Raw genomic sequence first — 117,755 nt, 5'->3', positions numbered from 1 at the left:
GTCATCTGTAAAATGGGGATAAAAACAGGCCCTACCTCATTGAGTTGTTATTAGAGTTAAATCAGTTACTATTTGAAAAGTGCTTAGAAGAATACCTGGCATTCAACAAGCACTCACCTAAATGTTAAGTAAATACACACTTTACTAAGCCTACACATCTTAAAATGTCAGAGACAACTATAGCCATGAAATGCTGAATTTACTAAAATGCTAAAAAAAAGTGTTTTGAGAGTTCGGCCATGATAAACAGAAACATGTTCTTACTCCTATGACAATAGTCACTTTCCCATTTATTTTAACAAACAAAAGATTTTTAAAAGATATTCTGGATTGAGGCCAACTACTCACAAAGCAAAACTGAAGAATAAAAAAAGATACTAGTTTATGTGCTCAGTTCTGGAAGCCTGTGGAGTGCAAATTGTCATGAAGCCAATTTAATATAACTGCTTCCTTTATGCTGAAAGGATTCACCAGGGACCTTTCTGTTTCCATACAGGAAATAAAGCCTGTTGTGTCTGAACAAAAACTAAGAAATATTTTTCTTTCTATAATGCAGAATACTGTAAAAAAAAAAAAAAAACCTATAGAACAGGAAATGTGGCTGATCATACAAATTCTATATTTAGCCCTAGAAAAAATATTAAGTAAAACAAGTCAGGAGATAATTTGCAGGCAGCGATAAATACTTTTACATAGAAAGGAAATTTGGAGCACAGAGACATACATACTTAATAGTTTTATTAATGTTTGTTTTATAAGAGGAACCTCAGTTTCCTCACTGGGTTACTGACACATTTCTTTACTCTTGACCACCAATAATTCTCAGGATTTTCAAAAGCTTTTTTATAAAAAACATGTAGTTTTTTTTGTTCCCCATTTACAGTAAACACTGTGGCTAGCAAAATTCTAAAGAAGTAAGTTGTCGTTGGTCAAACAATTCGCCCGAGGTACACAGATTTGGGATACTTCTCCTTAAGAGTTGGCCACTGAACAATGAAGTAATCGGAGAGGTGAAACAGAATCTTTCCGGACAGGGATAAATGTTCCACTCGGCAGATGCTCTCAACGTAGACAATGATCACTTTCTTTATTCCCAGTATTCCAAGGAGAAGGGCAGATATACAGATAGGAACACATGTTCCTGGTCCGTTACACAACACCTTGGAAAAAAAAAAAGTTGAAGGTCAAATAAAAACACAGGATATTACTCTAAGTGAGGCATTTAAAATAAAAACATTCTAATCTTAGAGATTTTTTTTTTTTAATTCGAAGTCTTGAGTGATTCCCTGTTAAGATCCAGTCTGCAGCAAACTCATGTGCTTGGGAGCCAAGTGGGGCGGTGCTGTTGGCTCCCCTGCTTATCAACTGCGTGCCCTGGGGAAAATGACTGTACTTCTCTGCACCTGGGTGGCCTGCTTTGTGCTAAGGGACACATGTACACAGTGCCCGGTGTTCGGCCAGCACCCACGGGATGGGTGTGTGTTGCTCTTCTGACTGCTTTGTGGATCTTGAACGTTAAATATATGGAAACCAGCTGTGATTCACTGTTTTCTAATGTGCTGACTTATTTGTGTTGATTTTTTTTAAAGCAATCTTTATGATAGTTGGAGGACTGACATGAAAGATATAGGAGAAAACATCTTTAAATGACCAAATTATGTAGAACATTTTTGTTGGAGGTGGAATCACTGTAGTTCAATCCAAAAAACAAACAAACAAACAAACAAACCCCAAAAAGAGGGATATTTGAGAGAAGGCTACCAAATGAATGAGGTTTTCCCTCAAGAGAATTCAATCCACACTTGTAATCCAGAGCCTTTTAATGCTTTGAATTCTGCTAATCTTTTTTTTTTTCTTTTTAATAGAAAGCCACTGGTTAAAAACAATTTAGTTGCTGAATTTAACTCATAGAGTAACTGCAAAGAATTTTTATAAGTTTTTTAAGAAAATGAGAGGAAACCTATTACACAGAACTGTTGGTAAGATCATTGTTTGTTGCTTAGATGCTAAGTTGTGTTTGACTCTTTGTGACCCCATGGACTGTAGCCCACCAGGCTCCTCTATTCATAGGATTTTCCAGGCAAGAATACTGCAGTGGTCTGCCATTTCCTTCGCCAGGTGATCTTCCCAACCCGGGGAATCAAACCTCCTGTGTTTCCTGCATCAGCAGGCAGATTCTTTACCACTGAGCCACCAAGATCATTTATTATTATTTTTAAAACATTTTGCACATCTTAATCATATGTTCATGTTGACTGAATTAGTAAAACCTAATTAAACATTTTTTACTCCAAAAATCATAAAACAGAAGATCTGTGTGTCGACACACACTACGCATAGCCTACAATGTCACACGAGCACTTCAGCACAAGGTCCGCAAAACTTATTATTAGACATTTGCGACCCCATGGACTGGAGCCTGCTAGACTCCTCTGTTCTTGGGATTTTTCAGGCAAGAATACTGGAGTGGGTTGCCATTTCTTCCTTCAGGGGATCTTCCTGAGCCAGGGATTGGCAGGTGGATTCTTTACCACTGAGCCACCTGGGAAGCCTCAGAGAATTTTAGAGCTGAAATAACCATCTGAGCATTGCGGGGACCCTCTCTGACAGACATGTGTCACAGCTGTGAGACACACGGAAGAATGTAAGGGTTTGGTAAAGGGCATGTGACCTAAGTCCCACCGTTCCCCGAGGTAGGACCACCTAGAACACCATTCACAGAGCTCTGGGGTCAGACAGAGTAACCTGTTTTCAGGTGGGAACCAATCCTTTTTAGTCTTCCTTAGCTCTTACCTACAAGTTAAACCCCCTGCCTGTCTCCTATGAAGAATTTTTGTTCAGACTTTCTCCTGAAGTCCCAGCTACTAAGCTGCCCTCCAGGCTAGTGCTCTTTAATCCTCAATGAGTTGTCCCTATAACCTTTCTTCATGGACCCTCAAGGGAGCATGAACAAAAGAAAATGGGACAGGGAGTTCCATACATATGCATTAATATATGATATTTGTTATTCTCTAACATACTTCACTGTATAATAGGCTCTAGGTTCATTCACATCATTAGAACTCACTCACATTCATTCCTTTTCATGACGGAGTGATATTTCATTGTATATACATCCCACAACTGCTTTATCCATTCATCTGTCAATGGACATCTAGGTTGCTTCCATGTCCGAGCTATTGTAAATAGTGCTGCAATAAACACTGGGGTACATGTGTCTTTTTCAGTTATGGTTTTCTCAGGGAATATGCCCAATAGTGGGATTGTTGGGTCATACAATATTTTTATGCCTAGTTTTTTAAGGAATCTCCAGACTGTTCGTCATAGTGGTTGCATCAATTTACATTCCTACCAACAGGGCAAGAGGGTTCCCTTTTCCCCACAACCTCTCCACCATTTATTGTTCATAGATTTTTTGATGATAGCCATTCTGACCAGTGTGAGGTCATACCTCATTATAGTTTTGATGTGCATTTCTCTAATAATGAGCAATGTTGAACATTTTTTCATGTGTTTGTTAGCCATCTGTATGTCTTCTTTGGAGAAATGTCTGTTTAGGTCTTCTGCCCACTTTTTGATTGTGTTGTTTGTTTTTCTGGTAACAACAGTAATCTTAATTACCACCTCGGCTCTCACTACCACTATTTATTACCAACCCACTGTGGTCAGGTACTGTGCTAAACATCTCACATGTATTCTTTTCTTTATATCTCAGATGTATTTTTTAAAATTTTTAACTGGAGGACAATATTGTGTTGGTCTTTGCCATACAACAACGTGAAGTAGCCTTAAGTGTGCATATGTCCCCTCCCTCCTGTGTTAAGTTAATCCTCACAGCAATCATTTGAGTTTTTCGTTCCCTTTTCACAGAATATGAAAACTGAGATGGACCAGTTGCCAGACCATGCATTGCAAAGGTGGAGTTTCCACCTTTGTTTCCAGTCTCCTTTCCTCTGTGTGGCTCCTGACTGTATGTGGGAAGTAGAAAGACTGGACTAGATGACCTTTCCCATTAGTTCCAGGATTCTAGAATTCTCTGAGTCTCATTTGTTTCTGGTTTTGTCTGAAGCCTAAGTTACAAGACTGTTCTGAATCCTTTCAGGGTTTAGAATTCTAAAAATCCTATTAATGCAAGGTTTCTCAATAGTGGCACTATTGACATTTTGGACTGGATTATTTTTGCTTGCGGGGGCCAGTCCTGTGCATTGTAGGATGTGGAGCAGCATCCCTGGCCTCTACCCACAAGATTCCAGTAGCCAAGACGGTCAAGAATGTCTCTGGGCATTGCCAACTCTCCAGTTGAGAACCGCTGTTAATGTATTCCCTAATCCTTGGATTATTTGTGTTGCTTTTTCTCATTTTTTTCTCCCACAGCACAGAACAAAGTAAAACGTGCAGCTAAAAAAATAATAAAAAGGGTTGCATGTTGGATCTTGAACGTCACAAAAGTATTTTCAGGTTTGTTGCCTTAAAAAAAAAAAAAAAAAAAGAGTACAGGGCTTCCCTTGTGACTCAGTGGTGAAGAATTCGCCTGCCAATGCAGGAGACATGGAATTGATCCCTGATCTGAGAAGATTCCACATGCCACAGAGCAACTAAGCCTGTGAGCCACAATTACTGAGTCTGTGCTCTGGAGCCTGAGAGCCGCAACTATCGAGCCCACCTGCTGCAACTACTGAAGCCTGCGTCCTGGAGCCCAGGCTCCCCGACAAGAGAAGCCACCGCAGTGCGAGGCCTGGGCACAACCGGAGAGCAGCCCCACTCACTGCGACTGGAGACAAGCCTGCAAGCAAAGCAGACCCAGCACAGCCAAAAATGAACAGATTTGTAAAAGGTACATATCCACACGTGTTCCATTCAGTATCTGGTTGGCTGCGAATATATATATATACACACACACACATACATATGTATATATATATTATATATATATACAAGCTGTGAATATATTGATAGAAATGTCTGGAGATAGGGGCATTGGTGGGAGATGCTTTAATAACCTGCCATAGACCAGAAGCAGAGACTGTTAAGGTAAAAGTGGAAATTAAAGGTATTTTGTTTGTTTGCCTCTGTTGTATCTTGATTTTGAGGTACCTTACTGCAAAAATCCTAGGAACAATAAAATCACAAAACCCTAAACCAAATACTAAAAAAAAAAAACAAAACCCTTAAAACTTCAGTGAAGGAAAGCTTTTAATTACATACAGGTTTTAAGTCTGAGTTTTACAGAAGCCTTATTACTGTTGTTGTTTAGTTGCGAAGTCGTGTCTGACTCTTTTGGGACCCCATGGACTGTAGCCTTCCAGGCTCCTCTGGGAGTTCATGGGATTTTCTAGGCAAGAATACGGGAGTGGGTTGCCATTTTCTTCTCTAGGGGATCTTCTGGACCCAGGGATCGAACCTGTGTCTCCTGCATTGCAGGTGGATTCTTCACTACTGAGCTACCAGGGAAGCCCTTACAGAAGCCTAGGTAAATATTGAAAAATTGTGGATTATGGAGTTTCTGTTATTCAACAAAGCATATCAGAAAGACTTATTTTAAGCACTAAACAAAACAGAATTTACTGAGACAGCCGGGGGAAAGAAGATTTTAAACAATATAATGGTTGAAGTTGTCTTTTTAATTAAAAAAAAACACAGAAATACTCTTTCTTATTTTTCTCTTTCCTAAAATACAAATTCTCAGTAACATGGGTGCAGGGTCATTGCTATCTTTCTACCTCACTATCTTGTACGCTGCTTATGAGCAGGGTCAACCTCTAGTATAATCTATGTTTTTCACATGTGACAAAACAGGCACTCATTAAATTCTGCTGAAGGAAGGAAGAAAAAGACGTATTGAGGGACAAGGAAGCTGTGAATCATTTGCCTGTCATATATGAAGTCAAAGGCTCCTGTTGCCAGACTCGACCTTGTTTGTAGCTCTATCACACACATTCATCATGAGCGTAAAGGCTGTGACTGACAGCTTAAAAATTCTTTTTTTTTTTTTACCATCTCACATCCATTGCCTTTCCTCAGGGGAACCACTGTACCCCTTGCTCTCAACTTAAGTGCTTGAACAGAATTGAATTCACACTCAACTACAAGGAGAGGCCATATGACTTTAGTCTGACCAGTGAGAGCCCTAAATTTCCCTGGCAAAAATCATTTGTTCAGGGAAGAGCATCCAATCCAGTGAGAACCACAAGACATAGCAGGACATGTGTTGGGGCTACTAAGAGAGCAGTACCTTCTCTGCTGTACTGGCGCCTAGGAGAATGTGGGCCTGGCACTGTTAACATCACTCTTGCCACCACCTGGAGAGCTGAGAATGAAGCCATCACACAGCACAATGGAGCAGAGCTGAGGGATGAAGACAGGCCAGGTCCCAAAGGCAGCATTTAAGATCCATGAAGCCAGCTGTGCCTGAAGGAAATCATATCTAGTCCTAGGTTTGTCAGGCATGTGAAGGAATACATTCCATTTTTGCTTAAGCCAGTTTGGATCAGGACGTCTGTCACTAGCAATAAAAAGCATCTCAACTGACACAGTCCTTTATTTTGTCTAACTTATTGCCTAGACTCGATTGCTTACAGCGCCAACCAGTAGGCGCTCATATGGGCCTGCTGGATGAATTAACAAATCAATAAATAAATGTCTCTGAAAGCAGGAAACCCAAGACATAGATATACTAAGGATAATGTAAGTTATGGGTCCAGAAAACAGAAAGAGGTGAGGGCTAATATAAACATGAAGTCGTGAGGGTAGATGAGCCAGATCAAGGATTAAGAGCAGTTACAAAAGGACTGTTGTTCCATAGATTTGGGTCACCACAGGTCAGGGCCTGTTGGTTGAGATATGACACCAGCACAGGCATGACAACATATATTTAACTAGGGTAGTCTGAACTTTACTCCTAGCCTAGTACGAACCCCATGCACAGAATATGGGCCAAGACCTTTGGGGTCCTAGGTTGGTTTGAAGGTCAATGAGGGTGATCCAAGGATATGAAGGTGAGCTTGAAAGCCAGATGAATTGAAAGTTAAAGTGTTAATCACTCAGTCACGTCTGATTCTTTGTGACCCCATGGACTGTAGCCCACCAGGCTCCTTTGCCCATGGGGTTTTCCAGGCAAGAATACTGGAGTGGGCAGCCATTCCCTTCTCCAGGGGATCTTATCGATCCAGGGATGGAATCCGGGTCTCCTTCATTGGCAGGTGGATTCTTTATCATCTGAGTCACCTGAAAGCTAGATATGTGTAAAAGTTACTCAGTCGTGTCTGACTCTTTGTGACCCAGTGGACTGTAGCTGGTTAGGCTTCTCTGTCCATAGGATTTTCCAGGCAAGAACACTGGATTGGGTTGCCATATCCTTCTCCAGAGGATCTTCCTGACCAAGGGATCAAATCTGGGTCTCTCGCATTGCAAGCAGACTCTTTACCATCTGAGCCATTGGAGATGCCCCACAGAGAGCCCAATTATGGCTGTAATCTGAAGAGACTGGACAGAAAAGCAGATTCCAACTCTGAGGCCATGGCCTGAAAACTACCCTCTTGCACAATGTCTTGCTGGTGGTGGTGGAAGCTGGAGAGAGCTAATGAACTGCAGGAACACAGCTGCAGGCAAGGTTTTACTGAGCTTCCAAGGCCACGGATAAAGCTGGGGGGAATTCAAACCTATTGTCAAAGCTGAGCTGGCTCAGCAGGTAGTCTTTGGAGGTCACAGGTCCTGTCAAAACCAACACTTCCAATATAGGATATTGGAAAAAACCAATATAGGATATTGGTTCCACTGTGCTGGAACCAATACAGTGGTAAAGGAGATAAATGAGCAGATGAGGGAGGGAGTAAACACTGAGGCCTGGGGTGAGTCAGGAGACACAGGAAGAGCTCAGACGTGAGGCTTCCTATGAAGCCTTATAGGTAGGGTGCTTAAGAATGAATCCCAATAAGAAAACCACAAGGCGACCTGGCTAAACCGACAGAGACAAGGTCTTCAGATTTGGCTAAAAGAAGAGTAATGGAAACCCTAGAGATGGTTATGTCAGTGAATCACTGAGCTAAAATGCAGGGAGGGGAAAGTGAGCAGGAGAGAGGGGCTCACATGTGAAGTGGGGCTGGGAAATGGCTTATAGAATGGAATGAAGGAGCTGTACATGAACATGAAGATGGGGAGAAAAGAGTAAGAATTCAGACTATTTAGTTTAAGATTGGTTCGGGAAAAATTGTACTGAGAACATGGCAAAGGTTAAAAATGGTGGCGCAGGAAGTCTACCATCACCAGATTTTCTTTTCAATATTTATAACTTCCCAGCTCAATGTGAAAAGTGCAGAAAAGCATAAAGAAAAAAATAATCCTTCTAATCTCATCAATCTGTCAACATTTTGGTGTATTATATATACATTTATATTTCACTATAAAATATGTTCATGTATGCACATATATAATTCTGAGAGGTTACATATACATATTATAAAGTTCTTTTCAGTTATATTTTTGTGTGTTGTAAAAAGTTTTTAAAATTCATGATTTTTAATTACTGCATATATTTAATCCTATGGATATATCATAATTCATCCAACTATTCCTTTATTGTTGAAAATTCAGGCTCCTTTTTTTTCTTTTTGCTATTCTAAATCATGCTTTTATGAACATTTCATATATAAATCTGTGACCCCTAAGGCTTTCATTTTGCATTAAACTATGTTCCAGAGTTCTTGCTGAGTGAGAGGTTAGAAGAAACAGCTTCAAGGACTTCATAAGGAAGTTGTAGAAAGTTTACTAAAACAACTGTCCTGAATTGGGGATGGGCCATGTGGCCTTTTGTTTCGCTTTTTTGTTCTTGTCTGGAAACGAGCGATTTCCCACTGTAAGAGTTGGGGCAGCAGGCCGAGCCCAGCTCTCATGGCACCAGTGAGATAGCCCTGTCTGCGTCCCCTCTGCAGCCAGTGGATGGGCTGTGACTTGGCCCGATGTTTCTGCCTAGGTCCGACCAGGATCTAGTGGTGCAGAGAGGCAAGGCCAAGGAGAATCTGTTCTGGTGGCAGAGGAACCACTGGCAGAATCTGGCATCCAGGACCGGAGGGCCAGCTACACCATTCACTGTCCAGCGGTGGCGGTGGCACTGCCCCTCCAAACCAGCCCTGAGGTTCTAGCTGCTCGGCTCCCTCGCTTGTCCCTCCATGCTTACTAATCCTCCTTCATTAGCTTTCCCAGTAACTCTCAGCGCTCTCAACAGTCTTTCACTGAATTCTTTTTCTGTTTCAGCCAGCCACAGAGGATTTTATGGTTCGTTAACAAGGAACCTGATCGGTCTGGAAAAAGACAAAGGCTTTGAGAGCAGCGAACTCAGAGCGAGAGAAGGAACAGTTCACGTCAGAACAGTCGCAGGATTTCCTCGGGCAGGGCTCCGAGCGCTGGCCCGTGTGCACAGGAAGAGGCAGAGTGAGACACGGGTGAGGATGCAGAGGTGGAAAAGGTCAGGGTGAGTGCTCTGGCATAGGGAAAGGACACTCGCAAGTCCTCATCTCAGGAGCAGAGGAGGGCAGGAGCAGTGGGATAAAAGCCTCAGAAAACTGGAAAGAGAAGCATCTGAGAGTAATCAAGAGGGTAAAGGACAAAATGCAGTCAGAGGGCAGGTGGTCTGTAACACGCAGAGGATATCGTCAGAGGACCAGAAGGCCGGGGGCGGGAGTACAGCCTGAGCAAAGGCAGTGCTGAGTGTTGGTGCTCACTGGAGGTGGACAGCCAGGAGGAACTGGACGCAGAGCAGATGGGATGACGTGTCTGCTTGGCTCACACTGTGGTACACTGCATTTCTTCTTTTTTATGTATATTTAATCATCTGAGTAGTAACAGTTCAATAGGAACATCTAAACATCAAGACCCACATGAAATAACCAAAGAAAGCCACATGAAAAAATCCAAAAGAATCACTATTCATGAACTTCAAGGCCTCTTGCAATTCTATTGCTAACACACAGCATTTTCAGAGTTGTCATCATTGTGTACATGGCATTTTGAGGTCTATTTTTCCGAATATATCACTACTTCCATTCGATGTTTGTACACGGGCATCAGCTGCTTCCCTGCTTGAACATGTCACAGTCCACTCAGGCCCTGCCCTACTCCTCTTTACCCAGGCATCGCTTTCATCTTCTTTTAAATCATTTCCAAAAAGGTTAAGTTATAAATCATTTTTATCTAGGCTTATGGTATAAAGACAATGAATTTGTTAGTTCCTCAAATATCAGTTACTTCCATTTTGTTTGATAACAACTCAAAAAAACTGTTCCCAATGTAAATAAGGTTCCTGGACCCAATTCCAATGTGTGTGTGTGTGTGTGTGTGTGTGTGTGTATAGGCTTCCCCACAACAAACAATGCTATGGACACCAACGGGTTGTCCTACTGTTTAACTTAATTCTAACACTATCTACTCTGATAGAGAATCACATTCCACATGTTAATGGCTCAGTCCCCAAGACCACCCTCCCCTTCAGATGCCTGTCACAAACTCAGATTGTTACTCACATTACTGACCAACTGGCTATAAATCAGAGGTTCCCAGGACCCACTCCTTGAAGTCGAGTCACATGCTAGAATGGCTCACAGAACTCAGAAAAACCAGCTTACTCACTAGTTTATTGATTTATTATGAAGGATAATAAAGGTCACAAACCAATAGCCAGAAAGAGAGACACACAGGGTAAGGTATGGGGCAAAGGTGTGGAATTTCCATGCCATTCTCCCTAAATCTGTACGTGTTAACTTACCTGGAAACTCTCCCAACTCTGATCTCTTGAGTTTTTATGCTGGCTTCATTACATAGTCACAATTGATTAAACTACTGGCCATTGGTGACTGATCTATCCTCCATCCTTTCTCCCCTGCCAGAGGTAGAGGCTGGGGGTAGGGTGGGAGTGGGATTGAAGTTCTGACCCTTTAATCACACAGCTGGCTCCACTGGCAAGCAGCCCCCATTCTTGAGTGCTTTCCAAAAGTCATCTCATTAACTTAACAAGGCACCTTTATCACTCTCATCACTTAGGAAATTCCAAGGGTTTTAGGAGCTGTGAGTCAGGAACAGTGGACGAAGCCCAAATATATACCAAAAATATTTTGGTGATCTGAATGACCAAATACATATATATATTTAAATCACATAATCATATAATATAAATGTTGGTCCTGCAGTATCTTGCTCAACTGATAAGTTCCTAATACTGACACCCCAATGTTGATTACTCCCAGTCAACCAGAGTACTCTTGCTCATGCTGCATTCACACAATCCATCAAGAAGCATCAAGGTGCTTATGCAAGGCTTTGCAATCACACAGGTGTGAGTTGTCTGCTTAGCAGCAATGTGAATAGGGACAGACTGCTTATTCATTCTATATCTCAGTTCCCTCACTCACAGATTCATTTGTTCATGAAATAGTTATTGAGTAAGGATAATATGCCAGGTACTGTTCTGGGTATTATGGATATTGTTGTTTACTAGTAAACAAAAGCCCCTTATCTCATAAAGTTTACATTCCAGTGGGAAGACAGAAAACACGAGGTACACATTTATATAATATAAAGCAGAAGAAGGCGACAGAGACACATGGAGGTCAAAGGAGACCTGGGAGGAGGTGACTTGGGGGCTAGTAACTAATGAAGTGGCACAGTATTTTAGGTAAACCAACTAAAGCAAGATGGAGGAGAGAGGATGTAGACTTCGTGGACGGACCATAAATTGGAGCCAATAAAAACAGTTTGGGAGGTTGGGGAGGGTTGTGGGCTTGAGACTGATTATAATTTAACAGAGCTGACAGGTCCAGGTGACTCTCTCAGGGGCTTCCACCTCTTGTGGTGAATAAAGTAAATGGAGACATATATACAGGGCACGATGAGACTGTCCTAAGGGTCCTTGCTAATGTATTCTCCTTCTTGGGAGTTAGAGATGGTACGGTAGAGAATGTGGGGGTGCATTAGCAGCATATTGCCCCAATCACTGGACCGCCAGGGAAGTCCCCAGGTTAAGCTGTTTTGTCCTTGTGTGGGAAACCAGACTTCCCAACATTCCACAACCATCCTGATTTGTTGGGTTTGGGTTGAGATACAGAGGTGGAAGTTAAGCACGTGAGAGATGCACAGACAATAGACACCAGTGTCCCCTCACAACTCCAGGATGTTCACCAGCAGTTTCAATGCATGTCGGTAAGACCTTACCGACCCAAGGCTCCACATAATTTGGCCACTCCATAAATGTTTATGGCTCCTCTGACTGTAAGTACAGAGTAGGCAAAAGAGCTCAAGGGGGACTTCCCTGGTGGTCTAGAGGTTAAGACTCTAAGCTTACACTGCAGAGGGCACAAGTTCCATCCCTGATCAGGGGAACTAAGATCCCACATGCCGCGCAGCATGGCCAAAAAAGAGTCCGGAGGTTGTCAGTGCCCACACTGGAGAGGCATTTCATTGCCTTGCCCTGATGTATTTATAAAAATAAATACAAAGGGGCTTCCCTGGTGGTCCAGTGGTTAAGAATCCGTCTGCTAGTGCAGGGGACACGGGTTCAATCCCTGGTCTGTGAAGGTCCCCCATGCCTTCATTGTGGCCTGTGGTAACTAAGTCACAACTAAGCCACAACTACTGAGCCCACCAGCTTCAATGACTAAAGCCCAGCACTTAAGAGTGCAGGCTCCACAACGAGAGAGTAGCCCCTGCTCGCCACAACTAGGGCAAGCCTGTATGCTGCAACAAAGACCCAGCACAGACAAAAACAAATAATTCTTTTAAATAAATACATACATAGATAAAATCAGTACTTTTTTTTTTTTTTTTTAATCTGAATGGTTAAGCTGTGCCTTCTTTGCATCATCGTTAAAGATCACTGTCAGGCTAGCCAAACATTGTTTTCCGAAGCTTCCTGGCTGATTCTACTTTCAGTTGAGGAAACTGAATCTTTTAGTTTTCCTGTTCTCTGGGCCAATGGTCAAGGTGACGATTTCCTGACTTCTTGGTCTTTTTTTGTTTTCATTGTATTTTCAACGCTCTGAAATGTTTACATGGAGGCCTTTAAGTCCTAGTAATCCAGTAGTTTTTCCTCTTGTTTTCCTTACACCATATACTCAGAAGCACCGATTGCTAGTGCTGGGTGCAGTCTTGGGAGTCACTTAGGTTCAGTCCTTGCCCTTTAGCTTGAGAAGGGAAGGGAAAGATCTCGATACTCACAGGGATGCTACTACTTGCCAGGTGCAGAGCCTAAGTGTGGCATTCTGCATAATTATCCCACTTTAACCTGGCTGAAATGCAGAGCAATTAAGTGACCTATGAAAGATCAGACAGCTGAGACTCAAACCAGCTTTAGAAGACAAGCCCGGGACTCTCTTGTCCCTCATCCTGGTCCTGCACCTGCCCATCAGGTCCAGCATTAGTTGGAAGTGGGCTGAAAGCAAGGCAGACACCAGGGCACAAACAACACAGGGAGCTGGATTGAGGCAAAATTCTGCCAATAGATGTTCATATTTTATAGCTTTAATTGAGAAATTAGTGACAGACTATAACATACCATTGAGCTACGATGGATTGCGAAAGCTTTTCAGCAGATAAAATTGGGGGGTAGTGGTGGAAATGGTTAACATTTTCAAAAGAAAAGGGAGTATCCTTTTTAAACAGGAAGGACTAGCTTGAATTCAAAGCAATTATGTAACTCCTGACTTCTGTCAAGGCCCTCTCTCAGGCAGATAAGTGATATTTTATTCATGATCCTTCCCTAATTTCTTTTACATGAACCTATGTATAAAATTTCTGTCTTGCTGAACTGAAAACTACTCAGCAGTTTTCTTGGATAATTTCCTTTATGTACAGATTGTATGTACAGTAATAAAAAAAGGTTTACAAGTTTTTTTTTTTATAGAGGATTATCTAATTCCTTAATTCCAAGCTGAAAGGATAGATAGAAACACTTGTTTGCGAGTTTCTGGTTGTGTGTATAAAAGAGAGAGACATAATACTCAAAGACAATGAAACAGAGGCGAGAAGACAGAATTCAACAAAATGAGACACATTAGGAAGCTGTACCTTAGTGCAGCTTAAAGAACATGGTATTCTAGAGCTGAGCTTGGATTCCACACCTAGAATCAGAGGTTCAGAGTTCTCCAGAGAATATGTGCTTCATTCCGTGCAGTCAGAGATTCAAAAGGCATTTCTCTTTGTCCACCATGCATCTATCTAGATCCTACCATTGGTAACTTGCAGGAGCAGAATGACACTGCTTATCAAAATCAGTATCTTTTGGAGGCTTTTCTTGCCTCAAGCTTAGCTGAGTTTTGCTAAACTTGTTTAGGAATGTTCAGCTGTACTAACAACTCTCTCTTATCATAGACTGAGAAGACAGGAGTATTGGTAGAAACTGAGAGAAGCACTGGGTTTGCCCCAGTTCTGTTCAGAGAGGGACCCTTTAAACCAGCAAGGAGAGAAGCGACTCCATGTTAGTATTTCACAGCCCTCCACATCACATTCGCCCAGGGGTACTTGTCAAAAATGCAGATTCTTAGGGGAGGGAGAGGGATGGACTGGGAATGTGGGGTTAGTAGATGCAAACTATTACATTTAGAATGGATAAACAACAAGGTCCTACTGTAGGGTGCAGGGCACTATTGGGTTGACCAAAAAGTTCATTTAGGTTTGCTATTTATTTAGGTTTGGTATCTTACAGAAAACCCAAATGAACTTCTCAGCCAGATCTCCTGGAATAAACCATAATGGAGAAGACTATTTAAAAAAAGAATGTATACGTGTGTAAAACGGAGTCACTTTCTACTTCAGAGATAGGCACAATACTGTAAATCAACTATATTATCAACTATATAATCAATTAAAGTGAAAGTGAAAGTTAGTTGTACAGTTGTGTCTGACTCTGGGATCCCACGGACAGTGTAGCCTGCCTGGCTCCTCTGTCCATGGGATTCTCCAGGCAAAATACTGGAGTGGGCTGCCATTTCCTTCTCCAGGGAATCTTCCTGACCCAGGGATTGAATCTGGATCTCTTGCATTGCAGGCAAATTCTTTACCAACTGAGCCACTAGGGAAGCCCGATATATTTGAATTAAAATGAATAAAAAATTCATATTCTTTCCAAATCAGAATCTCTGGGTCTGGGGCCCAGGAATACGCATTTTAAACATGCTCCCAGGTGTTTCTGGTACAGATTAGTGCTTGGAAACCTCTGCTCTGCACTACAGGAAGGGGGCTGGCAATCTACATAAGCGTTGCCTCATCTGCCTTCCTGCGAAGGGGTCTGAGCGTGCTAAAGGAGAAGACAGCGTGGAGGGGTGGCGGGGGGAGGAAACGCGGGACTGGTGAGCCATCAAAGGGCACTCTCTCTCTCTCATCCTGCTCAGAAACCACTCTGGGGACAAGCAGCTCAGTTGAACTCATCTGGAAGAGCTGTTTTCAGTGAGCCCGAGGCTCCTAATAGCAGTGAGAACTGCCAGAAATTGAGGAGCTCTGCCAGGATGCCCCTCTTTCCCTCCACTGGCTAGGCTTAGAGATCAGCTCCTTACACAGGGAGCACCCCTGGTTGGATCCTATCTTAGAGACCAGAAGTTAACAAGTTAACTCTTTAATTATCTAACTCTTTAAAAATGATAAGTGGACAACACTGTGAGGATAAGGACAGGCTAAAGAGAAGGAAGGTACCTGAGGGCGGGCGGAAAGGGACTCTGATGAGGAAGAAGGCAAGGTGACATAAGCTCTGCCACTCTGTCTCCTTTGCTGCCAAGAGGCCCCATCCCAACAAGCAGCGTCTCTGCAGACGTGGGGAAGGTTGCTCATGCTTCTTGGCATCACAGCCCGGTCTTTTGGGGGTGGGGGGTGGGCTGGACAAGCAGAGCCTCAGTGGTGGGGCTCAGTCTGTCAGTAGCACTTGGGGCGGGGGGCGGTCCTTTGCCACAGTCATCTTAAGGGCAGGGCAACAGGTTTTGATTCAGTAGCTAATCTCTGAAACATCTTGGCTGACCAAAAGTCAAATTTTGTTAAGAAGAAATTCTTAGCTACTATGGAGAGAAGACCAAACCTTCAGGTTTTCTCATTCATATGTGCTCTCTCCTCAGTTTTTGAAACAAGTTTCTGTCTTATGGTCAACAAGATGGGGTATCTGAGGCATTGACAGTCCAGGGAAAGGGCAGTGATGAGAGCGTGGACCCTGAAGCCAGACCACCTGAGAGTGAATCCTGGCTCTACCGCTTTCTACCTTGTGATGCTGGGCTAGTTATCTCAGCTCTCTGAACCTCAGTTTCCTCATTTGTAAAAATGGGGACTGAAGTCGCGCTTTCCACATAGTGTTACAGCGATGACTAAGTGAGGCAGAGTCTGCCAAGCACTGAGAACTCAGCAAGTTCCTTGTGTATATTTGCCGCCATTATATATTTTTTTAATCTCTCTGCCTAAGGCTGCTTCACAACAGTGACCAAAAGAGGGGTCTTAGAGCTGGAGTGGGGCCAGAATCCTTGTGTCATCTGTAGCTGATGCTCTTTCAAGATCAACAGTGGCTCTTTTGACCGAATTGCAGTCTTCCCCCTCCTGCAAACCCTGCCCAGGGCACCGTTGGGCCATGGTCCAGGCATCTTCTGTTGGGGCAGCAGGTTCTTGCAGCCTCTTTTAAGAGCCTTTTAATGGAAAAGGTGGTGGGCCCTATTTTGTTCAGTTTAGCTAATAGGACAAATAACGTACACTGGATGACTTACTGGTAGGGTTTCCCAGGGCAAGACTGCAAATAAAATTCGGTTACAGGGACAGTCTATTCTAGGGTATAAAATGGAATTATCTTCACCAGGATTAAATCATACTTCCTGACTGTGGCAGAGCGTTTCCAGGGAGAGAACGCGCCATGCAGCTCTTAATGCTGCTGGTTCATTGTTGCTCAGACTCCCACCCCCACAGGCTGTCTAACCGCATTCAGCCTCCCCCGGCCCGGCCCACCATGGTTTCAGTCTTTGAAATAGAGCTGGGTGTGGAAACAAAAGCAGGCTCCCTTTGGTCCGGGAAATGTTGGCAATGAGAATGCTGGAGGGGAACTGAAGTCAGGCACTCACACATGTGATAGACGCTAACTTCAAATTTGATGTTAATTATAATCAAGCATGTTTAAAGTCCATGCTGTAATTCTAATTAACTATCACCAGCCCGTCACAATGGATGGTCTCATCCGTATGACTCCATTAGGATATTTACTCATGAATTCAATAGTTTTGTCCTGAGCAGAAGGGTAGCAGAGTACAGTGACTAGAGCATAGATACTGCAGCCTCAAGCTATCCGGGTTTGGATCCTGTTTCTGCCACTTAGTGTCCCTCATACTTTGGGCAAATCAATTCCCCCCCCCTTATGCCTCAGTTTTCTTATCTGCACAATGGGGATAAAAATAGGATACGGTTATTGTAATGATTGAATGAGTTAACACATGTAAAGTGTATAAAAGTTAATAAACAGAAACCTCAGTTAAAATTGAGTTGGGAGGCCAGAAGGTTCTCACGCCCTATGAAGACAGAGCCCAACAGGGAGAAGACAGACTCCTCTTCTTGCCTGGCAAGAGCTGACAACCAGCCAATGAAAAGCCACTATTCTTCGAACTCCCAATTCCTCCAACAGACTCTTTGTTCACTATCACCCTCCCAGCTTCCTCTGCCCCTCTTTAAGAGAGGTTCCCTCTTCTTGTGGCCTGGCAGCAGGGATTTGCACATGGCTCACCCATGGTCACTTCAGTTCAGTTCAGTCACGTCGGACTCTTTGTGACCCCATGGACTGCAGCATGCCAGGCTTCCCTGTCCACTACCAACTCCCAGAGCCTGCTCAAACTCATGTCCATCAAGTCGGTGATATCGTCCAACCATCTTATCCTCTATCGTCCCCTTCTCCTCCTGCCTTCAATCTTGCCCAGCATTAGGGTCTTTTTCAATGAGTCAGTTCTTCACATCAGGTGGCCAAAGTATTGGAGCTTCAGTTTTAGCATCAGTCCTTCCAATGAATATTCAGGATTGATTTCCTTTAGGATGGACTGGTTTGATCTCCTTGCAGTCCAAGGGACTCTCAAGAGTCTTCTCCAACACCACAGTTCAGAAGCATCAATTCTTCGGCGCTCAGCTCTCTTTGTGATTCAACTCTCACATCCATATGTGACTACTAGAAAAACCATAGTTTTGACTAGACAGACCTTTGTTGGCAAAGTAATGTCTCTGCTTTTTAATATGCTATCAAGGTTGGTCATAGCTTTTCTTCCAAGGAACAAGCATCTTTTAAAACTATGGTCGCAAAAAAACCATAAAAAACCACGGTCGCAGATCCTCAAATGGCAATTCTTTGCTGATCCCAAGGAAACACACTTTTGGAGAAGTACCTGGCAGTCTATTTGTTTACAGTCAACAAGTATTGTTTTTATTTTGTTTTTTAATTTATTTTTTAATTGGAGGATAATTGCTTTCAATGTTGTGTTGGTTTCTGCTGTACAACGACGTGAATCAGTTATAACTATACATATATATATCCCCTCCCTCTTGAGCCTCCCTCCCACCCCTCCCCCATCCCACCCCTCTAGGTCATCACAGAGTACCAGGCTGGGCTCCCCATGCTAACAGCAGCTTTCCACTAGCTATCTATTCTATACATGTTAGTGTATATATATCAATGATACTTTCTCAATTTATTCTTCCCTGTCAACAAATACAATGATGCTTGGTGTTTTTCTTGGCACTTGGGTTTGGGAAGACAAGTAAGCCATCGGGGAGCCTACAATCTAGACACATGGCACTGTATTCAGCCCTTATCAACAAGCACTTTGCACAAAACAGGTGCCCAAAAAAAGTCTTAGAGGAGCTGGCAGAAATACTGATTCACTGCTGGGTCTCTAGTTTTACTCAGTTTAATATATCAAAATACTTCAGAAAAAACAATGGCTTTATACACCGACTCTACAAATACGAACAAAACCCTTTAATAGTATGTCATTAGTTCAAAACTCCTTGCTCCAATATTGGGTCTTTAAAAACTATGAAATGGAAGGAAAACCTTTCGTCTTGAAACAGAGAAAATAGTTTTCCACTATTTTGTGTAACCAGTTAGAAAACTAAAATGTATGTTCACCACAGATATGCCTAATACTGCTCTGCTGTGATGGGAACAGAGTGCTCTGTTCAATTAGTACCCCACTCCAGTACTCTTGCCTGGAAAATCCCATGGACGGAGGAGCCTGTTGGGCTGCAGTCCATGGGGTCGCTAAGGGTCGGACATGACTGAGCGACTTCACTTTCACTTTTCACTTTCATGCATTGGAGGAGGAAATGGCAACCCACTCCAGTGTTCTTGCCTGGAGAATCCCAGAAGGGGGAGCCTGGTGGGCTGCCGTCTAGGGGGTCGCACAGAGTCGGACACGACTGAAGTGATTTAGCAGTAGCATGGACATAAAGAGGCTTCTCAGGAGGCGCTAGTGGTAAAGAACCTGACTGCCAACGCAGAGACACAGGAGTCTCGGGTTCAATCCTTGGGTCAGGAAGATACCCTGGAGGAGGGCATGGCAACCCACTCCAGTATATATTCTTTCCTGAAGAATCCCATAGACAGAGGAGCCTGGCAGGCTACAGTCCACAGGGTTGCACAGAGTTGGACACAAATGAAGCGACTTAGCACGCACATACACATGGATATAAAAAGGGACTGTTCCAAAGCCATTGAGTCATTCCTCTTTCCTTCCCCTTCCACCTTGCAAAAGCATTACTGATCTTTTCTTGTTTACTGTTTTTAGATCCACTTCAAAACTGAAAAGTTCTGTAACATCCTATAAAAACTGACTACAAGGAGAGAGCCTGTCCCAAGGACTGAATTCCCTCTATCCCAGTCAATAAAAGAATGCAATTAAAAAAGCCCAAAGAAGAAAACTGTTCACAAAACAAAAAAACATCTAGCTTAGTATCCACCTGAGAACTTCTGTTAAATCTGTTTTTTTGAGGGAAAAACTGAAATAAGGCTTTATGTGCCTATTATGAGAATGGCTGACATAATTATGCGAGAGGCAGGACAATCTACAACTCCACAGCATTCTTGATAGTGCCCCCCCACCACCAAAGCCCCCAATTGACTTAAATTCTCTGGCTTTCTTTTTCTTCCTCTCTCTTTCCCATCAGTGGAAGGCATATCTCGGTGTCATGCTATACCCTGCTGCTTTATCTTGCCAGAGGGCTCCCTCTCGGGGAGCCCCTCTTATTGGCCAAGTTCATCTCTCCTTTGGCTTGGTCTCTCTCAGGCTGAGTTTCCCATGTTAACTCTCTAATCCTGCTTGGGAAGGGCCTCTGGCAGCACTGCCATTTGAATTCTTATTATTTGAACTTTATTTTATAGTTTCTTTAATATTTATTTATTTGGCAGTGCCAGGTCTTAGTTGCCACCTTCGTTGTACTGAGGTCTGAGTTGTGGCACGTGGGATCTAGCTTCCGGACCAGGAATCAAACCCGCCCTTCCTCCACTGGAGCCTTGGAGTCTTAGCCACTGGACCACCAGGGGAATTCCTGTTTTAACTTCAGAAAAGAGCCCTCTTACCAGATACATTTTACTCCTCCGCCCTCCGCCCCGGAATCCTGACCCTGCCAATTCTACTCCTGAAGGCCCTTAAATCTGGGTGCTGCTACTTGGCGTGAATCAATTTCCTCTCACCTGGTTCACCTCCTCCCTGCTCTCCCAGCCCTGCCTTCTCCCCTGTTTCATTCCCATAGCGCTGCTACGTGGCATTCACCTACCGTACAAACCTGACTGTCTCAGCTTTTGTCATCAGTGGCTTCCTGCTGCCCTCAAAAAAAGTCCAAGCACCCTGAATTAAAAGTTATTCCCTAAAACTATCTTTACTATTTTCCTTCATCACTGTGGTTTCCAGGCTCAGCTGAATTCTTTTCTACAGTAATAAAGAACCTCATGAATATTATTTAAGTTAATATAACAATAAGTGTGAGGAATCAAAACAAACATTTCCCATGTAATATAAGATATCTGCTTGTAGCCGTATTTTGTACTTTGGTGACCCTTCAAGAACAACCAGTTTTTGTAGTTTTAAAGTAGATTTAATTGTCTCTAATGCTTCCTTTTTCCAGATTAATGAGTTGTGTAACACGTACACCAGGATTAGAAATGATTTGTGCTTACTGTGCTTTAGGACCAGTATTCCTGCTTTTTATTTCCACTTTTTTTGTTTTTTAAACAGTAGTGAGGAGGGGAAAAATGACCAAACAGGCTCAAAAAGAGAAGATAAAGAGGACAACAAAGATATATCAAGCCACTGAGTGACTAATTCTACTTTCGGCTGGTCCTGATCAAAGGGTGAGAGCTAACAGGTACTCATATTCTTCATAAACAGCATCTCATTTCACCTTAGTCCCCACAGCCACAGTAAGAGATGGGTATGATGATTCATATTTTATAGGTGACGAAACAGACTGGCAATATTTATTTTGCCTGTTATGGTAATCACTGGTTAGATACAGTGCTTAGAGTTAAAGGCGCGCTCTCAACCCTCCTGTTTCCCTGGAGGGAAGGGAGTTTCCAGATCCCAGGAGGGAGGGGTGAAATCTCCTCTCAGGCTCCCCACTAGGTCCTTCCCTGTGGGAGGAGTGGCCTGCCTATGGGTGAGGTCAGGAGGTGAGGATGCACCATGCCCCTGGATTTCTTCACTCTCTTCTCAGCCTGTCTGTCTTCAGCCTCTATCCTCTATACCTGGCTTGTGTGCTAAGTAGAGAAGAGAGGTGGGCCTAATGCCTAATTCAGCAAAGAAGTAAACCCATGGTGGCTGCATATGTTAGCCACATCCTCTAATCTGGCTTCCATCAGTTGATAAAGCTGATATTTTGATTTCTACTGTCTTATTTCCCAATTGGCTGGGAACATAAGAGAAGAAGACAGAAGGTAATTAACTGGTTGCCTAGAAGGCACATCGGAGAAGGCGATGGTACCCCACTCCAGTACTCTTGCCTGGAAAATCCCATGGACGGAGGAGCCTGGTAGGCTGCAGTCCATGGGGTTGCAAAGAGTCAGACACGACTGAGCGACTTCACTTTCACTTTTCACTTTCATACATTGGAGAAGGAAATGGCAGCCCACTCCAGTGTTCTTGCCTGGAGAATCCCAGGGATGGGGGAGCCTGGTGGGCTGCCATCTATGGGGTCGCACAGAGTCGGACACGAATGAAGTGACTTAGCAGCAGAAGGCACATAATAGGCACTTGATAAACATTTGTCAAATGAATGAATTTGTCCAAGGCCACAAAGCTAATAAACCGCAGAGTAGAGACTTGAATCCATGTCTGTTAGAAAAGCCCATAGTTTTCTAAAATTTCCCCTTCAGTGCTTCTTGTAGAGTGTTCTGTTTCTAGGCTTCAGCTCACTTGAGCTTTAGCATGGCTGCCAGGAAACTGCAAACAAAGGCTAGTGTAGGCATTAACGGCCTTAAAAACAAATCTGCCTAAGAATTTGGCTGACAATCTGTCTATAATGTGACCATGGACAAATTCAGTCCGTCTGCCTGCTGCACCTGGGCTATTACTGACTGAGCCCATGGGTACATGAAGAGGGGCCCCAGGGACGAGAACAGCAGTGGAGGGGCACCAGCAGTGCCTGTAACAGACTGGGCAGGAGAGAGGAGGGCAGCCAGGCAGGAAGCAGGACGTGCACAAAAGGGGTGGGACAAGGGCCTGGGGGCCAAGACAAGGAAGGCCCCAGGGACTGAGCAGGGGATGGCGGGTGGGGGATGGGGAGAGAGCAGGGGAAGGAAAAGTGAACAGAAAAATCCCAGAAAAAGAACAAAAGGCAGCAGAGACGGGAAATAAAAACATGTTCAAACAAAGAGTATAAAGCGGAGACAGATAAAAGAACAGGAGTAAATCACTTGCTATGAAAAGAGCCACAAACTGATTTTCCATTCCATGTCAAGATGATGAAAAGTGAGGGCTGTCCTGTGTGCCAGCAGCCTTCAGGAACTAAGAAATAAAACAGCCAGGTTGAAAATAGTTTGGGGAGCCAGAGGATGACAAGATTCCTCCTGCAGGCAGAAGTGAAATGAAAGGAATGCCAGCATCTTCTCTCCCTTCTCCCCACCGATCCCCACTCTGGTCACAAAGGAGGGGGAGCTGCTTGGCTGGCAACCACAGATGAGCTCAGCGGGGACCCTGTTCTGACTGAGCTAATAGAGTTAGTTTTTAAGAGAATCTGGTGGAACTCAGGATCGTGTGTTCACAAACACCATATAAAAAAAACAGGGTCATCGCTGCCTTTCAAGCAGTTTTTTTCAGTCTGTTTAAAGGCCGGGTTTCGCCTTTTTTCCCCCTCACTAGAACAGCACACAAAGACTCCTCTGACACACTGCATCCACGGCAGATGAAAGTGCTTAAGTGTGAGTGAAAGCAACAATGTTCAGAGTGACATTTACTAGCTGCAAACAGTGAAATCAGAGCGCTCCAGTTCATGGAGATTAAATGTCAGGCTTTAAACATTTAGCAGAGTATTAGCTATGGAAGTTTTTAAAATGCAGGATTTGGTCTTACACTGCAAGCAGCACTTAAAGGGTTTTTAAAGCAAAGAGTTGAGTCATAAGCTGAATAAGAATATACACTTTGTACTGAAGGTGGGACAGGCGCAGGACAGTCACGGGGTTGGGCTCAGTGCTGCCAGAGGTGGGCGCCGGTCTTCGCTGTTCAGATGAGTAAGAAAAAAGTGACATTCCCCACATTTCACGTTATGGAAACTACAGGTCAAAATCCAAAACACAGGAGTTTCTAGGCACATAATTTTCCACAGTGGGCACAGACTTTACAAGCCCAAGGGTTTTTACATTACTGTTTCAGGATGAATGCTTTTTAATACACCTAAAAAAAGTCAGAGCTGAAAACAGATTGCTTTTTTCTTTCAAGAATATTTTCCATGGATAAATTTATGCATGATAAAATTGTCTATAAGTGCCAAATATAACATCCGTTTGAACATGACTAAATAATAAAATCTCCAAATCTGACACTATCAGCAGTCCGTGCTTCCTTCATTCAAAACAGCTGGTAAGTACCTTCTCTATTTTGCTTCTTATGAGGTGCTGGACAGATACAAAGCCAATGAAAATGGTTAACATTTCAAGCTTTGCTCTAAACACTTTGTAAGCAGTATATTATCCCCATTTTACAGATAAGACAAACTGGGGCTTCCAGAGGTGAAGGGCTTTGTTCAAGACCACAGGACTGCTAAGTCATGCAGGATTCACTCTAGCCCTTGACTCTAAAGCCTGAGCAATTAACTTCTACTCAAGGAACTCTTAGTCCGACAGGCACATGAACAAAGTTTAACACAAGAAATGATACAACAAAGATATCAACAGAGACAGGGAGTGGGTAATTCTGTCTGAGATCTGGGACCAGAGGAGGAGACATTTCAGCTGAGTCTCCATGTATGAGTAGGAATTTTTCAAGTTGAAAAAGGTAACAGTTACTCTAGGCATAAGGAGCTACATTAAGATCATGGCATCTGGTCCCATCACTTCATGACAAATAGATGGGGAAACAATGGAAACAGTGACAGACTATTTTCTTGGGCTCCAAAATCACTGTGGATGGTGACTGCAGCCATGAAATTAAAAGACACTTGCTCTTTGGAAGAAAAGCTATGACAAACCTAGGTAGCAGTATTAAAAATCAGAAATATTACTTTGCTGACAAAAGCCTATATAGTCAAAGCTATGCTTTTTCCAGTAGTCATGTATGGATGTGAGAGCTGGACAATAAAAGAGGCTGAGCGCCGAAGAATTGATGCTTTCAAACTGTGGTGCTGGAGAAGACTCTTGATAGTTTCTTGGACTGTTAGGAGATCAAACCAGTCAATCCTAAAGAAAATCAGTCCTGAATATTCATTGGAAGGACTGATGCTGAAGCTGAAGCTCCAACACTCTAGTCATCTGATGAGAAGAGCTGACTCACTGGAAAAGATCCTGATGCTGGGAAACATTGAAGGCAGGAGGAGAAGGGGATGACAGAGGATGAGATGGTTGGATGGCATCATTGATGCCTCAATGGACGCGAGTTTGAGCAAGCTCTGGGAGATGGTAAAAGACAGGGAAGCCTGGCATGCTACAGTCCATGGGGTCGCAAAGAGTGGGACACGACTGAGAGACTGAACAACAATGGGGCTACCCTACTCCGAAATGGAAGGCTTGGCATGCCAATGAAATGCTTAGAGTTCCTGAGCATTTGAAGGATGGTGATTGTGGAGGCCAGAAAAAAGGGTATTATAATAGAAGAAGATATAAGGGAGGTTGGAGCAGGGGAAACAGAGGGTCCCGGAGTTAGGACAGGCAGAAGTGATGGTCTATGACCCACCAGATGTGCACAGTGAGGGAGGCGAATCCGCAGTGGCTAGCTTTTTGGATAACTGTAAAGACTGAGAATGAAGAAGGTTAGGAAAGATTGAGGAGCGAGGCTAGAGAAGAGGAAGATGATTCCTTGTTCAGTTTCAGAAAAGCTGAGCCACAGCTACCTGAGGGACATGTGGGCATCCTCTCTACTACATTCTCTACTTTAAAAAACACTGAGAGCCTCTTGTACCAGGTACTGTGCATGCTAAGTCGCTTCAGTTGTGTCCAACTCCTTGAGACCCATGGACTGTAGCCCGCCAGGCTCCTCTGTCCATTGGATTCTCCAGGCAAGAATACAGGGAGTGGGTTGCGATGCCCTCCTCCAGGGGATCTTCACGACCCAGGGATCAAACCCATGTCTCATTATGTTTCCTGCATTGGCAGGCAGGTAGGTTCTTTACCACTAGCGCCACCTGGGAAGCCCCACCAGGTACTAAGGAAGTTAAAAAAAGAACAAAACTGAGTCTTGCCTTAGAGTTCATGTACTGTACAGTCTGGCTGTCAATAGTGGTAATGATAAGGGAACGAATAGGGTTGTTTCTGCTTGTTACAGTGACCAAGGGGTGGTACTTGCATTTAGTGGACAGCTGCCAATGATACAGATATTCTGCAATATTTGGGTCTGTTTCAGTCAACAAGCCCCTGTCCCCCATCCCATTGGTCATCTGGATGGGTGACAATCCATTTACAATCACCTGAAGGAGAAGGCAATGGCGAGCCACTCCAGTACTCTTGCCTGGAAAATCCCAGGGATGGAGGAGCCTGGAAGGCTGCAATCCATGGGGTCATGAAGAGTAGGACACGACTGAGTGACTTCACTTTCATTTTTCACTTTCATGCACTGGAGAAGGAAATGGCAACCCACTTCAGTGTTCTTGCCTGGAGGAGCCCAGGGATGGGGCAGCCTGGTGGGCTGCCATCTATGGGGTCGCACAGAGTCGGACATGACTGAAGCGACTTAGCAGCAGCAGCAGCAGAACTTAAAACCTAACTCTGTTTTACATACAAAAACAAAACTTTTTACATATTTTATATATACACTGAAATCTTATAAGTAGAATTACCAAGGAAACTGAAGGAAGACTGTCATAGATTGTGTTGTCTGGACCTTTGCCAGGAGGACTCATTACTTAAGAAAACTACATCATGAGTTGAGGGAGATGAAAAAGTTTGGAAGATGGAAGGTGGTGGTTACATGACAAAGTGAATGTACTTAATGCCACAGAACTGTACACTTAAAAATGCTTAAAATGATGCATTTTATGTTACACATTTTAAAATAAACAAGTTATAAATTGAAAAGAATTAAAAAAGGAAAGAAAAAGAATACTGTATCATGGGAAGCAAACACATTCCTAGTTTGTTTTTTTTTTGAGTTACTGATGCAATGTGCCTACACCAGCCTGCAGCACAGCTGCCCTAATAGTGCTGCTCCCACATTCCAAATCCATCTACTTTACTGTGTTTCCTGGTATGGTCATTCCTGGAGATTGTGTGAAATATGTAACTTGAATACAATTTGTTTTTCCTTTTAATTGCCCTTAATATGAGGGCTGGAGAATGGCATGGCAACCCACTCCAGTATTCTTGCCTGGAGCATCCCATGGATAGAGGAGCCTGGTGGGCTATACAGTCTATGGGGTCGCAAAAAGTCGGACAGGACTGAGTGACTAAGTGCAATATGAGGGCATTATAGTATATTTTTGGAATTATGTGCTGCACAGGTGGGTTATATTAATTATGAATTTCACATAGTTAAATGTGAAACTGCTGCTAAGTCGCTTCAGTCGTGTCCGACTCTGTGCGACCCCATAGACGGCAGCCCACCAGGCTCCCCCGTCCCTGGGATTCTCCGGGCAAGAACACTGGAGTGGGTTGCCATTTCCTTCTCCGATGCATGAAAGTGAAAAGTGAAAGTGAAGTCGCTCAGTCGTGTCCACTCTTAGCGACCCCACAGACTGCAGCCCACCAGGATCCTCTGTCCATGGGATTTTCCAGGCAAGAGTACTGGAGTGGGGTGCCATTGCCTATATGTATTATAGTTTATGTATGTGTATATATATATATATATATATAAAATATTAAAGTGCTTCCCTTGTAGCTGAGTCGGTAAAGAATCTGCCTGTAATGCAGGAGACCCAGGTTCAATTCCTGGGTTGGGAAGATCCCCTGGAGAAGGAAATGGCAACACACTCCAGTATTCTTGCCTGGAGAATCCCAGAGACAGAGGAGCCCGGCAGGCTACAGTCCATGGGGTTGCAAGAGTCAGACACAACTCAGCGACTAAATCACCACTATATATATTATAACATATATTTGTTATAATATATAACATGTATTTGTTACAATTTATATATATTATACTTGTTATAGAGAGAATACAATTAGGTTGAAAGAATACAATTAGGTCCGACTCTTTGCAACCCCATGGACTGTACAGTCCATGGAATTCTCCAGGCCAGAATACCGGAGTGGGTAGCCTTTCCCTTCTCCAGGGGATCTTCCCAACTCAGGGATTGAACCCAGGTCTCCCACACTGCAGGTGGATTCTTTACCAGCTGAGCCACAAGGGAAACCATAAAAAGAATACAATCAGGTTGAAAGTTGAGAATCACTAGTGAGAGATGGACAAGTATAAACAGAATTAAAGCACAAGCGAAAGCATGGCAGTACTTCAGAGAGGTAAGAGTACAAAGGGAGAACAAGGGGAAGAGATGCTACTGGCCATGGGGGGCCTGGGAAGGCCCACGGTGTAGGTCTGATGTGAGCAGGCACTGACTGACAGCCTCTGTGAGAATAATTTCAGAGATGTGGGGCTTGGTATCTGTCTCCAGTGATATCCATTCCTTTTGATATGCCTTCGATTTTTATCAAGTTCTTTTTGATGATGTTCTTCCTGTATCTCCCCTCAATGACACTTGTTCTTGGAGGCTCCAGTAGGCAAAGCACGATGAATCCTTAGCCCATCCTTAGCGTCTCTTCCAGAAACTGAAAACTGTGGTCTCTGTAATGCTTTCTGGTTAATCTTCTCTTCTTTCGGCTAAATCTCCGTACTTCCTCCAAGTGTTTCTCATATAACTTGGTTTCATATTCCCTTACCATCTGGGCCATTTTCCTTGGAACATGCTCCAATTTGTCAGTGGCCCTTTAGAAGTGTGGTGCCTAGAACTGAATGTGGTTTCCAGCGCTGAAATATATAACTATATTTCCTAATATCCCCCCCAAAAGGGGAAAGTGTTGTTGCTCCACACAGTGAGATCAGGATAGGGGAGGGAACAGGGGAGATCTATCTTAATCCTCAATATATCACCAGTATTGAAAAAATTTTCCTTTCTTTAGTTTAAACAAGTTAAATCTCAGTTTTTAATAGTCACAAAGAGTGCAGATCTCAGAGCTATTTTTTTCTTCCTAGTTTGTTTTTGTCTTGAGGATTAAATGAAAATGTGGGTTTGGCTAATAAATACTAACATTAATTTTTATTTGCCAATAGCATTTGTTTACCACCCTCCTGTAGTCATTTCTTGTCTGCCCATGTCCCAAGTCTATCGAAGATTGGCAAGTATGCCACCCATTCTAGGGGCTTGGCCTGTAAGTTGGAATCAGTATTTCTGCATTAAGCATGGATATGGTGTGTGCAGAAAGCCCCTGCATTCCTGTATGTCTAGTGAATGTCAGCTTGAGACCCACCATGCATAATTCTATCCAGGCTTCTGATTTTTCATCCCATTTTGGTCTGAGAATGAAGCCCTGCAATAACTTGGCTGGCTCTTACCATGCTGTTCCTTGGGACTGAAACAGCACCAGTTCATCTCCTCATTGTAGGTATAAGGACTCTTGAACCCCAGTACACCATCCACTGGTCTGAGTCTTTGGAAGCTATGCAGAACTCTGTAGAAGAACATCACTCTGATAGAAACACTAGCTTCCTATCCACCCTGAATGCAAAGACTTCAATGGATTGATCAACAAATAGGGGACTGGTTAGCCTCAGAAATTTAAGCCCTTGATGTCACATCAACTGGCTGCCCATGTCTCAATATGCTTTTGCAGTGGAACAGACCAGCTCAAAGGTAAGCTAGGTGAGGGCTGGGTTATTTGCCTATTTTGTTAGTTGATGTACCCCAAACCCTCAGAACGCTGTTCATACTGCTCAACAGATATTTGCCAAATGAATTAATGAAATGACCTGATGTAGCAGACATCTATCTTTGTTTTGCCCAGTATTCCCCTCTTTTGTGAACTGCTTCTTGATGGTGCTGCCAATAATGAGACTGAACAAGCTAGTAAATGGGGTTATGAGTATGGAGCTTATTAATCTGCATGTTCCTAGCCCCTAGATTCCCTACAGTTTAAGCAGGTATTTGTACTTCCTACGTCTGGAGAATCAAGGCATAGTGTCAGGAGGTTTGATAAATTGAGTGGTACATTTTGCAGGTAGATCATTCAGAGGCTAAACTTGATGTGAATCTCCATCACAAAACCCAAGGCAACAAGATAAAATCTATCTCTAGTGAGAATAAGCTTATGTTTCTAATATTGTTCATCTTTGTAACTAATCAAATACTAGTCTCAGGATATATCTTACATTGAAATTAATTTGGGGTGAAACTTTTTCAAACTTATAACGATGGAAGAAATACAGCTTTTATAAGGTCAGCTATACCATGATAATGCTATTTAAGGTTTCTCAGAAAAAAATAATCTGTGAAACATGGCAAAAATGCATACTGGATTAAAATGACCCAATAAGTGGGGAGTGGGAAGAGAGTGTTATTAACCTGTGAAATATGGAAAAAAATTACATACTGGATTAAAACGACACAGTAAGTGGGGGGCGGGGGGTGGGGGTAGGAAGGAAAGGGATAGTTGAATAAGACGTTTTAAAAACTGTGGTAAAATATACATAACAGAACTTCCCTGTGGTCCAGTACTTAAGAATCTGCCTGCCAATGCAGGGGAGGTGGGTTCAATCACTGGCCTGGGAAGACTCTACATGCTGCGGGGAAACTAAGCCCAAGCGCCACAACTCCTGAAGCCCTCGCACCCTTGAGCCTGTGCTCCACAACAAGAGCAGCCACTGCAACGAGAAGCCCGTGCACCGCAACAGAAGGAGCCTCCACTCGCTGCAACTAGAGAAAGCCTGTGTGCATCAACAAGACCCAGTGTAGCCAAAATTAAATTAATTAAAAAAATTAAAAACTACACATAACATAAAATTTACCCTTAAACCACTTTAAGTATTGTTGTGCAACCTCACCGCGTCTCTAGAACTTTTATATCATACCAAACAGAAACTCTGTACCCAATAAATAATAACTCCCCATATCACCTCCTCCCAACCCCTGGTAATCTCTATTCTACTCTCTATCAATTTACCTATTCTAGGTACCTCATATAACTAGAATGAAAAAATATGTCTTTTTTGGGGTCTGGTTTATTTCATTTAGCATAATGTTTTTCAAATAGATGTTATAGCATATATCAGAATTTCATTTCTTTTTATGGCTGAATAATGATATTCCATATACCACATGGTGTTATGCATTCATCTCTTGAAGGACACTTCTGTTGTTTTCCTCTTTTGACTGTGGCTAGTGTGCTATGGGCATCAGTGTACAAATAAATCAGTGACTCAATTATCTGAGTCATTTGGGGTTAACCCAGGAGTGAAACTGGTGAATCGTATGGTAATTCTATGCTTAATTTTTTGAGGAACCAATATAAGGCTCTTAAATATAACTTATAAAATAAAATTTATTAATTTAGTAACTATATTCTGCATTAATAAAGCTATTCCTCACATGATACTTCACATATCATTACTGGAGACAGAGAGACTGCTTCAGTGAAAAGAACTGAGGATACATCAATTCCTTGTACTGAAGGAGGAATTTTCAAATAACTATAGATCCCCGAGAAGGTAAGATATGACAAATAACTGCAACCTGGTAAAGGTCTGTCTAGTCAAGGCTATGGTTTTTTCAGTAGTCGTGAATGAATGTGAGAGTTGGACTGTAAAGAAGGCTGAGTGCCGAAGAACTGATGCTTTTGAACTGTGGTGTTGGAGAAGACTCTTGAGAGTCCCTTGGACTGCAAGGAGATCAAACCTGTCAACCTAAAGGATATCAATCCTGAATATTCACTGAAAGGACTGATGCTGAAGCTGACACTCCAATACTTTGGCCACCTGATGTGAAGAGCCGACTCATTGGAAAAGACTGATGCTGGGAAAGACTGAAGGCAGGAGGAGAAAGGGGACAACAGAGGATGAGATGGTTGGACGGCATCACCAATCCAATGGACATGAGTTTCAGCAAGCTCTGGGAGATGGTGGAAGGACAGGGAAGCCTGGCGTGCTGCAGTCCATGGGGTCACACAGAGTTAGACACGACTGAGCAACTGAACAACAACAAAATGTAAACGGGGCTTCTCTGGTGGCTCATTGGCAAAGAATCTGCTTGCCAATGCAGTAGGCAAATGTTCAATCCCTGGGTCAGGAAGATCCCCTGGAGCAGGAAATGGCAACCCACTCTCCAGTATTTTCTAGAAAATTCCATGAACAGAGGAGTTGGGTAGGCTACAGTCCATGGGGTTACAAAAGAGTTGGACATGACTTAGCAACTAAACTAACAACAGAATGTAAACACCAGGATTTTCACAAACATGAAATAAAACCTTTAGAAAACTCAGACTTTCATTTAGAAATAAAGACACAGTGAATCCCACTATGTATCATACAACTGTAATCTCTGTATGCAAAATAATTGACCAGTTTGCTTCTAAAGTGTAAAGGTTATGAAAGACAAGGAAAGACTGAAGAAATGTCACAGATTAGAAGAAACTACTGAGACCTGGTAAATAACTAGGATAGGAACCTTGGATTGGGTCTCAAGCAGAAAAAGTACAGTGATGGAAAAACTGACAACATCCAAATGAAGGCTGCAATTTAATTGTTAATGGTTATTATACCAATGTTAATATCTTGGTTTAGGTAACTGTAGCACAGTTTTAAAAGATTATTAAAACCAGTGAAAGCTGGATAAATGATACACATGAATTCTCTACTATTTTTGCAACTTTTGTGTAAGCCTAAAATGACTGCAAAATAAAAAGCAGTCCATATTTTAAAGAAATTATACCAATTCTCTACACTATCTTTTTCAGAGCATAGAAGTGGAGGGAATACTTCCTAACTCATTCCATGAGTCCAGAATTACCCTAATTCCAAAAACTGACAAAGACATGAGAAGAAAACTATAGATGAATTATAGCTCAGTTGGTAAAGAATCCTCCTGCAATGCAGGAGACCCTGGTTCGATTCCTGGGTCAGGAAGATCCACTGGAGAAGGGATAGGCTACCCACTCCAGTATCCTTGGGCTTCTCTTGTGGCTCAGCTGGTAAAGAATCTGCCTGTGATGTGGGAGACCTAGGTTCGATCCCTGGGCTGGGAAGATCCCCTGGAGAAGGGAAAGGGTACCACTTCAGTATTCCGGCCTGGAGAATTCCATGGACTGTATAGTCCATGGTGTCACAAAGAGTTGGACAAGACTGAGCAACTTTCACTTTCATACACCAATATCTTTCACAAACATAGATGCAAAAATTCTCAACAAAATACTGGCAAATCAAATCCAAGAATGTTTGAAAATAACTATATACTACAATCAAGTGTGATTTATTCCATGTATGCAAGCCAGGTTCAACATTTGAAAATCAATTCATGTAATCTATCACAGCAACAGGATAGAGAAGAAAAATCACATTATCATATTAATAGATGGAGAAAAAAGTATTTGATAAAATCCAAATCAATTCATGATTTAAAAAAAACTCTTATAAACTAGGGATAGAGGGAAATTTCCTCAATTTGATAAAAAAAAAATTTATGAAAAGCCTATAGCTAACATCATAGTTACTGGTGAGAAACCAGGAGTTTTTCCACTAATATTAGGAACAAGGAAGGGACGTCCACTTTCATCATTCCTAGCTAATGTGAGATAAGAAAAGGAAATAAAAGGTGTATTAATTGGGAAGGAAGGAAGAAATAAAACTGTCTTTGTTTGTAGATGGCATGATCTGAAAGAAATGAACAAAACATTCCCGGAAGTAGTAAGAGATTAGAGCAAGATTATAGGATATAAGGTTAACATACAAAAGTCAATCACTTTTCTATTGAACAATTGAAATTTTCAATTAAAAACACATAACCATTTATATTAGCACCCCAAACCATGAAACACTTAGATATAACTCTAACAAAATATGTATAAGCTCTATATGAGGAAAACTACAAAACTCTGAAAAACAAAATCAAGGAAGAATAAAATATATATTCCATGTTCATGGATAGGAAGACTCCATACTAACAAGATTTAAGTTCTTCCCAACTTGACCTATAGATTCAATACAATCCCACTCAAAATCTCAGCAAATCATTTTGTGGATATTAACAAATTGATTTTAATATTTGTGTGTCCTAAGTCACTTCAGTCATGTCTGACTCTTGATGACCCTAAGGCCCGCAGCCCGCCAGGCTCTTCGGTCCATGGGATTCTTAAGGCAAGAGTACTGGAGTGGGTTGTCATGTCCTTCTCCAGGGGATCTTCTCCACCCAGGGACCGAACCCATGTCTCTGATGTCTCCTGCTCTGGCACCTTTAATATTTATATGGCGAGGCAAAAGACAGAACAGACAACATAATATTGAAGAACAAAGTTGGACGACTGACACTACCTGACTTCAGTAAGTAAGTACTGACTTTGTAATTACTGTAGAGCTACAATATCAAGACAGTGAGATACTGGTGAAAGAACAGACAAGTATAACAAAAGAGCATAACAGAAAGCCAGAAGTAGAACCACATAGTCAACTGACAGTTGACTATATAGAGTGAAGGCAACACAATGGAACAGAGATAGTCTTTTCAACAAATGGTGTTAGAACAACTGGACGTCCATATGCCCCAAAGAAAAAAGATACAGATTCCTTCTTACACAGATCTTATACCCTTCACAAAAAGTAACTCAAAGTAGATCACAGACCTAAACATAACATGCAAACCTATGGAATTCCTAGATGATAACACAGAAAATCTATTAATAGATGACTGTGGGTTTGGTGATGACTTTTTAGATTTAATACCAAAGGCACAATCCACAGAAGAAATAATTGATAATTTGGACTTAGTTAAAATAAAAAATCAATTCTTTAAAAGACTTTATCAATAAAATGAAGACAAATCACAGACTGGGAGAAAATATTTGCAAAAGACATATCAGACAAAGAACTATTATCCAAAATATACAAAGAACTTTTAAAACTCAAAACTGAGAAAACGAACAAATCGACTAAGAAATGGGCCAGATCTTTACCAACACTTCACCAATAGCAAAAAAGCATGTGAAAAGATGCCCCACATCATACATTATTAGAAAAATGCAAATTAAAACAAGATACTAGTACATACCCACTGTTGTTGTTATTCATTTGCTAAGTCATTTCCAACTTTTTGTGACCTCATCAACTGTAGCCCACTGGGCTCTCTGGCCATCGGATTCTCTGGGCAAGAATACTGGAGTGGGTTGCCATTTCCTTCTCCAGGGGATCTTCCTGCCCCAGGGAAGATCCGGAACCTGTGTTTCCATCATTGGCAGGCAGATTCTTTACCATTGATACATGTCATTATATATTTCTCAAAATCTATTGAATGTGTTAACACCAAGAGTGAATAATAATGTAAATATGTGGGCTTTGAATGATACTAATGTATCAATGCAGGTTCATCAAATATAATCAGTGTACCATTCTGATGAGGGATATTGATAATGGGGGATATGATGCCTGTGTAGGGCAGAGGGTACATGGGAACTCTCCATACCTTCTGCTAAATTTTGCTGTAAATCTAAAATGGCTCTAAAGAATAAAATCTACTTTAAAAAAAGAGAGAAACAAACAACAAGTTACTGTATACTGTTATTTCTATCAGCCATGTGACTACTCATTTGTTTAGTATGGATTTAGAAAATACCACAAGAAATGAGTTAGTTCTTCTCACCATTCCTAAGATCTGCAAAGAAAAGAAAGTTCTTACTGACTGGAAGTGAAAATGATATCAGCATATCATCCCATACTTAGTGAAAAGTTCTATGAAATTGGAAGAGAAAATTCCAACAGGACCTAGCAGAAATATAAACAAGCACATTCTTCTTTATGTAAACAAAGAAACTAACAAAAAATAACATCAGGGGAATTGTTCTTATCGTATACTTAGAATACTGTGTGCTTCTCCGTCTACACTATGATCATAAAGCCATCTCAGAAAAGAATGAGCAGGGCCGGAATCGAAATTAGCCTAGAAACCCAAAGATTCCAATTACTGGGTTGGCCAAAAAGTATGTTTGGGTTTTTCTATAAGATGTTGCAGAAAAACTTGAACAAACTTTTTGGCCAATCCATTCCTTTCCTGTAAAGCAGGATTCAGTTCAGTTCAGTCGCTCAGTCGTGTCTGACTCTTTGCCACCCCATGAATCGCAGCACACCAGGCCTCCCTGTCCATCACGAACTCCCAGAGTTCACCCAAACTCATCTGCATTGAGTCGGTGATGCCATCCAGCCATCTCATCCTCTGTCATCCCCTTCTCCTTCTGCCCCCAATCCCTCCCAGCATCAGGGTCTTTTGCAATGAGTCAATTGCACTCATCTCACATGCTAGTAAAGTAATGCTTAAAATTTTCCAAGCCAGGCTTCAGCAATACGTGAACAGTGAACTTCCAGATGTTCAAGCTGGTTTTAGAAAAGGCAGAGGAACCAGAGATCAAATTGCCAACATTCGATGGATCATCGAAAAAGCAAGAGAGTTCCAGAAAAACATCTACTTTTGCTTTATTGACTATGCCAAAGCCTTTGACTATGTGGATCACAATAAACTGTGGAAAATTCTTCAAAACATGGGAATACCAGACCACCTGACCTGCCTCTTGAGAAAGCAGGATTAGCATTCTATTATTCCTTGTTATTGAAATTCAAAAAGTAAATCTGATAATTATTTTAGTCTTTACTTTGAATGAGTAAAAGTGATAAAAAGTGAATTTCAATTATTTCATCATATGTACTTCCATGTAAACATGGTTTGGATCTTTTGGTGAATGTCACGGTAATCCACAATCTCTAGTTTAGGGAAATACTATCCAACTCAATGAGAAGTGGAGTTGGAACTAAACTTACAGAACTATTTTCCAGTTGTTTTGTCTTATTAGAGAAAGCTATGAAGTTATTATAGTACAGCTCAGTAAGATTTTGCTGCTCATTAAGTAATAATGAATTCTCCATATCTGTTACTAAGAAATACAAATGCTACATTTGCTGGTCACCAAGGCTATGCTGGCAGCATTAAGTGAAGTTCTGAGGTACCTCTAATCAGGCAGTCCTCTGCAGGTCAGTCACACTTACATCATCATACACTGGGTTTCCCCTGGAGAACATCTATACGCCAGGGCCAACAGGGCCTGTTCCAGCCAGTCCTGCTTTGGTGGAATTCCCTAGAATATCCCATTAGAATCAGTGAATTAAAGACTCTTAAAGCTGGAAGGAACCTCAAAGATCAAAAGTGATATCACAGGGAAAAGTATAACTTGGTAAGATGTTGTTCAACTCTTTTATGGGTTTGTGCCATTGATTATACAACAAAAAAACAATCCAGAAGAATCTTTCCCTCTCATCAAAAATATTAGAGTTGCCATACATATATGTAATCATAGAAATCGAAGAATTGCCTCATTTTTCCAGTGCAGGATAAGTAACAGGCTGTATTTGAACTTGACCAAAAGCTATTGTTTATTTACAATTTATCCTAACACTCTACTGCTTCTGATGGAAGTTTCCTGTGCTTTATAATAAAAACACAGCAACCAGAACCTGGATGTTTACAGTGTTTTGCCAACAATTGAACAATCTACCTAATCTGCACTGACTTTATAGACAAAAGAAATCAAACAATTATTTCAAAGTTCCCAAACTAACTTATTGGTCTAATGAAGACGAGATTCCAACTTGGATATTTTACTGTTTTAAGGTCCCCAATGAGATAAAATGCTTCAGCATATATTTTTAGCCTTGAGTTATTTTTTTTTAAAATAGCATTGCCTTTAAATAACTTTTCCTTAAACAAAACAAAACAAAACAAAACAAAACAACCCAAAAAACCCTCCAGCATTTCTAACTTTATGATTCTCTAATTGAATTATGAAATTAAATGGTGAAGCAATAGTTTGGTTTATTCAACTTTTATCATTTTATATTTAGAATCATTCTCAGAAATCCAAATTGGCTGATTACTGAGCAAGTTCTAATTACTCCCCAGAGACTGTGGGAGCCGGGGCTTTTAGCATTGTTCACTGGCTGGGAAACAGGCTTCCTCTTGTAGCGCCCAATCTGTTATTGATTTAAAAACTGACCCAAAGAGCTATTTGTTCTGGGTTCTTTGAAGTACCTTTGCTGCTCCTGCCTTCTGGAACTGTTCTGTCAGACATCCTGAAGCCTTATGCCTATTCTTCACTATGTAGTTTGTGAATGATGGGATAATGGCTCATTAATCAGCTCTCACCTCCAAAAGAGGGTCTGGGATTTAAAACATCTCCAAATAATCACCCTGGTGTTTCTGTTTTAAACCCTGAGGCAGGTCAGTTCAGTTCCCAGTCCACATGATCTTACTAACCCAGGACTTGGGGCAGGGCCTGCCTCCAAGATTATAGACTCTTCTGAGCATGAATGCCACCCACATCTCATGCTCACCTCCACCTTTTATGGTGGCCAGCTCAGGTCTCAGCTCACAGCAGTTATTTAATGTAAAACAATAACATCATTGTAAATAATTTACTTATTTATAATTAATTTACAAATAAATTATAATTTTTCATAAACTTATTTACAGATAATTTTTATTTGTAAATAATAAGTTTATAAAATAACAAATTCAGGAATAAATGACTTCAAAGGATAGACATTCAGATTATAACCAGTAAAAGCTTGCTTTGATACCCAGGTTTTACAATCCTAAAAAAATGGCATCAGAAGGCAATTTTTACATTGATAGTTTCAGGTCCTCTTAAAAAAATAAAGAATAATTAAATGAGTAACATCTTCCTTAAGAATCAATTGGGTATTTCAGGGGAATGGCAGCAGAGAAGAATTGAGTTTCTCAGGTTTGGTTATGTTTCCTAATCTTTTTCAATTTGAAGGGAGCTCTGCATAGTTTTAGACTTGCCATGGTTTGCTCTTAGAGAAAGAGGAGGTCCAAGTTCCCATGACCTCTGATAACTAGGAGTACAGGGCACACCCGGCTAGCAGGGAGGGAGAGTCTCAAGGATAAAGGTGACCCATAGGACAGCTGAAGGGTCTTCTGAATGTCACTCCCTACCATTGAGTGGCACCTAAGAAGGAAAAGAAGGAGGTAGCCGGGGAGGAGAAATCATTAATAACTGGCAGAGAAGGAAGACAGTGTGGTGCACTGGGAAGAGATGGGATCAGGAGCTGATTTTTGTCATGCTGTCTTCCAGTTCCTTATGATCCAGTTATTAATCAGAGACCTCTATAAGCACCCAATACAGTCAGAAGATTTTGTTTCTGGCCCTTAAAGTACTCATAATGTAATCTGGGGAAGGGGAAAACGAATGGAAGTGAGATGACCAGAGAATGGTGAAACGCTAGCCTATAAAGCCCTAAGAGTTCATGGGTGGTAAAGGTTGGGATGGAGTGATACTGCAAGACACAGCTAAGAAGAAGCTTCCAGAAATTGGGTAAATGAACAGTGCAACTGAGAGTCAGGCCCATGCAGATGAACTCCTCCTTGAGAGGGGGAGATTCAGAAGGATGTTGCTGGTGGCCCGGCAGGAGAGAGAACCCTGACAGACTGCTTTTGGAAGGGCTGGAGTCAGTGATGAAAACACAAGAGGGCCAAAAAAGAAAGAAAGAGAAGCAAATAATCCTCAGTTGTTTTCACGCCTGAAGGGGCTCACTGTGGCATGAAAATCAACATGAAAACAGACACATCACATCATCCAAGCTGGGCACCGTGCAGGCATTCCTTGGCCTAAGTTTAAAAATATTTATTAACTCCTTGTTAGCCTCTCAATTTTTGGAAGAGAATATTTAACCTGATGATAAAGGGGTGAGAAGCACTGAATTATGTATATCAGTCTGATCAAATCTTTTGTCCCAGATCATGAGTTAGTGATTGATCACTATGCTTTTAGATGTAGTTTTAAAGATAAGATTATATAACTATTTTTTGAAATATGATTTTTAAATAAATTTAACAAAGTGATTTTTGTGAAGTGATTGTGTATAATAGTGTCATACAATGAATTATTTATCTTTTCCCTCTAATATGAGATAACTAAAGAGGACTATTTTAATAAATAGCATTATGTTTCTCGTTAAGTCATATGATAATTCTATATTGAATTCCTGCCAAATTGATTAAGCTCCAAACACAATATATTTAACAAACACATCTGGTATTTTGGTTCCCTTTTGAAGGAATAATCTCAGTAATAGGATACTGACCTGAATTGATAAGAATAAATATTTCATGGTCTTTAAAAGTTACATCACAGTTCACTTACCTCATGTGGAAAACTCATAAATAATTAAAACTCAATTATACTTGTAAAATAAATTAACAAAGTATGCTGCTTTATAAATATATTTTATTATGTTTATTTACCTAATAGCTTTTTACCAAAATCAGTAATTTGCAAAATTTCTTCTCAACATTAATGCATACAAAAGACATTATTCTTAAATTATGTGCATAAGGTTTTTATTGTTCTCCTGTTATTGCTTTCTCCCTAAAAATTGGTTTTGTGAGTCATCAGAAATTTTCAATCATTTATAAAAAACCAAACTTAAAATTTTAAAAAAAGAGGTGAAGAGGACCTAGGAATATACCATGGAGGCCCCTTATGTATACACTAGTTATATGCACATAAGACTAAGAAGTACGTATCACGGTCTCTGTTCTACAGAGGCAAAGGAAGTTTATGCATATCAAACAGCTCACTTAAGCTTGCCCATATATTAGAATGGCAGACCTAGATCCTGAACCTTAGTATACCTGCTACCCAAAGCCCATTTTCTCTCTTTCATGTAGAGAATATACACTTAGATGCTCTAAGTAAGTATTAGTTGCTCAGTCATGTCTGACTGTTTGTGACCCTGTGGACTATAGCCCACTAGGCTCCTCTGTCCATGGATTCTCCAGGCAAGAATACTGGAGTGGATAGCCATTCCCTTTTCCAGGGGATCTTTCCAACTCAGGGGTTGAACCTAGATCTCCTGCACTGCAGCCAGATTCCTTACCATCTGAGGCACCAGGGATGCCCTTAGAGAGGAGGGAAATCCATGTTTCATGTCTAGTGCGGTCTAGAGTTGAGCCTGGAGGGTGGGAGTGAGAAGAATGGGGTTTGTCAACCATGCTTTGCTATTAGTTCTAAGACAATACAAGGCAAGCCCCCTCTTGGCTTTATAACCTAAACTTTAAAAGGAAGATGTAGGATTAAACAATTGCTAAGGTATCATCTGTGAACATTTATGAGTCTAAGTTACAAGTAGATTCCCCACCAGGGAATGACTTAATATGACTGTTCTAATTAAAAGAGGAGGGGGGAATATGAGGACACATATTGATCTCTGTATACAGAAATCCACCAGGCTATAAACAGTTCTGTCACAAAAGCAGTGGCAGCTCCGGGATTTTAAGGAGAGAGGGTTCAGGGATAGCAGGTCTGTCTTGCTACTGAGTACACTGAGACCACTGCTCTCACTTGCATGGCCTGCATTTAGTCCCCTGAGTGTATGAGGCCTACAAACCACTGCGTTGAGCTACCACCACCCACTCTGGTCACCAAGAGAGGGATGAAGGCTGAACACAAACACAACCTGCTCAGGAAGCCTACATAAATGAGACAACCAGAGGTAAGAGACTATGTGCCCCAGACAGGACGGTCACTACTCAGCTCTGGCTGATAGCTCCCTGCAGTCACCTGCTCTTCCAATTCCTCAAATAGAAATATGGGTTTTTGTGCAACGTGAAAGACCTGAAACCACCATGTGGTACAAAATGCCAACTAGCTAGGTGAATCAGACAAAACATGTTTGTATCCGCATGTGATCCAATGCTTATCAGTTTGCTTCAGAATTAGCTGATAAAAAAGAAATGCAGGAGACCTAGTCTTAAATATTAAAAAAAAGTCGGGGGAGGGCCCTCATTGAAGTAGACAAAGAAAAGGCATTGAGAAAGACCTTTCCCATTTTATTTGGATAAAGTCTATCACTAAAGGATAAGCTCTTACATGTCTAACTCTAATAATGCTTACAATTTTTGTCAGTACCTATCTGCTTCCTATAGTCAAGGGGAAGAGAGCCCTTAAAACAAAGGTGAGTGTGCTAGGGACACTCACCTAGCACAAAAAACTGGGAGAACTGTGGAAAATTAAAATTAAATTCTATCTCCCAAGAGAGCTAAGGGAAGAAGAATTCCTGCAGTAGAAGCTGATCAAGACAGCGGTAGAAAAATAAAGGTTAATGGGCAAAACTACAAGGCTTTCAACATGAATCCCAACGGGAGGTCAGAGGTCAGAGTGAGAAAGCAGAAGACAGAGAAAGAACGGCCACTGTATAAAAAGAGACAGAAGAGAGAAGGCCGCTCTATAGGGCAGGGCAGTAGAAGGGTAGCCAAGCATTTGATGTGTGTGTATAGGTGATAGGTGTTCTGCAAATAAACTATGAGGAACCACAGAAATGTTCTCAGAAGTAAGTCATCACAATTTAAAAAAACATGTTTTGGGCATCCACTATATCTAAGATACTGCAAGGTGCAGGAGCTTCAAGGAGCCATCAGTCATTCAGACAGGAGGTGAACAGAGCAGGAGTTAGTGGTTTTAAGTGGCAGGGAATCCATCACCTTCCTGGCAGAGGCAGCGGCCTGTTCAAAAGCAAGTGGATCTGACATCTGTGCTCTGTCTACTTCTTATTATTTCCATTTGATCGGGAAGAGAGGCTAAGCTCAGACAGGCTAACTGATTAGCTTCGAGTCACATGCCTAATTATTCACAAGGCTGAGAGTAAACCCAGAGCCTCCTGATCCCCAGTGTGGCATATTTCCTCCTGTACCAAAACCAAGGTATAAAGGGTGCAAGCCAGAGAAAACAATAATGTGGAAACAACAATGTGGAGGAAAAAACGTAAAGCAAATATTCAGAACAAATTCTTGATGAAAGCTATAGAACAAAAATGAACTCTTCTGTGACCTGAAGACTGGAAGTCTGCCATGCACAAGTCTCACCCAGTTCTCCTAGGGAGGAGGGAAATACACACCTCCACCCACGCCCACCCCAATTCTGTTCTCTGTGCCTACTGAGCGGTGAGGGTTTTTTTTTTTTTTTTTTTTCTTGTGTGACTTCACAGAGATGAATCATGGCTCCTTGAAATGCTGAAACAGGAAAGCTGGCTTGGGAATAATAAAACAGCAACAAAGTCCCCTGAGCCCTGGGCACTGACTTCACTAACAAGACTTATCTACAAAATACTGTATTGTATAAGCAAATCTTTCGAAATATAGCATCTGGAGCTTTTAAGATGTGGACACAACTGATTTGAGCACGAGACACCTGTCTTTAGAGAAAAGTAATTATTTAGCCCATAAGCACAAATGTGTTTTCACGAACTGTCAACTATAAACATTTTTTAAAAGTTGCTTTGTCAAAGATTTGCATAAATGGCTTAAGTGTGACTTCAGGAAAACCAAGAATGCAAAATGGTATTCTGCTCACAAATGGAATTTGCTGCCCTTTGCAATTTTATAGATGATCCCTCTGCAGATTTCATTCTTTACGGCAGAATATGGAAATTTTGACATCATAACCATATGAAACTTATAAATCTGCTATTCACATTTCTTAAAAGGAATGATCAGTCACGATATGTTCTTTCCATAATTTAGAGGTCTTATCAGCAGGGAATGTCTTGCTATTTTTAAGAGAGCTCTCAAGCTCTCTAACCTAAATGGGCCCTTTTCGCTACTCTAAGCAATAATGCTAAAATATCTTATTCTGTAAGCCACAGCAGTGTTTGAAATTTTTAGGGTTTTATTCATTTTTCTCAGTAAATCTAGGGTAGTCCTAAGTTTCCTCATCCCTGATTATAAGGTCCTTTGGAAGAATATTTTTATAATTATTTGTCCATGTGTCTTAGAGAAAATCAGAGTTTGCCCTTTTCATCCTGTAGCAAGGACCCTTGGCTTACATCTCCTGGTATAAGTGGAATCTCAAATGTCATACTCCATATAGAGAAGTGATAAGTTTTCCACAGTTGATTTTTATAACACTAGAAAAAGAAATCCACAACCAGGAGGCTTTGCTGTATTCATGCTACAAAATATAAGAACTACACCAGGAGGCCAGGAGAAAAAGAAACCACTGAAAAGCAAACTACCAAAGAGGAAAAGCCAGCCTAAAAGTGCAAGTTTTACCCAATGATTCGGGGGGAGGGAAATGAGAAATTTAAAAGGCAGACTATGACAAAGATAGCATTTAGTCTCCAGAGGCTGCTGGAAAACACTACGTTTCAATCTTTTTTAAAAAAAAAAAAAAAAGTAAAACACTCCAAGTGGTTTCATGATACTCAGGCATTAAAATAAAGCAACTCTTTATGAAAATGTTTTGGAACCAAATACAGGTGCTACTTAATACTGTCTATGTACTAAACGCTACTGAATTGTACATTTTAAAATAGTTCATTTTATGTTATGTAAATTTTATCTCAATAAAAAGAAAAGTATAGTAAAGCAACTGCATTCTGCTTAAGGTGAATGAGAAATGTTTGCCATTTCCTTTTGACTGTTCCGACAAAGACAATATTTAATGCTTCAGAAACGTGCCACCAAGAAAATCCTTAGATGTATTCCAGGGATTAGTTCAGTGGGTGCAAAGGTTAGCCAAGGAGCAGTTATGCAATGTTTTTTCCCCTATTCTATTTTTTCCACCCCCTTAAAAGCTCTAAGCAGTCATCACTAAGTTTTAATAGCTTCTCTGACTCTTTCCTTCCTATATTCCTCCTACCCAACTTCTTTCCTTCAATATTTATTGAACTCCTACATGCCCCAGAGCACTTTAAGAGGTGCTAGGATTGCCAAGATGAGTAATACATCTTACCTTTCCTCAAGGAGTTCACAGTCTGCATTCAAATTTAAAATACTTCCCAAGCTACTTCCATACCAACTTGAGTTCCAGACATCTCCAAATCATTAATGACTGCCCTTGACTTGGACTGTAGCAGCCCTTCCTAAGCTCACCTATTTCACACTCAGATATTTGTGTTCTGATTGTGCTCCTTTTTTTTCTTTTTAGTTCAGACCAAAGGGAAATTTTAAAAATCCTAGACAAAAATGGCACCTTAGTGATTTTCAGATACTATAAATATAGAGCTATACTGATTCATGTGAAACTTTAAAATAGGCACTGTAAGGTTCTGAAACTGGCTGGTTCTTAGGAATCATTATTAAAACTGAAGATCATTTCAAAGATTTTCTTTCTCCTGATCTCACTCTCTGTTTTCACTTAGCTACTGGTGCCTTCCACCACCTTTCTGCACAAGGCCAGGTCTCTCTGAGGTCACTGCCTCTGATTACATATCAGTCCTTTCTTGGAAAAAGCTTTGTTCCCACCACGCTTCCCTAACCCTTTCACAACTGAATTTTTCTTCCTTCAACTTTTGTTTCGGTTTTCACTGTAGCACGTTGTTATCCTTATGAAAAGAGGCTAGCTTTCATCTCAAGAGGAAGAGGGCCCACCAGACCCAGATCTCATCTGTGCCTGTGATGATCTGAAACAGCGACAACTCAAAAGAGTGATGTAGGCAAAGTGAAACGAGAGAAAAATGGTAGGCAAAGTCATACTGGCTTCTGCAGAGAGGAAAAACATCATGTTTACCAAGTAGAAAAAGGATCAATTCAGAAAAGAAAAGTCGTTTTCAAGCTTTGGAGAATCCCCCAAAGTGGAGAAAAAAAATTCAAAGCAATCTCTAACTGATAATACACAGCATAATTTTGACACAGATTTTAAGGGCACTCAAAATGTGAATCAGAAACCATAACATTTAAATCAAATTCCGCATTTGTGGATGGAAGCGGCTACAGGCTGTCGCCTAGCCAGTGTGTCAGTGGTACAGCCGGTAGTTTCACACGCAGCTGGGAAAGCAGTTCCTCAGGCCTAAGAAACCAAATGTGTGGGAGAATGTTCACATACAGTCACTCCTCACCGTGGGCTCTGAGCTTTATCAGACCTGCTAAATGCGCATACAATACCAGCTGTATCTCTATGAAAGTTGCTAAATTTACAGTACGTGTATGGAGGGGAAATAGAAATTGGAAAAAAGTAACACTGGTATTATTTTAATGTGCTACAGAGGATTGGTCGACAGAGGAACAGGAACTGAACAAACTTAAACAAATGGCTCCAAGTATGATTTCACTAATCTTGGAAAACAAAAAGCAACAGATGACTGCGAGCTAATTGCTTCTTATTTGACTTGGCTTGAAAAATCATATTCTCACTTAACTCCAATTACAGATAGGCATCTTGGGCCAGCTGACCTTTTCTTTGTCTAGCTTAGTTTCCTTTGAACATGCTATAAAGGTCCTGATCACTGAAAAACATAATACCAGATGAAGGTCATTATACAAAGAATCAAACCAACACAAATTAAGGGGAAAAACAAAGTTCCTGTAAAGGTTCTGGCATATCAACAAGAAATTAACTGACTCTTCCTAATGTCTGAAACACATGTCAATCAATAGGCCAATAAAATTTTTATATACTATGCAAACAAGTGGTAATCCCAATACCACCCAGTTTGTGGTTTACCACTGAAAATACTTCATTAAAAAAAATCATAGTATTCCATTTGTGGACAATAGCCCATTATGCATGTCATCAACTTGCTACTGCTATGAACTTAGACATTTCACAGCTCAAACTGGATATAGAACATGGAAAAAAAAAGACTAAGTAAAATAATGGATTTCTTTCATACAAAGCATGAGTGTACATGTAATAAATACATCTACATTTGTCATGGTGAATTAAATCAGCTTCAGCTTCAGGCAAAGAGGCAGTGTATTAATGGTCCATTTCTTTCCAATTTGTTATACATGTAGAATCTGATATTTATTACTTGATTAAAAATTAAATTAGGTTTCATTTTAACATGCAGAGCTCTTTCTCTGAGTATTTCATTTAACAACAGCCAGGTTGGAAGGGAGCCAGTAATCAAACACTTGCAGACCTGGGAAACCCTTCTGGTTTTTCAGACTCTTTAATAAAGCCTGAGAAGAACACCAGTTTAGGGACCAGGCATCTTTGTTTTTGTGATGACTCACATCATCCAGTATTCATTCATTTATTTTTAAGTCATTCCACAAATATGTGGAAGACACTTTTCTAAGCAGGGACCATGGGAAACAGAAAAATACATGGCCTTTATCCTCAAGAACTTTACAGATCTCTCTCCCTGAACGTAAGCAGTCCTCTTTAGTTTAATGATCAGTAACTCACAAATTCAATGTTCTCTTTTTCACCTTGAAACAAACACATTTTTCTGTAGAAGTATGTTTTCAAGAGTATGAGATCAGCTAACTTACTGAAAAAATGATTCAAAGACCCTCCACTTTTAGGAGAAACTAGAAAAACACAATAGTGAAGAAATACATGGGTTTTGAGAGACAAAACAGTGAACTATAAGGTCCACTTAAAATTCATATTACTGCAGGATCAATGTGTACATTACAATAGGGGGAACAGGGCACTGAATGGATTATGAAGAGCTAAGACCAATGAGACCATTTAGACATAGCTTTAGAATGACTCATGAAATGGTCCATGTCTTTCACAGTTATATGTAGACAGACCTATTAGATGGAAAATCAGCAAAAATATAGAAGAGTTCAATAGCATCATCCATCAAAAGGATCTAATGGACAGTTATAGAACATCCTATACAACACAGCAGAACACACATTCTTTTCAAGCACCCATGGAATATTCACCAAGATAGACTATATCCTAGATCATAAAACATTAAGTCAACATATTTAAAACCAAAGTGTGTTCCCTGACCAAAATCAATCAAACTAGAAATCAGTAATAGGGAAAAAAAAAATCTCCAAATAGAAATTAAAGCATGCTAAATAATCCATGGGTCAAAGAAGAAGCATCAAAGGACATAAAAAATACTTAGCACAAAATGAAAATATATCTACAGGATGATGCTAAAGCAGTGCTTAAAGATAAATTTAAAATACTAAATGCTTACATTAGAAAAGAAGAAAGGTCTAATCAATGATCTAAGTCCCTACCTTAAGAAACTAGAAAAAGAAGCAAAATGAACCCAAGACAGCCACAAAAAGGAAAAAATAAACAGAAGAGAAAACAGATGAAACAAAAACCTAACTATTAGAAAAGATCAATAAAATTGATAAGTCTCTAGTAAGACTGACAAATATAAAAAGAGAGAAAACAGAACCTCCCAATATCAAGAAGGAGACCAAAGCTATAACCACAGACCCTAAACCTGTAAAAAAGAAAAATTAGGGAATATTACAGCTCTAGGTACATAAATTTGAAAATTTAGATTAAATGGAACAATTCCTTAAAAATCACAAACTACAAAATCTCACTCAATATAAGACAGAGAACCTGAATAATCCTATGTCTATTAAAGAAATGTAATCTGTAGCTAAAGCTTTTGAAAAAGGAATCATCAGGACCAGATGTTTTTACTGCAGAATTTTACCAAACATTTAAAGAAGCACTAACGTAGATTCTAAATAATTATTTTCAGAAAATAAAGAGGATGAAACACCTACCAATCATTTTATAAGGTCAGCTTAATTTCAATACCAAGCTGAAGGTCTAAAGCAGAAAGCTAATGACAAATACCCCTCATGAATATCATCATTAAAATTCTCACAAATTACTAGCAAATCAAATCCATCTATACCCAAAAATGATTATACACCATGATCGGGTAGAATTCATTCCAGAAATGCAAGTCTGTTTCAATATTTGAAAATCTCTCACTGTATTGTATGAACAGCTAAACAAAAAATCATGGTTGTATCAATCAACAAAAAAAGTTTGGACAAAATTCATTTTGTCATTAATACATTAATTTTTCACTAATGTAAAATAAAAGCATGATCAGAATATTAGGAATAGAGGTTGTGATGGTTAATTTTACATGTCAATTTGACTGGGCCATGAGGTGCCCAGAATTTGGTCAAAGGAGATCAAACCAGTCAATCTTAAAGGAAATCAACCTTCAGTAGTCATTGGAAAGACTGATGCTGAAGCTGAAGCTCCAATATTTTGGCTACCTGATGTGAAGAGCTGACTCATAGGAAAAGAACCTGATGCTGGGAAAGTATTAAACATACTAGAAGTCTTAGCCAGTGCAATAAATTAAGAATTAAGAAAATAAATTAAAATTAAGAAAACAAAACAATAAATTAAGAAAATAAAATCCCAGAAAATCTATTTAGATGACAGGATGAGATAGTTGGATGGCATCATAGACACAATGGACACAAGTCTGAGCAAACTCGGGAGATAGAAGAGGAGAGGGAAGTCTGGCATGCTGCAGTCCATGGGGTCGCAAAGAGTTGGACACAACTTAGCGACTGAACAACAACAACAACGTCAGTGAGGGGTTTTGGGGTTACAATTAACATTTCAATCAGTAGACTGAGTAAAGTGCATTGTTCTCCCTAATGTGTTAAGCTGAACACCTAAATAGTACAAAAAGGCTGAGTAAAATTCTATCCTATTGTTTCTGGTTCAGTTTTTCTGGAGAACCCTGTCTAATACAAAAGGGAAACTTCTTCAACTTGACAAGGAGCATCTATAAAAAACCTAAAGTTGACATCATAATCAGTGGTGAAAGAATGAATGCTTTTTCCCTAAAATTGGAAAAGAGACAAAGCTGCTCTCATCACTCTTATTAAACATAATACTAGAAGCCCTATTCAGTGCAATAAAGTAAGAAAAGGAAATAAATTATATACTGACTGGAAGAGAAGAAATAAAACTTTCTTATTTGTAAAAAATATGATTTTTTTCTAGAAAATCCAAGAAAATCTATTTAGAAAAGCAAGATCACAGAATCTGAGTGAGATAAACAAAGATCAACAGTATTTTGGTATGTTAGCAACAAACATGTAGAAACCAAAATTAAAAACACAATTCCATTTATAACTTACAATTTTCCAAAAAAATGAAATACCAAGATACTAATTTAAAACACATGCACATAATTTAGATGCTGAAAAATGACAAAATATTGATGAATAAAATATAAGAAGATCTAAATAAATGAAGAGACATGCCCTCTTCACATTTTGGAAGACTCAGTATAGTAAAGACGTCAATTTCCCCCCAATTGATCTATACACATAATGCAATTCCTATCAAAATCCCAGCAAAACTCTGTTTTATATATAGAAAAACTTATTCTAAAGTTTATATTGAAAGGGGAAGGGATCAGAACAGCTAAGACAATTTTGAAAAAGAAGAATGAAGTAGGAGAAATCGCTCTACCTGAAGTTAAGGTTTATACGCTATAGCAACCACAAGGGAGTGGTACTGAGAAAGGAGAGACACAGATCAACGAAACACCCAACTATCTTGCTTTTTAAACTTCTAACTGATTTTTTTGTTGATTTTATTTTTTTAGTTAGTAATTATTCTCTTCGGAGAAGGCAATGGCACCCTACTCTAGTACTCTTGCCTGGAAAATCCCATGGACAGAGGAGCCTGGTAGGCTGCAGTCCATGGGGTCGCTAAGAGCTGGACACGACTGAGCAACTTCACTTTCACTTTTCACTTTCATGCATTGGAGAAGGAAGTGGCAACCCACTCCAGTGTTCTTGCCTGGAGAATCCCAGGGACGGGGGAGCCTGGTGGGCTGCCGTCCATGGGGTCGCACAGAGTCGGACACGACTAAGAGACTTAGCAGCAGCAATCATTCTCTTAAAAAAACTCATTTGGCGGCACCATGCTGCATGTGGGGTCTTAGTTCCCTGACCAGGGAGGATTCAATCTGAGTCCCCTGCAGTGAAAGCAAGCAGTCTTAACCACTGGACCACCAGAGAAGTCCCTCCAACTAATTTTTAACAAAGGGGAGAAGCAATTCAATGGAGGAAGGAAAGTTTTCTTTTTCTTTTCTTTTTAAAAAAAAAAAACAAACTGCGCTGGGCATCCAGGCAAAGTAAGCCTTCATCTAAACCTCACACCTGATACAAAAATTGATTTATACATTTACATGTAAAACATAAAACTATAAGACTTTTAGAAGAAAATATGAGGAAATCTTTGTGATTGAGGGCTAGATGACGAGTTATAGATATGACAATAAGAGAATAATCTATGAAAGAAAAATTTGATAAATTAGACCTCATCAAAAGTAAAAAGTTTTGCTTTGTGAAAGACCTTGTTAGGAAGATGAAAAGACTATGAAGTGAGGGAAATTATTTGTAAACCACATGTTGGACAACAGTCCAATATCTAGAATATACAAAACTCAAAAGTAAAATGAAAAATTCAATTAGAAAATGGGCAAAAGACATGAACAAGCATTTCAGTGAAGAAGAGCTATTAATGACAAATAAGCACATGAAAAGATGTTCAACATCATTTGCCATTACGGAAATACAAATTAAAAACAATGGTATATCACTACACACCTAAGAAATACTGATAATACCAAATGCTAGAGAGAAGACAGAGAAACTGGATCTCTCATACATTGCTAGTGAGATGTAAAATGGTATTGCCACTATGGAACATAGTTTGGCTTTTTTTTTTTTTTGGCTGTGAGGGTTGTGGGATATTAGTTCCCTGACTATAGATCAAACCCTTGCCCTCGGCAGTGAAAGTGCAGAATCCTAACCACTGAATCGTCAGGGAATTCTTGGCAGTTTCTTATAAAGCTAAATTTGTACTTTCTATCAGACCCAGCAATCTTATTCTTGGGCCTTTATTCAGAAAAGTGAAAACCTGTGTCCACACAAAAACCTATATATGAATAATCACAGCAGCTTTATTCATAGCAGGAAAAAACTGAAAAATAATACAAATAGCCCTCAGTATAAATGGTTATACTGGGCTGGGCTGGAAGAAGCACAAGCTGGAATCAAGATTGCCGGGAGAAATATCAATAACCTCAGATATGCAGATGACACCACCCTTATGGCAGAAAGTGAAGAGGAACTCAAAAGCCTCTTGATGAAAGTGAAAGTAGAGAGTGAAAAAGTTGGCTTAAAGCTCAACATTCAGAAAACGAAGATCATGGTATCTGGTCCCATCACTTCATGGAAATGGATGGGGAAACAGTGGAAACAGTGTCAGACTTTATTTTTTTGGGCTCCAAAATCACTGCAGATGGTGACTGCAGCCATGAAATTAAAAGATGCTTACTCCTTGGAAGAAAAGTTAGGACCAACGTAGATAACATAGACAACCTAGAAAAGCAGAGACATTACTTTGCCAACAAAGGTCCGTCTAGTCAAGGCTATGGCTTTTCCAGTGGTCATGTATGGATGTCAGAGCTGGACTGTGAAGAAAGCTGAGCACCAAAGAATTGATGCTTTTGAACTGTGGTATTGGAGAAGACTCTTGAGAGTCCCTTGGACTGCAAGGAGATTCAACCAGTCCATTCTGAAGGAGGTCAGCCCTGGGATTTCTTTGGAAGGAATGATGCTAAAGCTGAAACTCCAGTACTCTGGCCACCTCATGTGAAGAGGTGACTCATTGGAAAAGACTCTGATGCTGGGAAGGATTGGGGGCAGGAGGAGAAGGGGACGACAGAGGATGAGATGGGTGGATGGCATCACTGACTCGATGGACGTGAGTCTGAGTGAACTCCGGGAGTTGGTGATGGACAGGGAGGCCTGGCGTGCAGTGATTCATGGGGTCACACAGAGTTGGACACGACTGAGCAACTGAACTGAACTGATAAATGGTTAAACAAACTGTAGTACATCCATAGGATGAATTCCTATTTAACAATAAAAAGGAATTATTGATACATATAAAAAAACTGAATGGATATCAAGAGCATTAAGCTCAGTGTATAAAGTAAATTTCAAAAAGTTTCATACTGGGTGATTCCACTTATAGAATATTCTTGAAATGACAAACTACAGTGATGGAAAACGAATTAATGGCTACCATGGAACATGGACTGGGGCTAGTACAGGGCTAGCACAGTTCTCTGGCAGTGATGTGAAACAGTTATGTACCTCGACTTTGACACATGGATTAAAACAGCACAGAACTACACACACACACACACATAACCACACATGAACACATATGAAAAACAGTGAAAACTGAATAAGGTTTTTAGTCTGGTTAATAGTATTGTGGGGACACACACACACACACACAAAGTGTGGTTTTAGAAAATTACTGTAGTGTGTGTACTAGTGTGTGTTGTGTTCTGTTGAGTCTGACTCTTTTGTGATCCCCATGAGTTGCAGCCTGTCAGGCTCCTCTGTCCATGGAATTTCCCAGGCAAGAATACTAGAGTGGGTTGCCATTTCCTTTTCCAGGGGATCTTCCCAACCAAGGAATCAAACACGCGGCTCCTGCCCCGTCTCGTGCATTGCAGGAGGGTTCTTTACCACTGAACCACTAGGGAAGACCCTAACAGTATTATACTAATACCAATTTTGCACTACAGTTAAATAAGAACCACCACTAGGGGAAGCTCGGTGAAGAGTACCTGGAACGCTATGTACTATTTCTGCAACTTCTTGGAATCTGTAATCATTTCAAAACAAAAAAAAAATGCTAAAAAATCTACTCAAATGCTTTTTAAAAGAATCTCAGCTACCAAACAAGGCGCAGGCTGAAGAGATGGAAGAACTATTTCTGATTTAAATGGCTTCCCCCCGCAACAGAATTACTATTTCATGTCTACTTGTTATTTCTTTATTCCATTTTCCTTGAAGCTAACTAAATATAAGCTTCTTGAGGACACTGGTTATATTTTATTTAGCCAGTGCTGCTTTCCGTGCTGCTGCAATACAGACATTAAAAAATACTAGTTAAGTTTCTATTGAATAAGTTATCTAACTCTGGCAGAACCTGATACACTTCTAAGAGAACTGGAACTATGCTACTCTGACTAGGTTTGTGACCTTGGTTGCTCAGACCTCTCTGGATTTTGAGCTTTTTATCCATAGAACAGAGATAAAGAGTACTATGTCACAGGACTGCTAAGGGAATTAAATGAGTTAACATAGGTAAAGCACAGAGAATAGTAACTGACACAGGGAGAGTTTAAAAAATTTTATTTTTCTTAAAATTTTTAAAAATACGACTTTAGGGTGTTCCATTCACATGAATCAAAATGATAAATCAATAAAATGTTTAAGTGGTCATTTCCTTTAAATACTATTGCACTTTAATGAAAAAAAATCTGTTTATGGGGTTTATAGAGAAAAAAGTCCCATATGTCATCTTAACAAGTACCCATAATAATTAACATTATAAAAATGACTACCTTGCTACTGCATTCAGGTCTTAAGTTTTGGATCTCGTTAATTTCTAATAACAATAAAATATTATATGTGAAATGCTAATTAATAAAGGTACAGTCTAAAGACTTCAATCTTATATACATTATGTGATTCACTCAACTGACTTATTAATCTTTTACTCTTCTTAAAATGACCTTTTTTCTATTCTCTGACTGATTAACTCTTATCCATCTTTGCTTAAATGTCATCTCCACTCTCAAGCCATATCCAGCTCCCCAGAGGACCTGCTGCTAAGTCACTTTAGTCGTGTCCTACTGTGCGCGACCCCATAGACGGCAGCTCACCAGGCTCCCCCATCCCTGGGATTCTCCAGGCAAGAATACTGGAGTGGGGTGCCATTTCCTTCTCCAATGCATGCAAGTGAAAAGTGAAAGTGAAGTCGCTCAGTCGTGTCCGACCCTCAGCGACCCCATGGACTGCAGCCTTCCAGGTTCCTCCATCCATGGGATTCTCCAGGCAAGAATACTGGAGTGGGGTGCCATTGCCTTCTCCGCCCCAGAGGACTATTGCACTATAATAACCCAGCTGTGGGCAAGACTGCTGTCTACTGTGCTTACTTTCATACTTCTCACACTCAGGATAAATCCTGTCACAGAGCAGGGTCTCTGACCACCATTTGTGAGTGAGGGAACCACGGAGTTCTTCTGTGATACTCCCATAGCAGTGTTCACTCGCCACCATAAGGCACCAGAACTTAGCACAGTGACTGGACCATTCATCAAAAATACGTACTGAGAGGTTACCAAGCGCCAGGCACTGCTGCAGCGCTACAGTAACACGGCAGCTGCAGTTTCTTATGGAACGACGAACACATACATAAAATAGCTTTTTCTTTTCTTTTTTTAAAAGTGGGATTAGGACTCTGAAGAAACTAAAGCAGGGCAGTCTCTCAGAGAGGTGAGGACATGGGCTGGAGGAAGGGCTTGTATCAGGGGAGGCCTTTGTGAGGAGGGAACATTTGAGCTCAGAGAACAGAAAGGCACCAGTCACATTTAGAGCAGGTGTGAAGAACCCCACCCACAGGAAACGGCATGTACAAAGGCTCTGAGATATGAATCAGAGGGGTTTGTTGGCGGAGAAAAAAAGGCAGGTCTGTCTGGCATACAGAAAACTAGGGAAAGAGAGGAGGAGGAGAAGAGGTTAGAGAAGCTGGTCAGGCTGGAGCATGCAGGCTACAGTGAGAAATTTGGATGTTATTCTAAGAACATAGAAGGCTGCTGGATGTAACAGCATTCTGCGAGGAGTAAGAGACTCACTCTGATTTACATTATAAATTACATTGGCTGCTGAGTGGTAAAATTGCAGGGGGTTATGAATGTCCACAGGCAGGCAAGAGACCATGCAATGGGGATGGATGGGGTGGTGCTTGATGGCAGGGGGACAGTGAACATGGATGGAAACAGACAGAAATCATGATAAATTGTGAAGACATGGCTGGCAGGGCTTGCTGTTGAACAGGAGTAGGGTGTGGCAGTGATAAATCAAAGATGTCTCCTAGAAAACTTGACTTAAGTAAGTTTACCAAGATGGGGAAGAGTGTATGTTTGATCCCTGGGTCAGGAAGTTCCTCTGGAGAAGGGCATGGTAACCCACTCCAGTACTCTGAGAAGCCCCAGGGACAGAGGAGCCTGGCAGGCTACAGTCCATAGTGTCGCAAAGAGTCGGACATGACTGAAGTGACTTAGCATGCATGTACGTGTGTGTGTGTGTGTGTGCGCGCGCACACGTGCATGCAAGAGCTCAGGGAAGAATACTGGAGTGCACTGTCCTTTCCTTCTCCAGGGAACCTTCCCAACCCAGGGATCAAACCCACATCTCTTGTGTCTCCTGAGTTGGCAGGTGGAATCTTTACCACTGTGCCACCTGGGAAAAATAGGAAATACCTACAATTTTGAACCAAGAAAGTTTCAGATGCCTACTGGATGTACAAGTGGATAAGCAGTACAAGGGGAAAAGCAGAAGGCATTTAACATATACTTTCAATAACTAACTCTTTGATGATGACAGACTCACCTAGAATCAAACATATAATACAGCATCGCAAACTTGACCAGCTCTACTTGCTGTTTCCAAGGTTACAGAGACAAATATAAAATAATAAGTGATTGGAATGACTAGAAATCTCAGCTCATTTAATGAACTATGTCATTTTTGGCTGCTAGTGATGTTCCCTGACCCAGATTCGTAATTCGGCAAAGGAGTTGAATTTTGTGTTAGAAATTTTAGATAAATGCTGTAACTCGACTCTGGTATTTGTGCCACTTAAGAGAGGGTCTTAAAAACACTAGCGTGGTGAGGTGTAGGGAGGAGTAAGCAACGATTCACCAAATCACTTTTACTCAAAGATAATTACATGCTATATATGAAGCTACTGGGAGGCAAAGATTTGAGGCTTTCAGCCACGATTCAGATTTTAAAACTGATATTTATTTAGGATATAATTTATAGAGTGAAATTTATCCTTTTTAGCACACAGGTCTTAGTTATGACAAACACATGCATTAACAACCACCATCACCACCACAATCAAAATACAGAACAGCTTTTCACCCAAAAATGTTCCTTCAAGTTTTTTTTGTAGTCAGTCCCTCCCCCACCTCAGATGCTGGCAACCAATAATCTATTTTCTGTCCAACTGTCTTTTTAGACTCAAGGATACCCTTAGGAACTTACGACTCTTATTCACAGGATGCCTGGCAAAGCCATATTTCTTGGAAAAATATGATACGTGAAATATCAGAACCACCTAAAAAGTTATTTCATGACCTTGTAAAAGAAGAAACCATCCATTCCAATTAGTAAAGATTAGATTCAGGCCTCCAAATTAGAGTTTATAACCTTTCCTCTAAGATGCTTTTCATCTAATAACTGGCTTAGAAGAAGCAAGCATGACTTTTTTTCCACTGCATGGCACGTGGGAGCTGTTTGCTGACCAGGGATCACACCCAAGCTCCCTACATTGGAGGCTTGGAGTCTTAACCACTGGACTTCTAGGGAAGTCCCCCAAACAAGCATGCCTTTTAATACATGCTCAATAAGCACAATTCTACACTTTTCCCTCAAAACAACCTGAGTTTTTAGATTACTATCTCATTCAAAAAGTTAAATTAAGATATAATATTACATATTCTTACAATGGTTTTACATATGATTTTCTATAATAGAAAACTGATAAATATGAATTCAATCAATTTTCCACATCAGTCTCATTTGTAAAATTCTGTAATACTTCTTTATTAATACTTATTTGAATTATCCATTTTGAATTCTAAAAATATTCTATTTTGACAAATATACACGATACTTAATTTTGAAATATATACTATTATTACTATTATTCAATTAGATCAGTCTTTATTAAATCTATTTTGAAAGCAAGTACTTGAGCTGTTGGGGTATATTTAAATTTACATACTCAATTAGAGGACTGATATTTAACATAATTTATTTTAAAAGTAATCTATTAATTGACTTCTAATTGGCCTATATGAATGAATACACTTTCCATGATGAGCCAGAATGGGGCATACAGTCCAGTAGTTAAGGCTTTGGGCTGTGGAATCAGAAAGACCTGGATTCTAGACCTAGCTCTGTTATTTCCTGGTTTTGCATACTCTGGGCAAGTAACTTCCTGTCTCACAGAGCCTGAGTTTCCTCCTCCATTAAATGTGCATAACAGTACTACCCACCTCATACAGCATGAAGGCAAGTACTAAGGACCAAGCCTGGCACATATAAGTGTGGTCAATAAATGTTAGCTATTATATACCAGATGGAATTTCCATTTAAAAAACATTGAAATGTTCTATTATTCACCATTCGCTCTGAAACAAGGAAAGTGGCTTTATGTCTGTTTTACAGATGACAAAGTAAGGAGCAGAGACAGCTGAATGGAGAGTCAGCTTACTGGCTCAGGTGCATACAACTGAGGTGAAGCAGAAAATCGCCTTGCTGTTCAGACAACTCAGGTAATTTAAGGTCTGATATTACTACTGTTTCTAAAAGTGGGGTTTTCTTTTTAACAGAAGTAAAGAAACTTTGGTCAAAGTCATAAGAATGCACAAAAAGAGACATATGGATCAATGGAACAGAACAGAGTGCCCAGAAATAAACCCAGGCACTCGTGGTCAATTAATTTTTGACAAAGGAGGCAAAAATATACAATGGAGAAAAGGCAGTTTCTTTAGCAAGTGGTACTGGGAAAGCTGGACAGTCATGTGTAAATCAATTCTTAGAATACATCCTTATATTATACACAAAAAGAAACTAAAAATGGCTTAAAGACCTAAATGTAAGACATGATACCATAAAACTATAAAATAACATAGGCAAAACATTCTCTGACATAAATTGTCAGACTATATTCCCAAGACAATAGAAATAAAAGCAAAAATAAACAAATAGGACCTAATCAAACTTAGAAGCTTTCACACAGCAAAGGAAACCCTCGACAGAACAAAAAGACAATCTACAGACACGGAGAAAATATTTGAAAATTAAGCAAATGACAAGGGCTTAATTTCAAAAATATACAAACAGCTCATACAACTTAATAACAAAAAACCAAACAACCCAATCAAAAAATGGGCAGAAGATCTGGAGACAATTCTCCAAGGAAGACATACAGATGGTCAACAGTACGTGAAAAGATGCTCATCATCATTAACTGTTAGGGAAATGAAAATCAAAACTCACACGAGTCAGAATGGCCATCACCCAAAAGTCTACAAATAGTTAAGTGCTGAGGGCATGGAGAAAAGGGAACCCTCTTGCAGGGTTGGTGGGAATGTAAATTGATGCAGTCACTGAGGAAAACAGTATGGACATTCCTTAAAAAAATTAAAAACAGAGTTGCCATATGACCTAGCAATCCCACTCCTGAGCACAGATCCAGAAAAGATAAAAATGTTAATTTGAAAAGATACATGTTCATAGCAGCACTATGTATAATACCCAAGACACGGAAGCAATGTAAGCATGCCCAACAGATGAAGGGATAAGAATGTAGCATACATATACAATGAAATATTGCTCAGCATAAAAGAGAATGAAACAATGCCATTTGCAGCATCATGAATGGAACTAGAGATTATCATACTAAGTGAAATAAGTCAGAGAAAGACAATACCATATGTTATCACTTATTCGTGGAATCCAAAAACAAACAAAACCGATACAAATAAACTTATTTACAAAACAGAAACAGACTCACAGACATAGAAAACAATCTTTTGGTTACCAAAGGGGACGAAGGTGGAGGGACAAATTAGTTTGAGGTTAACAGATACAAACTACTATACATAAAAGAGATAAAGAACAAGGTCTACTGTACAGCACAGGGAACTATAATCAATATCTTGCAATAACCTATAATGGAAAAGAATCTGAAAAAGAACATATATACATACACACACACACACACACAACTGAATCACTCTTCTGTATACCTGAAACTAACACAACACTATAAATTTACTATATTTCAGTTTAAAAGGGCAAAAATATTCAAAAGAATTAGTGCCATTTATAATTTTTTTAAAAAAGAAAAAGTCAAGGACGAATACAGGAGAGAGCTGCATGTTGTAGTTCTGCTTTTGAAGTAGGAAAAAAGGCCTTTTACCCGTTAACTTGCTGTGTGTGTAAAAGCAACTTTCACTAAGTGGGAGTTCATATTGTGACGCGAACCATATCAGAACAGCAGACTGGACAATGTTCAGGTTTGAAATAATTTTGAAAACTCAGTTTAAAGTGGAAATAAGTACCTCACATTCCCTCCTTTCCCCCCTCTTATTCCTTTAGAAACATAATAGTTTTTTTTTTTTTCCTTCCACTCTTTATGGGCAAATTTATGGCACTCAAAATTTTAGACTAAGTTTGAAGGAAACTGAGAGGACATCTAGTTCAGTCCTTTTGTTTTAAGGTAGAGAATGAGGCCCAGAAGGGATCTAAAATCAAATAAAAGCCAAAATGAGCCTGGGACCCAGTGTCTTCATGCCCCATCGGCTACTCTTCCCACAAGGGTATCAAATGCTTCGGCCAGGCAGACAGCAGAGCCCTCCACGTCCACAGCAGACACCAGCCATCACGTCATTGCCTCCTTCTCACTTTCACACCTTCGCATCCTCCAGCCCTCACACCCGACCCCGGCTGCTGCCTGTGACAGTGGCCATACCCCCGGTGACTTAGTAATGTAAACTCAAAACTTCCAGCTGAAAATGTGAAGACCATTTTTCTTCCTTCCATTTTATCTCTTAAGTTTCAGGAATAATTAAATCTTTAAGAGCAGTACACACGTGTGTGCTCAGTTGCTCAGTCATGTCCAACTCTTTTGTGGCCCCATGTACTACAGCCCACCAGGGTCCTCTGTTCGTGGAATTCTCCAGGCAAAAATACCACAGTGGGTTCCCATTTCCTCCTCCAGGGGATTTTCCCGACTCAAGGATCAAACTTGCGTCTCCTGTGTTGGCAGGTGGGTTCTTTATCATCGAGTCACCAGGGAAGTCCCTTAAGAGCACTAATGATCTTTCAGAAAACATCTGAATTTTACACACTAAAAATGTGGTTGGAGACTTTGAGATAAATTTACTTTGTCAAAAATTTTAAAATAAATATAAGCAAAATTAATCTATGGTGATAGGAATCACCAGAAATTGGTTGCTTGGGGAGGGGCCAGTGGGGTGATAGAAATGTTCTGTATCTTGATAAGAGATATAGTCTAATTATATACTTAAGATCTTTGCATTTCACTGCTTATAAATTATAGCTTTTAAAAACAATCTAAATTATTCATATAGAAAATTCCGGTTTTAAAATTCTAATCTAAAGGAGGCATTTGAATGGCAGTTCAGTTGGTGAAGGGCAAGGACCAAACTGATAGAGATCTTTCAAAATCATCAGAGCTAAGTGCATTTTTGTCCAACTATTCATGAAAATAATATCCACTGTGCCAGAAATCATGTATAAGGTAAGTTAATCAAGTTTCTTTAAGGCTACACAGATTAATGGATTCTGCCTTAAACAGGAATGAGAATATTATTTAAGAGCTGTCTACACTATTGTGATAACATATCTGCTGATCTGCCTTACACTGAAGTGCATTTCGAATTTAGTAACAGAACTTCATCCACAGAGAATTTAAGACCATTATAGATAAGGAAGGTAAGGTTTAATACGGTGTACTAATAAAGTTTTCGCATTTCTATCTTCTGTATTACTTTCCTATAAAAACTTGGGAGTGTATGACATTCTGCCCATTGTATATCATTTCTGGTAACAGAGTTTTATTTGCCTACTAGATTGCCAATTTTTAAAATTTTTACTGGGGTATAATTGATTTACAATGTTGTGCTTGCTGCAAGTGTTCAGCAAAGTAAATAAGATACATATATCCACACTTTTTTCGATTCTTTTCTAAATAGGCCATTACAGAGTATCGGTAACAGAGTTTTGACAAAACAAGAAAAGTATTGAAAAGGAATTAAAAAACTGGCTCTTTTCCAGCTGACAAGTAAGCACATGATGTTGGCTCAGGAACCACAGGTGGACAGGAGCACAAATTGGTTAAAGAAGTGCTCTGTTAGTTCTTACTGCCATCAGACAGAGAGGGAGGAAGAAGGCAAATTCAGAGTTCAAGTTATAGCCAGACAGGGAAGACAAATTCTTCACCAAAGTGCACTGAAATGATAAATCTTAGCACACGTTAATAAAAGGCCTGGTACAGTATCTAGCGCAATAATAAATGGTAGCTGTTTAAGAAAACAGCTTGTCCTATTACCAACAAAGCATCCATAGGACAGTGACCCTCGCTCCCCTCCAAACACCAAATTTGGTATTTGGTACCAGATACGTACCAAATCTGGCTTCACTCGGTAAGTCAGGGGGAAAGAGAGCCACATGGAGTACAAGGTGGTGAGCACTGAAGACAGCCAGGATTGCTGGACCTCCCGGCTTCTGGGAATGCGGTGAACATAGTATTCAGGAAACTGGAAGGAAATAGAGAAAACCCCAATCAACTGGGCCACTGATACGGGAGTTAAACATAGTAACAGTTAACATTTGTACAAACAGGAAATGCTCTCTTGATTACTTTTAACTTTCTTTGGAATTACTTTTAAGCTAAGCCTTTTTCGTATTTTATACAACACACATCATTGGGTTATCACAAAAAGTTCCTAAATATGACAGGCTTGTTAAAGTGAATATTGACAATAACTGTTAGTTGCTAAGTCATGTCCAGCTCTTTGCTACCCCATGGACTGCAGCCTGTCAGGCTCCTCTGTCCATGGAATTCTTCAGGCAAGAATACTGGAGTGGGTAGTCAGTCCCTTCTCCAGGGGATCCTTCCAACCCAGGGATCGAACCTGGGTTTCATTCATTGCAGGTGGATTCTTTATGGTTGAGCCACCAAGGAAGCCTACTGACAATAGTTAAGGGAAATTTTCTATAAAATATGTTTTATGTAAAGACCTTAACATATGGATACACAGAGTCATTACAAATCAATATATAAGGCAAGTAACCTAGTATCAAGATGGGCAAAGGAGATGGAACAGATAATTCTAAACAGGAAACATAGTGAAACATTTGAAAAGATGGTTAACAGTTAAACATAAAAGGAAGCAATGAGTTATTTTTCACCTACCAAGTTGGCAGAGATTGTGGATATTTAATATTACTGAGGATATAGGGAAACAGACATTTACATTCCCTTGGCAAACACATTGATGTAACTTTTGGGGAAGGCCGTTTGGGAATATCTATAAGAATTTTAAGTTTGTCTATTTTTGATTCAGCCTTTCTGTTTCCAGAAATACATCCTACAGATTTATCCATATGCTATCCACTTTATCATTGTATTTGTGGAAATTGGAAACCGCCCAAATATCCTCCAATAGGGATAGGAAAAGTCCATGCAATGAAATATATAAGAACAAATGATACAGATTTATATGAACAGAGATGGAAGATGTGCCCAGATAAGTTGTCAAGGTGAATATGCACGTTGCAGGACAGTATGTTTAATATGATCCAGTATGTATTAACAAATCACACAGTTACGTGTGTTGGTACATACACTGGTACACACATTAGTATTTGCATGAAGACATACAAATATTAGTATTTGCATGAAGAAATTGGTCCCTGAGCCAAGGACCACCTGGTCTGAGACTCATAAAGCATGAAATCATGTGTGAAGGTTTATGCTATCCTCCAGGAGGGCATCTATGTAGTTCCTAGAATTCAGCATAAAGTGAAAATGGGGGACACATGTGACCACTCTCTTTTACATATGATGACAAAGGATATTCCCTCTTCCTTCCATGCTACACCAGTGAAGAATGAAAGCTCTGGGCTCAATATGTTATTCACTATTATTATTTACTTATTAATCATTTACTATTTCAGTGTGTTTGCTTTCTTCCAAAGGATTAAGGTACTAAATGTTCAATGAGAAAATAATACAAATAGTTCCCAAACAATAGACCATACAAGGAGCAGAATCCAAAAGGGGGCAAACTTGTGAGGAATCTTGTTGGAGGTTGTGTTTGCCTAATTTGTGGAGATTATTCATTGAAAACATGTAATGGGTAAAATAGTCCTGTTAGCTGAAACTGAATTCCCCTAAAACTGAGTTCCCTTACTTTTATGACTAATCTCTCTATCCAAATCTTTATTCCCTTTATTGTCCCCTCTGACCTCAATCCTATGCTAACTGAGCACTAATCCTACCGGTGTCCGATGACTGAAATATATATTGCCAATACTCATCGCTAATGTACTAAGATCACTAGTATGTGTTTTCATGGTTAACATACAAACCCAGGTTGTTTCTCCAGGACAAGATGAGCTAACAGACCCCCGAGCCATGGACCCCCTGGTCTGAGACTCACAAAACAGAACATTCTGAGTCCCGAAACTATGATTAAGAAATGTCACAAGCCAATTAATATCAGTCTTTGTTCTTGCCCTTAAAAAAAAAAAGAAATACCTAACTTAAAGAAAAAGTGGGAATGGATCTGAGGCTTGTCTCCCACTACCTTACTTGGTGCCTGGCAGTAAACCCTTACTTTGCTGCAAACTCTGGCTGTCAGAATTTGGCTCTTTGCACTGTGGGCATGTGGGTCTAGATTTCAGCACTACAGAGACAAAATCCCCCATCAGAAACCTTTTGGGTCAGAAGTGTTGTGAACAGGTATTATAGTACATATACCATATATTACACATACCCACCTTTAAAGTTTGGAGAAGTAACCGAAACTTCTCCAAGCTTCTTCAAATATTAATATTTCTGCAGCAAAATAGGAATATTCACACTAAGTGAGATGAGACAATAAGCTTCACGCCAATTCAACCCAGGTTTTACTATCAGATAAACTTGTGACAAACTTGGAACTTTTTTTCTTCCTTGGTTTTCCAAGCTTTCTAAGATTTCAGAATAGGGACTGTGGACCTGTACTAGACAATACATCTGAACCCAGTAAGATGTCATTATTATTACAGTAAAAATAACTCAGTTGAGTCTTATTATAAAGGTTTTTTTTGGTGTTACTTCCAAAATTTGAGGCCTGACTTTAATATCTACAATATTTTATTCAAAAAGCATGGGTATTTACTATGCCCCTTGAATCTTTTAAAGCTGTGAACAATATAACTTAAATCTTTTTATTTTATTGAAGTTTAGATGATTTACAATGTTGTATTAATTTCTGCTGTATAGCAAAGAGACTGTGTTATACATATATATATATATTTTTTTTTTTTCATATTCTTTTCCATTATGGTTTATCACAGGATATTGAGTGTGTAGTTCCCTGTGCTATATGGTAGGATCTTACTATTTATCCATTCTATATGCAACAGTTTGCATTTGCTAGTCCCAAACTCTCACTTCATCCCTCTGCCATCCCCACCTCGGCAGCCACAAGTTTGTTTTCTATATCTATGAATGTTTCGTAGATAAGCTCTATTGTGTCATATTTTAGATTCCAAATATGTGATATTCATGGTATTTGTGTTTCTCTTTCTTACTTCACTTAGTATGACAGTCTCTAGGTCCATCCATGTTGCTGCAAATAGCATTATTTCACTCTATTATTAATATATATATACACACATGCACACACTGCATCTTCTTTGCTTATAGCTATCTAAAGAGCAATGAACAATATTTTGGGGGGTATTTTTAGCATCCTGAGGGGTTGGAAGGGAGATTGGTTTGACTCTGGCTTGAAAGTCCACTCCTCTGACTCCTTCTGAACCCCAGAAAAGCAAAAACACAGGCCTTCTAGGGCCTATGCAAGGGTCTGGACACAGCTCTCTGAGACCTGGACAAGGGAGAAGAGCCTACATCTCATCCCAGGTGGCAGCCTGAAGAAGCTGAGAAAACAGGTTCTGGAAATCTCCAGTCCATTCCCAGCAGAAGGGAAACTAGTCGAAGTGTGTTCTGGAGCCTCCTTGACGGAAACTAGAAAGACAGGCCTGAGGGTGAAAAAACAAGGTAGTGCCTGAAGAGGGGTGACCTATATTTGACTTCTGGAGCCATATAAGGAGCCCAACCTCATTCTTCAGATGAGATGCCAGGCTGGGGAGGGGGTCCTGGTTCCACTCATGAGCTGGAGATAACTGGGCCCATCACCACATACACACAGTGACCAATCATCCAGTTTTCACAGGATGGTCCCAGTTTATACGTGTAGTCCCAGCATAATTATTAATAATACTTCCTTCTGCTCTCAGAAGTGTCTCAGTTTCAATGATAGAGTATATTGTTACCCACAGGGTGGGAAATGAGTAGGTAGGTTCATCCTAGAGATAGGAAAGAAAATTTATTCAGAATAGTCCAAGGCAATGTGATGCAAGCATCTACATTACCATCAAGGACGAGAGCTCAAGTGGTAGCTGTGAAGAAAGCCAGCCTGGATGTTCTACCAGTGCGATAAACAGGGCAACGGAGAGGTGGTGACCAGTGTGGAGAAAGGTGGGTAGTAAGGATCGAGCTAGGCAAGGGGTCAGAACCATGATGATTACTAGCAGGGGATGGGGTCAGGGTGAGTGGTGGTGGTTACATATGGTGCCACTTTCTGGCTTATGGCTTCACACCAGAGAGGCCGGTACCTCCAAATACCATCTAAATTGTCAGGTAACTGGTAATCCTACCAAAATAGAGATTTCTCTCCAAATACAAGTCTCGTCCCACCCAACTCCACCAGATCAGTTCTCAGAGGCACCTTTTCCGACTAATCTTTCTATATAACCCTGCTCCTCTTGCCTGTACACCAGGCTTGCCTTTTGTTTTAAAGTTATCCTACTTACTCTCCTGGCATATTATATGTTTCCTCCACATGTCTGTCTGTCTGCTCCACTAGAATATAATTTACCTGAAGAGGCCAGGAACCTGAATCACTGCAATCTCAGTGCTTTTGAGTATTTGAGCAATGCATATTTACTGAATAAATGATTCGTACATTATTGGATATTAATAGAAAATAATTCAAGCTTCCTGTCACTTAGCTGAGATGTATTTAGACTAGGAATGAAGAAATGACACAAAGGAAGTAATTTCAGAGCGCTTCCATGGGCCTTATTTGTACAATCTACTCAATAAATGGGAATTCTGGGGATAGAGGGAAATTGCCCAAGCATAGCTCAGGATTGAGTGTTCACAAACAGCCAGAGTCAAAAGGCAAGAAACCCTAAGGGAGATGAGAAGGAACCAACGAAAAGTTAATGAGACCTGGGTACACAGCCTAGACTTCTCTCTGTGAAACCGACCATTCACAAGGGCCTCAAGGAACTTCCTAGCCCTTGCGGATCCTCTCCTCAGAAAATAGGTCCATGAGAGACGAGTGATCTGATGCTTGAGGTATAAGCACAAAGGGAAAGGGAGTGAGGTTAAAGGAGAGCCTCCCACTGTGTATCAAAAAGTGTTTGAAAAATTCTATGCCCACTGGGTCTGTATTAACCTATGTGCAGGCAGACAGTCAAGTGATTGGAAGCCTGAGGCCATCCTGATATGGATGGACCCCTCAAGTTACCCATGCCTGATACACAGAAGTTGGTGCTGGGGTGTCTGATGTCCCATGTCACCTAGAAGAAATACTGAGAACCAGGCCAGGACAAAATCTTAAGAGAGTTTTTATTACTTTGTAGAGTTTCAGAAGATAATCAAATATATAAAGACGTAAATGAGGAAAACTGATTGACAGAATGCTTATATTTTGGTCTTCACAAAAGTTCCTTTGAAGACAAAGGAATGGAACAATTTCAGAGAGCTACAATTTAGGCTTGGCTATGACCAGGCATTCTGAGGAGTTGTGGCATCTGGAGCAATTCAAGTGAAGGCATCTTTATAGATATACTATTTTTGTTAGTCTGTACCTTTGCCTTGAAGAAACTGTCCCGACCCTTTTTTTATGTCTTATTAATGGGATGCAGGACACAAAGCATGCTTCACCCATCATTTTACCCACTGAGCCACATCCCCAAATCTAACATTTAATTTGGGAGTGGCCACATGACCCAAGCAGGGTCAGCTTTTTCCTGGATTCTTACAGAGACCCAGGGACAGTTCTTCCTTTGAGAAACACTGTGGACTGCTAAACTGGCCCTCAATCCATTCTACTAGGGCAAGAAATATATACTTGATTTGGTGTTCCTCTATTTACTAGGCTTTTCTATAACAACTTGAAACTCGACTATTATATTTGCTACCAAAACAGGATACTCCTGCACTTCCAAACTAGAAATTGACAAATGGAGAGAAGACTCCATCATAAACAGATTTCCTGAATAGACATGAAGATCTATGTTGGCACTAGCAGAGACAAGGGCTGGGGGGGGGGGGGACTGTCTCCCTGCTTCCTTCTTCCCAAACCTCTATACACATTCCTATCTACCCACTTCTTCCCTACATCCTTGCCACTTTCATGGTCCAAGCCATCACCACCTCTCACTAGTACAATTCCCTCTTAATTCATCTCTGCTTCTCCTCTTGCTCACCTTCACTTTATCCTTCACAGAATCTCCAGAGTGATCTTTTCATAATGTACAGCAGATCTTTCCTTTCATTCTCCTGCTTAAAACCCTCCAAAGGCTTACTGCTGCACTTGGGATGAGATCCAACTTTCTTACCATTGCCTCCAAGGTCCCATGTAGTCTGGGGCTGGCTTACCTCCCCAATCGCCCCCTGCTCATCCTAACCACACTGGTCTCCTTTCTGCTGTGTGAATGTGCTGGACTCATTCCTTCCTGAGGGCCTTTTCTGCTTCTTCTGAGCGGTCTGCCTTGCCCCTGGACTGTCTTCTAGGAAGCTCCTTCCTGCAAATCAGGTCTCTCTTGAATGTTCTCTCCTCAGAGAGGATTCAGTTCTCCTCCATCAGCCCCTCCCTGACCACACTGTCTTCTTTTACTATCTTCACAGCAGTTCTTGGTGACGCAAATTAACTTGTTTGTGATGGTTTGACTGCTCCCTGCCTCTCTCCCCAGAGCGAGAGCTCCAGTGAAGTACAGGATTTCGTGAGGCCGGCACACAGCATGGTGTTTCATGAGTCACACGTGCTCTTCACCACTGAGTAGATAAATGAGTGTCATTACCATTTCTAGAAGTCCCAACCTGTGGTCTCTGCTGGGGAGGATAATGATTCTTTATCTCATACCATCTCAGGAACATAAAGCACCAATTAATCCCATCTCCTCATTTCACAGATGAGGAGTCAAATTTCCCAGGGGGACAGAGCCAGCAAGTGGTAGAGCCAGGACTGGAACCCTGGCCTTGAGTCCCTAAGCCTTCCTGCTGAGAAGCCTGACTCCCCAACACACAGCTAGTTGAATCAGCTGCCCCTGGAGCTGTGCTTCCCGGCCTCCTGTCGTTTCTAAGACAGCCAGCTACTCATCCTGACCCATTTTCTCTTCTTTCTCTGTTCGGCAACCCGCCTGCCCCATGTGTCGCCAGGCTGCCACCCCAGAGTGTGCTGCATCTCTATGGGAATGCTCTCCTGGCCTCCTCTCTCCTCTCTGTGCTTTGTGCTCCGCTCTGCACTGTAGGTTTGGCTCCCCTCCCCCACCTACCGCTGTTACCAATGACTCCCTCCTCTGCCTCCAAGCCTTTCCGGGGAAAATTCAGAACAAAAACGCAGGGCCTTAGAAATCTTCAGACTTTTCTGTTGAATATTAGACCCCAAGGCCTTGTTAGCAGGTTCTGCTGTTTTGCTGTTGCTCCTACCTGGCAGCCAACTAGGTCACACACTCCTAGAAACTATGTTGTGCTGCTGCTGCTGCTGCTAAGTCACTTCAGTCATGTCCGACTCTGTGCGACCCCATAGATGGCAGCCCACCAGGCTCCCCTGTCCCTGGGATTCTCCAGGCAAGAACACTGGAGTGGGTTGCCATTTCCTTCTCCAATGCATAAAAGTGAAAAGTGAAAGTGAAGTCGCTCAGTCGTGTCCGACTCTTAGCGACCCCATGGACTGCAGCCTACCAGGCTCCTCCGTCCATGGGATTTTCCAGGCAAGAGTACTGGAGTCGGGTGCCACTGCCTTCTCCGAGAAACTATGTTGTAATTGAGTCCTTTCTTTCTGTGCAGGTCAACATGGCCGCCCTGCAGTATGTGTCTATCTTGCAACGTGATCCAGTTTCTTTCACACAATTGGCAGTGAAATCAAAGACAAAAAGGGACTCTCTCGTATTCTCTCTTCACCATATAGTTAGAGACATCCTTTCCATCTATCTATGTAAGCTTTCTCATTAAGAAGTAGCAGGGACCAGGCTTACATTACTGTGTAGCCCACAGAGCCTCCCAGTGTTCCCCACACATACTCGATTGATGTATAACCAAATCCACAGCAAAGGCGGAATGTTTAAGAGTTAAAAACAAAAAAAAGAGTAATAGATTTTTTTTTTCAAGCTTCTAGTTTGTCTGGAATTATATGGAACACTAAGTGAAATGCTAAGGGTATATGACAACTTGTAACTTTCAAAGTGTCTTTCAGAATTACATCACTACTAAAAACCACAAACATATCTGGCTTTAGATTTGTGACAAGCTAAATAGGAGTTTATAGTGATTTAGATGGAAATAATTCCACCAAGGAATCCAGATGGCATCATAAACCACAACAGAGCAGGTCAAGTGGTCTATGAAGTCATTCTTCGCTGCTACCACACACTGAAATGTACAATACATTTATTATTTAGTGAATGCCACGCTAGTGCAGAATCTTGGAAACAAGACAAAATGAAAATGGTAAAATTCTATTCAACCAAAAGTGGTTTCAGCTTTCTTTCATAACTGCTCTTTTTAATAATGAAAAGTATAATATACAGTAAAAGTATGTTGGATGATTCACCCAACTATTCTGAAATCAAGATAACCATAATTTACCAAAAAAAAAAAAAAAAAGGTTTTATAGGCATGTCCTTCCAGAACTCGGTAGCTGCTCACTTCACGGTAGATGATGATGATGCACCGTGAAGTGACTTAGGATGAATGAGCTGTGGGTTCCAAGCCGGGTTCCGCTCAGATAATCAGCTCTGAAACCCGGGTGACTTAGCCTCTCTGGACCTCAGATCTCTCACTGGAAAGCAAGGAGGCCTGGCTGAGATCAGGAATCCTTAACCAGCCATCAGGATCCCACAACTGCTTCTCAAGCTTGACTCGTCAAAGAAGACAAGATTGCTGTTATAGCCCTGCCTCACGAATTGCAGGCATTCCTCACTTTACCTTGAGAAGTTCTTTTCTTACGTGGAGGTCTCAGGCTTCAGGGAAATAAAAAAGAAGTTTGTTCTTGAAACAATTATGGGAGTCTGGCCCAAAAGATTTTTAAAGTCCTTCATAATGAACATTAGTTGTCCTTTTCCAGCCTTTTATTGACTCTCTTTTTCCAGCAATAATCTGATTTTTCCTTTGGGTAACTCACTCTTGCTCACATTCGCAGTCAGATGCTTTTGGTGGGATTTTAGCCCATCTCCTTAACTCCCAACCTGTAGCTCCAAGAGTAGACCTGGAATAGCTTCAGCACCAGGGAACAACGCTCACCTCTGGCTGTGATGATTAGCTGAAAGATGGGAACATGACCCAGTTGGAGATCATTAGGCAGCAGATATTAGCTTGGATTTTTTGGGAAAAGACGCTTTATCTCTCCCTCTCCTACATGCTATAAGAGACCTTCTTCTTCCTTAGACAGTTAGGGCAAAGACATGAAGCCAGGAGGTGCTAATGCTCTTTGCTCCCCAGGAGGGGAGAGTTGGGGGCTGCTGGAGGCAGCACTGGGGGGCCCAATGGCGATGACTCTGCGGAAGATGGAGCAGAGACATGCTGCTATCCTTGGTGATCTCCCTGGGCAGCTGGACCAAGTCTTGCCAGAAACAAGACTGAATTTTTCCCATGTCGTAAGTCAACACATTCTCTTCATTGTTCGAGCCAGTTTTGAGTTTGGTTTTAGGGCACTTGCAGTTGAAACACCCTTCCTTTTAGCTTTAAAATGGTATGAATTTAAAGACTGTTTTCCTCTGCTTAAAAAGGAAAATATATTCAAATCATAGATGAAGCAGTCATTTACAACACTGGCTATCAGAGCTGGACTCTTCATTGTAAGCTCAGATAAAACTCCCAAGAGCACCTACTAGGTAACAGAACCGGGCTGGGAGCACAAGGGTAAGTAAAATATTTATAAGGAACTCACTGCCATTTGGTAGAGTGACAGAGGACAACTAATAATTGCAATCAGAGAGACTGATACAATAAGAGACATAATTATTAAAAATAATGTGAGCACCAAGTAAGAAATGATGAATTAATACTTTGATAAACTAAGTCAAGCTTTATGGAAGAGCTGTTTTATCTAACTTGGAAGAATATGAGATTTACCAGGTCTAGCAGAGGGGGAAAGAGGTTCTTCTGGCATGTTCACAGCAGGGAGGCATGGAGTGGCATGGAATAGCTGGGGAACTAGATTTTGGCATGTAAAGAGCAGAGAGCAGCAGCAAATGGAGCTTGAGAAGTAGGGCCCCCAAAGCCATGCTAAAGAGTATGTGCTCAAATCTAAAGGCAAAGAGGAGATACTGAAGATGCTAAAAAGGAGAGTATGAAGAGAGTGGATAGAGGGGCCCTGCTGAGGGGTCTCAACCAGAGAAGGGAAAGCATTTGGGAGAAACAAATATACCAGGAGAATGATGCTGAAGGCCTAACGTATGCTCATAAGACTAAGGCAAAGGACTGGAGAGGGCAAGAGGCGGGGATCAGGGATTTAAGAAGGATGGGGAGCTTGGGGTGACTCTCAGGTTTCTAGGGGAGTGATGGTAAAAGAGGAAACACACTGAGAGCATATCACTGTGGTTAGATTTTGAGCATAATTTTGAGTCAGAAAAACACTCTAAGTACAAAATATATCAGTGTTAGAGAATGTGTGTGCTAAGACGCTTCAGTTGTGTCCGACTCTTTGCGACCCTACAGACTGTAGCCCACCAGGCTTCTCTGTCCATGGGATTCTCCAGGCAAGAATACTGGAGTGTGCAGCTACGCCCCCCTCCAGGGGATTGTCCCAACCCTTGGATTGAACTCGCATCTCTTATGTTTCCTGCATTAGCAGGCGGGTTCTTTACCACTAGCACCACCTGTTAGAGAATACATACAGGTAATTTTCAGGTTGAAATGGGACAGACAAGGATTTGTACAGGAACATGGGCAACGGACTGACTTGGCAGGGTGGTAGACAGAGTAAGACAACTGGGAATCTAGGAAAAGGCAGTGTTGGGAAATCTAGATTCTAGGTAGGTGCTGACAGGTCTCAGCATAACCTGGCTTGGAGCAGAGGCCTCATTTGTCTCAGACAAGTCAGACCTGACAGCCAATGGTGGGATCATGGATGCCTGTTGAGGATCCCTGGTCTCATCCAGGCCTCCTGGCTTCATTCACAGTGAGAGGCTGAGGTCCAGAGAGACTAAGTTACCTGAAGTGATAAGGTGGTTGGTCATCAGCAGGACCCAGCTTGGAACCCAGAGCTCCTTTTTCACAGGTCACTTCGTGGGTCGTCACTTTCTACCACGACTCAGGCACCTCTCACATCCCTGAAGGACAAGTGAACACCCCTGTACCCCTCTTCCACTTTTGCCTCCTTCTAGCTCAGCTCTTTGGTCAGGTGGTGATTGAAACCACCACGGGTCAGCCTCACTACCTGCAGGGCTTAGAACTACGTTGTCCCTGGCAGGATTGTGACTACTGGCTCCAGAATTATTTCCTGGAGCTTAAAGGCTAAAAGGGACCAAAGAATCTCCATCTATGCAAAAGGAAGGATAAAAGGAAACAGGCCACATCCTGATTTTGTGTCAACAACAACAAAAATTACTGTATACTTGGGCCCATGAATTTTTTAAGTATGCTATTTATGTAAATATTTAAAGTCAAACACTGGTTATTATAATGTCTTTAATTTGCTTTAAAATGGAGAAACAACAGCATCATACTGTAAAATGTTACCAGCTCTGCATGTTGTAAGACGCCCATACAAATTTCACTGGCACAGGGAAGAAGTTAAATTACCTGAAGGTTGAAATAACTGCAATATACTATTTACAGTTACTTTAATAACATCAATTCAGAATCTGATTCAAAGAAAGTTTAATTTGCCTTTGTTGAAGAGATGGAGGATACGACAATTAAGATTTGGGAAGGAGTTTAAGAGATTAAGCTACTTAAAATACTTGAGAACCATATATTATACATCTATCTGATGTACTGTTTTAGAAATAATCATTTATTCACTGAAAGAGCCACGGCAGGATCTCTAAGTGCAATACATTTTAGATACTTTCTATTTAAGGTATTTCAGGCATCTAGAATGATCCTCTTCCAAATTAGAGATATTTTTTACCTTCACCTATAATTGAATATAGTTAAGGTCCACTATAAAGAGGAAAAGTGCATGTATACACTGGTCACACTCTAAAAAGGTAAATATGTTAAACCATGAACTGTAACAAAACCCCATAACTGCTTTTACACAGTTCACAAACTTACTTCTAGGATTGCCTGGGAATTATGTAAGAGAGATACCAAGTGCATTAGCATTAGATTTAGAAGTCTCAGCAGTTAAGCACAGCCTCAGTTCACTATGTGAAGTCAGCACCCCACCTTGTGGAAAACAGCAGGTGTTGTTAAATGCAAGCACATCATGCTAATTTCAGAAGTTTTGGTAGATGAGTCCTACCATCAGGAAACTGTCACTGACTCATGCAGACAGGCTAAAAGATGATACCAAGAGATTCCTATTTATTAAAGTAACAGAAAAAGTAATGTGCTTCCAAAAAATTATACTAGTCCTTAAATATTAGTGCTGATGAAATGTGGGTATTCAGAAAATTACTAGTTCCACTGGGGCTTTTCTCTCTTCTCAGCTTTATTTCTAAAAAAACAAACAAACAAAAAAAACAAAAACCCCTCCAAAACACTTTGTTTTCTAATTATAACTTTAGAAAACACAGAAAATGTTCAAACAAAACTGAAAATCAACCATATTGGTAACGCTAAGATGATTCCTCTACCCACTTTGTACAATCTTAATACCAGCTAACTTAAACCTTTTCTGTAACTGAAAACATTCTAAGACGGTCTTGGGTTTCTAAATCTGAAATAATTTCTTGCCTTGTAAATTTAACCGACTGCTTTCAGCAGCTGTCGTGATTCTTGTCAAACACAACCTCCATTTGTTCGTGCGAGTGCTGAACTTCCCGCCTTCCTTACTTTTCCCCAGGTTCACTCTTCGCGTCCCTCTGCCCTTCCCGAGAAGTTACCGTTCCCGCCCCGGCCCCCAACACTCTAGCTCCAGAGCTGTCCCTCCTTCACACGCAAATCAGCATGGTCTTCTCTCTCTCTGGGCCTGCTGAACACGGCTGTCTTCTCACGGAACTCCTTCCCTGCCATCCTGAGAATTCCGCTTGCTGCTCTCAGACTTCTGGACTAAAGGCTTCCTCTTTCTTGGATACCCCTTGTTTTGGTGGAGCGCGTCCTCTGTGAAAGGATTTATGGGGAATCAGTTTGAGGACATTTCTCCACTGTCATTCTGAATTCCATTAGAACCCCCAACATGACTCTCTTCCTTTTTCTTTCTGGATGTTTTTGCAATTTTTCTCTTTAACCACAAGTTCTGAAATAGGATGATGATATATCTTGTTGTGACTACAGTTTTAACTGGCTTGGGGGTAGTCCTTTAGTTTGAAGGTCATGTCCTTCAGGTGCTGGGAATTTTTCTTGGCTCTTCACTTAAAAAAAAAAAAAAACAACTTCCCCTATGTCCTTGTTCTTTTTGGATAGTAGACTGCCAACATCTAATTTAATTATTTAATTTTTTTACCTTTTCTCTACTGTTTTTATTTTTTGTTTTTACAGAAGAGTTCTTGAATATGATCTTCCAATGTTCTGATTTTTTAATTCCTATAATTAAAATTTTAATAGTCAAAAGTCTTTCTTATTCTATGAGGGCTTTTAGAAGGTAGATCTCATTCTTTTTTTAAAGATACAATGTCCTCTCATTTCTCTAACGTTATTGTTTTCCTTCAAAACCCCCTCCTCCACCCTTCCCATTCCTTTTCTCAAAATCCCTTTCCTGGTTAGTTTTGCCTTCTCTTATGTTAGGGACTTTCTTCCAATATTTGGTAGTCTGTGGATGCTGGTTCAAAGCAGTAGTTCTCAAGAGAGAGGGGGAGATTTCTCCCTCAGGAAGACCTTCAGGCGACAAGGATAAGAGACATGTTTGGCCGGAAGACTGGGGGTGAGGGGTGGGACTGGGGGTGAGGGGTGGAGAAGGAATGGGTGCTACTGGCCTCTAGTGGTGAAGGCTGGGGATGCTGCTAAACATCCCACAGGGAGAAGACAGCCTCCCCATCTAAAATATCAACAGTACCAAGGCTGAGAAATCCCAGTTCCTACTGAAGAAAGAGGCATTAAAAGGAAGACAGAAGCTCTGTGTGCTGGGTGGAACTTGTCACGTAGAGGACAAAAACAGGACTTGACCACTTCACTGGGGGAAAATCCCAAGTGTTGGAATACATAGCTCTATTCTCCAAAGCAAATCAGTTTCTTCAAAGTTAATGTTTAATCTCCTGCCTGGGGAAACATATGAACCGATGGCAAAGGAGACCTAAGTGGTATGCATGGGGGGAACAGGGGTAGTTATACACGTTCCTTAAGCTCTCAGTTTTTAGGGCAATGTCTTAACCCATCTGCAATTTGGTTTGTTGTTTCCAAAGCCAAAACTTCTTTATTTAACCTTTCCGGTGGATAAACCTTGGGTTTTCTACCAGGTAATAGCAGAGAGGCTGGGAGCGTAACTGACAAGGCAGTTAGGCAGACTTCAACCAAGAGGCTTCTTTCCCACCCTACCCTGTACTCCATACTCCAGAGGTACCTGGCGCTATATTATTTTTTAGTCAGCAGCACTGCCCAATAACACTATCATTAATTAATTCCTAAGGCTTCTAGTATTCATGCTCTGCCTGTCCAACCACACCAAAAAAACCTCAGACTAAGGGTACTTCCTTTCCTTACTTTATAAAAACAGTCCAAATTCTGCATACAGAAACTACTTAATATCCACTTATAATTTTCAAGGATTTTACTTTTGGGAAGGCTTCTAGGGAGCTGTTCTACCTGTCACAAATAAAGAGCGTATAAAGCAAATAAACAGTACTGCAACCTCAAGAAGGTGTTTGGTGAAGAAAGTCTTTAAATTCACACTCTACATGGAAAGATTGCTAGAAAGCCAGTTAGAGCCTTTTCAAACTCAAGAAAGGATATTATCCCTAGCAAGGCTATATGATGCTACTAAAAAAAGAATTGGGGACAATCTCTCCTCATCTTCCCCAAGCCAGATTAGTATGCGATATATATTAGAAATCCATTCTAAAGTCCAGCGGTCCCTTGCCCCTACTGAGAAGTCGCGCAGGGCCCAAAAGCATAATGTTCCGCAGTGCGCTGCCACCTGGTGGCAGCATGAGGGAATGACAGCAACATGGGGTGAGGAAGCAGCCGAGGGAGAGTCTTAATATTTTACAAAGTTCTTAAACACCTGGAAGGACTTCGAAGAATCATTTCTGGAGCTTGAAAGGCCTTTTTGGGTTGGAAGAGGAGGAGTGAGAGGGGAAGCAGGGGAGGGGAGAGAAAAAAGAGAAAGAGAGAGTGCAAGTGCACAGGACTTAGGAAATAGTTTTAAAGCAGTGCTGGGAGGGCCTGGGCAGCCCCTTTGAATTCCAGGTTGCATCCTGGTTCCTCCAGCCAGTGTAGATAGAGGCTGTTGACTCATTTGGGTGGTACAAAATATTATTTATAAAGACACTTGGAGATGAGGACGCTCCGCTGATAGACTTCCCAGGGCCACTGATAAAATCTCTGAACTTCTGCTTGATTTCTCTTTTCTCGTCAACTCATATCCAATCTGTCAGGAACATTCTATTACTCTACTTTCAGGAAAAAAAAAAAAATCCAAATTCTAGCCATTTCCCCCTGTTCCTATCCCTAGTAATACAAGCCACACTCGCTCTTGCTTGGATTGCTTCAACTACCTAACTACCCTCCTTGGTTTCATCCTGTCCCTTACAGTCTACGTGCAACACAGCAACCAGAGTGATTTGTTTAAGATAGCAGTCAGGCCACGTCACTCACTGGAGCAAAACCTTCCAACAGCTCCCTATTTTCCTCAGAGCAAGACAGGAAGTCCTCACACGGGCCTACAAGGCCCCACACCATTTGGCCCCAACCTACCCTTCCGTCTCGTCTCTGGTGTCCCTCCCTCCATTCACTCTGACCCTCAGCCGTTCCCCCAACATCCATTAGGCAGTTTTTCCAGACCACACCCTCTGCCTGAAATGCCTTCTCCCAGGTGCTCCCATTTTCTTGAAGATCCTGATCAGAATTGCAAATTTTTCCTCCTTTGTCAGAATTCTCAATCCCTCACCCCAGCCCCCGGTTCTTGGGCAATCACCCCCCAGCACTGATCGCCTACTAACAAGCTGTATGGTTTTCTTATTCACTCTGTCTAGTATTACTGCCTTTCTGATCCAGCTCGAGTAGAGTAAGTTTCATGACTGCAGCAATATTTCTGGCCTGTTTTTTCACTGATGTATCCCAACTGCCTATTACAATGCCTGGCAAGTAGAAAACAAATATTTAACATTGAATTAAAAAAAAAAGTTTAAAAACTCTAGAATTCTGACTGATACTGCATCATAAATTGGGGAAAGAAATGCTGGGCTGGATGAAGCACAAGCTGGAATCAAGACTGCCGGGAGAAATATCAATAACCTCAGATACACAGATGACACCACCCTTATGGCAGAAAGTGAAGAACTAAAGAGCCTCTTGATGAAAGTGAAAGAGGAGAGTAAAAAGTTGGCTTAAGGCTCAACATTCAGAAAACTAAGATCATGGCATCCAGTCCCATCACTTCATGGGGAATAGATGGGGAAACAGTGGAAACAGTGGCTGATTTTATTTTTGGGGGCTCCAAACTCACTGCAGATGGTGACTGCAGTCATGAAATTAAAAGACGCTTACTCCCTGGAAGGAAAGTTATGACTGATCTAGACAGAATATTAAAAAGCAGAGACATTACTCTGTCAAAGGTCCGTCTAGTGAAGGCTATGGTTTTTCCAGTAGTCATGTATGGATGTGAGAGTTGGACTATAAAGAAAGCTGAGTGCTGAAAAATTGATGCTTTTGAACTGTGGTGTTGGAGAAGACTCTTGAAAGTCCCTTGGACTGCAAGGAGATCCAACCAGAATCCTAAAGGAAATCAGTCCTGAATATTCGTTGGAAGGACTGATGCTGAAGCTGAAACTGAAATACATTGGCCACCTGATGCGAAGAACTGACTCATTGGAAAAGACCCTGATGCTGGGAAAGATTGAAGGCAGGAGAAGAAGGGCATGACAGAGCATGAGATGGTTGGATGACATCATTGACTCGATGGACGTGAGTCTGAGCAGGCTCTGGGAGCTGGTGATGGACAGGGAAGCCTGGCGTGCTGCAGTCTATGGGGTCACAAAGGGTTGGACATGACTGAGCGACTGAATTGAACTGAACTGAACTGAATTGGCAGGTATTGTTGTTTGGGGTCTGATTCTAGGGAGAAGAATGCCTCTTATGGAAATTGGCTTTTGGCTCCAAATACACTTTTTCACATTAAGGAAATCATTAAAAATGTTAGAATAATAGGTTATTTGTTCAATGCACTGTTTAAGGACAATAAATGTAGGCAGCCAAGAATATGAACATGATGCAGACAAGAAGACTAGAATTCAAAGTAACTGCAGTATATGTGGGCTTTGAACATAGCATGCATTCAGTACCACCTGGCCCAGTAAACTATTGAAAAATATGAAGAGAGGCCCAGGAGGGTTTTATTTAGTGACCAAAACAGTACGAGTTTGGGATAGCTATTACACTTGTTTACCTCACAGGATACTCTCATATATTTACTGCATTTACATCAAATCAAGAATTCAATCAACATTCTAGCAGAATGCTACAGAGCCAAAGGGGCCCTACAGTGCCCTTCCATGTCAGCAAGGTACTTAATTTGGGCTTTTTGTTTTTAATTTTTTTCTAATCAAAGTCACACTCACATTTGCAGAAAATCTAGAAAGTTATAAGAATACTTGCAGACTATATATAACATAAATTCAAAATTGTTTACTGCAGTATTCAATGAAAACCTGAAAACAGCAATAGGGAAAAGGTACAACAGTACTACATATCTAAGCATTATAAGGTAGACCAACAAGTACCAACATGGAAAACTATCTAGGTACAGAGTTAAAAGAACAGAAAAGCTGAAAGCAATGTACAGGGTGTGATTTATACACTAGCCATGCTATGCTCTCCCACCCCTGTTTATATAGTTACGTATATATATGCACACATAATTCATAACATCCTGTTATAAGTACATGTATAACAGGAGGAAAAGAGTAATACCAGCAGGATATGACTCAAGCTGGTGCAGTGTTTCTCTCTAGACAGTGACTGGAGTGGTTACTGGAAACTCCCATTTTTCACTTCCATACTTCTTTGCTGTCTACAGTTTTTCAATTTAGAAACAAACAGAACTTTTGGAAAAGAAAAGAAACAGAAAAATAACTGTTTACAGTCCTGCAGCAGGTAATTATGGGGCATACTGATTATAAAGATATGCTGAAATATCCACATAAGCATAATGTCTTGTACAGAATTGGCATGCACTGAATATTCTCCACCCCCCCCCACCACAAAATAAACAAATAATCTTTCTTGGCAAAGCATTATACGCTTAACTATAGAGTAGTGAGAAATCTAGTCAGTGACCCAAAAGTAAAGAAGGTTGACCCTAATTTTCAATCCTTCAACTCAGTTTTCAGAAACTTCTATTATTGTTTTACGTAAGAAAAAAGCTCAGTCTTTTAATTTTTATGTGTATTCAAAAAATGTTTTATTTGCGTGTCACTGAACTTCTGTCTTTACTGATATGACGTTAAGGTGCCAACTCAGGCTCTAACAGAAGTTACAAGGAGTAATGGTTGTCAAGCCGGGTGGTTAACAAATAAGGCGCAGACTGAGAAGCAAATAAAAAAATGAACCAGAATCTACAGTGCAGTGCCCTGACTCTCATTTCCCTCAGTGTCCCAAAGGGGTGGACGTCCCTGCTGAAACACAGGCCAACAGGAAGATGACTGCTTCCCGGGAAGAAGCTCTGCTGTGCTTTTTCACTTACCTTTATATAATACAGCTCTGGTAATTGGTTCTATTTGGAAAGGTTACCATCCAATTTTTCGAAAAGATATTACTTTAGCCACTCTTTACTTTAGAGATAATCCCAGTGGAAATTACATTTTCTTTAGAAGGCTTTTCCAGATTTTTTTCATACAGGTAATTTCACAGCTAAACATGGTTTTGTTTTTTGTTTCGCTTAGCATTCTGCCCCTCACCTTTTTAATTTTGGTTGCTTTATTTGAGTGGCATCGAGATGTTTCTCCCCAGAGAAGCCTGTTTCTCTTCAAAAGCGAGTTAAACTACTTAAAGAAACATAGACTGAGAGGAGTTAAAAGCGCACCAGAAATAACTATTTCTCTTCACTCTTGTGTAACTATAAATAAGATAAATTATGTACCTAAAGATGTTAAATACAAGTAAAAATGTACTGAATCAAAGGAATTTGAATGAGGTTTCTGCAACAAAAGTAGGTCATCTCTACCATTCAATAATAAGACTATATTATTAACATAAAATTTAGCTTTAAAATCTGCTAGATATTTATATCATAAATAGACAAATATTAACATTTAAATATTTTTCTAAAAACTAACAAAAATATTTAGAAATTCCACATTAGACTAAGTTATTAACCAAACAGTAGAAACTTCCTATGCTACTTGGGCAACAATATGAGGTTAATAATAGGTCACTTGTATCTTCTGGTTGCTGCAAAGGTCTTCTTTATGTTTTTAGAAGAGCGGGCTTGTGTTGAGAATGCAGGTTTTGGCTTCTTACCAGAACCAAGTGGGACTTGATGCACTTTTATTCCTAAAGTGCTCTGAGCGATATGGATGAGACACCCCACCCAGGCACAGAGTGCAATTATTGTTAATGCTTTAAAGTGGTACAGAGTTTCTGGTTTAAGAAAAAAATTAGACTAAAAAGAGACAGTCAAGGACTTTAACTGCAGGAGTATTATCAACTGCTAGGAAACTGCAGTTGGTACAGTTATACCAGATTTTAAAGAGTGGGGAAAATTGGATAGGTAGGGGGTGCTATTTATTAGATGTACTAAACACATTAATACAGACAGTGTAGAATAGGCATCTATACAGAGGATACATTAAAACTCTGACTTAAACGAAGACCCAAACCCTTCTCTAAATGGATTAAAATGCTGCAAGATACACAACAAAATATAATCTGAAATGGAAAGAAGGGAAATCTCTGCTTGCTAGAAACAAGAAGAAAATGAAATGGGAGCAGTCTGTGACCCTGAACCTTGGGAGGAGGACATAATGATGCCAGAAAGCTAGAGCTGGGTTTTGGGTTGCCCTCCCCAGGTTCCGGAGCAGAGGCCTACCGAGGAACAAAAAACTGAAGGCTGATAATTCCACAACAGTAACAGCTCCCCTGTATCTGAAACCTAGAGTGCTCTGGGCTTAGTTCTTAGCCGTCTTCTATTTCCTAACTACATTCAATCCCTGGGTGATATCACAGTTTCTCGTTTTGAGTATTACCATGTAAACACAGGTGACTCCAAAATTCATGTTGAAGACCAGCTTCCTTCAACTTGAGACTCATACATCTAACTGCACAGCCAACATCCTTGCTTATATATTCACAGATATCTTACACTCAGCCCTGCTGTTCTCTCATGTAGTCTTCCTCATGTAAATGAATGGCAGTTCCATTTTCCTAGTTGCTGCTGCTAAGTCGCTTCAGTCGTGTCCAACTCTGTGCGACCCCATAGATGGCAGCCCACCAGGCTTCCCCGTCCCTGGGATTCTCCAGGCAAGAACACTGGAGCGGGTTGCCATTTCCTTCTCCAAATTTTCCTAGTAGCTCAGGCCAAAAATCTGGATGTCATCTCCCACTCTGTTTTTTCTCCACATCTCGCACCTTGTCTGCCAGGAAATCCTATTAGCTCTTCTTTCACAGTATGTCCAGAATCTGACTGTTCCCCATCACACCCACCACTGCCATCCTTGTCCAAGCCATGCTGGTCTCTTACCTGAATTATTCCAATAGCCTCCAAACTGCTTTCCTTGCTTCTGCCCTTGCCCCTTTTAGTGTATTCAGCAGCCAAAATGATCCTATTAAAATATAAGCCAGATCACATCATTCCCCTTTAAAACTTCCCAATGGTTCCCCACATCACTCATGGGGGGGGAAAAACCTAAGACTAAAAATGGACCAAAAGGTCTTAAAAGATCTGACCCTGTTATCCCCACTTTGACGTCTATGGCTTCATAACCTATGAGCTTTCTCTTGCTTACTCTGCTTTGGCCACACTGATCTCCTTTGCTGTTCCATAAATATGCAGGTACAATTCTGTCTCAGGGCGCTTCACCGCAGTTATTGTTTCCTCTTCAAGACTGGCTTTCCTCAGGCTGCTCTGCACCATACCTCCATCAAGTCTTGGTTCAAGTATCACCTTTCCCAACCACCCTACCAAAAACTGCAATCTCCCTTCAACTCCCCAATATTCTCTGTTCCCTTTTACTGCTCTATTTCCCTGCTCTATTTCTCTCTTTAGCATTTATCACTAGCAAATTATACATTTTACTTAAATATCTTGTTTATTATCCCCTTACTGAGATATAGACACCATAAAGGAAGAGGCATTTGTAATTTATTCACTAATGTATCCCTAGCACCCAATGGGAATGCAGTAAATACTTGTTAAATAAATGAATGCCAAATTCACAGTTATTAAGGAAAAAATTCAAACTAGAATTCTAAATACAGAATGCAATCAAAGGAGGGCAAAACCCAAACATATTTTCAAACAAACAAAATGGAAAGAATAAGTCCCTTCCATGAAAGAACTAAAAATATATATATATTTCTAGAAGAAAAACAGTGGATCCAAAAGAAAGGAGTAGTGAGGGTAAGGAAAGCAAATACTACATACATCTAAATAAATACTAACTGCATAAAATAATAGTAATAAGTAATATAAGTGGAATAAAAACAAGGTAGAAACAAAACCCTGAACAATACCATATAGGATGGGAGGTGGTGCTCACAGTTAAAATATTCTAAAAGCTTTTTCTTTTTTTTTCAGAAGACTGGAAATAATAAGATTTTGATTTTAAGTTGGATATCTGTATTAACAATTTAAAGAAAATACCCAAGGGAAGAGGGTAATTTCCATTCCAGGATAAGAGGAGGACAATGAAAACTCAATCCAAACAGAAGGCAGAAACGGAACAAAAAAAGATTCAAAGGAAATGGTAAGTAGAAAGAACCAAATAAAATAGTAGAAATAAATCTAATATATTAGTGACCAAAATAAACGTACATGTACCAAACATGTTTGTTAAGAGACAATGATTCTCAGTTTTGAATTTTAAAATTATACTTTGTCATTTATAAAAGACACATTTAAAACATCATGACACACAAAACTCAAAAGAGGTGGAAAATATGCAAACACTACAGCACAGATTACAAAAACAGCGAGAGAATATTATGAAAATATTAATGCCAATAAGGAGAAGGCAATGGCACCCCACTCCAGTACTCTTGCCTGGAAAATCCATGGACAGGGGAGCCTGGTAGGCTGCAGTCCATGGGGTCGCTAAGAGTTGGACACAACTGAGCGACTTTACTTTCACTTTTTACTTTCATGAGGTGGAGGAGGAAATGGCAACCCACTCCAGTGTTCTTGCCTGGAGAATCCCAGGGACGGGGAAGCCTGGTGGGCTGCTGTCTATGGGGTCGCACAGAGTTGGACACGACTGAAGCGACTTAGCAGCAGCAGCAGCAATGCCAATATATTTGCAAAGTTACCAAAATTAAACATGTTCTTAGAAAAATATCTTTGTTACACTGATTTTAAAAGAAACAGAAAGCCTGTAAAGTTTTATTTCCATAACAAAAATAACACACTGGGCCAGACACTGGGGCCATTGTATAACAGACAAGTTATACAAAACTTAAACTGGAAAAGAAGAACAAAATAGTGACTATTTGTTGTTGCTATGATATTTTATATATAGAAAACACTAAAGATTCCACCAAAAATCTGTTGGAATTAAGAGACACATTCAGCAAAGTTCCGGATACAAAATCAATAGGCAAAAATCTTTTGTATTTCTACAACTATTAACAAATTATCAAATTGGAGCCAGAATAATCCTATTAAATACAAATCTTAAGTCGCAAAAAACAAAAAAACAAAAAAAAAAGAAAACAATACCATTTATGACTGCATCAAAAAGAATAAAATACCTAGGAATAAGTTTAGCCAAGGAGGTGAAAGACTTGTTTACTGAAAACTATTGGACGGTGATGAAAGAAATTAAAGAAGACACCAATAAATAGAAAGATATTCTGTGCTCATGGATTAGAAAAACTAATCTTGTTAAAATGTACCACCAAACCAGCTTTACAAGAAATGTTAAAGGAACTTCTCTAGGTGAAAAAGAAAAGGTCACAATTAGAAACTGGAAACATGAAAATATGAATGGAAAAAATTAATCAGTAAAGGCTGTAGCTCAGCTGGTAAAGAATCCATCTGCAATGCAGGAGACCCCAGTTCGATTTCTGGGTTGGGGAGATCTACTGGAGAAGGGATAGGCTACCCACCCCAGTATTCTTGGGCTTTCCTGGTGGCTCAGCTGGTAAAGAATCTGCTTGCAATGTGGGAGACCTGGGTTTGATCCCTATGTTGGGAAGATCCCTTGGAAAAGGGAACAGCTACCCACTCCAGTATTCTAGCCTGGAGAACTCCATGGACTATATAGTCCATGGGGTCGAAAAGAGTTGGATAGGACTTAGCGACTTTCACTTTCACTTTCAAAGGCAAAAATACAGGAAGGGTAGGAAATTTTCCATGCACAAAGCTAGCAGGAAAGTTAGTAAAACCATCTATATCCACAATAATCAGATAAGGGATACACAAAACAACTCCTGGTAAAACATGATATCTAAAACAGTTATCATGAGGGGAGGAGAATACAAATGCAAAGTTGTTAAAACGCAGTTGAAATTAAGAGATCATGAATTTAATCATATATATAATCATAATCATATATATATCTCATGCAAAAAGAAAAAAGAATCCAAACCTAATCCTAAAGACGGTCATCAAATCACGAGAGAACAAAAGAACAAGAACAAGACAGACCTATAAAACAATGAACAAAATGGCAATAAGAACATGCATATTAACAATTACTTTAAATTTAACTGGACTAAATGATCTAATCAACGACAATGAGTGGCTAAAAAAAAAAAAGCTGCCTACAAGAGATGCACTTCAGATCTAAAGATACACACAGACTAAAAATGAGGTGATAGAAAAACATATTCCACGCAAGTGGAAATCAAAAGAAAGCTGGGGTAGCAATACTTACAGCAGAAGAAATAGATTTTTAAATAAACACTGTTACAAGAGACAAAGAAGGACATTACATAACGATCAAGAGATTGCTCTAAGAAGATATAAACATATGCACCCAACATAGGAGCATCTAAATACATAAAAGAAATATAGACACAAAGGGAAAAATTGGCAATAATAGTAAGGGACTTTAACACCCTACTCACATCAATGAACAGATCATCCAGACCAGATAGAAGATTAATAAAAAAAAGTACTAGTCTTAAATGACACAATAGTCCTGATGGACTTAGGAGTATTTATAGAACATTCCATCCAAAAGCAGCAGAGTACACATTCTTTTCAAGTGCACGTGGAACATTTTTCAGGATACATTACATGCCTCACACAAAAGAAGCCTTGATAAATTTAAGAAAACTAGAATCCTATCAAGCATCTTTTCTGACCACACTGCTATGAGACTAAAAGTCAACTCTAAGAGAAAAGCTTCAAAACACATATAGACCTGTGAAAGCTAAACACTATGCTATTGAACAATGAATGGATTGCTGAAGAAATTGAAAAGGAAATTAAAAAAATATGTGAAGACAAATGAAAATGAAAACACAATGATCCAAAACCTATGGGATGCAGCAAAAGCAGTTCTAAAATGGACATTTACAGCAATACAAGCTTACCTCAGGAAAGAAGAAAAATCTCAAATAAGAAATCTAGTCTCAAATCTAAAGGAGCTAGAAAAAGAAAAACAAATAAAACCTAAAGCTAACAGAAAAAAAGAACTTATAAAGGTCAGAGTGGAAATAAATGAAATAGAGACTAAAAAACAATAGAAAAGATCAATGAAACTAAGAGTTGGTTCTTTGAAAAGATAAACAAAATTGATAAACCTCTAGCCAGATTCATTAAGGAGAAAAAGAAAGTGGGCTCAAATCGATAAAATCAGAAATAAAAAAGAAGTTACAACATGCACCACAGAACTACAAAGAGTCATGAGACTACTACAACTATGGGCAATACAAAATGGGCAACTTAGAAGAAGCAGACAAATTCCTAAAACTCTTACATGACTTCTCAAGACTCAGTCAGGAAGAAATACAAATATGGACAGATCAATTACCAGAAATAAAAATGAATCAATAATTAAAAAAAAATTCCAAACAAGCAAAAGTTCAGGATCAGAAGGCTTCACAGGTGAATTCCACCAAACATTTAGAGAAGAGTCAACACCTATCCTTCTCAAACTATTCTAAAAATGTGCAGAGGAAGGAACACTACCAAACTCATTCTATGAGGTCAGCATCACCTTGCCACCCAAACCAGACAGAGATACCACAAAAAATAAATTACAGGCCAAGATCACTGATGAACATAGATGCAAAATCCTCAACGAAACACTAGCTCTAACTGACTCTAACAATACATTAAAAGGATGATATACTACAATTAAGTGAAGTTTATCCCAGGACGTTAGGATTTTTCAATATCTGCAAATCAATAAATATGATACACTACATTAACAAACTGAAGCATAAAAGCCATCAGTTTAGTTCAGTTGCTCAGTCGTGTCCGACTCTTTGCGACCCCATGAATTGCGGCCTCCCTGTCCATCACCAACTCCCGGAGTTCACCCAGACTCACATCCATTGAGTCCGTGATGCCATCCAGCTATCTCATCCTCTGTCGTCCCCTTCTCCTCCTGCCCCCAATCCCTCCCAGCATCAGAGTCTTTTCCAATGAGTCAACTCTTCACATGAGGTGGCCAAAGTACTGGAGTTTCAGCTTTAGCATCATTCCTTCCAAAGCAATCCCAGGGCTGATCTCCTTCAGAATGGACTGGTTGGATCTCCTTGCAGTCCAAGGGACTCTCAAGCGTCTTCTCCAACACCACAGTTCAAAAGCATCAATTCTTCAGCGCTCAGCCTTCTTCACAGTCCAACTCTCACATCCATACATGACCACTGGAAAAACCACAGCCTTGACTAGCCATACAATTATTTAAATAGATGCAGAAAAACTTTTTCATAAACTTCAACATCTATTAATGATATTGAAAATGGGCATAGAGATAACACATTTCAACATAATAAAGGCCATATATGTCAAGTCCGCAGCTAAGATCATACTCAAAAGTGAAAAGCTGAAAACATTTTTTTTTTAATTAGGAATAAGATAAGAATGTCCACTCTTACCATGTTTATTCAACACAGTGCTGGAAGTCCTACCCACAGAAATCAGCAGGGAAACAGATATTACAAAATCCAAACTGGAAAGACGTAAAACTATCACTGTTTGCAGATGATATACTACATGTAAAAAATCCTGAAGACACCACCAAAAATCTATTAAGAGTTCATCAATGAATACAACAAAATTGCAGGATACAAAATTAATACACAAAAATCTGCTGCATTTCCATACACTGATCACAAACTATCAGAAAGAGAAACTAAGGAAACAATCCCATTTACAATTGCACAAAAAAGAATAAAATACCAAGGAATAAACCTACCTCAGGAAGAAAAAGTCCTGTGTTTGGAAAATTATGAGACACTGATGAAGGAAATTGAAGACCACATAAACAGATGTAAAGGTATACTATGTTCGTAGATTGGAAGAACTAATAATCTTAAAATGACCATGCTACCCAAGGCAATCCACAGGTTCAATGTAATTTCTATCAAATGACCAATGGCATTTTTCATAGAACTTAAAAATTTTTTTTTAATTTGTATGGAAGTACAAAAGACAACAAAGCAGCCAAACAATCTCGAGAAAGAACGGAGCTGGAGAAATTGTGCTCCCTGACCTCAGACTATACCATTAAGCTACAGTAATCAAAAGAGGATGGTACTGGCACAAAAACAGACACACAGATCACACAGATCTCTGTTCTCTGGCACAGAACAGAGATCCCAGAAATAAACCCATACACTGATGGTCGATTACTTAGGATAAAGGAGGCAAGAACACACAGTGAAGAAAAGACAGTCTCTTAAATAAGTGGCAATGAGAAAGCTGGATAGCTACATATGAAAGAATAAAATTAGAACATTCTCTAACATCAGGTAGAAAAAATAAACACAAAATGGATTAAAGGCCTAAATGTAAGACCAGAAACCATAAAACTCCTGAAAGAACACATAGGCAGAAGACTCCCAAAAGAAATTGTAGCAGTGTTTTTTGGATCTGTCTCCTAAAAAAGGCAACAAAAGCAAAAATAAACAAATGGAACCTAATGAAAGTTAAAAGCTCCTGCACATGAAAGGAAAACACTGACAAAATTAAAAGACAGCCTACTGAATGGGAGAAGACATCTGCAAATACATGATCAATAGGGGGTTAATGTCCAAAAATATATAAACAGCTCAAATATCAAAAAACAAAAAAAAGCCCAGCAACCTGATTAAAAAAGGGGAAAAATATCTGAACAGACAATTTTCCAAAGAAAAGATCAGATGGCCAATGATCAGGGAAATGTCAGTTAAAACCACAATGAGATATTACCTCACACTTGTCTGGCTGTCATCAAAAAGAACACAGATAACAAATGTTGGTGAGGACATGGAAAAAAAAGAACCCTCATACACTGTTGGTAAGAATGTACATTGGTGCAGCTATTGTGGAAAACAGTATGGAGGTTTCCCAAAAAACTAAAAATAGAAAACTACCACATGACCCAGCAATTCCACTCCTGGGTATATATTTGAAAAAAGAAACAAAAACACTAAATCAAAAAGATACATGCACTCCAAGGTTTATAGCAGCATTATATACAACTGTCAAGATACGGAAGGAACCTAAGTGTCCATTAACAGAAGAATGGATAAAGAAGATGTAGTGTACACACACACATACACAATGAAATACTACTCAGCTATAAAAAGAATGAAATTTTGCCAAATGCAATGATATGCATTGACTTGGAGCATATTATACTAAGCGAAGTAAGTTAGAGAAAGACAAATACTGTATAATATCACACGTGGAATAGAAAAAATAAACTAGTGAATATAATAAAAAAGAAATAAAATCACAGATACAGAGAACAAATTAGTGGTTCCCAATGGGGCAAGGAAAGGAGGGGCAAGTCGGAGAAGGGATTAAACTACACATAAAATAAATAAGTTATAAGGATATATTATACAGAAAACAGCCATTATTTTATAATAACTACAAATGAAGTGAGAGAATAAATTTCCGTTGCTTCAAGCCACCCTGTGTATAGCACTTTGTTATAATAGCACTAGGAAACTAACACAGTATTGAGTCCTGAAACAGAAATGAAGCATTTTGGCTCATCCCATACCACATATTTCACTATGGCTGAATAATAGCGGGTCGATTTCAATCTTGTTTAACGGGGATCTTCCAAGAACACATTTTAGTAGTGCGTAAGTGAGGGATGGCCACCTGATGTGGAGAGCTGACTTATTTGAAAAGACCCTGATGCTGGGAAAGATTTGAGGGCAGGAGAAGAGGACGACAGAGGATTAGATGGTTGGATGGCATCACTGACTCAAAGGACATGAATTTGGGTAGGCTCTGGGAGTTGGTGAGGGACAGGGAGGCCTGGTGTGCTGCAGTTCATGGGGTCGCAAGGACTCAGACACGACTGAGCAACTGAACTGAAGTGAGGGATGAGGGGCCGTCCCAGGTCACGATAGTAGTAAAGAACCCACCTGCCAATGCAGGAGATTTAAGAGACATGGGTTTGATCCCTGGGTCAGAAAGATCCCCTGGAGGAGGGAATAGCTACCCACTCCAGTATTCTTGTCTGGAGAATCCCATGGACAGAGAAGCCTCTGTGGACTGAGTTGCCAACAGTCAGACACGACTGAAGTGAGTTAGCACGCATGCACACAGTGAGGGATGACGCTTACAAGTGACCAAATCGTAACTAAAACAAGGTTTAATTAGCTAAAAAAGGTCAGCAGAGGGTGAGTTACCCATTAGTGCATCCTGATTAGATGCACTATCGATAAGAACAACGATAGGGCTCATATGAGGGCAGCTCTGGAGTAACTGAAGGCAGGACTCAGCATCTGCTTTTCCATCTTGCTCTTCCTGTATATTAACTTCATAGTTTGCTCTAGCTGTCTTTAGCTAGCAGGTGAAAACATGACTGCTTTTCTCCAAGTTTTCTCTTTTATAGAGCTGAAGCACCTGAAGAAAGACTATTTCCATTCTCCGGGTCCTCAAGTCCAAAGAGCCCAGAGGAACCATTTGAGTGGCCTGAGCCGGGTTGTCTGTCCATTCCTGAACTACCTGTTGGAGCTCCATGGCCAGGCAGGTACCAGAGAGAGGGAACGACGGAGACAAGCTAATGAAGAATAGCTCTGGTTTCTTTCCTTGATAAAATAGTTTTACTTTTTTTCAGTTTACTCCAAATTCTGATTAAAATGCTAAAATGAAGCAAGCAATGAGGAGCTGAGAAGTAATTTTAAAGGCAGATACAGATATAATTGGAAGGATAAACAGTAGTAACAGTAAATGATCAATACACTTAATACATTGATAAAGAACTTTAATGAGAGACTTCCTTGATGGTCCAGTGGCTAAGACTCCATGCTCCCAATGCAGGGGGCTCAGGTTAAATCCCTGGTCAAGGAATTACATCCCACATGCCACGACCAAGAGTTTGCACGTTGCAACTAAAACCCAGCACAGCCAAATAAATAGATAAATATTACAAAGAATTACACTTTGGTGTGTTCTTAAAAAAAAAAATTTAACAAAGAGCCAATAAGCACATGAACTGGATGCTTTAATATGTAATTATAAATAAAACAATTTTTGCAGTTGGAATTACCAAAAAAAATATCTATTTGAAACAAAAGAATATAAGAAATTAGCAACCATTTTTATCTGAAGATTTAAAGAGTCTTTTATCTTTGAGTAGTAAAGGCACTATATTTCATCGACAATAAACGTGTGACCGTATTGTGTGAGCAGGGCACTGAAGTGCCATGAGATTGCTTCATGAGAGAATTAAATTCAATATACAACCTGTAACTTTCTTAGACATAGAAATTATTACTTACCGTAGCACTGGGGTTTCTATCAGCTCGAATTTGTTCAAAAGAATTTATTTTATGGGTACTCATTTCATCAGTGTCAGCAACGATATAATGTCTAGGAGAATAAGCATTGGACAGGTTCTCCAGCAGCCTTAGGATCTCAGTGGTATGCCCACCTGGAAAAAATATTGGAAGGCCTAAGATGAAGAAACTTGTAATGGACATATCCATCTGATGATGTTATCCTACTGCTAAGTTTTGTGCATTTCTCAAAATACAGAAGGAATATATGGAAACAATAATCTGTGCCCTTGTAGAAATATTACTTCTATATTACTTCTATATGGGGGAAGAGGATAATATAAAAATAACATCAGTACCAACAGTAAGTCATGCTACTGTACTAGCTGAAGAAGGTACAAAGAAGTATAAGACACTGTACTGTGCATGCTCAGTGGCTCAGTGGTGTCCAACTCTTTGCGACCCCATGGACTACAGTCCATCAGGCTCCTCTGTCCGTGGGATTGTCTCAGGAAAGAATACAAACAAACAAGTAGGATAATCAAACAAATTAAGTATTTGTTTTCTCGAAGCACATATATATTCTTATAGTAGAAAGGGAAAGATTACTCTCTAGATCCCAGAAGGAATTAGATATAGAAATAAGTCAGCACAGAGTAAATATAAAGGGAATTAGAATCATACTGGAACTTTATAACTTGTCACCCATTTTCTTCTGTGAAAGTGAATGAAAGTGTTAGCTGCTCAGTCCTGTTTGACTCTTTGTGACCCCAAGGACTGTAGCCCAACAGGCGCCTCTGTCAATAAGTTGTCACCCATCTTCTTATGCAAGTAATTCACACATCTCATACTCATCTTAGAATTTTTGTTTTTAACTTTGAAAAAGTGTGGTAGTTTGCAAAGTAGGTACTTATTTTCACAGCTAGAACAATTAAGGATAAAACCTAATATACATAACATCTTCCACTGCAGTTAAGACTTCATTTTACCTGCTTTCATGGTCTTTTTTCCTTTTTTTTTTTCTTTAAAGGAAAGCCTCACTGAATACATTCTTTCAAAATTTAAGCTTGTTACTGAACCAAGTCATTAAAATGATGGGCTTTGTGTTCCATTTTACTCTTTCATTAAGATTTATTCTTTGGGAATGAAATCCTCTCAGTTCTATCTTAAGATGAACCCAGAATGCAATCACTTCTAACTTCCTTTGCAAGCATCCTGCTCCAAACCACACCTCTCTTGCATGGATTATGACTGTAGCTTCCTGGTCTATTCCCCTCACTGCCCTTGTCTATTTAAGTATCCACTATAGTCTATTCTCAACACAGCCTCTATAGTGATCCTACTAAAAAGAGTTGATCAAATTATTTATCTCTATGCAAAACCCTCCAAGGGCTCCCCTTCTCATATGGAATAAAAGACTTTTTGTAAGCTCTTGGGCCTCATCTGCTTCTTCCCCACCTTACGCAGTCTACTCCAGCCACTCTGGCCTCCTTGCTATTGGGTATCTGTCATCTCCCCAAGGAGGCTTTCCCTGACAATTCTATCTAAAATGCAACTTCCTTTCTCTACTTCACAGTATTTATTGCCTCTAACTAACTATTCAGTCTATTCATTTTTTCTGTTTTGGTCTCCCCTACCCTAGCCCCAGTAGACGGTAAACACCATGATAGCAAGGGCTTTTATTTTGTTACTGCTGTACCTCCAATGACAGACAATTTAATATTACATCTAAAATTGTCTAAGCAGGTCACATGTCTTTGAAACATATGGTATTTCAAAGACAAATAATAATTTTGATTGGTATTCTTTAAACAAGTGATACTTTATGGTAAGATTAAGCATTTTTTGGTATTCAGGGTAAACAAGGAAAATGTCTTCCCATCCTAAATTTTGGACATGAACTATTAAATTATTTATCTAACTACAAATCTTTCTTTGCTTTGGATGACTTTTGGAGGTCCTTGACTCTTCATACCCTCAATGGTTTGAATGACATAGGGCACCACCTGCCTGACAAATTCTCAATTTTAGTTTTGGTTCCCAGTCTGCCAAATCTAATGACGTTAAGTGAATGGCTTGAACATCCATTCTTCCATCCATCTGCTCAAGCCAGAAACTCAGACATGACTCTTGAGCCCACCTTCCCATCACCCTCCACTTCCAATCCACAATTCTAGTGATTTTTAATCTCGTAAATCTCACTTAAATGCATATACTTTTCTCCATCCCCTCACTCTTCAACCCCCCCCAGTCAGACTGTCATCTGTCACCTGAAATGTTCAAAAGTCCTACTTGTCTCCCTACCTCAGTCTTTGCAAGACATTCTCTTGACAATGCAGGCTGAATGATCTTTGTGAAAGCTCAGATTCAACTGGGTCACTCTTCATTTAAAAATTCTTTAAAAGATCCCATTGCTACTAGGACTATCAAAAGTCATCACTTATTAAATGCATTACTATGTGCCAAGCACTTTGCTAAGCACTTTACCACCACATTTACTCTCTCAGCTCTTCCTAACTTACATTTTTCAAAGTGGAAACAGAAGGTTCAATGAGGTTAACTAATTTGCCCAAGATCACCAAATTAGTAAGCGGCAGAGATGTCATTTAACTCCGGTACTATGTTAACTTAGAGGTAAGTGATCCTAATGACTACATGGTAGGATGCAGTGGAGTAGTGTCCCCTGCTCTATGTGTGTGTGTTTGGGGGTTGTTAAAATACCCTCTCCAATCGTTACCTCCCCACATCCAACTCACTGCAGGAGTGCTCTCTTACGTCTGGCCATCCGAAGTGCCATGGCTTTCTTTACACAGCTTTCCAGACCTCAAAGACCCAGGTCCCCCTTGTCTGGCTAATTCTTAGTCATCTTTCAAGTATCTGTTTAGACATCACTTCTTCCAGGAAGCCTCCTGCCTCAGGTTCAGATAAAGTGATGCCCAGTGTGAACTTACATAGCAGGTTTTACTTCCCAGGTTACAGCACTTTTCTCATTGCGGCAAGGATCCATTCTGTTTTTTGTTTTCTGTTAGTTTTTCTATATTCTCCATTTCGCTCACAGCTGTTCCCTCACACCTTTCAGTGCGTGGGACATAGTACTCCACGACAAGTAGTGTTAATCAGTTTTGTTATTTTCAGGGCTTAGTTTACTGCCTGCCCTCTCTCCCATGGCTCAAAACACATTAAGTGAATAAAGTAATGAATTACACGTGAACATAGGTTTAGAACACTTGCTAATACTATAAACATTAATCTTTCTGGATGCAATCTTCTGGCATTTCTATATGTACACAGTGTGGGTGTGTATGGCTGTCAGAGCTGTCCATTTAAAGTTGTAAGCGCGTACAGAGCTGGCCGATTCCGTTTAGATTGCATTATCTGACTGTACAGATTGTTGTTCATTCCCTGACACAACATCCTGAGGTGTGTATTGTTCTCCTGTTAGTAGGTAATTGCTTCCACACTCGCAGATTTTGTACATGTATACTTAAAAATGCGACGATTCGGTCTGTCTCGTTCTTCATGCAGTAATTGTGATTCCTAAGTTAAATCCCAAACGTCTAGATTAATAATGCAAAATAACAATATTTATTCAGGGAAATTTCATGTTGCATCAACAGGCTTCTGTGTCATCTTTGGTAACTGATACTTACTTTGTTAGAAAAATATACGCTACAGAAAAGCTTATTACAGACAAGTGTAAATTACCCATTTGTCAATAAACGCGCGGCCTGAGGCACATTGACAACAAACCAGCGTTTTGCCCAGGTTGGGCAGACGAGCCAGTCATGCAGACAAACTACAAATCTCAGCATTCAAAGCTGCAAAAAGTCCTACTGGCGCTGTCGAAGAGCGCCGCGGTGCAATCTGGGTTTTGTAGTTCCCGACCCTAGTCCGCCAGTCAAGGCCCGTATACTCACCAGATCCAGCCACCACCAAGAGGCTGAGAGACCGCCGAGGCACAGGAGCGCAAGGACTCAGGACTACCCACAGCCGCGCTGCCAGCAGCAGCAAGGCCAGGGCTCCTGCAGCCGCCGCGAGGATAAGGGCGGCACCCATTCAAAGAAAATACGCATGCGTGCTATCCCGGTGCCGGCCGCAGGAGCGGTCAGAGTTCAAAACTACGGGCTCTCCGGAGACTCAAACTCGAAGAGTGGGCGTCTTGGTGGGCGTGGCTTGCTTGAGGTGGGAGGAGTTCAAGGCCAGAGGCGGAAGCCCGGGCTCAGACCGCTCCACTGGCTTCCGGCGGGGGCATGGGGGCGGGTTTCTGCTAACCTACAGCCAGTGCATAAACTGAAATTCACGGATTAACGCCCTGGAGAAGTTTGGTTGCAGCTCATGAGAATATCAGAACACCTGTGCGCCCTAAAGAACCTCCCCCCCCCCCCCCCCACCCCGAGCGCCCAAGTTAGCAGGTGTTCCAGGTTTACCAACTTTGTGACTTCCACCTGAGGCCAATGGCATACATCGCCGTTTTTCTTTATGAAACGCCGAGAGAAATGTTTCTGTTGCACATGCGCAGCTACTGAAAGTGTTTGCCAGTTAAAGGTAACTTGGTACAGAAAGTTGAATTTAGGGTCTTCGTATTTCTCCTCTTTCCCAACACTCAGGCTTTTCACTTTTCTAGACGTTTTCACAGATCTCGAACAGTCTGACCTGAGTAGGTGATCACCTCTGGTTACACCGTGATCCTGAGAGGAGTGGACGCTCAGGGGCTCAAGGTGGCGGGCTAGAGATGACATCATCCTATTCAGTTAATTTTACCATAAAGGCAACACCTACCCTATCTCAGTTTTGCTTAATTTTGTGTTTACTTAATTCCCATTACAACAATATAAAAATACTGAGAGAAGCCCCTTCACCCCACGTGTAATTTGCCTTCAGTCCCCCGTGGATTTGTAGGTTAGATAGGACAGGTGTACAGAGGAGTAAGCAAGTCCAGAAAGGTTAAACAGCTTGCTCAAGTGAGATAGTGGCAGATGTAGATTTAGACAGTGGAAATCCCAACTCCTGCTGCATAGGAGTTTACATTGTGTATTCCTTTGCTAGGTCTTCTCTGATTGCTCAGATTGTCAAGAATCTGCCTGCAATGCATTAGACCTGGGTTCCATCCCTGGATCCTGGATCAGGAAGATCCTCTGGAGAAGGAAATGGCAACCCACTCCAGTATTCTTGCCTGGAGAACTCCATAGACAGAGGAGCCTGGTGGGCTACAGTCCACAGGATCACAAAGAGTAGGACACAACTGAGCAACATTTTCACACATTCCTTTGCTAAATTCAAACTTGCTTAGATCCTAGAACAGTGTTGTTAAAAATGTGATTTCTAGGGTACAGTAGGGAGCTACGTTTTGAAACAGAATCTCCAGGGGAGAGGCCTAAGACCAACTCATCTAACCAATCCATCTATTTGTATCAGCAGGCAAGTTTGGGAAATATTTAGGAACTATGTAGCATCATTTTCTGGCTAATGGACCTTGCAGCACTTTATTCTATCAAATCCTCTTAACCCTGTATCCTCACAATAAGGTCATAAGGTGAATATTACTTTTGCACTTTACAGATAAAGAAAAGGATTCTATAAAAGTTAAATTGCTTAAGATTACTTAGCTGGTAGTGGTGGAGAAGTTTTATAATTGTGGGTTTAGAAGTCAGTGCCTCTCAAATTTTGATGGCATCAGAATCCCCTCGGCTTACAATACATAGATGAAAGTCCAGAAGTAGAGCCTCTGGCTCAGTGTGAACAACAGCTTAAGAACATTACAAAGGGTATAGTTTTATTTCGTCTGCCCGCTCTGCCATTCCCAGCAGTGGCTTCAGCTTAATGCCGTTTCCCCTCCTACTTAAAAGCAGATATTTAGTGGTCTCAGAAATTACATCCGGATAGGCAGTCTCCAGATTTCAAGAGGTTACCTTGTCATCGGGCCCTTTTTTGTTTGTTTGTTTGTTTAAGAGTGAGGAAACCTTTTCCAGAACCTCTCACAGAAGACTTTCACTCTCTGGCCATGTTATATCACCTGCCCACTCATCAAAGGAATGAGACCACAAAGCTGGCTGGGGTAGGATGGAGGATGATATACAACTCACCTGTTGTATCTGGCTGTTTGGTGTAGGGTGGGTGCTGAACAAAATGGACATTCTCTTGGAGAGGAGGAAGTTGGAGGAGGGTGGCGGAGAGAGAATTGTTGGGTAGGCAAATAATAGTGTTTGGATTGCTGCGGAGATAGTATGTTTGAAGTGCTGTAAACTGACACAGGCGATGCAGATGTTGGACATATTGATAATGTCTAGAATCCAAGCCCCAAGAGATACCCCTGCATTCCCTACTACCCATCCCCTCACTACAAAAAATCAGCTTGACCACACTTAGTTGCAGGTGGAATGAATAGGGGGTGATCAAGTGTTTTAGCGACTACCAGTAAATGCCGAGAATCAAAGAAGCAGCAGACATTGTTTGGAGTTATTGGATGAGTTATTTTGAATTAAGGCTGACAAGGAAGTTGTGGATGCAGGGAGGAGCTGAGTGGCAGGCAGGGACAGAAACCAAGTTGGGAACTCCAGAATGCAATAAATGTCTGCTGTGTGAGCCAACTCCTGTGGGCTTGACAGGCATGGACTATAATTAAAAGAGGTCAAGAAACTATACTGGATTAATCAGAAAAGGCTGGACTGATCAGGAAGGAGCAACGAAAATTTCTTTTGGGGACGTAAGCTGCACTGACATTGCAGATAAATGCACAGAGGTAAAGTGTATGAAAGTGTGAAAATGTATTAGTAATTGATAAACTGAATAATAATATTGAGCCGTAATCAATCCTAAATAAAGTCTGCCTGGAAGTGATTTTTATTATCTTCTTAAATCTGTTTTCTAAAATTTCTTTAACAAGTATTATTCGTGAATATTTTTAAAAGTAAGATTATATTGCACTATTAAATAGCATTGTACTTATTAATTTTTTTCAACATATTTAATGCACACATGCTGTGTGCTGGGTTTCGTTGTAGGGGATCGTGTATGAGAAGGACACTAATCCAGACAAAAACCTTAGACAAGAAGATGACAGTGGAAGGCAGAAGAGGGTAGATTTGACATATATTTTATGGATAGAGTCAGTAAGACTCATTGATGGATTAGATATTGGGAATCAAGGTGACTGCTAGATTTTGGCTTGAAAACTGGTTGGATGGTGTCATGCCAGGACTAGACAGGAAGAGAAACAAGCTTTTGTGGGTAAAGAAAGGGGAGGAGGGGATGACATGGAAGTGTTCTGTTTTGGGTGTTAGTTTGAATAGCCTGTTAAACATTCTAGTGGTTGTGTCAGTTAGGCACTTTACATATAAATCTGAAGTCTGGGTTAGAGCTATAGGTATAAATTTTGAATTCAACATATAGATGGTGTTTAAAGCCGTGGGACTAGCTGGGTGAGATCACTTAGGGAAGGAATTTGGGTCAGTCAGGCCCAACAGAAGTCTCTGCAATGATGGAAATGTTTTGTGTCCATGTTTTCCACTAGATACACTTGCCTCCTGAGCCCTTGAGATGTGGCTAGTGTGATGGAGGAACTGAACTTTTATTTCATTTCAGTTATTTTAAACTTATATAGATACATTGACAGTAGCCAATGGCTAATATATTAGACAGCTCAGAGTAGAGAAGAGTCTGGGGTCATTAATATTTAGAAATCCAGTTAAGGAGATTGCGCCAGCAAAGAAGAAAGATGGAGAAGGAAAAGCCAGGGAGCCAGGGAGGAAAATCAGGAAAAATGGTGTCCACAAAAACCACAGGAGGAAAATGATTTAAGAATAGGAGTCCAGTTAGCTATGTCACAGGCTGCAGATAGATTACATCAAGTGACTTGGGGACAAGTTAGTCACTGGCAGTCTAGTCACTGGCAGTCTAAACAGGAGCAGCATTTCCATGGAATATTGGTAGTGGAAGGCAGATAGAAATGGGCAGAGGAGAGACTGGGAGTTGCAGAGAAGCAGCATCTGTACATAGTTGTTTCAGGTTTGCCTGTGAAGAGGAACGGATGAATTGGATGGGAAATGGAGGAGAATTTGTAGTCAATGAAACATTTTTAAAATTAATTTATTGATTTTAATTGGAGGCTAATTGGAGGTGTATTGTGGTGGGTTTTGCCACACATTGACATGAATCAGCTATGGGTATAATGTGTCCCCCATCCTGAACTCCCCATCCCATCCCTCTGGGTTGTCGCATTGCCCTGGCTTTTAGTGCCCTGTTTCACGCATTGAACTTGGACTGGTCATCTATTTCACATATGGTAATATGCATGTTTCAATGCTATTCTCTCAGATCATCCCACCCTCGCCTTCTCCCACAGAGTCCAAAAGTTTGTTTTTTATATCTGTATCTCTTTTGCTGTCTCATGTATAGGGTCGTCATTACCGTCTTTCTAAATTCCTTATATAAGGGAAATATTTTTTAATTTGGGAGTTAATTGTCATATTCAGTTCAGTTCAGCCACTCAGTTGTATCTGACTCTGCGACCCCATGGACTGCAGCACGCCAGGCTTCCCTGTCCATCACCAACACCATTTGATGTTAAAAATGATCCAGTAGAGGCAGATTGATGCAGGAGAGAAAGGGAATGAGAATAGGAACACATTTATTTATTTTTAATTAATTACTTATTTATTTTTATTTTTGGTTCCACTGGGTCTTCATTGCTGTACATGGGTTTTCTCTGGTGGTGGGAAGTGGGGGCTACTCTTTAGTTATGGTAGGCAGACTTCTCATTGCAGTGGCTTCTCTCGTTGCAGAGCACAAGCTTTAGGGCACGCGGTCTTCAATAGTTGTGGCTCTCGGGTTCTAGAGTGTGTTCTCAGCAGCTGTGGCTCATGGGCCTAGCTGCCTTGTGGTATGTGGAATTTTCCCGGATCAGGGATTGAACCTATGTCCCCTGCATTGTCAGGCAGATTCCCAACCACTGGACTACCAGGGAAGTCCTGTAATGCATTTATTTTAAAAATGAAAAGGGTTGAAATCTTGAGGACAAAGGGAGTGGTTGGGCTTTGATAGGAGGGACCCTTATTCCATGGTTACAGGATGGAGGGCAGGGATATGGATGCAGTACTGGGAGGTTTGTAGAATTGGTGGTGAATAGAGAAGGGTGTGGAAACTTGGGTGCAGAAGAGTATGAGGAGCTCAAGAAGAAAGAATGCATGAATTAAGCATCTTGAAGAGTAATTGCAATACTTACCAGGATCAGCCTAGGATTCCTGAGTGGATTGGGATGCCCATTTGTAGCTTGAGATAGCAAATATAGAGAAAAACCAGTTGGCATGATTTTATGTCTCCCCCCACCCGACCCCACCACTGGAAAAGGCGAACAGTTGGCTTTAACCAGAGTTAAATTTTTGACAGGTGAATACATTAGAGAGGTTCTTTTCAAGGGAGTGAGGTCCATGGAGTTTTCTCTGGACACAGTGTAAAGTGAAGACAGGGGAATGGAGGTGGGACTGTGGATGAATCATGGAAGAGTATAAAGTCAGTGGATTAGAGGCCTAAAATGTTTAAAAATTGCAATGAAAAGAGTCAGCGAACTTTAGAGATACGAGGTGGTGGTCAGCAAGTGAGATGCTTGAAGCCAATACTGTTATTATTGGTGGTATTAGTTAGGGTGTGACAGTATGAATGGATGAAAAAGATCACAGGGTGGGTGTGCACACCCAAATGGATGCTGATGTAACTAAGGGGCAGAGAGCAAGAAAATGAGCTAGGATTTCACATCGTCAAAGAGTAAGAGGTTGAAAGATGATAGCAACCAAAAAGAGCATTTTTAAAAAAAGGATATTTATTTATTTGGCTGCACTGGATCTTAGTTGCAGCACTCAAGAAGGATCTTCTATCTTTGTGCCACATATGGGACATAGTTCCCTGACCAGGGATAGAACCTGGGACCTCTGCATTGGGAGCACAGAGTCTTAGCCATTGAGCTACCAGAGAAGTCCACCCCAAAAGCATTGGTTTTAAGCTAGATATGTTCCATCTGTCCCTCCAGATCCACATTTCTCCATTGCGCTCAGTGCCATGGGAGCTCAAACTTAGATTAAACCAACTGGTTTTTTTTGCTCTCTGGTTCTGCTTGGGTTTGGCCATTGGGGATCCTCAGAATGGATGGAGGGAGGTTGTGTCCCTGAACTCAAGATCTCTGCTCTTCAATGTGGCTTTGTCTACACATCTCTCTCCTTCTGGGTGCCAGTGTTCCCTTTCAACGTGGCTTTGTCTATGCATCTCTCTCCTTCTGGGTGCCTGCGTTCCCTTTCCTTGTTCCATCAGGCCTAGGAATGATGATAGTTCCACTGATACTAACCTGAGTCGCTGCATGACCTCTTGTGCCTTCCTTACCTCATTCACATCTTTGTAAATATGTTGAACTTTAAGCAGCACAGGTTTGAACTGTGGCAATCCGCTTATATGTGGAGCTTTTTCAATAATAAGCACTTCCGTCCTCTGATCTGAAGGTGGTTGAAATTGTGGATGCAGGAAACACAGACATGAAGGAATCATGGATATGGAGGGCTGACTATAAATTATACTAGAATTTTCCACTGTGCAGAGTGAATACTCTAACCCCCACCCTAGGGTTAGGGTTTAGGGTGAGAGTCAACACTGCAGTCCCTTTATTAAATCATCTTCAAATTAACCACATACAATGTGCCATCTGTATGCTGTCTTTTAGGCATGCTGATACAGGGTGGTACAATGGCATGACTAGAACTTCAAAGGAGCTGGAATTTTTGAAAGAAGAAGGAGAAATGGTTTGGAAGCAGTGACAGGGGTCCAGAGGAGTACTTTCCCCACCTCCTGTAAGGATGTGAGAGTCAGACAGCCTCTCTTTGAGAGACATATTGAAGAAATGTGAGAGAGCAAGTTTTCAGCTTATGCAGCAAAGGGAAGAAGACATTCAGAAAGAAGTTGAAGATGCAGGGGAAATTTTCAGTTAAGATCAAGATAGGAATATATCTACCTAAAGAAACTAAAGACCTATATATAGAAAACTATAAAACACTGGTGAAAGAAATCAAAGAGGACACTAACAGATGGAGAAATATACCATGTTCATGGGTTGAAAGAATCAATATAGTGAAAATGAGCATACTACCCAAAGCAATCTATAGATTCAATGCAATCCCTATCAAGCTACCAACAGCATTCTTCACAGAGCTAGAACAAATAATTTCACAATTTGTATGGAAATGCAAAAAACCTCGAATAGCCAAAGTGATCTTGAGAAAGAAGAAGGGAACTGGAGGAATCAACCTACCTGACTTCAGGCTGTATTACAAAGCCACAGTTATCAAGACAATACAGTACTGGCACAAAGACAGAAATATAGATCAATGGAACAAAATAGAAAGCCCAGAGATAAATCCACGCACATATGAACACCTTATCTTTGACAAAGGAGGCAAGAATATACAATGGATTAAAGACAATCTCTTTAACAAATGGTGCTGGGAAATCTGGTCAACCACTTGTAAAAGAATGAAACTAGAACACTTTCTAACACCATACACAAAAATAAACTCAAAATGGATTAAAGATCTCAACGTAAGACCAGAAACTATAAAACTCCTAGAGGAGAACATAGGCAAAACACTCTCTGACATACATCACAGCAGGATCCTCTATGACCCACCTCCCAGAATATTGGAAATAAAAGCAAAAATAAACAAATGGGACCTAATTAACCTTAAAAGCTTCTGCACATCAAAGGAAACTATTAGCAAGGTGAAAAGACAGCCTTCAGAATGGGAGAAGATAATAGCAAATGAAGCAACTGACAAACAACTAATCTCGAGAATATACAAGCCACTCCTACAGCTCAACTCCAGAAAAATAAATGACCCAATCAAAAAATGGGCCAAAGAACTAAATAGACATTTCTCCAAAGAAGACATACAGATGGCTCACAAACACATGAAAAGATGCTCAACATCACTCATTATCAGAGAAATGCAAATCAAAACCACTATGAGGTACCATTTCACACCAGTCAGAATGGCTGCAATCCAAAAGTCTACAAGCAATAAATGCTGGAGAGGGTGTGGAGAAAAGGGAACCCTCTTACACTGTTGGTGGGAATGCAAACTAGTACAGCCACTATGGAGAACAGTCTGGAGATTCCTTAAAAAACTGGAAATAGAACTGCCTTATGATCCAGCAATCCCACTGCTGGGCATACACACTGAGGAAACCAGAAGGGAAAGAGACACGTGTACCCCAATGTTCATCGCAGCACTGTTTATAATAGCCAGGACATGGAAGCAACCTAGATGTCCATCAGCAGACGAATGGATAAGAAAGCTATGGTACATATACACAATGGAGTATTACTCAGCCATTAAAAAGAACACATTTGAATCAGTTCTAATGAGGTGGATGAAACTGGAGCCTATTATACAGAGTGAAGTAAGCCAGAAAGAAAAACACCAATACAGTATACTAACGCATATATATGGAATTTAGAAAGATGGTAACAATAACCCTGTGTACGAGACAGCAAAAGAGACACTGATGTATAGAACAGTCTTATGGACTCTGTGAGAGAGGGAGAGGGTGGGAAGATTTGGGAGAATGGCATTGAAGCATGTAAAATATGTATGAAACGAGTTGCCAGTCCAGGTTCGATGCACGATACTGGATGCTTGGGGCTGGTGCACTGGGACGACCCAGAGGGATGGAATGGGGAGGGAGGAGGGAGGAGGGTTCAGGATGGGGAACACATGTATACCTGTGGTGGATTCATTTTGATATTTGGCAAAACTAATACAATTATGTAAAGTTTTTTAAAAAAAAAAAGATCAAGAGGTCTACAGGTGCAGTGAAAGGGTTTGTAAGGTGGTGAGGAATGCCATTTGGGTCATTTGGGTCAGTAACTACAGCGATGAGGCTTCTGGCTCATCTGGGAGGCTTCTGGATTGAAGTAAAAAGGGTTGAGGGCAGGCTCTCAGTTCATTTCCATCCAGGTCTATTAGTACCTGTTACATGCTGCACTCTGTGGGCAGTGACAGTTAACACCCCAGCAGTGACTTTACAATGATCCTGGCTATATGAACTGTGTATGTCTTACCAGAGCCTCTTAGAGAAAAGTCACCTTCCCATGCTGTCATGGGCTGCCTTGAAGTGTGGGCTGCCAGGAAGCCTAGCAGCGAAGCTCTTCCCACCAGAGTTCAGCAATCTTCAATCCTAATGAGGGTGGTAAAGAAGAATGAAGCTTTTCTGCAAGAGCCCAGGAGACCCACTTTGGTCAGCATTATGTTTGTCCTTGACAAGGTAGGATAAAGCTGGAAGAGAGTTCTTAGCCTGGGCCAGAGATAAAACTATGGCCACCAGGATGGATGGTTGTATGCTTTACCATAAAGATCTTCTGGAAAGTTGAGTCAGATAGGCGACAGAAATTGTGCCAGTACAACCAAATATCTGAGTTATAGCCAAGACTTTTTTTTGGCCAAATGTACTTAACATACAGGGCTTCCCAGGTGGCTCAGTGGTAAAGAATCCACCTGCCAAGCAGGAGACACAGGAGACATGGGTTCTATTCCTAGGTAGGGAAGATCCTCTGGAGAAGAAAATGGCAACCCAGTCTAGTATTCTTGCCTGGGAAACTCCATGGACAGAGGAGCTGTTGGGGCAAAGAATTGGACATAAATGAGTGACTGCACACACACACGCACATACACACACTTAGTATATATTTAAGTCACAACCTTTTCCTGGATAAAGCCACTTCCTAGTGTTCCTTGAATGCTACCTCTGTAAGGTCATTGTTTAATCCTTAACTGGCATTTTACTGTGTGCTTAATATATGCCAAGCACTCAGATCATGAATTAACTAATTTAATGCTCACAACAACTCCATGAGGTAGGCATTATAATGACCCCCATTTTGCAAATGAAGACATTAAGGTACAGAGAGATCACATCATTTACTCTAGGCCACAAAGCCAGGAACTGGTAGTCAGAATTCAAAATATCTCACACTCTTAACTTCTACAGTATCATTAAATGTGTTTATTGTGTATTTACACCAGCTGCTGTGCTATACATTATAGAAAGCAAGATAGAAATACAGTATTGTTTACTATGCCTGACTTTTCAGTTGTAAAATCAGAGCTCAATAGAAGGAAAAGGATTTTGAAAATTAGCTGTTTCACATGCCAGTCAAGAATTGGTTTACTGTTAGCTTTTTCTCCAATGTTGATACATTAAAATACAATACTAGATTAGATAGGTTGACAGACAAATGTATGCTTCTCTCTCTCTGGACATAAAGAGAGAGAACAAAATTAGCGTGTCTAGTCATTTCACTGTAAATACATCTTAACACTTGATTCAATATATTTGCAGTGAAATGACTAGATATGCTATTTTTTCTCTCTCACTTTATGTCCGTTTATCTCAGCTACGCCTTTCCAGGTATGTTTATAAATCCCTGCCCTAGCCTGTGCACCCACAATGCCTTATCAGTTCCAAATTTAACAAGACATTAAAATCTTATTTATAAATGTATTCCAAAACTATCATGGTAAGTACCATACCACATTATACTATTGACTAATGACAACCACAATAGAAGTCGCTCTTAATTTTCAAAGTTACCATATTTTCTGTTTTAGACTTATAAAGAAACAATTCCATTTTTTCATGTAGCACTGCTTGTCTTTGAAATCTGCTGAATTAATTTTCTCCTCATCCCAACCCTTCCTCCCCCTCCCAGAGCCTCTGACCAGCACCTCCATCAAATCAATCTTTTCTTCTTCATTGTATATCTGCCCTTTCTTCTGTCTTTCTCTAGTTGTTTTCTGCTTCCATAGAACTTTTTGTCCTTAACTTGTTATTATTGTTTTTCAGTCACTCAGTTGTGTCTGACTCTGTGACCCCATGGACTGTAGCATGCCAGGCTCCTCTGTCCTCTACTACCTCCTGGAGTTTGCTCAGATTCATGTCCATTGAATTGGTGATGCTATCTAACCATTTCATCCTCTACCGGCCCCTTCTCCTTTTGCCTTCAATCTTTCCCAGCATCAGGGTCTTTTGTAGTGAGTTGGCTCTTTGCATCAGGTGGCCAAAATATTGGAGCTTCAGCAACAGTCTTTCCAATGAATATTTAGAGTTGATTTCCTTTAGGATTGACTGGTTTGATCTCCTTGATGTCCAGTGGACTTTCAAGAGTCTTAACCAGCACCACAGTTTGAAAGCAACAATTCTTTAGCACTCAGCCTTCTTTATGGACCAACTCTCACAGCTTTGTCATGGCAAAGGGGCTTATGTAAATCAATGAAGCTATGAACCATGCTGTTTCTGCAGGACTGCCCGAGACAGATGGGTCACAGTGAAGAGTTCTGACAAGACGTGGTCCACTGGAGAAGAAAATGGCAACCCACTCCAGTATTCTTGCCTGGATAACCCCATGGACAGTATGAAAGGCAAAAAGATATGACACTAGAAGATAAGCCCCCCAGGTTGGAAGGTGTCCAGTATGCTACTGGGGAAGGGCAGAGGGCAATTGGTAATAGCTCCAGAAAAAATGAAGTGGCTGGGCCAAAGCGGAATCAGTGCTCAGTTGTGGATGTGCCTGGTGGTGAAAGTAAAGTCCGATACTGTAAAGAACAATGTTGCATAAGGAACCTTAGGTCTATGAATCAAAGTAAATTAGACGTGGTCAAGTAGGAGATGGCAAGATTGAACATTGACATCTTAAGAATCAGTGAAGTAAATTGGATGGGAATGGGTGAATTTAATTCAGATGACCATTATATCTACTACTGTGGGCAAGAATCTCTTAGAAGAAATGAGGTAGCTGTCATAGTCAATGAAAGAGTCTGAAATGCAGTACTTTGATGTAATCTCAAAAATGACAAAATGATCTCAGTTCATTTCCAAGGCAAACCATTGAACATCACAGTAATCTGAGTGTATGCCCCAACCAGTGATGCTGAAGAAGCTGAAGTTGACCAGTTCTATGAAGACCTGCAACACCTTCTAGAACTAACACCGAGAAAAGTTGTCCTTTTCATCATGTGGGATTGGAAAGCAAATGTAGGAAGTAAAGAGACCTGGAATAAAGGCAAGTTTGGCCTTAGAATACAAAATTAAGCAGGGTAAAGGCGAACAGTTTTGTTAAGAGAACCTGTTGGTCATAGCAAAAACCTTTTTCAACAACCCAAGAGATGAATCTACACATGAACATCACCAAATGGTCAATATCAAAATCAGATTGATTGTCCTTGATAGAAACACACAAATTATGTTTTCATTCTTTTATCTGACTATACATTATTCCTTCAGTTCAGTTCAGTCGCTCAGTCGTGTCCGACTCTGCAGCCCCGTGAATCACAGAACACCAGGCCTTCCTGTCCATCACCAACTCCCGGAGTTCACTCAGACTCAGGTCCATCGAGTCAGTGATGCCATCCAGCCATCTCACCATCTGTCGTCCCCTTCTCCTCTTGCCCTCAATCCCTCCCAGCATCAGAGTCTTTTCCAATGAGTCAACTCTTTGCATGAGGTGGCCAAAGTACTGGATTTTCAGCTTTAGCATCATTCCTTCCAAAGAAATCCCAGGACTGATCTTCAGAATGGAGTGGTTGGATCTCCTTGCAGTCCAAGGGACTCTGAAGAGTCTTCTCCAACACCACAGTTCAAAATCATCAATTCTTCAGTGCTCAGCCTTCTTCACAGTCCAACTCTCACATCCATACATGACCACAGGAAAAACCATAGCCTTGACCAGACGGACCTTTGTTGGCAAAGTAATGTCTCTCCCTTTGAATATGCTATCTAGGTTGGTCATAACTTTCCTTCCAAGGAGTAAGCGTCTTTTAATTTCATGGCTGCAGTCACCATCTGCAGTGATTTTGGAGCCCAAAAAAATGAAGTCTGACACTGTTTCCACTGTTTCCCCATCTATTATCCATGAAGTGATGGGACCGGATGCCATGATCTTCGTTTTCTGAATGCTGAGCTTTAAGCCAACTTTTTCACGCTCCACTTTCACTTTCATCAAGAGGCTTTTTAGTTCCTCTTCACTTTCTGCCATAAGGGTGGTGTCATCTGCATATCTGAGGTTATTAATATTTCTCCCAGCAATCTTGATTCCAGCTTGTGTTTCTTTCAGTCCAGTGTTTCTCATGATGTAGTCTGCATATAAGTTAAATAAGCAGGGTGACAATATACAGCCTTGATGTACTCCTTTTCCTATTGGGAACCAGTCTGTTGTTCCATGTCCAGTTCTAACTGTTGCTTCCTGACCTGCATATGATTTCTCAAGAGGCAGGTCAGGTGGTCTGGTGTTTTTCTGGAACTCTCTTGCTTTTTCCGTGATCCTGTGGATGTTGGCAATTTGATCTCTGGTTCCTCTGCTTTTTCTAAAACCAGCTTGAACATCAGAAAGTTCATGGTTCACGTATTGCTGAAGCCTGGCTTGGAGAATTTTGAGCATTACTTGACTAGCTTGTGAGATGAGTGCAATTGTATGGTAGTTTGAGCATTCTTTGGCATTGCCTTTCTTTGGGATTGGAATGAAAACTGACCTTTTCCAGTCCTGTGGCCACTGCTGAGTTTTCCAAATTTGCTGGCATATTGAGTGCAGCACTTTCCCAGCATCATCTTTGAGGATTTGAAATAGCTCAACTGGAATCCCATCACCTCCACTAGCTTTGTTCGTAGTGATGCTTCCTAAGGCCCACTTGACTTCACATTCCAGAATGTCTGGCTCTAGGTCAGTGATCACACCATCGTGATTATCTGGGTCATGAAGATCTTTTTTGTACAGTTGTTCTGTGTATTGTTTCCACCTCTTCTTAATACCTTGTGCTTCTGTTAGGTCCATACCATTTCTGTCCTTTATCGAGCCCATTTTGCATGAAATGTTCCCTTGGTATCTCTAATTTTCTTGAAGAGATCTCTAGTCTTTCCCATTCTGTTGTTTTCCTCTATTTCTTTGCATTGATCACTGAGGAAGACTTTCTTATCTTTTCTTGCTATTCTTTGGAACTCTGCATTCAGATGCTTTTATCTTTCCTTTTCTCCTTTGCTTTTCGCTTACATTATTCCTTAACTTTATATGAAAAAATGAAATTCATATACACAGTCATACAAGCAGTCTGCCATTTAGTAGGCATTTGTATAGCTTCTCAACTACGTCTTGCAACCATCTTATGAACTTAAGTACTATTATTATCCCCATTTTGTAGGTGAGGAACTTAAGGCTCTACTGTGCTAAGTCAACACCACTGATGTTTTGATTTGACTTCCTGTGGATGTACTGTGGCCATCTAGTGGCTTCGGGAGTATAGTGATGTTACTTAGGGAAAGTAATTCATGCAGAAAATACAGAGAACATGTTACATTAAGAAGGAGATAAGAAGAATGAAACTTACAGATGTACCTCTTAAAGGTTAGTGTTATTTTTCTCCCTAAAATTCTGTGTGAATAATATTGAGTATACTTTACAACAGGGGATATATAGGTCTTGCTGTGACGTGTAACCTGGTGTCTTCTTAGCGTCTCCACAACTTATTTAATATCCTAATCATTTTTCATCTATATTAGGTACTCTATTCACTGTGAATTACTTCTCAATTTGTTACAAACAGGCTTGACAATTTACTGAAAACCTTTTTCTAGATAGAAATCTCAGATGGCTTGGCTGTTTCCCAAACTTAAGATTCCTTTCTCTACACCAGTGCTCCAGTGGGATCTTTGCTGGTTATATTTGTTTTGGAGTAAGGTGGCACATTGGTAAAAGAATCTGCCTACCAGTGCAGAGGAGTCAAGAGAGTCGGGTTTGATCCCTGGTTTGGGAAGATCCCCTAGTGTAGGAAGTAGCAACCCACTTCACTATTCTTGCCTGGAATATTCCATGGACAGAGGAGCCTGGCGGGCTTCAGTCCATGGGGTCACAAAGAGTCAGACACGACTAATCACACACACAAGTTAAAAAATAACTTAAATGAACCTGAGAAATTCTTAACACTCTGTAATACTTCATTTATGTTTTCCTGGGAACTGTGGAATGTCTGTGTCTTAACTTAGGAAAAAAAACAGCTCTCGATTTCCCTTTCTAAAAAGGTACTATAAATGAAACAAAATCTTTTATGGTCAATTTCCTCCATCAATTATGCCTTTTCTCCTGAATCTTTAACTATGCGCTCTCATTGTATTTTTGCCCTTTAGCTGAAGTCTTTCCCATTAAAAAATAAAAGCACAATCAATAAAACCCTCCCTCACTGGGCCTGGCTCGGCAGAACTCCTTTAAACTACCAGTCCTGCACAGCCCAACCACACCTTCTATCCTTTTGCCAGAGTGTTTTTCCACTCCCAGTCTATTTTTAAGCAATTGGGCTATTTCACAGAACTGAAGCCTTCTGGTGTGCATAGAACAGAATTATTTTTCAGTTGTTGAAAGGCGGTCATCCTGGACATGTAGCTAGGCAGCCTGTTTTTGGTGGACTCCAAGCATATGGAGGCGCCTCTCAGCATACGGAAGAAACTTGGTCTTCCCAGCACTACAGAAGTCAGGTATTGATTGACACAGGGCTTGTCCTAGAATGACAGTGCCCTGTGCATACTAGTTACATCCGTAATCTATTCCGAGGATCAGAGAGCTCTGTTGAGTTACTACTGTTTAAGATGTACATTATGTATATGCTGGACAGCTAGAACTGTCAACCACCCTGGTCTCTAGGACCCAATACCCCAACTCAGCCTTGAAGACTGGTTCTTATCTTAGTCCACGTGCTAGTGGAACTAGTCATAACTAGTTACCATCATGTCTTTTCTTTCCTATAAAGTCAGTGTTGTTAAAGACTACTCCATACTTGCTGTCTAGTGTTTTTTTTTTTTTCTTAATTCACTGAAATCTAGCTTCAGCCATAATCATTCTCTAGTAACTGCTGGATTTTCAAGCCCAAAGAACATCTCCTTTTCTAATTTTTTTTTTTTTTTTGTCTTCATTCAGGCCACTGAATTTTTTCCTCTGATTGACTTCCACGACTCCATTTTTTTCTTCCGACTCTCCTCATACTAGTCATACTGCTCCTCATATTACTCTTCTTTCTACTCTCCTACCGCAGCCTTATCTAACTCAAAGAAACTAAACCTTGCCGTGGAGGGCCACCCAAGACGGGTGGGTCATGGTGGAGAGTTCTGACAAAACATGGTCCATTGAAGAAAGCAATGGCATACCACTTCAGTATTCTTGCCTTGAGAACCCCAAGAACAGTATGAAAAGGCAAAAAGATAGGATACTGAAAGATGAACTCCCCAGGTCGGTAGGTGCCCAATATGCTGCTGGAGATCCCTGGAAAAATAACTCTAGAAAGAATACAGAGATGGAGCCAAAGCAAAAACAACACCCAGTTGTGGATGTAACTGGTGATAGAAGCAAAGTCTGATGCTGTTAAGAGCAATATTACTTAGGAACCTGGAATGTTAGGTCCATGAAAAAAGACAAACTGCAAGTAGTCAAAGAGGAGATGGCAAGAGTGAATGCAGGCATTTTAGTAATCAACGAACTAAAATGGACTGGAATGAATTTAACTCAGATGACCATTATATCTATACAGTGGGCAAGAATCCCTTAGAAGAAATGGAGTAGCCATCATGGTCAACAAGAGAGTCCAAAATGCAGTACTTGGATGCAATCTTAAAAACAACAGAATGATCTCTGTTTGTTTCCAAGGCAAACCATTCAATATCACAGTAATCCAAGTCTATGCTCCAACCAGTAATGCTGAAGAAGCTGAAGTTGAATGGTTCTATGAAGATCTACAAGACCTTCTAGAACTAACACCTTAAAAAGATGTCCTTTTCATTATAGGGGACTGGAATGCAAAAGTAGGAAGTCAAGAAACACCTGGAGTAACTGGAAAATTTGGTCTTGGAGTACAGAATGAAGCAGGGCGAAGGCTAATGAAGTTTTGCCAAGAAAACGCACTGGTCATAGCAAACACCCTCTTCCAACAACACAAGAGAAGACTCCACATGGACATCACTAGACGACCAACACCAAAATCTGATATTCTTTGCAGCCAAAGATGGAGAAGCTCTATACAGTCAGCAAAAACAAGACTGAGAGGTGACTGTGGCTCAGACCATGAACTCCTTATTGCCAAATTCAGACTTAACTTGAAGAAAGTAGGGAAAACCACTAGAAAATTCAGGTATGACCTAAATCAAATCCCTTACAATTATACAGTGGAAGTGAGAAACAGATTTAAGGGACCAGATCTGATAGACAGAGTGCCTGATGAACTATGGATGGAGGTTCATGACATTGTACAGGAGACAGGGATCAAGACCATCCCCAAGAAAAATAAATGCAAAAAAACAAAATGACAGTCTGAGGAGGCCTTACAAATAGCTTTGAAAAGAAGAGAAGTGAAAAGCAAAGGAGAAAAGGAAAGATATACTCCTTTGAGTGCAGAGTTCCAAAGAATAGCAAGGAGAGATAGAAAAGCTTTCCTCAGTGATCAGTGCAAAGAAATAGAGGAAAACAATAGAATGGGAAAGATTAGAGGTCTCTTCAAGAAAATTAGAGATACCAAGGGAACATTTCATACAAAGATGGACTCAATAAAGGACAGAAATGGTATGGACCTAACAGAAGCAGAAGATATTAAGAAGAGGTGGCAAGAATACACAGAAGAACTGTACAAAAAAGATCTTCATGACCCAGATAATAACAATGGTGTGATCACTCACTTAGAGCCAGACATCCTGGAATGCAAAGTCAAGTGGGCCTTAGGAAGCATCACTATGAACAAAGCTAGTGGAGGTGATGGGATTCCAGTTGAGCTATTTCAAATCCTCAAAGATGATGCTGGGAAAGTGCTGCACTCAATATGCCAGCAAATTTGAAAAATTTCAGCAGTGGCCACAGGACTGGAAAAGGTCAGTTTTCATTCCAATCCCAAAGAAAGGCAATGCCAAAGAATGCTCAAACTACCATACAATTGCACTCATCTCACAAGCTAGTCAAGTAATGCTCAAAATTCTCCAAGCCAGGCTTCAGCAATACATGAACCATGAACTTTCTGATGTTCAAGCTGGTTTTAGAAAAAGCAGAGGAACCAGAGATCAAATTGCCAACATCCACAGGATCACGGAAAAAGCAAGAGAGTTCCAGAAAAACACCAGACCACCTGACCTGCCTCTTGAGAAATCATATGCAGGTCAGGAAGCAACAGTTAGAACTGGACATGGAACAACAGACTGGTTCCAAGTAGGGAAAGGAGTACATCAAGGCTGTATATTGTCACCCTGCTTATTTAACTTATATGCAGGGTACATCATGAGAAATGCTGCGCTGGATGAAGCACAAGCTGGAATCAAGATTGCCGGGAAAAATATCAATAACATCAGGTATGCAGATGACACCACCCTTATGGCAGAAAGTGAAGAGGAACTAAAGAGCCTCTTGATGAAAGTGAAACAGGAGAGTGAAAAAGTTGGCTTAAAGCTCAACATTCAGAAAACTAAGATCATGGCATCTGGTCCCATCAGTTCAGTTCAGTTCAGTCACTCAGACGTGTCCAACTCTTTGTGACCCCATGAACTTCAGCATGCCAAGCCTCCCTGTCCATCACCAGTTCCTGGTGTTTACCCAAACTCATCCTTTGAGTCAGTGATGCCATCCAACCATCTCATCCTCTGTTGTCCCCTTCTCCACCTGACTTCAATCTTTCCCAGCATCAGGGTCTTTTGAAATGAATCAGCTCTTCACATCAGGTGGCCAATAATTGGAGTTTTAGCTTCAACATCAGTCCTTCCAGTGAACAACCAGGACTGATCTTCTTTAGGATGGACTTGTTGGATCTCCTTGCAGTCCAAGGGGCTCTCAAGAGTCTTCTTCAACACCACAGTTCAAAAGCATCAATTCTTTGGCGCTCAGCTTTCTTTATAGTCCAACTCTCACATCCATACATGACTACTGGAAAAGCCATAGCCCTGACTAGATGGATTTTTGTTGACAAAGTAATGTCGTCTGAGTTGGACTATAAATAAAGCTGAGTGCAGAAGAATTGATGCTTTTGAACTGTGGTGTTGGAGAAGACTCTTGAGAGTCCCTTGGACTGCAAGGAGATCCAATCAGTCCATCCTAAAGGAGATCAGTCCTGAGTCTTCACTGGAAGGACTGATGTTGAAGCTGAAACTCCAATACTTTGGCCACCTGATGTGAAGAGCTGACTCATTTGTAAAGACCCTGATGCTGGGAAAGATTGAAGTCAGGTGGAGAAGGGGACGACAGAGGATGAGATGGTTGGATGGCATCTCCAACTCAATGGACATGAGTTTTGGTAGACTCTGGAAGTTAGTGATGGACACGGACGCCTGGCATGCTGCATTCCATGGGTTGCAAAGAGTCGGACATGACTGAGGGACTGAACTGAACTGAACTGGGTCTCCTCATATCACTATTACTCTACCTTCATAGTCTTCCTGGGCCTTTCTTTCTCTATCTAATTCTCATAACACACACACACACACACACACACACACACATATTTAAAAATATATTCAGAAAAACATTGGAAAAAAATAAAATGGGAACGTGGGTACCCACCAGCTAGATAATTTTGCCTTCCTTCTTTCTTCTTCCTTCCTTCCTTCTCTCTGTTCTTCCTTCCATTCCTTCCTTTCTTCCTTGTTCAGACTGTCATTTTTTTTCCTCTCTAAGAAAGAAAAGCTTTATTTATACCACCATTCCCCCTACACTTTAGCTTTTTAATTTTTATTTCTGAGGTTTCTTAACCTTGTGTATCTTTTTTCCTAAGGTAAATGATTTTCACCATAAAATCCATTATCTTCTCTATGGTACATGCTCACTCAGTTGGCAGTTACATTTCTTATCCTCTTCTGCAGCTAGGTATGATTTTGTGGTTAAGTTCTTGCCAGTGGAATATAACTAGAAGTGATGAGAAAATCTTTTGCCTTACTCTTTTTAAAAGAACATGGCTTGCCTTAGACACCTTTCTGTCTCCTTAATGGACATGTCTGTGACCCACTGCAGCACAAAAGTGGGGAAGACATGGTAGGAGAGGATGGAAAACGAGGTAGAAGGAATCCGGGTCCTAAATGACCTCATAATACTGGATGCTTTGTCAGTCTAGGCCCAACTAGTATCTGAGAAAGAAAGAAACTTTCATTTTCTTTATGTCTGTGACTTCTAGGGCCTCTTTATCACAGCAATTTAGCATTTAATATAAAAATTGATACCTGTAAATGGGGAACTTCTAACAGAATCTTAAAACATATGGCATTCCATAAACAATCAGACAATTGACAGTGAAGGAATAGATCTTTCAGGTTGGAAAACTGATGATCCTTTTAATACCATTGCAAAATGTTTGGTAGAAATTTTACCTAGTCAACTTGGAAGCCTGACCATCTTTCTATGGCAGAATTTTAGTGGAAGCATTTGGGAAGAACCAGAAAATAAATGTATGATGGTTGGTCCTTGCTGACTTTAGCAAGATTTTTTGAGAAAGAGATGAGCTCATATAAGAAATGAGGGTTTTATAAACAGAAATGGAAGGAAATAGAGTGTATAGAAAATTTGGGCCTCACAGGATTAGAAAATCCAACTATTTTTGTAGTGCAAACAGGATAATAAAGGTTGTTTTTCAGATATATATATTTTTAAAGCCCTTCCATTAAGATTTCTCATGCTCAGTTGTGTGTGACTGTTTGCAACCACATGGACAATAGCCCGACAGACATCTTTGACCATGGGATTGTACAGACAGTGATACTGGAGACTACTTCAATTTACTACTGTACAACTGTGCTCATTTTCACATGCTAGTAAAGTTATGCTCAAAATCCTTCAAGCTAGGCCTCAGCAGTATGTGAAGCAAGAACTTTCAGATGTGTAAGCTGGGTTTAGAAAAGGCAGAGCAACCAGAGATTAAATTGCCAGCATTCGTTGGGTCACAGAGAAAGCAAAGGAATTCCAGAAAAACATCTACTGCTTCATTGACTATGCTAAAGCCTTTGACTGTGTGGATCACAAGAAACTGTGGAAAATTCTAAGTGATGGGAATACCAGACCACCTTATCTATTTCCTGAGAAACCTGTATGCAGGTCAAGAAGCAACAGTTAGAAATGGACCTGGAACACCAGACTGGCTCCAAATTGGGAAAGGAGTACAAGGCTGTCTTTTGTCACCTTGCTTATTTAACTTATATGCAGAGTACCTCATGTGAAATTATGGGCTGGATGAGTCACAAGCTGGAATCTGGATTGCAGGGAGAAATATCAACAACCTCAGATATGCAGATGACACCACTCTAATGGTAGAAAGTGAAGAGAAACTAAAGAGCCTCTTGATGAGGGTGTAGAGGAGAGTGAAAAAGCTGGCTTAAAACTCAATATTCAAAAAACTAATATGGCATCCAGTCCCATCACTTCATGGCAAATAGAAGGGGAAAATTGGGCTTCAAAATCACTGTGGACAGTGACTGCAGCCATGAAATTAAAAGATATTTGCTCCTTGGAAGGAAAGCCATGATGCACCTATACAGTGTATTAAAAAGCAGAGATATCACTTTGCTGACAAAGGTTCTGTATAGT

At 40.6% G+C, this 117,755-nt stretch overlaps 1 protein-coding gene and 1 non-coding gene across 2 annotated transcripts; one reads left to right on the top strand and one right to left on the bottom strand.

Annotated features, from left to right (window-relative positions):
• Positions 1 to 721: 721 nt before the first annotated feature.
• On the bottom strand, positions 722 to 96,336 carry ALG14 (ALG14 UDP-N-acetylglucosaminyltransferase subunit). The gene is made up of 4 exons (XM_006075765.3): positions 96,070 to 96,336; positions 92,156 to 92,307; positions 61,896 to 62,027; positions 722 to 1,160 (listed from the first exon to the last, which is right to left on the bottom strand). The coding sequence occupies exons 1-4, from the start codon at positions 96,206 to 96,208 to the stop codon at positions 930 to 932; spliced, it is 654 nt and encodes a 217-aa protein (XP_006075827.1). The 5' UTR covers positions 96,209 to 96,336; the 3' UTR covers positions 722 to 929.
• On the top strand, positions 27,482 to 27,553 carry TRNAY-GUA. Its single transcript has one exon. It is a non-coding gene; the product is annotated as a tRNA-Tyr (tRNA).
• Positions 96,337 to 117,755: the final 21,419 nt, after the last annotated feature.

The sequence above is a fragment of the Bubalus bubalis genome, chromosome 6 (genome assembly GCF_019923935.1).
Source record: "Bubalus bubalis isolate 160015118507 breed Murrah chromosome 6, NDDB_SH_1, whole genome shotgun sequence".
NCBI lineage: Eukaryota > Metazoa > Chordata > Mammalia > Artiodactyla > Bovidae > Bubalus > Bubalus bubalis.
This window is presented reverse-complemented; position numbering and strand designations above follow the sequence as displayed.

Bases quoted from the DNA above. Each gene is read 5' to 3' on its own strand.
- ALG14 (XM_006075765.3), bottom strand. From the start codon at position 96,208: ATGGGTGCCGCCCTTATCCTCGCGGCGGCTGCAGGAGCCCTGGCCTTG. The intron at 92,308-96,069 runs GTGAGTATACGG...TATTTTTTCCAG, and splicing joins CTTGGTGGTGGCTGGATCTG to GTGGGCATACCACTGAGATC. The intron at 1,161-61,895 runs GTACGTATCTGG...TTTTTTTCCAAG, and splicing joins ACCGAGTGAAGCCAGATTTG to GTGTTGTGTAACGGACCAGG.